Source organism: Lynx canadensis, chromosome B1, assembly GCF_007474595.2.
Source record: "Lynx canadensis isolate LIC74 chromosome B1, mLynCan4.pri.v2, whole genome shotgun sequence".
In the NCBI taxonomy this organism is placed as follows: domain Eukaryota; kingdom Metazoa; phylum Chordata; class Mammalia; order Carnivora; family Felidae; genus Lynx; species Lynx canadensis.
Window position 1 is genome coordinate 193,873,785 of NC_044306.2, and position 144,179 is coordinate 194,017,963.

A 144,179-nucleotide genomic window follows, 5' to 3' on the forward strand; every position below is an offset into this window, starting at 1 on the left:
AAGCAGGGACAGGTCTTGAAGACCCCTTTAGGCCATGTGAAGGGGGCTGGTTAGATGAAAAGAGGACAAATTCTGTTTTGGAGATGCCAAGCTTGAAATGCTAATGGTGTGTGTCTAGAGGGTAACAGAAAACAGAAGATGGGAACTCCAGGGAAGGTCAGGGCCAGATTCATATTCTTATGTCTATTTATGTAAAACAGAGATATGGATATAGATAGATATAGACACAGATATGGATATAGATACCTATAAAATCTCAGAGTCTCCTTCATGGGGGTTATCATTGAAGCCATAAATGCAGATTCAATAGTCATGAAATAGAAAATGCAGAGAAAGAGGGGTGTCTGGGTGGCTCAGTTGGTTGAGCATCCAACTCAGCTCAGGTCATGATTTCACAGTTCCTGAGCTCGAAGCCCACATGGGACTCTCTGCTCTCAGGGCAGAGCCCACTTTGGATCCTCCGTTCCCCTCTCTCGCTCTCTGCATCTCACTGCTCATGCTCCCTCTCTCTCAAAAATAAATGTTTTTTTTTTTTTTTTTTTTTTTTAATGAAGAAAAAGGAAAAGCAGGAGAAGAAAAGTTGTAGGTAAAACCCACAGTTTGAGGACTGGAACAGGAGGAGGTGTGAGGATGGAAGTTAGGACAAGAAAGGTCAGGGACGTTTCAGAACTGGAAGAACACATTGTTATGGTAGCCAAGGAAAAGGGGAAGATTCCTGAAGGTTCCCTGCGGTTCGCAGTGTCACACGCTGAGCAAGGTTAAGGAGGGTGAAATTGGAGGGAAGGTCATCAAACGAGGTGACCAAATGGTCCCTTGGTGACCTTTGGGAGAATACATAGAAGGCTGGGGGTAAAACTTGGCAGCAGGGGTTTAAGGTGACTAGGATCCCAGCAAGAATGAAGGCAGAAAAGGCGGACTTGCAAACCTCTGTTCCCAAGCTTGTCCTATTTTTATGCCTGGCATCTGCCTTTTGTACTCAACCTTCACTTGACCCTTTTCTCCTGGCTCTCTGTCCTGTCTCTGTTATTCTCACTGTCAACTGTCCCAATGTGACGGCACCTCTTGCCAGAGGCAGTTCTAGCGTTCGGCCATCCGGCAAGCCATGACCTGAATCATCAAATACACTTTATCAGATAAGGAAATAGGTCAAAGGTTACCTTGATGAAAGACATGCTGTCATAGATTCTGTAAAACCAACAGAATTTCTCTTCCCTTTTTGTTTGCTTGTTTGTTCTGAGCGGGTGATGGATGTTGTCCACTGATTTTTCTGAATCTATTGGAATGACTGTGTGATTTTTTCCCTTTATTTGCTCAATTTAAATTTTTGATTTTTATTTACTTAAAAAATTTTAAATTGAGGTATAATTAACCTATAACCTTATATTAATGTCAGGTGTACAACACAATGGTTCCATATTTGTGTATATTGTGAAATGAGTACAAAAAGTCTAGTTAAAGGGAGCATGGGTAGTTGAGTCGGTTAAGCGTCAGACTTGGGCTCAGGTCATGATCTCGCAGTCCATGAGTTCGAGCCCCATGTCAGGCTCTGTGCTGACAACTGCGAGCCTGGTGCCTGCTTCAGATTCTCTCTCTCTCTCTCTCTCTCTCTCTGTCCCACTCCTGCTCCCGCTCTGTCTCTCTCTCTCTCTCTCTCTCTCTCAAAAACAATACACATTAAAAACTGTTTTAAGTCTAGCTGGCATTCATCACTATATATAGTTACCAATATATTTTTTTCTTGTAATGAAGACTTTTAAGATCTATTCTTTTAGCAATTTTCAAATATGAACAGTATTATTAACTATAGTCACCATGCTGAACTAGAAATCTGTACCTTTTGACCCCTTTTTCCCACCCCCCTACTCCGGCCTCTAGCAACCACACCCTGCTCTCTGTATCTATGAGCTTGGGTTTTTGTTGGTGTTGTTTATTTCTGCCTATAAATGAGATCATACTGTATTTGTCTTTGTCTTCCTCATTTCACTCAGTGTAATGCCCTTAAGGTCTGTTCATGTTTTTGCAAATGGCAAGATTTCATTCTTTTTTATGATTGGATATATTCCAGTGTGTGTGTGTGTGTGTGTGTGTGTGTGTGTGCGCATGTGTGCGTGCATATCCCCCCATTTTTTATCCATTTATCCACTGATAGACATGTAGGTTGTTCCCACATCTTGGCTATTGTAAATAATGCTAACATGAACATGAAGTGAGTTTATCTTTTCAAATTAGTGTTTTCATTTTCTTTGGATAAATACTCACAAGTGGAATTGCTGGAACATATCACAGTTCTATTTTTAATTCTTTGAGAAAGCTCCATACCATTTTCCACAAGTACATGGCTGCACAAATTTACATAGACACAGCCATGCACAAGGCTGCCCTGTCTCCACATCCTCAACAGCTCTTGTGATCTCTTCTCTTCTTGATAGCCATTTCGCATGCGTGAGGTGACATCTCATGGTTTTGATTTGCATTTCCCTGATGATGAGTGATGTTGAGCATCTTGTCATGTACCTGTTGGTCATCTGTATGCCTTCTTTGAAAAAAATGTCCATTCAGATCCTCTTCCCATTTTTCAATTGAATTGTTTGGTTTTTGCTATTGAATTGTATGATTTTTTTTTAAAAATATATTTTGGATATTGACCCCTTATCATATATATGATATTTGCAAATATTTTCTTCCATTCAGTAGGTTACCTTTTCATTTTGTTGATGACCTCCTTTGTTGTGCAGAAGCTTTTTAGTTGGATGTTTATTTTTGCTTTCGTTGCCTTTGTTTTTGGAGTCAGAGCCAAAAAATCGTCACCAAGACTGATGGCAAGGAGCTTACCACCTGTGTGTTCTTCTAAGTTTTATGGTTTCAGGACTTAATTCATGTCTTTAAGCCACTTTGACTTTTTGTGTGTAGTATAGGACCACATCTAGTTTCATTCCTTTGCATGTGTTTGTTCACTTTTCCCAACGCCATTTATTAAAGAGATTGTTCTTTCTCCATTGTATATTCTTGGCTCCAGAATCTCTTTAAGGACACTTTCTACTAGGAAGAATGCCACCTATCTATTAACAATAGTTACCCACCCAAGTCCTGGCCAGTAGGAAGCTGTGGGAGAGGATGCTTTTGAATTTTTGCGATATACACCATTATATTATTTTAGGTTATTATCATTGTTGTCGTTTTCCAACAAAGTTTGTTGGTTTTCTAATTTAAACATTTTTTTTTTTTTTTTTTAAATTTTTTTTTTTTTTCAACGTTTATTTATTTTTGGGACAGAGAGAGACAGAGCATGAACGGGGGAGGGGCAGAGAGAGAGGGAGACACAGAATCGGAAACAGGCTCCAGGCTCTGAGCCATCAGCCCAGAGCCTGACGCGGGGCTCGAACTCACGGACTGCGAGATCGTGACCTGGCTGAAGTCGGACGCTTAACCGACTGCGCCACCCAGGCGCCCCCAAACATTTTTTTTTAAAGACATACCCTTCATTCTTCTAATCTGCAGAGGTACTACTTGGCTAAGATCATCTATACTTTCTTTATGTTTTCCTCCCAACAATCTTTGGCAGCCAGCATTAACTGAATGGAAATGTTGGCAAACTCTCGAGTCAGACATTTGTTCCCTTTAATGTCATGACCATATCTAGATAATTGTTCTCTTACATCAATTGATACCTAGCTTTTAACGTAATTGGATTTTTGCATATCCAAACACCACTTATGCAAATTAAAACAATGATTCCATTCAATAAACTGGAAATGATAACCACAGTCATTATGAAAGTAAGTGGAGCTAATCAAAGCCCCATCTTCATCATTTTCTTTTTAGAGACCGACAACTGAAACAAATGATCAGGAAGGGAATAATTGGCCATTTATTCCAATCCACGCTTTTTCTAATAATAATAAAGAGCATAAATAGCAAACAAATTAGGCACTGGTCCCCCTGAGCCAATCAATTACCAAGTCATGATAGCTTTACCTCTTCCGGCTGGAATCTTTTCCTTTTATCACTGGTTCACCCAGGCCCTGTTCTTTTGCTCTGAAACATGTCAACAGCCTCCCAAACTCTATTCTTGCTTTTCTTAAATATGTCCTCCACATCGGTCACTGAAATGAGCTCTCTCATACAAAAACCAAGCCATTGTCTTGCTTAAAACTCTTCGGTGGCCCTTAGAGCAACATGGAATGTTTCAGCTCATTGTCACAGCACACAAGATCAGTGGTTTCTACCTGTGGATGTTCTGAATTCAGTTTCGCAGTATGCCAGATTGAGCTTTTACTTTTGACTTGGGGTTATTGTGTGGAACTCAGATCACTGCCAGACCCCACTTTCTCTGTGACGCATTCCCCTTTGGGAAAACTTAGTGTCCTCTTTTGTCACTGTACCCAGGTGAGGATGACCACAGTCCACTGTGGCAGGTTTACCTAATTTTAACCCCGGTTGAAGAGGTTGTTGACTTCCTTTCTTCCCATCCAGTGGGCTTTTAGGATCCTACGCAGATACATCCGTTCTCCTCCCAAACCTCTATGAACTAAGAAGGGTTTTGCAGCATTTTTTTAAAAAGTGTATTGTATACCATTTTCCAAAGTCAAGACATGCCTCAACTCTTATATTTGTATGAAGGGATGCAGCTCCAGTATGGCTTTCAACGTTCACTCTTAAATAAAAAGTTCTACCACACCAGGCACCCTATCACACGCATATAATCGGATTTGTGTAAAACTCAACTCGCTATAGATAGAAGCACACGCATATGTATGTTAAATATATCTCTGCTCGAAATAATATTTTTCTGGAAATACTTTCAAATAATATTATTACTGTGTTCTGGGTGGCCTAACAGATCATTTCCTAACTAACATTAGAGCCTTCTATGACTTTAGCCGGAACCCAAATGACTGAACCCCTACAAGTGACTGTCCGTTATTTCTTCTGCACCAGACTTCTAAAAGAAAAAAGGAGACAAGCTACTAATTACAGACTTGTCGGAGACTAGTTTAAGGAGCTGTTGAAACAGCTTCTGAATCTATAGGCCTCAACCACACATGCACACATAAAAATACAATATCTAGTTCTTAAGATCTAAAGACTCCACTTGGCTCATGTAGGCCCTTTCACCAGGTGTAACCCTCCTCTCGCAAGATCTTACTCAGGCATCTAGAAAATGGTGACTGCGGAGATAGGAATTTCCACTGAAGACCAGATGAAGAACACCTTAGAAACATAATGCTGGCCCTTCTGATGGCTGTAAAAATATCTATAGGACCCACAGATATCCAGTCAACTAACAAGCTAGGGTCTTTGAAAAACCCTTAAATATATAAAATTACAAAGTTGGGGGGGCGCCTGGGTGGCTCAGTCGGTTGAGCGTCCGACTTCGGCTCAGGTCACGATCTCGCGGTCCGTGAGTTTGAGCCCCGCACCGGGCTCTGGGCTGACGGCTCAGAGCCTGGAGCCTGCTTCCGATTCTGTGTCTCCCTCTCTCTCTGCCCCTCCCCCATTCATGCTCTGTCTTTCTCTGTCTCAAAAATAAACATTAAAAAATTAAAAAATTAAAAAATAATAATAAAATAAAAGTACAAAGTTGGTACATGTATGTCTTCAAGTCCCCAGCTTTCTAGGGCCATTCATTCTTAAAAGGAACTTACTTAAGGACGTTAGGCAGCTCTAGAACCTCTAGGAGGACCAAAGAGTCACGATTGGAGCCATCTAAGGACAATGCTCCCCGTTACACAAGGAGTCCCGCCCATTTGGCTTGAGATTACTGGGAGGGATTATTAAAGTCTTGTGTCTTTCTTCACATTATAGTTCTTTTTTTTTCTTTTTCAAATAATAAGAACTTTATAGCCCAACACTCACCCCATTTTTGTCTAGCTCTCAGGGAAGGCCGAGCTCAAGTCAGAGCTTCCTGTAGAAACTCCCCACTGCCCTTTTGGAATAGCCTTATTTATGTGGAGTAAACTTGACAAAACCAGGTGGAAATCCCAAGTTAGGTGGACAAATGAGGCAGAAAGCGTAACACGCAGCCTCAGTCAATTGCTGCCAGGTCAAGGTACAAACATAGAATAGCTCTGGCCTTTTAAATAGTCCCTGGATTATCAAAAGTGAATGTCTGCTGCTTTACTTGTGTCTTCTGAGCTCATCGTTTCCTTAAATATCCTAATAACATTGTCTGGGCCCCAGTACTATATACTTTAGGAAACTCTGCGGCCATCTTCCCCTGACACAGGCACACACATACAGGCACCACGTGCACATGCTTTTCCCATCCCTGCGTCACTCTCCCCAAGGTACCCCAGGGAGCTTGCTTCTAGTGCTCAGCGCAACCTCTGACTTACCCCTTTCCCCGCTCCTCTGCTCTAAGATTGTTGGTGTCATGGATGCTATGGGTGCTCAATAAAAAGGGAGATACTTCATCCAGGAGATTAAGTTTCTCCCATCCCCCCTTCAGAGAAGGGGACAATGACTCACAGACACAAGTTTTAGAAAACCACAACTCTTGCCTCAAGTGCGGACCGGCTCTATGGTGCAATTCACGCTCCGGAGCGTCCCTGGGGAATCGGCCCCAAGTTAGTCCCTGATGAAGCCATACCCCTGCCAGGCTTTCTTCCCTCATCCCTCTCTCCTGAGGACTCAATACCTCCATTCATTCCCTACATCACATTCATGGCAATTCCTGTCTCAGGCTCTGCTTCTGGGCAACCCGACCTGACACAGTTGTGTTCAGTAGATTTTTTCCTGAAGGAGGATGATGATCCAACATAGAACAGCAATGTTTAGATTTGAATTCAGTGCCACGTTGGTAAAACAAGGACTACCAGAGTGGACAACCACAGGGCATGCCCCCCTCTTCTCTGTGTAGGACAATAGGATGATATCATATCTCTTTTGTAGTTTGAGGGGCTTTTATTCTGTCCTCTCTTAACTGCTTCCTGGGGAAGGAAATGAGCACTCAAAGAAAGGGACAGAAAATCGTTGGTGCAGGGCCCTCCCAGAGTTTGAGAGTTACATTATTTTAAATGTTGCTAAAAGATTTTTTTTTTAATTTTTTTTAACATGTATTCATTTGTGAGAGAGAGAGAGAGACAGAGCATGAGCAAGACAGGGGTAGGGAGAGAGGGAGACAAGGAATCTGAAGTAGGCTCCAGGCTCTGAGCTGTCAGCACAGAGCCCAATGTGGGGTTCGAACTCTCATAAACAGTGAGATCATGACCTGCGCCAAAGTCGGATGCTTAACTGACTGAGCCACCCAGGCGCTGCTCTAAAAGCTCTTGAAGTAAAGACAAAACACAGGAATGAGATAATTAGACCCTTGAAAATCTGCCCTTCCCCAAATTAATTTCTCCCATTTTCTTTCCCAGCCACTTTTATCCACGAAGTAAAGAACCTTTCCCTCAATTCGTTTACGGACCATGGCAAGTGTTGCAAAGTGGAATGTGTGAAGCTGTGAGGGAAGGCATGTTAAAAAAAATAACAACAACAACGACAGCAAAATGCTGAGTGAATTTGAAGATCAAATTGGCTTTATTCAACAATTCACAAATCACACAGCATCCCCTCTAGCAAGTAAAAAGGAACTCTGAGGAAGTGTACAAAATGGAAAGCTTTTATAGGTAGATGGGGGTAGAAAAGGAAGTTTTAGTAGAGTGGACTATTTCGGCCAGGCTTCTTTTGGGGGAAGGGCGGGGGTCTATCATACAGATCACCTCACTAGGGCTGCCCGGGTAATTCCAGGTTGACTGGGTAAACATCACATTCCCAGGAGAAGCTGAAACTGCAAATTGGGAAGGTATTAAGTCTTGGTTTGTTGACGTTGGGCTTAGCCTAAGTAACTCCTTTTGGGGCCTCCTGTCTCTTTTTCTTTCTTTCTTTCTTTTTTAAGTTTATTTATTTATTTTTGAGAGACAGGGAGAGAGAGAGAGAGAGAGAGAGAGGATCCCAAGTAGGCTCCACACTGTCAGCACAGAGCCCAACGTGGGGCTGGATCCCTTGAACCATGAGATCATGACCTGAGTGGAAATCAAGAGTCAGAGGCTGAACCGACTGAGTCATCACATGCCCCTGTCTCTTTCTTTAACGGGTATACAGGGATCTGGTCATGAGGAAATCCTGTGAGAACTGAGATACACAGGATGGGGTGATTTCCTCCTTCATGGGGCACCGGTGGTGTGGGGTGAACACGCACATTTCGAGGGCAGCTGGGTTAAGTTGGTGGGATGTATAAATTGCGCCAGGGCCCATAGACAAGGAAGCAACCAGCATTACTTGAAGAGGAGGAGGGAGAGGTCAGAAGCATTTTTACAGAGTATATGACATCTGCTCTGTGCCTGGAAGGAAGAGGTGGATTACCAAGGAGGAAAGGAGCAAGAGGGAAATCCCAGCAAGAGAGCCCACAAGGTACAGAGATGTGAACGCAGACGGCGGTGCTGGGACCGGGTGAGCACAGAGTCCTGCAGAGACATGGCAGGAGACGACCCTGGGCAGAACCAGCTTGCGAGGGTCCAAAGCATCCTGGAAATTGTTCCCTGGAAATTGTGGGTGGTGCCTTGCTCATATATGTTATAGAGGCCAATCTGCCTAGCATGTTGGAGATAGAAATTGAGAAAGAGAAATGAGAAGGTAGTGAAACCAGTTAGGAGGCTTTTGAAATGTCTCTAGAGCTTATTGGGTATTTATGACACGCTAGGCACTGTTCCAAGCATTTTCCACATTTGATTTCACTTAATCCTCGCCATGACTGAATGTGACAAATGCTGTTGTGCACAAATAACAGGGGGAAAGTGAAGCACAGGGGGGGTTAAGTGAGTTGCCAGGGGGTTAACGCTAGTGAATACAGAGCGATGAATTAAACCCAGGGAGTCTGACTCCAGAGTCCGAAGGCCTTTCTGCTTCACTCAGCTGAAATTATCCAAGCAAGACCCATGGAAAAACTGTCCTAGGGCAACAGAGGATGGAAGAGCTGGGGACAGAACAAGAACGTCTGCAGGGTGAATACAGGTGAGGCAAAGAAGTAAATACAAATAACTGACGTTTCTAGTTTTCAGTGAACCAAGGAAAGGGGATCGGAATTCACACGAGAAGGTGCAACAGCTTCGGGGGTGAAAATACTATCATTGCATGAGGCGTGCTACATTTGAAAAGCTTGGGAGACATTCCGGTGAACCCCTGGGAAATGTGTGATATACTCCCAGTCTCTCCTTCCTCTGTCCGAAGATACCCTCTCCGTCCTCCGCGACTAGACATCATCACACTTGCTCTGTCCTCTGCTCTGTCAAAATGTCTTCGAAAGGAAGTGCCCACTAGAGGTGTGCAATATTGTGATTGTATAAGAAAAAATGTATTTGTTCTTCATCCTGGTTCCTGGCAGAGTTCCCAAAACCCTTGGAATTTCCTAAGGGTTGGGAATATTAAAGGTGCCTTTTATATGTAAACGAGGTGTCTTTGGAAAGTAGCTAAGGATGGGAGCTGGCTGGGAGGGGAACAGACCATATAATTAGAGGGTTGGAACTTTCAGTCCCATCCTCTGACTTCCAGGGAGGGGAGAGGGGCTAAAGGTTGAGTCAGTCGCGAATGGCCAATGGTTTAATCAACAATGTCTATGTAACTAAGCCTCCATAAAAACCCGAAAGGACAGGGTTCAGAGAGCTTTGAGGTTGGGGAACTAGAAGGCTTCCATGTGTCACTGTACCAGGCCCCAAACTCTACAGGAACAGACGCTCCTTTGTTAATGACTTTGTCCTATGTATCCCTTCATCTGGCTATTGATTTGAAACCTTTAATAGCCTTTTCATAAATTGGTAGATTAGTGAATAAACTGCTTTCCTAGGCTCTGTGAACCGCCCTAGCAATTTAGTCAAACCCAAAGAGGAAGTCTTGGGAACCTCTGATTTATAGCCAGTCAGCCAGAAGCACAGGTGACAGCCCAGACTTACAACTGGCATCTGAAGTGGGGACAGCCCTGTGGGACTGAGTCCTTAACCTATGGAATCTGATTCCATCTCTGGGTAGACAGCGTCAGAATTGAGGTGATTTGTAGAACACCCAGCTGGTGTCAGAAGTTTGCTTGATATGCGGTGGGGGGGGAACCCACACATTGGAATTGACACCCCCAAATCCTAAGATGCCATTTACACACTGAGGTCAGCACGTGCTCTCCTACAGGTGGCTCTGAATGAAAGGCTTACCTCCGTCAAAGGAATCAGGAACAAGCAAGAGAATATGCTGGAGAGAAGGCTTCCTGGTATCTTGAGACTCTACCCTGCTCACGTGGACAAGTCAACCCTACCTACCAAGACAAACCTAAATGGCCACACAGATCAGGGTCTCCCATTAAGTAAGCCAATGGCTGTAGACCAACAGGGGTATTTCTTGGAGTCCTCTCATGGGGCACAAAAGCATGAGGAATAGGGAACACTTTGGAATGTCAGTTAACTCCCTAAAGGACATCCAGGACTTCTTTCAAAAATATTCTTGGAGCTCCTGGGTGGCTCAGTTGCTTAAGCGTCCGACTTCGGCTCAGGTCATGATCTCATGGTTTGTGAGTTGGAGCCCCACATCAGGCTCTCTGCTGTCATGCAGAGTCTCCTTCAATCTTCCGCCTCTCTCTCTCTCTGCCCCTCTTCTTCTCTCTCTCTCTCTTTCACTCTCTCTCAAAAACAAACATTTAAAAACATATTCTTATTCAGGGGACTATCTTTTTTTTAAAAACTCAAGCATCTCTTTCCCTCTCTTTTCATGTCTCCCTCTCACCTCCTCCTGCCTTCCCACCTCTACTCCTATTTTTCTTTTTTATTAAAAGAAAGTTAGTGACAGATACAGGAGACTATGCATTGTGCCATTATTTATCATAGCAGGTTAGAAATAATCCAAACGTTCATCAATAGAGGACTTAAAAACTATGATATGTTCCCACGATTCTGTATATTGAGCCTTAAAGAAAAATGAAGTTCCCTATCTACCTATCTGTGGATAGAAAGATAAATTGTTATGCACAAAAAGCAAGGTCCAAACTGCTAAGTCATATGCCACCTTTCATATATATATTCTTACATTCACAAAAAGAGACGCTGGAAGAATAAAGCAGAAGCAAAATTAATTCCCTGTAGACAGCTGAAGCAAACAGGGTGGAGGGTATAAGGCGGAAACTAGAGTGCCCCGTGTCTAACTACACGATTTTGACTTTGGAGTCACATAAATGTGACAAATACTCAAAAGGCAAAATTAAATGTAAAGAAAAAAAAAAGCAATGAAAATACTTCATGCAGAAATTAGGACTATTTTACAGAAGCGATTCCCATGGAGAAGTCAAACCGTGGCGTTTGGCCCCCTGAATAGATTCCCAAAGTAGGGGAACCCATGAGTGCCTGGTCAAGCCTCTGCATGGCTTTCCTAGGATCGGTGTCGGACGAGAGTGAAGGACTGTGGCAGAAAGACGATGGGGAGTGGACAGAGAAAGACGGTATGGCTCAGGAAGAGAACGGCCAAGACGAAGGGACAAGAGGACAGGAAGGGAGGAACAGCAGAGACAAGACAGCACTTCCCCAAACCATCTCTCCACCAGTTTGCAAACTCTCCCTCAGTCTTGCCTGAAATCTTTCTCACTCACCGCTACTTTTTCTTAAGTTAAAAATACTTTTTTCTAAATATTTAGAGAAGACTCTCTGTTAGCAGTTACCCTGTGGGGCAGGGTGCTGTGTTATGACACTAATAGGTGACTTTCCTCTCCCGGTGAGTTCCTCCTTCTCTCCCAGCTCCCTGCTGGACTGAAGCAGAGGGCAGCTGTGGGTTCACTGCCTCGGGGGGCAGATGTGGAGGGTAGAAGATAAGGGCCTGCCTGGCTAACGTTCACCGCCCCACCCCCCACCCTAGGAACCCGTGAGGAAGAAGGGGGAAATGACATCTGGGGTTCTGAGAACACGATCTATCATTCCAGGCAGGGAGGGAAACACTCGTGCCAGAAATGGTTACAAGGGGCACCTCCGCGGTTCGGTCGGTTAAGCGTCTGGCTTTGGCTCAGGTCGCAATCTCACAGTTTGTGAGTTGGAGCCCTACATCAGACTGTCAGCGCAGAGAGCCCACTGAGGATCCTCTGTCCCCCTCTCTCTCTGCCCCTCTCCCACTCATGCTCTCTCTCTTTCAAAAGTAAACATTAGAAAAAAAAAAGAAATGGTTATAGGCCCAGAAGCCTCTGGGCAGAGGGCTCCAGGGGCAGCCTAGCCAGAGTCCTGTGCTCCAGGCAAGACAGGGAAACACGGCGAGACCCATTAGATATAAAGTATTGTGCACAGGGAACTTTGGGGACTGGAAACAAAGATTAAATGGGTCCCCACCCATTGTTTGGTAGGCCGCAAGATCCAGGAACTGTGACATGTGTCAGAGAGAAAGTGCAGAAAAACCCCGGACGGAGTGAGGGTTTCCTCCCCTTTTCTTTCTCCAACGCTCTGTTCTAATGTGAGTGTAAAGTTCGTATTAAATTGGTTTAGAGATGATTTTACTGTAGTGTTCATTACACATCTCCATCTGGGGGATGAAATGTGTGCCCAAGACCTCTGATTTTTTTCTGCACCTCATCAGACATGCTTAGACTGGGGAATAGCAGCTTGGTGCACAGAAACCAAAGCAGGGTGTCTCTGGCTTTCTCAGGGCTCCCCCAACCCCTTGCTGTCCTGCCTCAGTGTCCCACCCACATGCAGAGTGCCAAGTACTCGGACCCGGAGGCAGTGGCATGTCAGTTGGGGTCAGGAAACGGCAAAGCACGCAAAGGCAGAAGCTTGGAGAACTTGTCAGGGAGAGATGCAGATTGACCCCTCAGTCCACCTTTATTTTATTCATGTGCCCACAACTAAATTCCACAGAGGTCAAACAAACACACTTCACTCCGGAACAGCCAACAGGATTGTCCTGCACTTCATCCCGAAGGTTAACATCGACAATAACGGGAGAACAGGGACAGGGTGAAAGGGGATACTAGCTAAAAATATTCAAAGAGAATGCCCTTTCTTTGGAGTCCTGCAAGTTCAGGAGCTGATCTTGGTCATGACCTATGGAGACAGGTTTTCTTTATGGGAATCACCATCTTGGAACCTATCCACCTTCATAAATAAAGTTAACCTTTGGAACTGTGTGAACTGGCACATGAAATAATTACATTGGGATAAGAAGCCCACACTTCATATGTTCAATTGACCTCATAAAATTGTTATAGATTTAAAAAAAATAAAGTTAAGGCAACCTCCCAGTCGCTGCTTACCTAGATGAACTGGTTCTTTCCCTTGCCCGTCTGTCACACAATATTGCAACAAAGATTTGCTCACCTGCCAGGACATGAGCTCTGAGAGCACAGAGACATTGTCCCTTCATGGTTTAACCGCCACGGCTTACCACCGTGCCTGGTGCTGTTAAGTGCCCAACAATTATGAAGTGGAGAGACAGATGAATGGCTAGGTGGGCGCTCCTAGATGGACAGATGGCATGTGCCTTGGCAACTGCCCCATTATGTGGGAGGCAACCCAGGTTTTGCCGTAACTTGTGCAGTCCCACGACAAACGGAAGGAGCAGGGAACGGGCGGGGTCATGGCAAAGTGGTGTTGTTTTCTGTTTTATCTGCCCTGTGAGTGGTGGATCTGAGTAGATGTGGTAAAATGCCCAGCTCACAACTGTCGAGCGAGGATATTGCAGCATTATCTGATGCCGTGGGCAGAATGTGGCGACAGGGCATTTTCAAAGCAGTAACTTTCAAGGGTCAGGGCAGGTGGTAGTATCGTGGGTTTAAGGACAATACTTAAGATCCCCTCGACTGAGGTGTGTGAGTGCCGAGCAAATGGTAATAGTTCAGGGTAGAGTTCCGAGTCCAGTCAGGATTCAGGATTATTTGGGAGACACCAAACTAGGAGCCCAGTTGGATGGGCTGATTTATGATGGTTATGTCTTCTGGGGCACATGGCTGCTGATGCCTCACTGGATATGGAGCTTTAAGGCAGCAAGACTGATGTCAGATCCCACCCCCAGACAGCAGGACAGTTCCAACGCACTCTTTTGGGGATCCCATTCCAATTCTCATGTACGTTCATCCTCTCCCTCCAACAATCAGTGCATAACCATGCTCAAGGCTCTCTCCTACTAAAAGGAAATAAATAAGCTAGTTAATGAATAAACATACTTACCTTCTTACAGCCAACAATGGCTGTACAATGGTCTCCGTTCTTCAGTTCCTTTTCACTCCTCTGATGAATATGTCCAGCTGGGTATTTCTTTCTCCACTCCTGAGATGGCTCTCACTGAGCACAGTGATGATGTTGCTAAATCCAAAGGATGCGTTTCAGTATGGGTCCTACATGACCTCTGCAGCATCCATCGTCACCCACCATTCCGTTCCTTGACCTGGCTTCCGTGATAATGCCTCCTGCGGGCTTCTTCCTACCTCCTGCCTCTCCCTCATTTTCTCCTCTTCTAGCCATTTCTTCCCCAAATGTTGGTGCTCCTCTTAATGTTCCCGGGTGCTCTTCTCTCATGGTCTACACACACTCTTGTGAGGTATCACCTCTTCCCTTGGCCTCAACACCCAGACGAAAATGGCTCTCAAATTTATTTTTGATCCCAGGTTTCTCTCCACACTCCCCCTAGCTGTCCAGAAATATCCTGTGCCCTGGATACCTCCCCTTGGCTATCCATGGGCTGAAGCGTGCCATTTCTATTCTGTCATTTTGAGTCAATTTGATCTTAAGCACTAAAATGAAACTGACAAGGGCCAAAATGATACACAGTAAAATTGGTTATAGATAAAAAGCTTACTTGAGAATCACATATTGTTGGTAAATCTGAAAACCGCAAAATTTACTTCGGGAAAATACTGGACTTGCTAAAAAAAAAAAAAAAAGTAAACTATAGCCGAGAAGAGCAAACCCAGCAAATGGTAAAAATTATTATTGCTCACAAATTAATGAACAATTATAAATATTTTATAAAAGCTTACGTGTGTAAAAAAGAAAAGGAAAAACATTCCATGCACCTGGATAGGAAGAACAAATATTGTTAAAATGTCGATACTACCCAAAGCCATCTACATATTCAATGCAATCCCTATCAAAATAACACCAGCATTCTTCACAGAGCTAGAACAAATAATCCTAAAATTTGTATGGAACCAGAAAAGACCCCGAATAGCCAAAGCAGTCTTGAAAAAGAAAACCAAAGCAAGAGGCATCACAATCCCAGACTTCAAGCTGTACTACAAAGCTGTAATCATCAAGACAGTATGGTACTGGCACAAGAACAGACACTCACATCAATGGAACAGAATAGAGCACCCAAAAATGGACCCACAAACGTATGGCCAACTAATCTCTGACAAAGCAGGAAAGAATATCCAATGGAAAAAAGACAGTCTCTTCAGCAAGTGGTGCTGGGAAAACTGGACAGTGACATGCAGAAGAATGAACCTGGACCACTTTCTTACGCCATACACAAAAAATCAAAATGGATGAAAGACCTAAATGTAAGACAGGAAACCATCAAGATCCTCGAGGAGAAAGCAGGCAAAAACCTCTTTGACCTTGGCTGCAGCAGCTTCTTACTCAACACGTCTCCAGAGGCAAGGGGAACAAGAGCAAAAATGAACTATTGGGACCTCCTCAAAATAAAAACCTTCTGCACAGCGAAGGAAACAATTAGCAAAACTAAAAGGCAATCGATGGAATGGGAGAAGATACTTGCATATGATATATCAGATAAAGGGTTAGTATCCAAAAATCTGTAAAGAACTTATCAAACTCAACACCCAAAAAACAAAGAATCCAGTGAAGAAATGGGAAACAGACATGGATAGACACTTCTCCAAAGAAGACTCCAGATGGCCAACCAACACATGAAAAGATGCTCAACATCGCTCATCGTCAGGGAAATACAAATCAAAACCACAATGAGATACCACCTGACACCTGTCAGAATGGCTGACATTAACAACTCAGGCAACAACAGATGTTGGCAAGAATGTAGAGAAAGAGGATCTCTTTTGCACTGCTGGTGGGAATGCAAACTGGTACAGCCACACTAGAAAACAGTATGGAGGTTCCTCAAAAAACTAAAACTAGAACTATCCTACGACCCAGCAATTGCACTACTAGGTAATTCATCCAAGGGATACAGGTATGCTGTTTCAAAGGGGCACATGCACCCCAATGTTTATAGCAGCACTATCAACAATAGCCAAAGTATGAAAAGAGCCCAAATGTCCATCAATGGATGGATGAATGGATAAAGAAGATACACACACACACACACACACACACACACACACACACACACACACATACAAAATGGCATATTACTCGGCAATCAAAATGAATGAAATCTTGCCATTTGCAACTATGTGGATTGAACTAGAGGGTATTATGCTAAGCGAAATTAGTCAGAGAAAGACAAATATCATATGACCTCACTTGTATGAGGACTTAAGATACAAAACAGATGAACATGAGGGAAGGAAGCAAAAATAATATAAAAACAGGGAGGGGGACAAAACATAAGAGACTCTTAAAATGGAGAACAGACAGAGGGTTACTGGAGGGGTTGTGGGAGGGGGGATGAGCTAAATGAGCAAGGGGCATTAAGGAATCTACTCCTAAAATCATTGTGGCACTATATGCTAACTAATTTGGATGTAAATTTAAAAAATAAATTTAAAAAAGCTTGCATGTGTAAAATTTGACATGGTAAAAATACTAGAAATAAAAGAAAACCTATCACGGAAAAGCTATAATCTGTACAAATTTCACAAAGAGCAAGAAAAAGAAGGTGAAAAATCAATAAACTTCCTTGTAAAATGTACACAAGTAAGATTTTACCCTCATGGTGAAATAAAAATCAAAGTGGAAAAAAATGGGAACAGTTTAAATATGATATAATGGACCAAGGAATTAAATTGCCTTAATGGAATTCACTCTGGAATAAATCTTTGCCACAAAATTCATCAGTGTTGATATCATCCTAACATAGATGTTTATGCTCAAGAATAAAAAACCAGCAGCGTCAGAAATAGATAGGAGCTCATAATGATGAAGTCAAAATGGGTACTCAAAGTCCAGTTTCCAGACTGGAGTCGCTTTCCCTTCCCCATACGCCCCCCATCAGTTCTCTTGTTTTCTCTCCCTTTCTTACCACCCGTCTCCCACCACATCTGACCACATCCTGCCTCTTCTGGCCCCTAAATGTCTCCCAACATACTCTCACCTCCCTATCCCCCCTCTAATTCCTGCAGTGGAGGCCATCTTCACGGCTAGGCAACAGCCTCTTAAGGGGTCATGTCAATTGCCTTGACCATCTCAAACCACACCACACACTGCCAAGGAAGGAGGTCTTTCTGGAAGGCAAATCTGATTAGACGTTCTTTGCAGTTTCTCTGCCAGGCGCCTGGCTTGCAAGGCTCCTCATGGTATTCACGTCTCCAGCCTCAACCCCTCAGCCACTACTATATTGCACCACTCTCTGGCGCAAACCCAACACGCCTGTTTCCCCTTTCGCCCCCAATCTTGCTACCTTCACCACAACCCCTAGAACCCCTGTGCTAGTGAATTTCTATTCATCCTTTAAGAATTAAATTTCAATCGTCTGTTTTCGTGTCTGTCTCTCCCACTAAATTATAAAGTTCTCAGGGCAGGATCATGCCTTATTCATCATTATATTCTTAGTACCAAGTACAGTGGCTCACGTCTGATAGGATCTCTCTATGCATCTGCTAGAGTGATGGATGGATCTTATTTAATCTTCACGACAATCCTGCATGGCAGGCGTTACTCCCCTTATTTAAAGAAGCTCAAAGAAGTTAAATAGCTTGTCCAAGTTCCTATAGCAAGAAAGAAGCAGTCAAGATTTAACCTAGGGCTTTAGCTATCAAGTGCATGTTCTTTTTATTCCACAATGCAGTGCTTTTTAATTGTATGCAACCAAAATAGAGATATGGGGACACAGTTCCTACACACACAGCATTGAGTCAATAGGAGAGAATAATGCATTGAAAAGATCACTGGAACACAGCGTGTCCATGCCATTTTAGACACATGGGCTTTTTATGTATATAAAGAAAAAGAGAATGGCCGTGGGGAAGGGGAGACTAGGAAAGACTGTGAGAGGGCATCAGAACCAGGGTTTAAAGGATGAGTCAGTGCTTAACTGGCAAAGCTGGGAAGTGATTTCTCGGCAGACGTAGAAAATGAGTTCGGTTTTCTTCTACATCAGTTGCTGCATCGAATAAGCTTAAGAAATTAATATTCTCTCTGCGTGTAGTGTAGATGACAAAGCTGTTAATGCCAATATTTCAACGTTTCAAAACACACTGAAGTGATTGAATGTACAAGAGTCTAAGTGCCAGTGAGGTGATTTCTCAGAAGTACCGAGCAGGATGCTGTGTCTCTTCTGGGCTCTGCCAGAGTCCTCGGGCAGGCCATTATGAACGTATTTCTCCATGTCTTATACCTCATCAACCTATTCTGCTGTGTTCCAAGTGCTAATTAAAATTGTATGCTTCCTGCCAAAGTAAAAACGCTTACATTAAAATAATAAGTGTCTAAATTAAATGGCTCAAAACAGAGTCTGATTCCAAGTTGACATACAGTTCTTACTCCATAATAGTTGGGGAAGGGAGGAGAAGAATTAGAGTCAAGACATAAGATTTAATGAATAGTGCATTCTTTGTGACCTTTATAATTATTCAAACAACCTACAATTTAAAGTCTATGAAAAGTAGCTTCCAAGCCTTCATCCCATTTTGTCCCTTCAATACACTGAAATGACTTAATCTGGAGTTTTGAGGTGAAATGTGATAGTCTCTATGTGAAGAATACATTCCTTATCATTATAATGTATCTGTAATTCTTTGTAAAAAGAAAATAGGTTCCTTTGCCTGATAGCCAAATATTTATTTATTTATTTACTTACTTACTTACTTATTTATAGCAAGTGGGGGGAGGAGCAGAGAGAGGGAGAGAGAGAGAGAATCTTAAGCAGGTTCCAAGCCCAGCATGGAGCTTGACACGGGGCTCAATCTCACGACCGTGAGATCGTGACCTGAGCCGAAATCAAGAGCTTAATCGAATGAGCTACCCAGGTGCCCCAGCCAAACAAATTTTTAAAAAAATGTTTGCTCTACAAGTATCGCACAAAGATAAATTTTCAGGACAAAAAAAAGTTGTTTGTGGTATTTCTTAACTAGATGTTGGAGTTGGGACTTGGAGAATAAGACTTAATGCATGGTAAATGCTCCCCAGGCTCGGACTAACATTCCGACAACAATTATGAGTAGCACAAGCAAATCTCAGTACATCTGAGGCTCCAAAAAGATTTGAGTTAATCTTCAACTTGGGAAGAAGGCCCAGAGGTGCTGTTATCAACCTGCTAATCCCCTATTGCCTCATTCCCCTTCAACCATCCTTGCCTGTTCTTCTGTCTATTCAGTGTCCTGCCTCCCCCACCATTTGTTCTCCAGGATTTAGCCCTGGAAATTGAATCAACCTAGAAGTTCCACTCAAACACTAGGCCTCCCTCTTCCCTCTGTATATGCTCTTCCATTGGTCTGTAAGGCCCTTTTGTTACCTCCCTCGGCCCCATCTCCCACTTGGCAAACACATCTTCCGAGACCCATTTGTTGCCACTGCTTTCTAAGCTCTCCCGGCTCTCCACAAAGCAGGATTACTCGGTCGCTTCTTTGGACTACCATGGCATTTCAATCGTCTGTGGTCCTTATTACCCTACAACATCATTACTTGTGCGCAAGAAACACATCTCATTTATCTTTGCTACTCTAGGGCTTTGCACATCCCTGGCCCATAAAAAATATTCAACAAATGTTGGTTGGATAAGCAATAATAAAGTGTGTTGATTAAAGGTTAAGCGATTTAGGGTGAACATTACAATTTAGCACGGGTGCTTGAGTTCATCAGAAGAAAAATATTACAAATTAATGCCAAGTCAACATTTAACTTCAGCTTAAAATAACGAGGTACCTAAAATCTTATCATCTTAGACCTGAGAGGGAACTTCGACACCATCTAGCCCACCCTCTGCTATATGGATCAAAAGACTGAGACCTGGATCTCATCCCAGGTTTCATGCTAGTGAGCAGCAGCACAGAATCCTAACTCAGGGCTCTGGACTCCCAAGTTAGTAGTTTTCTCCTGTTTACTCTGCTGTTTCCATTGAAAGACCTTTGCGAGTCTTTAGTTGAGAATTTAGTGGAGACTAAATTCTAGGGTCTAGTCTCAAACAAAAGTTCTACCTACTTTGGTGCAGACACACACACACACACACACACACACACACACACACACACACCAGATTATTTTGAGAAAACCATCCGTTAGCTAGAAACAAATGTTTGCATGGGTGAATCCACCTGTGTGTTTCTATAGGCCCCTGAAGGATTAACGGACACTGCCTATCTGAAAATTCGGTTTAAAAAATTTTAGGCTCCAAAGAAAAATCCTTGTTGATATGTCACTTTAAAAACTATACCTTAAATACAAAGAAATTTATTTGCTTTGCTGGGTGAAGCCACTTACACTCTCTATATAAAACAGAACACTGTCTATAAAACATCAGTGAAAAGATCATATCATACCAATCAGGCTTTCTCTGTAAAACATTATTACAATGTTAGAGGTAAACAAAAGTAGAATATTTAGAGTGAGCATTAAGTTGCCCAAAGTCAATGGCATCGGTTTATTTTTGTACCTTTAATTACTTAATACGAGATTGATTTTATTGTCTGCATTAGGATAAACTAGAAACTGTAAAGAGCATACAAACCTTGTAAAAACAAATTCAAATTGCATGAAACTCAATATTGTTTAGAAAAAGGGTATCTAACCACATCGCATCATAAATTCCAGCATCATGAACATTAAAATTGATTATTTCAAAATGATTCACAGCACCAGAAGTTAATTTTTATTTATACGATTGGTATTATGACATACTTAAGTATATGGATGAAAGATCAGAGTGAAAATAAAGAGATGACAAATAATGATCAGTTTTCTTAGCAATCAAATATTTATGTATGAATTATACATGCCAGGTTTTTAACTGCAGCATATATATCTGTCATCAGTGGGCGTATGCTTACGAGAATGTGAATTAATGTTAGTGTCAGCTTAGGCAAAAGATAATTAGGAAGACAGAACTGTCCCAAGAAAATAGTCGTTGCTAAAGCCACAATACATGTTTTCTTTTTATTGCTATTTTGAAAAATTAGCCACATAACTGTTCACTAAGTTATAAGAGGTAAAAGTTGTTCATTATTTGAAATTGATGCCTAATTAGAAAATGTCAGAAACAACAGAAGGATTTTACCCATAAACATAAACTTAGAACATTGAAAATCCAAGGCCTTGAACTCAGATAAACACATTTCTAAAATTTGGAAAACAGAAACCCTAAAAGGAGACTTTTCTGAGAGTCTGAAAATCTACTATGCATTTGTAATACATTTTGGTAACAAAGACAAAAAAGAAGGATAAATACTTAGGTTTGTGTACGAAGAGACAAAATAGATGTTTATAAAACCCAGAAAGTCCATTTACTTTTAACTATCTTAGAAACAAAAATAAGGGAATAGAAAAAAAAAATTAAGATGGAAACAGTGATGAATGAGCAGAATGAGAGCAAATCGCAAGGGTGGGATCAAAGCCCAAAAGAACTGAATGGGCATGGAAGTAAAGAGAAAAGTTACTCTGTTATCTTGATCCATGAGAATTAAAAATGTATCCTAAACATCTTGTAAAATCCTCTGATTACCAATGACTATTTGATAAGTGGCCAAAAGAAGCAATAAATAACTCACCACCAGGGAACAATGAAAACAAGACCTTAAAAATTCTGAAAGGCAAAATCCAAAAGGGCTAGCCAACATGAACTCAATGCTAAAATCCCCTGTGTTGGGTGAATTCTGAAGTTAAAGCCTTTGCTAGATGGAATTATAAAGAAGGATTTTGACAGTTATCAAAAAATTTACTGGAAAGTCTGAGTTCACTCTGCGGATTCTCGTTAATTAGCTAACTGAATGATTAAAACCATTCTAACATGGCATGTCTGTTTTTTTATGGGTATAATGAAAAATGAACAATGTTCTTTCTCTTCAAAGAGAGAAATCTGGAATGGAAAGCTTGCTAAGTCATCACCGTGGTCCCTTTCACTAGTACTTTGCAATTTTCCAGAAATTTAAAATCTAAACCTTTTATCTAATCATGAACAAAATGCCCTGTTGACTAATAAATACGGATTTGTGTTCATATGCTTTGATTACATAAACATAACCTACTTTAGGTTGTCAGAACAGAACATTTTTAATGGCATATCCCTTTTAACAAGATACACTTTTCAGTAGGGTCTGAAACAAATGGTTTCAGTCCTATATTCTCGTGCCACAGAAATGCTTTGAGAAATAAGATTTGGCTCATGACTATTCTGGTTAACTTGTAACAGGTACATTGGAATCAGAGGTACATTATTCAATTTGTGCTATATCTACCAGAAACAAACTGCACTGGTATCCTTTAGAAATGCATGGAATAAAGCCCAGACAGGATAAAACTTAACGAGTATCAGTCCAAAAGTGACTGCCAAAGATAGAAAATATTAGTACTCAAACTCGGAGATACAATAAACTCACATTAGTTTGCTGCAAGGTTTGCTCTGGGCCCAACACTATATTTTATTTCTTTAGAACATCAGTTGCAAAGCTGTCCCAATTTTTAAAAAAATACCAACTCTTACTTTTCCCTTTGTTTTTATTTTTAAAAAATTTTTTTTTCAACGTTTATTTATTTTTGGGACAGAGAGAGACAGAGCATGAACGGGGGAGGGGCAGAAAGAGACGGAGACACAGAACCGGAAACAGGCTCCAGGCTCCGAGCCATCAGCCCAGAGCCCGACGCGGGGCTCGAACTCACGGACCGCGAGATCGTGACCTGGCCGAAGCCGGACGCTTAACCGACTGCGCCACCCAGGCGCCCCTTACTTTTCCCTTTGAAGACAAAATGATGAATTAAATTCAGCAACACATTTTACAAATTCGACAGGTGGCATTTATGGTTTAGAAAAAGCCACGCATTAGTGAAGTAAATTTTTGACTAAGAAATACAGAATTAAAACTGCAGATCTGTCCAGTGCTTGAAGCTATACTCCCAAAAGTAACTGTACAACAGTAATCATCTCAAATACCATTTCAGTTGCTCTTAAATGCCACCTCAGAGCAGTGTTCTCAGACTTAGGTGTGCCTGGGTACAATATGGGAAAGTTGTTTAAAATGCATAAACCCTGGGGCGCCTGGGTGGCTCAGTCGGTTGAGCGACTGGCTTCAGCTTAGGTCATGATCTCGCGGTCTGTGGGTTCGAGCCCCACGTCGGGCTCTGTGCTCCCAGCACAGAGCCTGGAGCCTGCTTCAGATTCTGTGTCTCCCTCTCTCCCTGCTCCTCCCTCACTCATGTTCTGTCTCTCTCTGTCTCAGAAATAAAATAGAATAGAATAGAATAGAATAGAATAGAATAGAATAGAATAGAATAAAATAGAATAAAATAAAATAAAATAGAATAAAATAAAATAAAATAAAATAAAATAAAATAAAATAAAATAAAATAAAATGCATAAACCCTGAGGCCTATGGTGAGGCCTGGAAAGGTCACCAAGGGCCCATCAGTTCTCATAAAGGGATGAAGAACTAACGCATAGATCAGAAAGGAGGTACTTTAAAGACTTACATGTCTTTGATGCTTTGGCAATAAAGTTACCACATTTTAATACCCTGCATGCAGACTTTAGACCAAATTACAAAGTCATTCTGTAAATAAGGATTTCATACTTTTCTACGCATCTTCATCATATAGGCATAGCGAGCTATTTTTAACCCGAGTCCGAGAGTCTGAAAAAGGGTTTGCAAGGATTTTATCCCCAAATTTTGGAAGAGGCCATGAGGGTAATCTAGTCCAATATGTTATAGGGGGAAAAGGAAAATGAAGCATAGAGTGGTCACATGTGTTACCTTAGGTCAAAAGACTCTTTAACTGGAGTCAGAGAGCGTCCAGGCCTTCTCTTGATTTAGTATCCTCACAGGTCATTAAAGTATTTGAAGTTTGGGCGCCTGGGTGGCTCAGTCAGTTGAGTGTCCAACTTCAGCTCAGGTCATGATCTCACAGTCTGTGAGTTCAAGCCCCACGTTGGGCTCTGTGCTGACAGCTCGGAGCCTGGAGCCTGCTTCGGATTCTGTGTCTACCTTTCTCTCTGCCCCTCCCCTGCTCATGCTCTGTCTCTCTCAAAAATAAATAAACATTAAAAAAATTAAAAAAAATAAAGTATTTGATGTTTTTGTTACTCAGGAAAAGTATATAGAACGAATTTCAAACATATTTTAGTGGCACATATATAAAGTGCCATTGAGATAAAATGCTTTGTAGTTGAAAAGTAAAACCTACTATAAGTTTAAATGAAAGGAAACATTCAAAATTATCTGTAAAGGAGAAAGAAAAGTAGAAATAGTATTTTTTTTTCAGCTTCTATTGTAGAATAGGTATTGCCCATTTACCAATGAAAAGGCACAGAGAACCAGTTTATAGACTTCATGACAGTTTTCAGGAGCTTGAATCCATGATTCATGCACAATGCATTCAATTTATTTTGTTTAGCCATAAAATCACAACTGTTAAATCTTTAATTACTAAAATATGAAGTTATGCAATTTATTTTTTTAAACTGTGTATACTTCTTTCCAAATTTCCATTATTTTAAAAAATGATATTTTGTGCTTTGCTATTTTCAAAATACAATAGCCACATGATAGACATTACAATTAGAAGGTACAAGAATACACACTTAATTAAAAATACATGCAACAATTTTACAAACTCTTAATTAAATTTATATCATCAAAGTTGTTACACATGTATATTAAAATGTAACTTTGAATATAGAACTCCCTTTCTTAAGAAAGGTTTTTCAGCTTGAGTTTTTCTCTTTTCTGCTGCTTACATATAAGATTCTTCCCAACTTCTTGTTCTTACTCTTCACTTTCCTCTATTAAAACTATTTCCCATCAATAATGTTATTTCTTACATCAGCAGCTAGGACAGTGACATATTAATAGCACACCAGCTCACTCTTCGTTGAACTAAGTTAAATTGCTGTAGCTGACTGTCATCCAAATCGTTTTTCTTTTAAAATTGTTTTTAATGTTTAATTTTGTAAGAGAGAGAGAGAAAGAGAGAGAGAGAGACTGTAAGCAGGAGAGGGGCAGAGAGAGAGGGAGACACAGAATCCGAAGCAGGTTCCAGGCTCCGTGCTTTCAGCACAGAGCTGGACACGGGGCTCGAACTCACAAACCGTGAGATCATGACCTGAGCCAAAGTCGGACCCTGAACCGACTGAGCCACCCAGGCACCCCAAAATCATTTTTCTCTTACAGTTTAACTCAGAATGCCATCTGACGTCTCTTTAATGGTGAGAGTTGTCATGTTTTTGAAACATTCCTATTGTTTCCTAATGGTGCTATTATAAATCTAGGCCTGTATCTTTTTACACCTGATATAAAAAATGTTGTTTCTGAACTCCTAATTATTTTCCTCAGAGACCTGGTGCTTCAATGCTGTGTAACTATTTCTTACCAAGACTTAGAATATGTATTTGAAAACACCCTTTCCTGGATTCTGAATCAGTTGCAGTAAGTTGAATTAACCCAAAGAAAACGAGTTTTTGTATGCAATAAGGTATTTGATTGTCTAATGACCAAAACCTATACAAGGGAAGAATAGTGTGAGATGAAAGTTCTATACCGTTTAAAAATGTTTTTCTAGTATGACTTCATAATGGGTTTGAAATTGGGCAGTTTCACAAAGCATTAAATAAAATAACCAGCTCCAGGGAAGACCCAGCTGATGAGAAGCTGCAAGTCTCTGTTTTCCCGTCTTCACTTTGCTCCTCAGCATGTGTCACCTTCATACCTAGTCTGGAGACAGCGCTCCTTTCCTCCTTGCTGACTATTTTAAATGATAGGCACAGACTTTGGAACAGTGTTTTTCCTCCGGCCTGATACAGAAAATGAGAGAAATCCATCCCTACAACTGGCTGCCTTAGAAAACAGGAGTTCAGATTCCTTCCCTTCCAGCTCCTGTTGAGTTAAAGGCAGGGGCAATACGCCACTAATTGTGGTGAGGCGATAAATGAGAGCTGACACAAACCAGCAATACACGTCGACCTCCTTCTTGACGATCAGTAAACAATGGAATAGGGATGGTCTTACACTATAAAAGATCAGAGAATGATAGAATTTAACTATAAGGAATCTTAGAGGGCGTAACATTTTGTTACCTTTTGATTTTCAAAACGACTCTGAAGTTTTGACCAGACCGTGTGTTTTTGATTAAGGCTCAGCCTTGACGAAGTGTAACACAACAGAATTTCATGAAAACGGTCACAGCAATATTTAGAATTGTGTACCTGTGAACTGTTCTATGAAAAAGGGTAAGGCTGTTCCAAAGGCATTGGTTCCTCCCTTTCCAAGGCCAAGCAGGGTCAGGTGCCAGCTCTGGAGCCTTTTTAGTCCATCTTGTTCCCTCGTCTGGGCTCTTACCCTGCTGTCAGACTGGCAGGTGGCTGCTCTCGGCATGCTGCCCCAGACCGTACACTGTTAAATTTGCTCAGAGTCCGGAACCAGGTCCTCGCTAGTGACAACAGGACCCTCAAGGTTCTCTGATGAATCAACATGAACCCGATTTTGCTCTATTCATACCTGTTTATAGCTGGCTGTCAAGTTCAGATCTAGGGAAAATTCCAGACAGCTTAATGTTAGGGGAAGAATCACAGTTTTCCTTGTGCTAATCAAAAGGGCAACAGACACAGGTCAGTTCTGAAGTTGGCAAATCGACTCGCCACAGTCACCCTAAATGGAGCACGCAGCAACCACGTGGGAGGCAGGTGGCAAAGGCCCTCCCTAGGTCCCTTCACGGAGCATCTTCACTTGCACCATTCCTGAGCCTGGTGGTCTTGACGCCGCGCTCGGTGCGTAGTCACACCCCAGAGCGGCAAAGGACGGTGCGTTTAAGCAAAGTGGACGCCCAGGTGACGGAGCAAGGGCACCGCGGCGGCCAAAAGCCGTACCCCAACCCTCATCCCGAAAAACAGTGCAGTACGCCCGCGGGCGCTTGAAACGCACAAGGCACCGGGCTCCTCGGGCTTCCCCTCCGCGCCCCCACCTGTAGGTCAGCAACCCGAGCTCCTTCTTGCTCGAGTGTTTTGGAAACTGTCAACGGAAACCCAGAGGCCAGACAATGTGACGGGAGATCATAAATATGCAGAGGAGCTGGAGCCCAAATAGCGGACGTATGGAGCCAGGGCTCGCGGGGGTCGGGGATCTGGAGCCGGGCCCTCGCTGCCGCGGCCGCGCAGGCGGTGCCAAGACCGGGCAGGCGGCGCCGGCGCACTCCGGTCACCGAGCCTGCAAAAGGGGCCCCGGGCGGGCGGCCGCACACCTCGCAGACGGCGGGCAGCGGTCGCAGAGACCGCCGCCCCGGGGCTCCTCCGCCGACCCTCCGTCCGCCGCCGCCCTCGGCCCGCTGGCCGCCGGGCGCCCGACCCGAGCCTCGGAGGCGGCCGCTGTCCCCGGCCGCGCGGCCCGGCTGCATGGAGCCTGGCGCGGGGTCCCGGACGGCCGAGCCCACCGCGGCGCGAGAAGCCACCGCGCGCCACGCCGAGGGCAGGAAGAAGATGGCGGCGGCGGTGGCGGCGGCGGACGGCGGCGGCGGCCTCCCACGCGCCGCTGACGCCAATGGCGCGCGCCGGCCGGCGAGCCGCGGATGGCGGCGGCGGTGCGGCGGCGGGCGGCGGCGGCGGCCCGGGCTCCGGCGAGGGCGGGGCGAGGCCGGGAGGGGGCCGGCCGGAGGCGGAGGCCGGGCCGCAGGCTGGAGGAAGCGGCGGGGACAGTTTGTTGTGCTCGGAACATGGCGGGCGTCGGCGATGCAGCCCGCCCCGGGAGAAGGCGGCGGTGGCGGCGCGGAACGGCCCGCAGCGGGACGGCCGCGGCGAGGCGGAGCAGCCCGGAGGCGGCGGCGGCGGCCACGGGCCCCCGCCGGCGCCTCAGCACACGGAGACGCTGGGCTTCTACGAGAGCGACCGGCGGCGGGAGCGGCGCCGCAGCCGCGCAGGTGAGGCGGCCGGGCGGGCGGCGCTAGGCCGCGGCTAGGGCTCCGAGGCGGCGCGGGGGTGGGGGTGGGGGGGTGTCGTGCGACCCCGGGTCCCTGTCCCGCGGCCGCCGCTGCCTCCGGGGCCGCCCGGGCTGTGGGCGCGCGAGCCGCCGCGGCTGCCGGGGCTCCGGGGCTCCGCGGCCGCTGACAGCTCGTCGGGCGGGGTCCGCGCGCGCGGCACCGGGGTCTCCGCGGCACACGCCGGGCCAGGTGTGGCCGAGAGACCGCGCTGCGGCCGGGAAGTTCTGTCCCGGGGGCCTTGGCCGCTTTTGCAAGGTCTTTCAGAAAGACCCCCGGGGTATCCTCACGCCCAGTTCTCGTTGGAGAGCGTCTCCCACGTCTCAGGGAGCTCAAAACTGAGCAGCTCAAGGCTGATTTCTTCATCATTTTCCTGCCAAGGTGACTTTTTCGTTGTGTATTTTAAGCGAACTTGAGCCATAGAAACCTGTTAACTTGCCCTCCAAATATGTGTTCCTCAGCCACAGCTAGCAGTGTGGTAGTGTAGTGACCAATGACCGTGAAGTTCAGTACTTTTCCCCAGAACAGAAATATTTAGCTGTCTTCAAAATGTTACCTGTGAACTTTCCCAAATCGAAACTTAAGCCTCTTAAAAAAAAAAAAAAAAATGACTCTATGGGAAAAGATGCCTTTGTAAATCCTACTTGGAACGACCAATTTCAAGCATATTGTTGTAATATTTGTAAGCTGTAGGATTCTTTTTTTTTAATTTTAAATTGCATTTGTATTCATATCGTAGTTGTATATTAGGCTTAAAAGAAAAAGATTTTGAGGTATATGTTTCACTGAATACAGTGATCACAACATTTAAATTTTTTTGTAATTTTAAGTTTTGAACAGCAACTGAATCATAACTCCATTGAATTTCTTCCCCCCAAATTGCTTCTCATGGGCAGTAGGGGCTGCATTAGCCATCATTCCTGCAATTCCTGCAAATAATGTTCAGTCTTCAGGCTTACTGCATCACTGACTGTATTTGGATATTGAAAATGTAGGAATACTCAAATATCAGAAGGCTGATCAGGTGAGATCCTGTTTGATTTGTTAATTCTCTGAACTAGACGTAGGTTAGGTTTTGAAGAGATCCGTGTCTTTGAAAAATGAAGTACGGACTGTGCCTTGTTCAGTCTTTTTTAATTAACCACTTAAAAATTCTCCACTGTGTTTGGTTTAGTTGTCAGTTAATACTTGCTTTCAGAGTATTTGCTTTCTGAATTGGCAGGCTCTAAGTAAGGACAAAGTATTAAGTCTCAGCTGTCTGTTTACTGACTTAGACTTGAACCTTAAGAAGACACTCTGGTGCCAATGGCAGCGAGTGTGGCCAGGTTTCACTACAATGTCTTTGAAATATTTCGGAGTTTCAGGCAAGCCAATATTATGAAAGCCTTTTTTGGTATTGTTTGCATACACGGAAAATGGAGTTGTCGGGAGCCTTTTGACGAGCACAGATGTATTAGGCTCTTGGAATAACCCCTAACATCCCTTCCTTAGCCCTTCCCAAGACCGGTCTGAATACCTGGTACCATGAACTTCCAGAGACTTCACACCCGACACATGTATTCTTCATCGGCATGAGTTTCTGAGCATGGCTTACTTAACACTTTGGAAGCTGGACTTTTAACCCATGGTAGCAGAAAGTCTATCTGAGAGACACTTCCAGCTTTAGCTGTGGGGGTAGTCCTCCTTGTCCCCCTAATTCCATCAGTCTTGTTGTGAGGGGAGATAGACGGTGGAAACCCGTGGGGATCAAGACTTAGGTAAGAATCCCAGGAATATTTCAACAGGGGTCACCAGCCAGCATTGTACCCTGTGGACCCCTTATTTTTTCCCCCAGGTGTCTGTCCCTTCTCTGCCAGTCATACAGCTCTTGCCCTGCTGGTGTCCACCCTCTGAGTCTGATGCCCCTTTGTTTGGAGCCACTCTCTGGAGATTAGCACACTTACAGCCATTCTTAAACAGCCAGGCTGCGAAGTGGCTTCTGCTTCACCTGGCTTTTCTAGCATCGCCCTTTTCTGCTGCTCTGTAACCTTTCCCTGTGTCTCCTCTAGAACTTAGAGAACTGTTCCCCAGGGGCTGGTCTGGGCCCCCAGAGGGCCTTTGAGCGGCACCACCTGGTGTCATGTGGGAAGCGTTTCTCCCTGAATCAAATGTCTTCGATGTCTTGCTGCTTGCCCTTAAGGTGTTCCTCATCCATGGAAAAAAATGGTTCTTGAGTGTGGTTGACACACAAGGTTGCATTCATTTCAGGTGGACGGCATAGTGATTCAACATCTCTATAGGTTATGCTGTGCTGGCCGCAAGTATAGCTGCTGTCTGTCACCATATCCTTTTTTGTTTTGTTTTGTGTTTTTGTTTTGTTTTTTAATTCTGATTCTGCCTCTGATCCTCTAGTCCTCCTCCCCAGTGGAGGGCAATCTTTGTTTTGGCCTTTGGAAAGGCACAATCTTAATGTCCTGGTGGCCCAACCATCAGTTAGTCCCAAAATTCCTTTTTATTATTTCCCAAGGAATTTAGAGCTCTTAATAATGTTTGTGGCCTGTCCTAACAGCCTAGGATTTCCTGAATGAATACACAGACGAGGTGCTTATCCACACTCTCCCCGTCCAAGTAAAATAATTCCAAACCTAGTGTTTGAGGTTATATTTTTGCTTTATACCTGTCGTGGTTCACTTCTATCTTTAGAAATATATACGAATATTAGTTTGTGTATGAGCAGTTATTTGTACCACGTACAGGTATCTACATCAAGTGTAAGCTTTCTTTTTTTTTTTTTTTTCCCTCTTTCAAACTCTTCGAATCACTTGATTTTCTGATGCCTTCATTGACTTGTACATGGCGTGGCAGTGGGTTGAAACTTTCTTTGGTCCTAGACTTCTACCTTAATGTAGTGTGCAAGGGATATGCCACTCACCATACCTGTTCTCTGTCTCTCTCTCAAACGTGCATCGTATGTTCCCCCTATTGCCTTATTGGTCACTGTTCTTAGACTCCGGTATAGTGTGGAGCTGCAGATTCATCTCTTTTGTCTTTTTTCCTACTCTTTTTTTTTTTTCTCAACTTTTTTATTTTTTTTTATTTTTTTTGGGACAGAGAGAAACAGAGCATGAACGGGGAGGGGCAGAGAGAGAGGGAGACACAGCATCGGAAACAGGCTCCAGGCTCCGAGCCATCAGCCCAGAGCCTGACGCGGGGGCTCGAACTCACAGACCGCAAGATCGTGACCTGGCTGAAGTCGGAACGCTTAACCAACTGCGCCACCCAGGCACCCCTGTTCCTACTCTAAAAATACTACCAACTTCTATTGTCCTTTCTGATATAAGCTCAGATAATAAGTACATGTTACCATAGTTTTGTACTCATTCCCCACTTGACTCATCCGTAAAAGTTTTTGTTTTTTTTTTTAAGTTTATTTACTTTGAGAGAGAGAGGAGAGAGAGAATCCCAAGCAGGCTCCCCATTATCAGCACAGAGCCCAATGTGGGGTTCAATCTCACGAACTGCGAGATCATGACCTGAGCCAAAACCAAGAGTCGGATGCTTAGCCGACAGAGCCACCCTGGTGCTCTCATCTGTAAAAGTTCTAAGCGGGAGAGTTTGTGTATAAGCCATGTTCCCATTTAGGAATCTAGGTCCAGCAAGTCAACTTTGGACTAAGAATTAGGCAATCTGTTCTTAGCTGGTTTCGGCTGTTGAATTGCTCTGTAGACTCTGTGCTTGCTTAGACCGTTTGCCTAATTCTTTGGCTCTGTGTCATGACTCCACTACTAAATAGTTTAGTATCTGCAGTACCTAAGTTGGCTCTAGTGCCCGTGGAGACTTAACAGTAGAAGACTTGATGTAAAATAAGCCTCACCTACTGGTGAGGAGGAAACAGTACCTATATAGTGCAGGTGCTGGAATAGCACAGGGATGGGTGTTGTCTGGAAAACAGAAGAGCTTCAAGCAAGGTTATGGTTGAATAGTATCGTGTCTGATTTCAACAGTGCCATGGGGCCCATGTTTGTCCTTTTGTTCAATGGTGACTCTCCACTTCTAGAGCCCACACTTGTTATCCATCTGTTTTGCTGTTTTTCTCTTCGTTTGCCCATTTTAGACCTCTTGCTTTCCCCTCCATGAGGGAATGACAGAGGCAGGAAGAAAGCCTAAACCCAGAAAGGCCAGCTGAACTCCTTTTCACAGTTCCCACAGAGGCCTTCGAGTGGGACAAAGGTTTTAAACTGTTCATATTTTTTTTTACGCCCTATTATTTGTGTAAATTATTACAAATAATTTATTTTTATTAAAATATTTTTCATGGGATGCCCGAGTGGCTTAGTGGGTTAAGTGTCAGACTCTTGATTGCGGCTCAGTCATGATCTCACAGTTGTGATACTGAGGTCCCACACTGGCTCCCAGCTGAGCGTGGGGCCTGCTTGGAATTCTCTCCCTCCCTCTGGGCCCCTCCCCTCCCCCATTCTCATGTGTGCACACTCACACGCGCTCTCAAAATAAAGAAACATTAAAAAAAAAAGATACCTTTTCATTTAACTGGGACCTCATCTTCCACGGATGATTAAAGGCGTTTATTCTGATATTATACTCTAGGCATTAATTTCTCATTTACAAAAGGAAGTATTAATAACTGGAAAACTGGGAAGTAACTTGGAGTAACCACAACCCTGAGATAGTAAGATAAAATTAGCTTCTTCACTCTGGCAAGCTACTCTCCTCTGCTTTAAAACTCTCACTTGCTTTACTTAACTAGTACGTGTCAACTAAACAAGCATGAAAAATTACTCATTTGGTCTTTGACCAGTTCAGTATCCTCGCTTTTTAAACTGTTTCATTTCATCCTAGTTTACTCTCCAAAATGCAGCCCTGGCTGCTTATTTGTGGCCGGTTTGAGGAATGTTTGCATGAAACAGGTCTTTGCAAAGACAGTAGTATTGACTATCAGATTAATGACATTCCGATCCCATTTTTAGTCTTTAACCCTGTAACCTTGTGACCTTTTTCTCTGTATCCCTATTTTCCATCTATAAGTGTATAAATTTATGAGAATTCTACTATTCTTAAACGTTCCTAATGAGACTATTTATAAGTAGTATGAAGGGTCTTAAAACTTGAATGATACTTTTACTACTACTTGACTTAGGAAGACAGAATTGCTGTTGTATTGATTTCTAGTTGGCCTTGTACGAAGATGTACCTCTGTATTTGTGTAATAAATTACCTATAATATTTTCACATAACCTTAGTAAAGTTTATTACGGTTTTACATTATTTAAGACTGTGGAGATTTGTATGTTTTTGTAGTATTTTCCTAACAGTTAACCAATATTACTTCCCAATTTTTAGGGGTCAGTGCTATTTTAAGAAAGATATATTTGGACATATTACTTAACATATAAATATATTTATGATTACTCATTACTTTTAATTAATACTTTTGTATCCTGGGTTCTTATTTCTAAAACAAGCTATCACAGAAAATAATTAACATAGTCATCTTTGAGGGATGAGGAGAGCAATTTATACTATACTTTTCCTCAATTAAGATACTGGATCGGTGTGCCTGGGTGGCTCAGTCAATTAAGCGTCTGACTTCTGCTCAGGTCATGATCTCACGGTCTGTGAGTTCGAGCCCCGCGTTGGGCTCTGTGCTGACAGTTCAGAGCCTGGAGTCTGCTTGGGATTCTGTGGCTCCCTCTCTCTCTGCCCCTCCCCAGCTTGTGCTCTGTCTTTCTCTCTTGCTCAAAAATAAAGAAACATTAAATTTTTTTTTTTTTTTTTTTTTTAAATACTGGATCACAGGGGCGCCTGGGTGTCCTCAGTCAGTTAAGCTCAGGTCATGATCTTGAGGTTCACAGTTCCTGAGTTCAGCCCCACCTCAAACTCTGTGCTGACAGCTCAAAGGCCCTGGAGCTTGCTTCACATTCTGTGTCTCCCTCTCTCTCTGCCCCTCCCTGACTCACACTCTGTCTGTCTCTGCCTTTCAAAAGTAAATAAACATAATAAAAAAATAAATACTGATCACAGAACATTTCTGTGGTGAAAGATGAATATTGATTAAAAATACTCTGGAGGAACTGATTTGCATTTATGATGGGTATTATTCTCCTTATATGAAATATTCATATATTTCAAGTGGCAAAACTTAGTTTTCCAATGTAGAAGCAGTTGTTTATATTATATGCTGACATTTCTTCTTGGTGAGAACTGGGTAAATGAACTAAAATTGGTTGCCATCTAAAAAGTTAAGTCACTGTTCAGAAAATAAACATTTGGATTATTTTATTTTGGAAAAGAATTTGCTCTTAAACTATAAAGATAGATGTTTGGCATAACGAACGAGAGCGACGTTGGCTAAGAAGGAATGAAATGCCACCACAGTATGGAAAAAGTTAAGGTATACTTAGAATTCTTGAGGGGTGGCACTCACAGGTGAAACAAGAGGCTTCTTAAGGAATTAGCCAGGCAGCTCTGCCCACTCGAACGGGACAAGTAAGCTCAGGCAAATCTGTAGAATGCTAGAGAACAATATTTAAAAGAGCAAGAAGGAAAACAGTGAAACGCAGCTATACTTGGGAACAGAAGACTAGGGAACATCCTGCTGAGTAGGTCTATGGCTACCGAAAGGCGGGAGCAGACTCACAAAACCAGGAGCCTAACTTAATTGCCCAGCTGCAGGCCAGCGTAAGCCTCTTCTCCTTCAGTAGGAATCAAAGGGCTCTTTCTGGCCAGCTGAAGCCAGGTTAGGGTGAGGTTATCTTGTGTGATTGTCAGATAGGTGGATGCTAATTGTGCTGTAAGGGAGAGAGCACGTTGGACTTGGAGGTCAGAGACCTAGATTCTGTTCCCTATTTGCCTCTTACCCTTTCAGTGACTTTGGACAAGTCTCTTAATTTCTGCGACCCTCCGTTTCTTCATTTGTAAAACATGAACATTATCTGCTCTCTGTAGCTCTCAGGCTTGTTGTGAGAATTTTACAAAGTACCGTGTGCAAGACCTTTGCAAACTGCCTCTTGGCAGAGCGGGAGGATCCTAATCCCTTAAGCCGAGCCAGTTTATGAGCAGTGAGGGAGAAGGTAAGACAAAGCTTCCAGAATATTTCACCCCATGAAGCTTGGTTCCTTTGTTAATATTGCTTTAACGCATCTTTAAAAACCATTCCCTAGGCCATCAGTAATTGTAAGCGGACACTTCCTTTAGATTCAGGACTCACTAGGGGCCAGACATCGGGAAGATCAGGGTACACGGTGCCTGCTTCCAAACAGCTCGTGAGCTGGTTAGGGAGCCGACCGGTTAACAGTGTAACATCGTAGAGGTGAACCCAGGGTGCTGTATGTGCAGACAGAAAAAGGAGACAATGGACGGCTCCCAGTTTTCCAGAAAGTACATACGCATTGAGACAATGATAGGCAGAATAGTCTAGTGCCCCAAAGCCCACGCTGTGGCGATAGACTGCTTGATTTTGAATTCTGGCTTCCTGTGTGATCTTGGAGACCTCCTTACCCTCTCTGTCCCTTGGTTTCTTCATCTGCAAAATGGATGTAACAGTAGACTATGCTCCATAGTTTTGAGAGCTGTGCACTAAAAACACGTTTTTATCATTTGATTTTTTTTAAGTGCATTGTGGAATTTAAATTAGTGTTTAAAATTCCTGCATTTCTAGAAGTAGAATCCTGACACACCACTGTTTTATATTTAGAATATAGTTAAGACACTTTTGGGTTTATATTATATGACTTGTTTACAGAAAATTAGTTATTAGGTTGTATAGTTCATTGAATATGTTTATTTGCCGCATTGCCCTTTATCCATGAAACAAGCTTGCAGAAGTAGCATCAGTAAACGCTAGGGATCCCCAAACCAGAACTGAGTAATACCTCTCAGGTCCTTCAGTAACAAGGAGCTCGAGACCTCGTGTCCTGCTTCGCACTGTCACGTGCTTTCATGCAAACCCTGACTGGGCCCCTTGGCCGTCCTGTGTGGACGATGCAGGTAGCAGATGTTCTAAAACTGCTTCAGGCCTCGGTTTTCTCTTCTGTGAAACTAGATTTATGACTTGAGCAGGGTCACAGGACTAACATGTGATAGAGAGGATGCCGGAACCCCCTTCTTCTGATCGCCAATCCCTGCTTTTCTCACGGATCCGAACAAAACTCTTATTATGGTAAAACTCGGTCATCTGCAGTCATCAGGGAAGACGCCACTGCGGAGGATAATTTTCTCAGTAAACAGGGTGCAGCTGTCTCAATCTTTTAATTTGCTGTTTTAAATGTAAGATTCTGTAATGACCTGTTTCTGTATTTCCTTACCACGGCCGACACGCCGGCAGGCTGCCCAGCTGCCCTCCCTGCCCCTGCTGTGGATGATGCGAGATCCTTGCCAGACCCCAGACCCCAGGGCACATGCTGGCTGTGCCCGCCGCCGTGGCACCCCGTCCCTTGGGGTAGAGGTTCCGATACCTGTTGGGTGACCTTTGACAGTCACTTAGACACGCACATGGCATAGAGGCTCCTTATCTTCGGTTCTGCTGCGTTCAGCGGGGTGCTGGGGCCTGTCACTCTTCCTCTGCTCACCCTCCCAGTCTCAGAAAATTCTTTCCGGTCACGGGCTGTTTTCTTGAGAATCTGGTGTTCTCTGCCTTTGCCACTTCTGTTTCTGATTCTGTTTTTGTCCTCTCTCTGCCACGCTCCTCTCCGTGATTTTGCCCCCTCCTCCTCCGATCCACGCCTGCTGAGCACCTCTGGTGTGTGTCCCATCCGGCACGGGGGATGCAAGGTGAGGGCGGGACCTGGGCAAGAAAGTGCACGGTGTGGCACCGGAAGCGCAGGAAAGGGTGTGAACCGAGGGGGGAGAGGCTGCCTAGTGTTCAGGGACCTGGAGCGTCTGTGCCTCTGTGCACTTGCCCGTGGGACACTGGAAGGGAATCTTCGCCAGCCCACCTCCTGTTTTTGAGAAGGGAGAAGCAGCCTAGTAACTAGGGACCCAGAGATTCAGGGGAGGTGGGTGTGAGGCACAACTGAAAACAGCCGGGGGCCACATCGTAAGGGAGCTGTGTCACCACTCCTGAGGTGTAGGACGCGACCCGCAGGGCCTGGCTGCCATTGGTTAGGATGCAAGGGAGCCAAGACTGGAGGGAGGGCGCCAGTCAGGAAGCTTGTGCGGGAACTGGAGGGGGAGAGGAGGACCAGAGGAAGGTGACACAGAGAGGGGAAAGTTCATAAATGTTCCAGGGGAGGAATCAGTGGGACCTGGATGGGGGAGGGCTGGCCCCCAGCTTGTAACGTATGAGTGTGTCACTGGTGGTGCGGGAACTAGAGTCAGGGCTGCAGGGGAGGGCGGGCTGAGCTGGGCGGGGAGATCCTGAGCTCTGTTTGCAGATTAAAGTGGTGAGGGTGGGCGGAGAGTGGTTCCAGGTGCAGTTGACCGGGAGGCAGCTGGGAATCAGATGTGGTGACTTTAGGACTCAGGTGGTGGTTTTAACCTTAGACTGTGCAAGGGGAGTATATATAGGGAATAAAGGAGCGAAGAGAGGGTGATCGAGGGCATGTCAGGGAATACAGCCTTGTATTACTGTTACTGTAGCTGGTGCTTTGTTAGGACACAGGGACTCGAACGCGGAACGGCAGACCTGTACGGGTCAGGAGGAGGACGAGCTGCCAAGATGCCCAGGTCAGAGAGTCGGGCGATCATAGAGAGGAGAACCTGTGTGGAGGGTGGCAGGCGGAATGGGGACAGGGATCCTGGGGCAGTGACCTCTGGGGCTCGCTCGTGTCGGAGGAAAGTCGTGTTCAGTTCAGTCTCTCCTGCCTTCCGAGAGGCCTGCTGCTTCTCAGTGTTTACACAAAAAGATTGATAGTTATGGTATGTTTATTGATAAGTATCAGCTAATCAAAACATCCTCTGCTCTCTCATTGGAAAACTGAACTGAGTAAGAGTACAAATTTTGTCTTTCACTGGTTTGACTGTTCTTGTGTGCGCTTCAGAAGGCTTTCTTTTTCTCCCCTTCAAACAGCCGATCTTGTTCTGGATGTACCCAGCCTACAACATATTGGAAAGTCCCTAATCAAAAGTTGTGCTCTACATGGATTTGGTGATACTAAGGCCTTCTGATCTGAACACCTGTTAATGCGTGAACAGTACTGTTCACCTCCGGTGTCCGTGGCTCATTGTACATGTACTGAAAGCATGAGGCTCGCAGCGCATTTGATGACTTGGCCTGCCCTGCATGGGGCTGGAGTGGGTGGAAGTCTGCTTTTCTCTCCGTCTGTTTCAGTCCCCAGATACCTCGCATGGTATCACCACCTCTCCAGAGAGATGACGAATCTGGAATTTACAGAAGTATGTGCACCCATGTGTATATCTTTGTGTGTAATATAACTTCTGTACGTGAACAGGCCATTGACCTGATGCTGAGAACTAGCCATCCGTTCAGTCCTGGAGGAAGTAAGTTGTTTTAGGCTCACTGGGAAGACCCACTGCTTCTGGGTTTTCTCAGGGCTTTGCAGCGGTGTTTTTTGACTATATACTCTTCCCCATACCTCCAGACTTTGAATCCTAGCCCTCACAAAAGATGCAGTTCCATAAGTCAGTACTCATAAATGAAATGCACATTCCCTCCCCGTTGTTTTTTGGAGGGAACACCAATACTGTGGTAAAAGGACACAAGGGCCAGTTCAGAGCAAAGAGGACAATTTGAAATCTTTGTTATCCTGACTTCTGGCAGAGGGCTTTGGCCTCCTGGTGAGTAAGAATAGGAAGGTGATGTGAGTTGGGGTACTGAAAAGTGATTGAGGTGATGGGTTGTCAGGGAAGCGTAACATGTTGGAAGTGGTTGGAACCTTAGCTTCTCATCTCAAAGTCTCCAGGCACAGCCAAGGGGAAGACTCCACCTCCTTTGGCCTTACTTTCACTTGAGACGGGATGACTCTGGTGAATCTGTTTTGGAGGAACAGAGGGAACAGGTGGACCAATCAAAGAAAGGGAAGTCGTTCCGATCTGCTTGAGGTTCTACTTTGTATGACTTGCTGTGATTATTATCCCGCTAGTAAGCCTTCACCTAGGGAAACGGCATTATTTAGATACTTTTGCAGGATCTCCAGGGCTGGAGAAGAAGGAAGAAGGTGCACTGATATCAGTGTAGTTCCCCCGGGGATGGTTTTTGCACTGGATCAATGCCTGTTTAGGTGACTTGACTCTCTTATAGCATATGTAGAGTCATATATGTGTGTATGTGTGTGTATACATACATACATACGTATATATGTATATGTATTCATTTTATATATACTTGCTCTCGACTCATTTTACCTCCCTTCTGTCCATCAGTCCAGGTCCTATATCACCTATAAGACCCAGGACTGGGCTCTTACAGACACTTTTCTAACTATTCTGATTAACAGTAATCATTCCTTATATATGTCTGTGGCGTTTTCCCCTTTGTACCACACAGAGTAGCAATTGTCAACAATTTTTACTGATCGTTTGTATGTAGCTGTTCAGGTTCTGGGCACAGAATTATAGATTTTTTTTATTCTCTTTTGTTTTATATATGTATTATCTGTGACCCTAGCTAGCATATAAGTTTCTTGATAAATACTGTTCTTTTTATTTTGTGTCATTTTCTTTTCCTGTGAGCTTTCATTGTTGAGGTTCCTCAGTGCTGAACTAACAAGAGGGTACTTCCTTGAACAAATGAGGCCAAGTATACAGAAAGAAGAGAAAGAGTATACACTTGTATGCGAATACCAAGAGAATTGGAAAAGGTACTATTTTTTTTTCTTTTACTAGACATCATTTTGAAAGTTATGTCAACATGTTAATTACATGAAAATAAACCGTGAATACCTTGAGTTGAGTTTTTTAAATATCGGGAATAATGCGATCATAGGTTAATTAAATATATTGGGGAGTAGGAATTCCCATGTAGGAAGAGGCTTTAAAACTTACATTTTTAGTGTAAGTAAGATCCAGTGTTTCTTTACTTTGCTACATATTAAACTTAACCATATTTCCACTGGTGTCCCATTCCAGATCACTTCTGGGGAATTCATTTCCACCCGCTCCTTAGCTCCCATCAGTTTTATTGTAGTAGGGAGCAGCATTTTTCCCATTGAGCATGGGAAATTACTTAATTTCAGCCCTTTAAAGGTTTCAGTTCTCAGAAAGCCCTCATATTTAAAAACACATATGCCAGTCTCTTCAAAGAAAAAGACGATTCATTTCATCATTGCCACACAAACCTCACATCCTGTGGTGGGCACAGCCACAACAGCACTGAATGCGTGCACACCGCCTTCCCTTGATGTGTCTCGAGTCCGTGAAGACCAGTCAGATGTGACAGGAAGGCCGCTCTTTTTCCTCTGTGTTGCTTCAGTTGGTAAGTCTGGGCACTTCCAAGATTTCTTGCTAGAAAGAAAGGATTAAGAAATAATTCAGCTTCAGCTTTATTGGAATACAGTTTCATACTTTCATGGTAACGTAGAACTTACCAAGGTCTGATCACTTCCTTAGAATCATATTTTCTGGCGGAGTGGCTTTCAGAAGAGTTTTGTTGGTTAGCTTGACCAGAGTGTTCTATAATGGGGTGCGGTCGACGGTGAGAAGTGAGGACCCCGCTGGCTTGGCCGATGGTCTTTTATTTCTGACAGTCCGTCAGTGTGGTAGAGGGAAGGGAGTCAGATGCCACGTGACAGTTTGAGAAGCGTTGCTTCACCTGGGTTCTTGGTGGCGCGTGGCAGGCTGACGTTTTAGGGAGTTCTGTGTTCGGGCGGGGAGCGGTGGGAGCGAGCGCGGACCGGAGAGAGAGCAGTTGAGACAGTGAGACGGTTTGTTGCCTGTGGTCGGGATCCTGATGCCCAGTTATGATAGTGTGGCTGCTTTTCCAGGGAGTCATAGGGCCCGGTGGGTGAGACGGAGGAGGGTGGGGCGTGCTGTGCACCACTGCGTCCCCAGGGCAACGGCACCTTGATTTTGCACGTGTTGGAATTTGTTTAAGATTTTGGCCAGGGATGGGGGGTAAACGTTTCTTCTTCTGCTTGCCAATGATAATACTAGTAATTATTATTATTAAATGTAAACATATAAATATCTATTTATTTATAATAATTATAATTGTAGGCATTATCATTATGTCTTTGTTTTCTGAGCTCACTTTTTCCTTCCAACGATAAGCCAAGGCAGGGGAGTGTGAGGACAACCGCAGAGGCAGTTGGAGAGATGGTCAGCCTGTGCCTGTTTCCTCGTCCAGGACAGTGCCGGCCGTGGTCAAGGTTTATCTACTGGTCTCTTCGAGGGAAAGTTCTTCTTCCACCTGGTCTGAATGGTTGTGAATTCCCATTTTCTCTGGGGAGAGATTTGCCTGCAATCCACAGCCAAACTGTAGACACGCCCAGGGGGTCGCTTCAAAGCAAGAAGTGTGTGTCTGACCCCTTTTATTACCCCTCCTATAAGCAGAGAACGGTGAGCAGCAGCAACAGCCCTCATGATGATTAGCTCATCAGAGGCAGGTTCAATGCACACGTCCTTCTCTCTCCTTTACCAGCCCTGTGAGATGCCAAGCAGTTTCTCAGTAGATTTCTCGCAGAAACTTGCAAGCATTTCACATTTCTTATTGTGACTGTTGTCTTCCGGGGCAAATGCCCGCAGGTCTTGGTAGGACTTCAGTATAAACCAGTGTTTTTACACACCATGGTGCATGAAGGGACCACTGACGGGTTGGCTAACCACGTGGTAGGTTGCAATCAATTAGGACTTGTTTCTAAAGAAAAGAATAGAAAAGCATCAGTGTCTGTTGCCTATAGGAGGGTATTTCTCATGAAACTTTGGTTTTATTTGTGTGCACGTAAGATGTGTAACGTCTGGAAAGGTTGAATTAACACTGCTCATGCACGACTGTAGAAATTTTCTAGCCCCGTTTCCCATCACAGAGACTTTTGCTTGAGGCCTATTTAGGAAAATTGATTTAGTCTCTTAGAACAACACTTCAGAAGCTTTATTGCCTCAGATGTACAAAAGATGTGCGTTTTCGGTTTAGAGAAGTTTCTTAACATCGCAGAGTAAGTGAATGTAGAGGGAAGCAGAATTCGATTCAGTTTAACCATCGGCATAAATATCTCTCGTACAGTGCGAGTTCCCTCTGGTGTCTCAGAGGCCTTTATTTATGGGTAGGGGTTTCACTTCAGGCTTTTATTACAAGAGTTGGGGGGGCTTTCTAGACGTTTCATGTCAATAAATCATTGTCTGATATGTACTACCTAATATGTAATACCTTTCCCTGATACAGAACACTTCTGATAGTTAACACTTTATACATTTTTTTTTCTTGTGTTTCTGGTAAATGCTGTGATATTTTCACCAACCTTTTCAGGATGAGAAACTGATAATTAAAGAGCATTTGCTTCTACAAGGGTTGCACATGCTATAAAACAATTAATGTTTATACTTTCAAGTCAAGAGAAAGGTCAACTCAATATCTCTTACTGAACCTTTTTACTTAATATAAAAAAAAAAAAAAAATCCCAGAATTTTTGTGTAATCTTATCAGTGGATAACCGATTACACTGATATTCAGAAAAGGTGAATCGCTTATATATGTAAAATCGTATTTCTAGTGGTTGGCACTTTTTTCACATTTGAACGTCTCATTCTGATGTAAGGGGATAAAATTTTAGAGTGTTTCGTTCGCTTTGGGGAGCATTTCTTTTTTTTCTGCCACAAACTCCTTCCCCCTGTGCCCACACACCCCTTGGGTTCTTGTCCTGGTTCTGTTCCCATAGGCACGTCTGTGTGGGGGCTGCGTTTTTTCTCTTTATACAGTGGGGGACACTGAACTACACTTCGTCTGCGTTCCGAACTGAGAGGCAGGATAGTGCAGTGGTCAAGGGCACGAACTCTAAAGCCAGCCTCCCTGGATTTGCATCTTGACTCCACCATTTATTAGCTGTGAGGCCAATTTACTTCTGTCCATTTGCCTCATTTTTCTCATCTGTATATTCATTGTGTGGTATCCCCTATGTAAGTGTTTTAAACTGGTTTACAGCCCTCACTTCAGCAAGTTGCGGAATGCCCTGCCTTAGGAGAACAAGAGACATTTTGAAAGTTTTCTTATCTTCAGGTTGCATTCAACGGATGTCGCCTCACAGTAGGGGTTGCTGTCTACTTGGGCCCCCTGTACGGTAGGGTATATATAGATACCGGGAGATGTCTGGTGTCCATGGTTTCCCCATGTCCCACTCTGATCTTATATGATACTTTTAATCTTCCTACTTCATTTGCTGCTAAATTTGACTTTTCTGACCCAGCAAAGGGCATGATTTTCTGACTCTCTGCCTTCTTGGATTGCTGACCACAGGCAGAAGGAGCCTGTGGGAGAGAACTGTTTCCTTCCCTCTGTCTTTGTAACCAGGCTGTCTTAGAGTAAAGCATGTCTTTTTCATGAGTGGATTTAGCTGATGGCCAAAGAGGTAACACATCCCATCACCCTGACATTTTCTGTCAGGCCCTCTAGAGTCTGGCCTCAGCAGCACATGACTGGAGTTTATGGTTAGGTCGGACCACACGGCTTTAACCAGAAGCCTTGTGAAATCAGGGCAGGGTCACCAGTTTCTTGGAAAATTCCTAGTGGGTAAGTGCTCACTGCTCCATATCCCCCCCTTGACTTGGCCACTTACATCCCACCTCTGGCAGCTGTTTCTGTGTTAATAAAAAGCAGATAGGGGTGCCTGGGTGGCTCGGTCAGTTAAGCGTCCGACTTCGCCTCAGGTCATGATCTCGCTGTCCGTGAGTTCGAGCCCCGCGTCGGGCTCTGTGCCGACAGCTCAGAGCCTGGAGCCTGTTTCAGATTCTGTGTCTCCCTCTCTCTGCCCCTCCCCTGTTCATGCTCTGTCTCTCTCTGTCTCAAAAATAAATAAACGTTAAAAAAATTTTTTTTTTTAAATAATAAAGCAGATAGTGGTTATCAAACAAGAATTGGGTGCCAGGCACTGTCCTAGGCACTTTAAGGGAATTAGCATTACATCTCCCCCACAGCCACATGTGATACATGTTCTCATAAAGTCCCATTTTCTTCGTGTGCCCTGACATGGCGATCTTGCTGGTGTCTGTGCTGCACTTGGACCCCCTGGGAGCAATTAATCCTGTACCACATACAGAATTAGCCCTGGGACAAGGATTCATCTGTGTGAATCCCAAACTGCAGGAACTAATAAGGAAATGCTCACGAAAGTATTCTTTAAGATTCCTTAATAATATTTAAATGCTAATTTAAAGAGATACAGGTCACTTGTTCACTGATTTATCGGTTTTCTCAGTGTGTTTTGAGTGCTGTGTTCAGGCACACTGACGGCAGAAGCACAGCCCTCCACCCCAGACCTGTGAAGGTAATGGCAAGGTGATGAGAAAAGGAGGGGATTTTGCACCTGCATTTTAGGGCTGGGGGTATGGGTGGGTATGTAGGAAGATCCAGAGGTGGGAAGTCATTAGGGACAGGAGGGACACTGGGAGGGTAGGCCGGACCCAGGAAACTGTGAGTGGTCAGACTCAGCAGTGGAAGCTAGCTTTGGGAGGGTTTCTCAGGAATACTTTTACCTATATGTGTGGTAGACCACCTAACAGAGGCTTGGACACATTTCAAAAAAACTTTTGAGGAGTCTGGAGGAAAGATCTCAATGGCTCCAGCCGACTAATGAAGCCAGCCCGGGTCCTTTCTGTGTCTCCATTCTGCCATCGTTGGCAAATTGGCTTCTGGTCCTCGTGCTTGTTGCCTTTTAATAGAAAGATGGCAGCCGCAGCCTCAGGCGTTGCCTCTGTATTACCCTCCGAAAGGAGAGGGGGGCGACAGGTCTTCCAAGGAAGGGGGAGGCGGATGGAGAATGGCGGTTGGGTTGGCCACCGGCCAGAGCTCTGCGGCTGAAAACCAGAGAGCGGTGTTCAACGTGGATTGGCAGTGAGAGAAGCAAAAGGAGCGCAAGATCCACGTACATCATCTTCCTTCAGAGCCAAGTAGATTGATTATTTGTGTTCCCTCTTAAGGAATGTAGTCCTTGTGTTGAATGCACGTCAGGTGTAGGTTGTGACGATTACAAAGTCTTTTACCAAAATTACTTCCTCCTTTGGCTACATATGTTTATGTGACTTTGCCTGTCATGAAAAGTAGAACTAAAATAAAAGTGTATTTTTGACCATTCTTTGGTAATTCTATGCTTTTTGGCAGTCCTTTATTTCATTGTTACCATCCTTTGTACATTATAGTTATTAATAACATTTTTTAAAAAAAAATAGAACTCAACTGCTTGGTCTTGAATGGAACTACTTAGTTGTCTTAAGAATCTAGTAAATTCTTCTAGGCTTTAAATTTGTCAGCTGTGGGTACAGAATATTGTTGTTTTTCCACATAGGCTATTGCTGTGATTGAAAGTGAGAAAGAGTAGTGTCACGCGGGATAATTTGGGGTGAGAATTCAGTAATGTTAACTTTTCTTCTCAGATCTGCAGGTGACAGCCGAGTGGCCTGATCAAAGTGTTGAACCTCCTTTGACTTTGACTTTCTTTGTCAAAGATCAGGGGGTTGGACTAGGGCGTCCCGAGAGTCCGAGAGTCCGTGACTCTGAATGGGTTTGCATATGAGGAACAGAGGAAACAGGAGCGAATGGAAAGATTCACAGAAAAGGAAGTTTTACTAATCTAATGGAGGAACTTAGTTCTGCTTTTTGGAGGGTCCAGGGGTGTAACATTTAGAAAAAATAATTTAACACGTTGTTTTCACAACTACGAACTTACTCAAAATATCACATAAAGCCTTTTCGTTGTTTCTCAGTGTGAGCGTTCAGAAACATTAAGAAAATGTCACAGTCATTTGTGTGATCTTTATGTCAACAGAATAGTCCTGGGGTTTCATGATGAAACGAATAGAGAGTACTTACCCGGACCCATGTTTATGGCAGCGATTTCTTGGACATCCTGCTCAGTTTCTAATTTCATGGAAGTGTGTTTGGGGAATCGCCCCACTAAGTTCTCCTCGTGATGCAGCTCTCGTTTGTGACACGACCTGACTCAGACACGACCACCACGAGACTGCTAAGAAGCAGGAAAGCCGCGGGATCCACAGTTGTCAGAATCCAGCACCTCGGCAGCCTAGGCTGGTGCCCCTCTGGTTCGGTCTGAGGCTTGTTGCCCCTGATTGGGGTGGTGGTGACGGCAGTCCCTCACTCCTTCTGCGACGGTCTTACCTTTTTTGACTCTCTTTGAGGACAGCCAGCAGCCCCTGCAGAAGTGGGGCTCGGAGGCAGTGGGGGAGCACCAGGCATCCAGGGCCTCTCAGGCCCTGCTACCTCTTGGGCACAGGGGACGCGTCCGAGAGTTCTAGATAACCAGCCAAAGACTTCACGCTTCTGCCCGGTTCGCTGATGTAGTTAAAAGACAACTTGTGAAGTTGGCAGTGCGGGGCTCTGTTGATCTTTTCGAAACAGTAACTTATTTCTTCACATTGGCTTTGGAAACAATTTTAAATCTCTCCCTTCCTGTCTCTTTCCATTGGGTCGGATCAGGCCTTGTGGTCTCTCATTGAGACTGTCATTCTCCTTACCTGTCCCCTCGGCTTCTCTCAGCCTGCTGCAACGCTGCTGATCCCTCCCTAAGAAGGTAGATCGGAGCCAGGAAGTGGTACGGTGCACGACCAGCCGGCAGCAGCTGCTAAGACCTGTTCCTTAGCATGACTCTCCCTTGTGCGTTGCAGCCTTGTTTGTTTTTGCAGATGCCAAGTCATGCTCCCTGCCTCAAGGGCTGTTGTGAGGAGTAAACAAGTAGTGTGTGGGTCGAGGGCTTAGAATGTAACAATATTCAACGTGACTTAAAGAGAGGCAAGAAAACCCAAGACCTTTCCACGTATAGAGTCTTTTTACAAATGAAAACCTTCAGTTCGTTTACCTCTTAAGAAATGTATTCCTCGTGTTAAAATATATGTCAGGTGTAGATTCTGATTATTATGAAGGCTTTCATCAAAATTACTTTGTTTTCCATGGTTACATATGTATATGCAATGCTGCTTGACGTGAAGGTCCCAGGTTCACGGTGGTAATCCCATTGTCGGCCTTCCCCTGGAGTGTAGACTTCCCGGGGGGTGTGAAGTTTTTAATTCAGGTGAATAAAAGTTATTATAGGGATGACCTTGAAGCAGTAATTGCTTTCAAAGTCAGTCATTTGTAAACTTTTTCAATTGACAACTCATTCTCCTAAAATGATAATCCATTCTTCTCATAACGGATCCCTGCATATGTGGGTTCGTTGAGAACTTCTGGAATGTAGGATGTGTTAGGTATGTGTCCTTAGTGATTACTGGAGATGGGTTCTGTCCCCTCTTGTAGAGTGATTACATCCTGCCATGCAGGCTCCTACTCACACTGGCACCCGGGCGTGCCCTTCTCTTTCTCCAAAATTCTGTTTCCTTACCTGCCGTGCCTGCCAAAATCTAGTGCCCATCATGTCTCCCCTGTGGGAGATCCTTGCTGACTCTGTTCCTCCCTCACCCTGGGTGTACCTTCCCCAGCGCCACTCCAACACGTGCCCACCATGCACAGACCTAATCTCTTTGCAGTGTTCCCAGAGCACATCATTCACCAGCACTTACTACCTGGCCTGTGTCCAGCTCACTCGATTGTGAACTCCCTGAGGAACGTGTCCTTCCTAATGACCTTCTATCCCCGGTGTAGAATTAAGCCAGATACGGTCTCTGCTCTTGCAGGAGGATACCCAGAGCTCTATAAATTGTGAGACCAGGGAAGAAAAGGGAACACCGCTTCCCATTTTCCTCTCCTTCCAGCTAACAGTCCAGGGCCAGCCACCCTCCACCTGCGGTGCCAGTGCTGTGGTTGTGGTGGAGGAGATGGTGTTCCGAATTGCCACAAGGTGTTTTTGTCCTCATAGAGGCGTATTCCAGAATGTGCTATTTTAGTGTTAGCCAAGAAGTTTATTTACTTTGCAATTTAAAAAGGAAGGCAGGAGATTTTTGTCAAAAGGGGACAGATTCTAAAAAGGTTAAGAAACCGTGCTCCATTCTCCATGGAGATTGGCACTTCTATTTACTTCTTTTGAGGTTACGTATTTTCAACGATGAAGGTGCAATAGTAAAGTAGGTGAAAACGAACGTGGGAAGAGCTGGTTGTATAAGTTTTCACTAGCATGTGGCGGTTTGTTGACCAATACATAGTGTTACAGAATCTCTGCCAGTTGTAGTTTTCTTAACACTCAAGTTGAGATCTTAAAACTCCTGTTAATCTTTTTTTTTTTTTTTAGGAAAATTTTATAAGCCAAATCCAGTAGCAAGGTTGAGTCTGGAAGGATGAGTAACAGGGGTCATTAATAGAAACAGTGCTTCCGTTTTCAAAGTTGGGCGTTCTGCAGATGGACTGAAGTCTGGCCCTGCCTCTCCTGCTCACAGACCAGGCCAGCTCCCGAGTCTCAGCACAGACCAGGGGGTGAGGGTGGTGGATCTCGCCTCTCAGAGCAGAGCGGGGCGTGGACTGAGGCCCCGTGCATAGAACCCAGATGCACCGCACAGTACCGGGAGAAGGCTTCCGAAGTCCTTCCAGACAGGAGCTCCTGCGAGACAGAAAGGCCCAGCTAACATTTCTGTCCATTGATTATGTCTACTTACAGGTTTTTTATTCTACAGATTTGTAAGAGCTACCTCATTAATCAAGCAGATTATTTCAAAATCTATTTCCATGTAAATTTTAATAAGTCTCTACTTTGCGAATGAATTTTAAGAGATATTTTCAAATTGGGGCACCTGGGTGGCTCAGTCGGTTCAGTGTCTGACTCTTGGTTTCAGCTCAGGTCATGATCTCACGGTTCATGAGTTCTAGCCCCACGTTGGCTCCGCGCTGACAGCACGGAGCCTGCTTGGGAGTTCTCTCCTTCTCTCTCTCTGTCCTTCCCCCTGCTTGCTCTGTCTGTCTGCCTCTCTCAAATTTAAGTAAGCTTTTTAAAAAAAAAAGATCTTTCAAAGTGAATATCTGCAATTTGTCTCAGTGCTTTTCATTCATTTTGTACAAAGAGCTTCCCAGCTTACCCCGAAACTCTCTGCCAAACTACCTGAGCCACTTTGAAACTGTCTTCACTGCCCCGTGTCTGTCCATGAAGGGAACTGAGTTCCAATCAGCCTATCCCTGTAGGTACCTGTGTTTTCAGAGAGTGCATTACCATCCTTCAGCGGGTTGGGAATTCAGGGAGACCAGTACTGCGTTATAAAAGGGAAGTAGAAGATATCAACCTGTATCTTATGGAATAAAAGTGAATCTTACTTTGACAAAACTTTTCTTTTGGGTTTTTGCGTTATATGAATATGTGTGTAGTGAATCATAACAGTGTTTCTGTTGGTGGATCCTGGTCAGAGTTTGATTGGTCTTCTTTGGGGCAATTTGCTCCTTTACAAGACTTGACTTTTTTTTTTAAGACTGACCTTAAAATAGTGGTCGTATATGTGATTCAGCTATCACAGTCTCTGCCACATGAGAGCTGTTCAATATTTGTTGATTAAGAGGAGAGGAGGAATAACCTCAAAGAATGTTAGCCCTGAGAATGTTTCACACAAGACCATGTATAGCGTTTTGTCTTCTTTCCCTGGGCAAATGCACAGAATGGAAAAGCAAAAAGCCAAAAAAAAAAAAAAAAAAAAAAAAAAAAAAAAAAAAAAATTCCAGTGTCTGATTTCTTCTCGGAATATTGTCATCATGCTTTGGTTCTTTGCCATATTTTCATTTTCTGCTCTTTGTTATTTATGTAGTGGTCAGTGTGAAGAGGTGATGTATTCATTCTAAGGGCTGGCCCTGTAAAGGTGAGATGGGTATGAAATGAGATCCAATCCACAAGACGGTAAAGCGTGCTGAGCCTGGGGTGGCGGTGCTGCAGAGGGCGAGGACGACGGAGAAATGGGTGAGCCCAGCGAGGGTCCAGTGCACAAGGCATGACTCCTAGCTGGTGGGACAGATTTGCACCCGGGCTGTAAAAAGAGGCACAGTCAGAAAGCCTTGTGCTGTTTAATTTCAGTTAGAACCTAGTGGGGTTTTTTTTTGTTGTTTGTTTTGTTTTGTTTTGTTTTGTTTTGAGTCTACAAGTGGCATTTAAAGGAGGGCAGGATGCTTTTGTGTTTCTCAAAAGGGAAACAGAGCGTGGTACATGACACCGATTCCACTACAGTCATACCTTGGATATTTCGGAGGGATTTTCGTTAGGCATTGCTTCAGACTGCTTGATCACTCTGGGTCCAAGAGAAAGGAAATCGGAAGGGCCTATTTTACCAAGATGCCATGCAAAGTAACTGAAGGTGTGAAAGTACACATCATTCCCTTCCTAATATATACCACACCCACAGCTTTTAATTCTTAGTAACGTGTTTTCAAAGTTAGCTATAAATCTCAATACGTGAAATTTATTTGCCTTTTATAAGTTCGATTCATTAAATGTCTTATTTGCATTTTTTAATGACCTAGGGTAAGTTAGCAGAAGAAAAGTTAGCACAAAGAAAAACGGTGTTAATTCCGTAGGTCTAGTGAAAACAGGGCGTAAGTTCTTTTGGCTCTGCTCAAACTGCTTCGACCAGAGCGTGTAGGGCCTTGGGTCAGGACGACTCGGGCTTGAACGCCAGTTCTTTTTACTCTGACCCGCAGCCTTGGCGAGCATTCAGCTTCCAGAACTGGGGTTTCCTCAAGTGTCCAGTAGGGATGGTAATAACTACCTCAAAGAGCTGTCAGGAGGATGAATAGCAGGCTCTTACCACTGTGGCTGGCCGGTTTGAGCACGGGTGACGTTGCTGGCCAGCCCCCCCAAACTCCGGAGTGGCCGCGTGAATTAGCTGAGAAATACCCATGCGGTGAGTGTCCCGCGGGGCTCCAGGCTCACAGCTGCACCTCGCATGCTGGCTTTTACCTCCTTCGAGGATGAATGGTTTTAGGATCACATCCTGTTTATTAGGAAGTTTTCTCGTAAGGAATTTAAAAGAATCTTTGCTCTCTGAGAAAGTGCAGCCTCCAAACAGCAGGGACAGTAGTTGAGTCCACTCTCCCACATTTCCAAACCCTGAAAGGCATTTGTGTTGCTTTCTTGTGCATTGTGTGTTCTCACTACATGAGTACTTTCTCCCCACCCAGCTGAAATTTCCTTAGACCGCAGCCACTTGCCCTCCTTCCATTTTTTCTGTTGCAGTCTGTTTATGTTGACAGCTCCAGACAGTCCACGGTTAGCATGCGTGTGACATTATTGCTTGCCCGCTTGGTTTGCTGGGCTGGTTTAAAATGCAACGAGAGGGGCACCTGGGTGGCTCAGCCGGCTAAAGGTCCGACTTCAGCTCAGGTCACGATCTCGCAGTTCCTGGGTTCAAGCCCCACTCAGGCTCTGTGCTGACAGCTCAGAGCCTGAACCCTGCTTCAAATTCTGTGTTCCCTCTCTGTCTGCCCCTCTTCTGCTCGTGCTCTCTCTTTCAAAAATAAATAAACATTAAAATATATAAACAAACAAAACAAAATAAAATCCAAAGAGAAAGGCCAGTAGACGTCTGATACTCTTGCTCACCGTGAACGATTGTGAATACTAATTCCTCTAAGCCAGAGAGAGGTGGCTGCACTTTTTTTATTTTTTAATTTTTTTTATTAGTTTTCTTTATTTTTGAGAGGCTGAGAGAGAGAGACAGAGTGCATGTGGGGAGGGGCAGAGAGAGAGGGAGACATCGAATCTGAAGCAGGCTCCAGGCCCTGAGCTGTCAGCACAGAGCCCGAGGCGGGGCCCGAGCTCACAAACCGTGAGATCAAGACCTGAGCCACCCAGGCGCCCCTAGGTGACTGCACTTTTATTCTTTAAGAGAAAGTTACAGTCTTCATAATGTCTTTCCTCCTCTGTGCCCTTGCTCTGCTTCCTCCCTCTGGAAACTTCTTCCCCCTCCCCTCCCCGCCCTGACTTCTGCCCAGTGTATCCTCTCCATGTGGCAGTAGCCCTCATCTTCTCACACGTCTTTAAGGGTCTCCCCTGGAGTGTTTCCTACATCTCCCCAAGTTGGTTCTGCCATTCTCTCTCCAGGGCTCCCCTGTTCCTAGTAAACTTGGTTCTGTTGTAGCAGCAGTCTCTGTGGGTGTCTGTGTGCTAAAATTGAATAAGTGTAGTGAGGGCAGAAATCGTATCCTGGTGTCACGCGTGGCGGGCTGAGCTCGTTACGTGGCCCATATTCACAGCTTAGTGGGTGTTGGATGAATGAGTAACGTGCTCCTCCCCAGTGTAAGGTCACAGAGAAAGACGACCACTTAGGTCCTCCTGCCCAGCGTGCCGTCTCCTGAGTTGCATGCACACCGAAATTACCTTCTGGGATGTGCAGGCTTCTAGTAGTTTCTGCCTTTGGAGGGCAACCAAACGGTCCACCAGGAAACAGAGAAAGCCTTCTTGGCGACGAGAGAGCAGTAAATAAGGGCACGAGCTTTACGTGGACCGTGCTCAGTCTCCTACACACTCCTTTGCACGTGAAACAAGGAGAGCAGATGCAGGTCAGTGCTGGCAGACAGGACACCTGACGGACCAGCTGCCACGGAGGGAACCCTGGAACGTGGTTCGCAGCACATGACTCGGTCCTCCCCTTGGTGTTCGTAGTGAGCCTACATTGTTTTAAAAAAACAGAACAGCTGTTTAGGGTGTCTGTATTCTGATTAAGAAACCTCGTCCGTATATGTATATATTCTTTTGAGACATTTTGCAAAACATTAATGTGTCCTTTCTTCTTTTAAAGGTTTGCTAGGGCTTCTTTACGAGAGCACCACAGACCTGGGGGGGGGGGGGCTTAAACAACAGGAATTTTATTTCCCCACAGTTCTAGAGGCTAGAAGTCGAGATCAGGGTGTGTGTCCACAGGGTGCATTTCTTCTGAGGCCTCTGTCCTTGGCTTACAAAATGATGTCTTCTCCCTGTGTATTTGTATCATCTTTCCTCTGTGTCTGTGTCCAGATTTCCGCATCTAATAAGGACACCAGTCATACCGGATCAGGACTCACTGTAATGACTTTATGTTAACTGAATTACCTCTTTAAATATAAAGAACCTGCCTCCAAACATGGTCACCCTCTGAGGTCCTAGGCGTTAGGGCTTCAACATAGGCATTTGGGGAGGACACAGTTCTGCCCATAACATTGTGAATTTTAAACTACTTAATGTATTTACATAGGATAGTCCATTACCTCAGGTTTCATGGAGTGTTAACGTGTGAGGACATTGGGATCTCACCGTGCTTGTGTGTCAGACCCAGAAAGTCACCGCCCCTACAAGAGCAGAGTTTGGTCTCCTAGGTGTGGCTGCTTCTCCAAGCCATCAAAAAACTCCACCTTCCTACAAAATATGTCATGCGTTTAACAGGACAAATGCATAACATTACTAAAAAATAGGAAGGATGTGGCAAGGGAACAAGAAAGAGGAAGAGGTGCAAACGTTAGCAGCTACTCCTCCAATTAAGAATAATGCCTTCTAGGGCGCCTGGGTGGTTCAGTCAGTTGTGTCCGACTTCGGCTCAGGTCGTGATCTTGTGGTTCGTGAATTCGAGCCCCGTGTCGGGCTCCGTGCTGACAGCTCGGAGCCTGGAGCCTGCTTGGGATTCTGTGTCTCCCTCTCTCTCTCTGCCCCTCCCCCCACTCGTGCTCTATCTCTGTCTCTCAAAATAAATAAATGTTAAAAAAAAAAAAAAAAAAGAATAGTGCCTTCTGGGACACCTGGGTGGCTCAGTCAGTTAAGCATCTGACTCTTGATCTAGGCTCAGGGCATGATCTTACAGTTCATGGGATCGGGCCCCACGTGGGGCTCTATGCTGGCATCGAGGTGCCTGCTTGGGATTTTGTCTCCCCACCTCTGTGCCCCTCCCCCTCTTGTGCTGTTAGTCCCTCTCTCTCAAAATAAATTAAAAAAACTTAAAAATATAATGCCTTCTAAGTACAACAAATTTGAGTGCATGTGAAATTGTGTTAGAGTTAGTAATCCCTTTACACATTTGTGACATAAAGACAGTATTTTAGGGGCACCTGGGTGGCTCAGTTGGTGAAGTGTCCTACTTCGGCTCAGGTCATAATCTCACAGTCCGTGAGTTTGAGCTGTCAGCATGGAGCCCACCTCGGATCCTGTGTCCCCACCCTCCCTCTGCCCCGCTCCCACTTGCACTCAATCTCCCTCAAAAATAAACATAAAAAAAAAAAAAAAACACACAGTGTTTGAGCCCAGTATATGTCCTAGTCTTTCCCCATCCACGAAGCACTCTGATAAACAGGAGACAGCAAAATCAGAAAGAGTAAAGTTAAAGACTTTATCTGAAAGATTTTCAACAGTATCTTTAAAGTCTGAAGAGGTGCACATCAGGTGTTTCATAGTCATGGTCGGAGCAGATTGTCTTTTGAGTAATTGACTTCTCCAGGTGGTACACCAAAGGTTCTGTGGGGAGAACACAAACTTGCACTTTGAAAAGGGATTCATCATTAATGTGGCACATGTACAATGATTAACTTGTTATTCGCATAGCTGAGTTATGAGTACCGAATCTCTCCGACCGAGTTTAGAAATTCCTCATTTGAAATTTTCATCTACAGTTGTTTAGAGAATATTTATGTTTTGTTTTTTGTTTTTTGTTTTGTTTTGTTTTTTTTTTTTTTGTGTTCTTCTCTCCTTTTAAAATCCAGCTCATGGTTTTTGGAATCTTCTGGGCCTGGATGCATTCTGTATGTGTTCACCCTGCTTCCTTTAAGAGTTTTCCTGGCACTATTCAGGCTCTTCACTCTGCCTTGCTATGGCTTAAGGTAAGTTTAAGATCGTGAGCTATTTTAAATGTTTAAATTATTTTTGCTACTTATAAAAGTGGTATTTTACTACTTGTAGTTGTTAAAGTAAATAATCACTTGAATAGATTTTGCAGAATAGGGATAATTGATACAGTTTTCATTTATACTTTGGCCCTTAATGCATTAACTAATTCTGTTTGTCTTATTATGAATATTATATAATGTGTTTATATAAGATTGTACTTTTTTCGTGCACGCTTTTTTTCCAAATGGTTTTGAACTAGAAATTTGCTTCGGCTCGTGCAGTAATAATAACGCAGATGGCTACATAGGAGAGTGGGAAGGCCTGGGGGCTGAGAGCCAAGGACCTTGTGGCCACTGTTGCTACCTTGTCCAGTACCTTTGGGTTCTTGAAGTCCCTTGACCTCCTGGGCATCATTTGTAGGGTGAGAACTGGGTTCCGGGCTGGCAGTTACCAGGATCTCCTCAGGAGCTCTTACTTCAGGGCTTCCTCATCCTCTCATTTAAGAATCACTGTCTTAGTGGCTGTGGAGCCTTAGTTGCTGACTCCTGTTGATTCCCCCTCCAATTTGTGAGAGGGGGGGAGCTCTCGGAGAGCATTGTCCTAGTGGGAAAGCGCAGCCCAGCCCAACGTTGATTAATTGGTGAGATGTGGGGAACTAACTTCTCTGTTCTCTAAGCCTGTTTCCACATCACGGTAGAAAGGGGATGTTGAGAGCCCAGCATCTTTTACCACAAAGATGGGGAGGCATACAGAGAATACCCAGCATGATGCCTGGTTCATAGTAGATCAGAACAAATACTAGTTTCTTTCCTTTCTTCTTTACCAAAACTAGGAACAGTCAGATGAAAATGTTAAGCTTACATGGATCTTAATGCTTTATTGAGGTTAGAAGTTTGGGTTTTACAGATTTCTCTTTTTGTACAGATACACCAACATGTCTCCACTCTATGGAGTCGTTCTATATAACATCATTTTACGGTTCTTAGCAGAGTTGCCCAAGTGACATTTCTCACATGGATCCCTTTCTAAACACATTTCATTCTGAAAAAGTTTTAAGACACTGAAATGGACAATAATAATAAACTTCATTTAACTATAAATTAGGTAGTGATTCCATGATATTATAAAATATGATTAATAAAATTATCAGTAACTTAACCATGGAAGCTGAGGTACAAAATTAATGGTCGATATACAGAATTGTGTGTTGATTTTTTTTTTAATGTCTAAAGTCATAGAAGATTCTCTTTTAAAGTAGTAAATGGGCATATACTTCATACTTAGTAAGCACTGAATAACACATGTAGTCCGTTTAGAATGAACCTTAATCAGTTTTCAATCAGGAAGAAATCATTCCAGTATAAGTGGGAAGAATTTATTGGTCATGATGACCATGTTGTGGAAAGAGTAAAAATTCTTGCCACATTACATGGAGTAAAACAATGATAAAAATTAAGATCGCATCACTGTTCTATGTGATGCTTGACATTCTGTAACGCTACCTACCAGAACGAGAGAATTGTGTTACAAATGGAAGATTCTTTTTAGAAATTTGATCATCAGCTTTCAGAATTCAGGTTCATTCTTTACACCTTTGGGAGAATTTTTAATGCTTCATTCTTATTAGCAAACCTTTTTGAAGACATTTATAGCATGGTATTTAACATCAGCAAAGCCTAATCTCATATAGCTTTTTTCCTTTATCACTATCGGGGGCTCAGTAAAATTATGGTTGTTTTAGTTTCAGAAGACCAGAAAAAAGTATCTAATGAAACATTACTGAATATAAGTCTTCATATGGACCGCATAGCCAGGATGGACACATAGAAATTCAGATAGAGCCAGGTGAAGCTACCTGACATAAAATAACTAATGCCATGTAGAGATGTTCACGTCTACACTGTGAGCTGAATTAGCTTTTTAGTTTTTCTCTGATCAGCAATGTGAGGGAAGTTCGTGTTCCAGCCATCTTTAAGTGAATGGCTTTCAAAGACATAGTGTGTTCCGTATGGCCGTTGGCATGTGATGAGATAAACAGTAGAAGGAAATACAACTTAAAGACTCTCTTCCTTCTAGAGTGGGTCCTTCCTCGGGTATGTTTAGCACACAGTGGAGGCTCACGGAATGAGTGGCAGTGGAGATTTGTCAGTGTTTTCCCGAAGGCCTTTTTTAGGTTCTGTTTGAAGACCCATCTTGTTATTGTGCAGGCATCTAGAACTGTGTCATTTCTAGTGTTTCTTGTCACTTGGGGGAAGCAGGACACCAAAATAGCACGAGAGTAGTCTTTCAGTGTGTGTTCTGGAAACTAAAAGAGGTGTTGCAGAGAGCTGGCACATTTCGTTCCTCTCCTCCCGTTGGCTTTGTTGTGAGTGGCTGATGGTCCCTGGAGCCGACCTTTACTAGATATTTGAAGATTTTCTTAGCACATAAAGTAGAGATGATTGCTTTTGTGTATTACTTTAAAATACTTTCAGTGTAAATTAATTTGAGTAACATTTCAAAATCAAATAAAAAGTGTTCTATTTTCAAGGTTTTAGAGCTAAAATGACACTAGAGGGCAGCGCGTTACCCTACATGCATGACTCCGTTAAGTTTCCCAGTGCAAACCCTTGCTATTTCTGCAATGTGGACCAACTAAAAAATTACATTTTATGCTCTCTCTAATAAATATTATATACACGTATACATATATATGTAACTAACGTGAAATGCAGTTAAAATGGTGTAATAGAACTTCAGCAACTTTCAGTGTTCTGTGTGAATGTAGGCCAGATTACACAGAATATGAAAATACTGCCTTACTGTCTTAGTACCTTAAGTATGCCTTATCCAAATTGAGTAGTTTGTACTTCCATTAGCGTGCATTCCAATTTATATTCTCTTGGAACAATTTAGAAAACAGTGTCTTTTGAGGCATTATTTTTAAAAGCACCAAAGTCGAAGTGTTTAAAACTTGAACTAGGATAAGAAAAGTACATTAACAAAGCTATTGTTAATATTATGCCTAAGACCTCTTTAATTTTTGAAGAATAGAAAAATACATTTGTTTTTACAGAATTACTATTTAGAAATAGCCAAATTCTGCCTTCTCATACGTTTTCTTCCAACATTCTCTACTTCCATTAAAGGTTGATTTGTCTTCACCAGTAGCTGTGTTATGTTCCAACTTTTTCAGCAAGCAAAAAGTGCTCTTTCCTTCAGTCTGACTTTATTTTTCAAAGGGATAAAAGGGAATTCAAAAGACCAATAAAGAATTCGATTGTGGGTTTTTTTCTGTTCCCTTATTCTTATATTCCTATATGTCAGTCTCTTCTCTCTCAGAAAGTTGCTGTCTTCCTAGTCTCTTAGTTCTGTTGAATTCTTCCCCCACAAAGCGGGGAGAAGGATATTTGTCAGGGTAATCAGGATGCTGACATGAACACAGTGACTTTGTGGTCTCCAGTACTGTTTCCAGATCACGTCAGTAGTTGTGTAACGTTGTTGCCTTCTTTCCATATTGGAGATCAGTGTGTTTGCCTCCTCCGCTTGCAGAGCTTATCTCCGGCAGCGCTTGTGAGATGCTTTTGAAAGCTGACAGCCTCCCGGATTTTCTGCTTTAGAAATTTACTCTTTGAACCGATTCCTAAATATTCTGTAAACCTCCCATGGTTTTTGGTTTGGGTTTGCTTTTTGCCTCTACTGACATCTCAGTACACGAGGACTCTGCCCTTTACTCCGGCTGAGGGCCAGGGCCATTCTCCACGCCCTCAAGAAAACCCAGCCTTCATTGCCATGTCCCCACTGGCTGGCATTTTGCCAGCTTTTGACCCTGTTAAAACATTGTTCATTTTGAGAAGTTGGCAGGGTAATTATCTTGACTTGGTGGGTGTGTTTGTGTTGCCTACAAAGGAGGCACTGCTTCCATAAAAAGTATAGTGATCTCAGGAATACTTATTTGACAACTTTTTGCTAATGAATTAACAATCTTGAAAATTTTTTGCCCCCAAATGTTTTGTTGGAGACTAAAATAAAAGAAAGACATCTAGATTATTTAAAAAAATTTTTTTTAATGTTTATTTATTTTTGAGCGAGAGAGAAAGAGCACGAGCTGAGGAGGGGCAGAGAGAGAGGGAAACACAGAATCCCAAGCAGGCTCCAGGCTCTGAGCTGTCAGCACAGAGCCCGACGTGGGGCTCGAACTCCTGAATCGTGCATGAGATCGTGACCTGAGCCAAAGGCAGAAGGTTAACTGACTGAGCCACCCAGGTGCCCCAGACATCCAGATTATTTAAAAGCAGATTCCTAGGTTTCTTCCCTTTTGATTGATTATGCGAACTATCTGTTTCTTGGAAGAATGGAAGTATTTCATTTTTTAGAAAAGTGGACTGCTCTATATTATGCAAAAGGGGTATCAGACCTCATTTTTCCAAATTTACTTCTAGAGTAAATATAGAATAACCAATTGTGGAAGTGTTTTTAATTTACCTGACATTGTTAAGAATCCTCTTTCCTTCTCAAACTTGTGACTTCATTTTGTGTTTTAGAATTCTCCATAACATTTGAGCTAAAGTTGAGGGAGATGATAGAGAAAAACCATGCTCTCTGGTGCCAAGAACTGATTGGTATTTTTGAAAACTTTGCTAAACCATTTTAGACGGCAGTAAGTATAGAGTAGGCTTAGGTGATAAATGCCAGGGTGTTTTTCTTGTATTATCAGAACTAATAAAATATGTGCAAGCAAATTTCCCGGCCGCACTTCGGTTTTAGACAGAACTCTTACTTGAGGTTTCATGGACTTTTTTGTTTTTAAGAGGCAATAGTGTCTTTTTCCTCGGAGAGTTTATCCCCTAGGAAGGCATTCGTCTCTCAGAAGAATTACGAATATCAAATGCTTGAGGGTTTCTTAAGCTGTTGGGTTTCCTCTATAAGCCTTACCTCCTTCAAGATAATTCACCCCAAATTCACTTCACAGACACACACGCACGCGCGCGCGCGCGCACACGCACACACACACACACACACACACACACACACACACACAGGACTTTTCTCTTCTTAGGCCTGAGCCTCAATTTTGCCCTGAATGGTTAATCTACCCCCTACAGCACATGGAGGGAGAGCTCTTGGTAGCTCTGTCTGGGGAAACAAGTATGTTTGTGATTTCCTCTTATCAGGGTTGATCTGCGTGGCTGATGTGTCGAGAGCAGTGTACTTGTTTAATTAGAGAGTCCTCTTAAATCGGGTTTGTTGTCCCGTCTCCTCACCATGGCGCTCTGAGTAGTGTAGCGACATGACAACCTTCTCTCTCTCTTTCTCTCTCGTAAATCAGACCCAAGGGAGGAGCACTTTCACTTCCTTTATAGAATGGAATGTGGTGTCACAGGGACTCCTTGTGGTGAGTAAACCCTGATTTTTCCTTCTCTACTCTTGGCCAAATTGACATCAGTGCAAACGAATATTAATTATAACGGAAACGACAAAAACGGCATAGGCAGACGTAAACATTTGAAGATGGCCACCTGAAGAAAACATGGTTCCCTGTCCTTTATCGGTCCTAAAGCTCTGTCCACATTTTTGCAGGCTTTGACCATGATCTCACCCAACATAGAAAAATCACCAGTAAAATGATCTTTAATTACACTCGTTCAGACTTGACAGCAATACTTTCTCCTCGATGCCACAGCAGTCAGCTGAGCTGCTTAGCCACTTCCATCTAAACAGTTTTTATTTTGCATTATTCCAAATAGTGAACATAGCTTTATTAAACGAGTTGGGTTTTCTCCTAGGGGAGTTTGAAAGTATTTTGAAACCCAAGGAAAGACTTATAATGATTCACTTTCAGCATTTAGTCATTATTTTCCTACTGTATGTCAAGAGAACTTAAGATTTAAAATACTGTTTCCTAATTAAGGAAAATATCTTTTTTAAATAAAAGAAAAATTTTTAATGTTTATTTATTTTTGAGAGAGAGACACAGAACGCGAGCAGGGGAGGGGCAGAGAGAGAGAGAGGGAAACACAGAATCCGAAGCAGGCTCCAGGCTCTGAGCTGTCAGCACAGAGCCCGAAGTGAGGCTTGAACCCACGAACTGCGAGATCATGACCTGAACCAAAGTCGGAGGCTTAACCGACTGAGCCACCCAGGCGCCCCAAGGAAAATATCTTAATCGCAATACTGTGTTTGAATTTACTTCTAAATTATAAAGGGACTTCTTTTTTAAAAATGGGAACCATATAATATTTTACATTTTTTAAAAATTTTGCATTCTTTTAGTTATACTACAAACAGTTAAAGCGTTCAGAGAGAAAGAAAGAAAGATTCAGTCTATGTATTTTATAATGAAATATCTCGTGCTGATAGCTCGACACCTTTCTACACCAATTTGAAAATCAACCAGGCAGGGATTATCCCATTTTTCTTGCTCATTTGTGTTACCTTTTCTTTTTTCTTGATCTTTCTGTATGCTACCAGTTTTTACTTTAGTCTCAGCACGTTCCCTTCTGCCATGGAGCAGAAGGAAGAAGCCTACCTAGAGCATCTCTGTCCACCACCTTGTTCGGTTCCCATGAATCTCTGAGCCCTTTGAAGCAACGGCAGTGCTTCCATAGGCAATTGCGCATGTCCAGTGGAAGCGTCTGAATGAGTAAAAGGTGAAATTTAGAAATGAGAAAATATGGTTTCTGTATGAGTGGCTTGACATGAAAATTTTAAAAATATTTTAAGTTCTGTTGAGTATCTTGTTTAATGTTACTCGTCTTGCAGTAACTCACAACCAAGCCTATACTTTAGTGGGTTTTTCACTTTGTCGAACAGCTTCCTCCGCTTATTTATGTGTTCGTGTAGGATTTTTAGCATTTGCCAAATGGATTGCCAGTAACTACCACTTCACAGACATTTATAATGGAGAACATGAACCTGAAAGTATTGTTTGAAAGCCCATTCCAAGTTGATTGGCAAGGCTATGGATAAGCTGCTTTTGGAGTTGGAAATGCTTATCAGATAGTCGTCTAAAAATATCTTGATGGAGAAGGAAACCTATATTGGGACTGGTTCAAGTTCTTTTAATACTGTGAACTTATTTTGAGGTTAGGTCTTTGCTTACTCAGAGATGCTGTGATAGATAAAGATACCTTTTAAGATGCCACCTTAAAAATAATTTTAATTTTTGCAATTTTCCTTTTTTACTAACAGGGATATTTATCTGAAAATAAGAGTCTGTTTCTTAGGAGGTCTGTTACTTTTATTCTTTATTTAAATGATACTCCTTCATTTTGAAAATCAAAGTTCTCTCTGGAGCAACCACTTATGATACTAGCAGTGGATATTTTCACCAGAGCAGAGAGCACACAGAAAGCAGTGGGTCCGGTGAAATATGGTCCTGTTTTTTTTCTCTTTTTAGAAATAACAAAAATGATGGATATATTTGCTGTTTAGCACAAAATTTTTCCAAATGAGATGTCAGGACAGTGATAAGTAATATAGAATTAAATTATTATGCTGAAAGAGAAAGGGTACCATTTTGTTGATTTATAAGTTCTTTTAAAGAAAAGTCTAGAATGCTAATAGAGACTACCATGGTAGTAGAGAACACGCCTTCTGGAGCCAGACTGCCAAGGTTCAAATCCCTGCTCCTCCATTGCTTGACTAGTAACTGTCCAGCTGTGGGCACATTCTTGACTGTACTTTGCCTCATTTGTAAGACTGAGGTGGTGATAGTACCTTGCCCACAGGATTATTGTGAACACGGAAATGAGTATATTCCAAGTGCCTAGAACAGTGCCTGCCGCATAGTAACTGAACTGTCATATAAGGTGTTTCTACAACTTTTCTGTCGTTTTTACAACCTGGTTTAATCCTAGGCAAGATAAAGCTAAATTAAAGTTGTTTATGCTTAGTTCTGAGTTATAATCATCTTTGTTCAAAATGTGTCATATTGTGTTATTTTGGGATACATTTTTCCCATGTTTGGTAGCTCTGATTCCCGACAATGACTTGTAATTAGTGATAGTATTCCTTCATAGATATACCAACACATTGGTCCTTTGTTGTAAATGTTTATGAAGACACATAATTGGGTGTGTGTGTGTGTGTGTGTGTGTGTGTGTGTGTGTGTGTGTAAAAGCCCTTTGTCTCTTAAATAAAATTACTTTGGCTGAGATCACTTAACTAAGTAGATGTCAATCTATTACCGAAAGCTCTAAGTATAGTTTTCTTAGTTTAATTAGTAATCAAAATCACCTTGGTAATTACTGCAACTTAATTAATACTGCCCTACTTTTGGTATCTATCATTTTCTTTAATTCATAAAACATGACCTATAGTTTCTAAATACAGAGACCCACGGCTCTTGGCGATTTGTGATATTCAGCATATGCAGAGCCGCACCTGCGCTTCTGGGGAAACGTTGGGAAGTGAACTCTGTACCATTGCCGGTTTGTCCCCTGGCTGTCGCAGGGGAGGCAGTCACACATAGGCCACCTATTCAAACTCTCCTCTTCTCATTGCTTGAATTAAAAACATGTTTAGTTCCACCTCTCAACAAATGTAATGCCTCTTCTGTTTTTAATCTTGTGGAAGTAGGGGCAGGGAATTGCCTTGATAATCGAATAGGCCTTGACAGAGATCTGTGTTCTGGGCTGGGTGCTTGGGAGATGGGCCGCGATGAGAAACAGCCAGACTCCACGTGGGAGAGAGGAACGGCACTGGAGAAAAGAGTCAGGGGGGAGAGGGAAATAATGATAGATCTTCATCAGCTTTGTCCTTGAAGCAATTTTGCCCAAAACTTCAGCTGCTAAGAATAATTTCCCTTGGCGTGTCAGTTTGTAGCGCTGGTCTCAAGACCTACAGTCTGACACAGGCAAATTCTGACCTGTCTCCCCAGTTAGACTCCCTGCTTCAGTTCGGTGTCTTCCCATCTACTTGGAAACCTTTGTAGTCCTCGTTCTCATAGAATTTGCCTCTTTTCAGGACTTTTGCAGTATCCCGTGTTCTATGAACAGATCGAATTCATATCTGGCTGAAAATCACGTGTGGTGTGCATTATAGGAAATAAGAATGAGGTCCTGTATCAACTGCTCGTGGAGCTGATACCGCAAACCTCATTTGTAAAATGATGTTTCGCTGTTTGTGTAAAACAGCGTTTCAGGTAACAGTTGGGAAGGCTTGCAGATTCCTTGCTGATCTCTGCGAGACTCTGTGAAAGAAAAGAGCCCCTGATCCGAGTGGGGACAGTGGTTGGGAAAGAGCCTCAGAATAGGTCAGCAGGCAACACCGAATATACGGAGACCTTAGAAGGTCGAGGGCCAGCTGGAAAAGGAGCCGACCCCTTAGGCTGGTGCTAGAATGTTGTCACTGGGGCGGAAATGAAGAGATTCTGTAACTCCTGAAGAAAGTACTCAGGGCTTTTGTTGATGACACTGGGCAGAACAGCTGTGCGAACAGGAGGGGGGGAGCATTTCCTGTCATGAGGAATTCGCCTGCGGACACAGAGCCGCTTCCGTTCCTGTCACGGGAATTTCATAGCCACTGAAAGAAATCTTAAATTTCCTCTTTTCTGTGTGTGTGTGTTCGTGTGTGTGTGTTTTCCCTTGTGATTTAGTGAGATGATTCCATGCACAATTTAGGTTTAGCTCTTTATGCTGTGATCTCAGAAGTGTAGGGGAGGAAGCTTTTTCTTTTTTCCTTTCTAGACTCTTTGGCTGATCCAATAATTAACCTGCCATAAAACAGACTAACAGGAGAAAAATTTGATTTCATATGTACAGGAGCTTATAAAAATATTTGAGACTCGAAGTGACCAAGCAGAAAGCTTTTATGCCTTTAAGACAAAGAAAGAGTAAATTTGTGAAGAATTAACAAGATCCAGGTGTTTGGGCTTGGGGTAGCAAGTTAATGAAGAAGTGACTAAGGGTTGCTTATACAGCCTTCTCAGCACTGGATTTCTTATCTCTGGTGATCAGGATGCCTTCTACGTCACTCCGGGTGCAGGGAGGGTGCCATTCATGGGGGAATTTATCTCCTGCTTTCAAGGGGACAGAAGAGGTCAGAGTGTCCTTGTATCAGCTGTTTCTTCAGTCACTTTAATTCAAAATAATATGCCACATTGGCATACTTGGGGGTGGATTGCCTTGAACCCCATCTGAAGTAAACAATGATTCTGCCCATATTAATTAGTAAAACAATTTGCAACTTAGGTCAAGCGAGTAAGAAAAAGATACGAGGGGAGAATTCACAGAAATGTAAATAACTTAAATATATAAAGAAATGCACTTTTCCTTTGGGAAAAATCAATGGCCACTACGCTAGATGCCATTTTTCAGCAGTGGGATTGGCAGAGATCCGGAAGTTGATCTATCCCTGGATTGATGCACTTGGGCTACAGGCTTCCTCATAAGCCACTAGTGGATATGAAAATTGGTACAGCCATCAGAGAGGGCAGTTCTGCTGCTTCTGTCCAGGGAACATGCCCTTCAAGTCCAATTTTAGGAGTTTATCCTGCAGATATACGTTAATATATGAGACATGACATGTACATGGCGTCACGGTTTGTGGTTGCAGAAGACTGGACATTTGCCAGTGGTGTCCGGTAAATTACGGCACATCACACAATGGACCATGACGCCATCATGGAAGTATGAACTCCTTGCGAAGAGACATGGAGAAGCCTTCTATGCTATAAATAAAAAGTGCCGAGGGCTACCATTGTACCGCAGGGGCTGAGCCAGCGGGCCGCAGGGCTTTGAGGTGAAAGTCTTGTGTCGAAATCATGGAAATCCATTGCTTCAAAGTACTTTATCAGCAGATGCCCGCCCTCTGTGTTTGCTTGTTAAGAGGGCCCACTTCTAATAGTAATTCTGGTTTCACATCTTTATATTTTGTACTCGACAGAAAACTTCACACTGCTGAATAGTCAGTAGAATTTGTTAGTTCTTAAAATATCAACGTAATTCTCATTTTTATTTTTGTGTGCCAGTGCATGTTCAGTAAAGATTATTTCGAGAACACATAAAATAAAACTCATGTTTTTATTACTTCTTATGCATTTCAGGGACAGACGTTTGCTTCAGCCTGCTCAGGTGTGTGACATCCTGAAGGGTGTCATTTTGGTAATCTGCTATTTCATGATGCACTACGTTGACTACTCCATGATGTATCACCTGATAAGGGGGCAGTCAGTCATCAAGCTGTACATCATCTACAATATGCTCGAGGTGAGTTAGGGCACTCACACGGTCAGTCTAGCTTCCCAGACCGTGACAGGCTTGGCTGATGCACAGACTTGGGGCCTTCTGATATGGAATACTTGTCCGCCGACTCTAGTATTAGGACTGTTGTTGGCCTTGATGTTTATAGAGTCACTTAGAGACCTTGTTAAAAATACAGGTTCTGATTAAGTGGTTCTGGTCTGAGGCTGGAGAATCTCATCCTGGCGAGATGGTGCCCACTGCTGGTCCTGGGTCCCCAGGGCGTGTATTGTCCTCAGGTGGGAGAGAAGGGTGCCTGCTGCCTGGAGTTTAGTCAGAACCCCCATGAGAATATGAGTTGTCAGTTGTTAGGGAAATTTGTTTGCAAATTCATTGGAAACCCACGTACACTTTTCACTGGACCTTTAAAAATTATGGAAAAATGATAGGATTATATGTGTTTGCTATAATAGATTTATATTTTAACGTGCTTTGGAAGTTTTTCATAGAGCAAGCAAACAGAAGTTTCCCAATTTCTCCAAGTACTTAATATTTTTAATACAATATATTTCACTTTAAAGCAGTCAACCTATGAAAATCTGCTTTCATACAAAAATAAGCAGCTACACAAAGCAAAAAAAAAAAAAAAAGGCTTCGCTTTAATAAATTCTTAAAATAGTAAGTAAGCTACCCTAGGTGATACAGTAAAACTTCTGAGATTCAAATGCATTTTCCTATACTACTTTTCAGGGACACAAGTAAAGTCTCCTTACCTTTTAAGTGAGCCAAGAAAGGACTTTCCCTACTGAGTTGGGCAGATGGAGTGGTGTGGGGACTGCCGGCCTGTCTGCTCTGAGACTGCATTGCTGTGGTGGAGGAGGGTTCTCCGTATCGTCACGGAAGCCATGGAACTCTGGCCGGTCCTGGTTACTCCTCAATTCGTTGACCAACATGACTTAAAACCACACCCAGCTTCCTGATTCTAGGCTCGTTGCCTGTGCTCTCGTTTCGGTCCCACCAAGCAGGATGCAGATGGTGGGAGTGGGTTTTTGAGGCAGAGTAGCCGCCCCACTCTCCCCTCCCTCTCACCTACAGAAAAGCCCGGGCTCATCTCCTTCCTTCTGCCGCGTGAGTGGCTCTTCCTGCCAGTAGCCTACTAGTTCCCTTCCCTGCCTTCCCTCATAGGGGATTGTAGGTGCCGAGGGCTTCTACCTACCCCCAAACGTAATGCGCCCCCTAGTATACGAAGCCCTCTACGGGGAGGCCTCAGTACTATTATTCGCGAATAGGCCTTAAGGAAAAGGGTCCGTAAATTGCTGATCAGAACGGCTGAAACACATACTCACTTTGCAGACTACGGTTGACGACGTGGCTTCAGCACAGTGGACAGGAGTCCAGACTCTCATCTAGAGATAAACCGTCTCTGACCGAACCCTGCTTCTTCACTTACTGCCTTGCTGTCCTGAACTTGGCTGCAGGTTGCCGAGTGTCTGTAACTCTTACTGTCTCACCAGTGAACCGCTGGTGCTAGCGGAATTAGGAACGTTCAGTGAGGCAGTACGTAGGGCTTAGCATGGTGCCACACATGTGTTGAGACTCCCCGGACGGTGGGTAGCTCTTATGTCTTCCTTTAGCAAATATTTAATCAACAATTTCTGCATGCCAGGCACTGCCTTTAGACTCTAAAAATCCAGAGGTGAGCAAAGCCTGTTCTCATGGAGCTTATATTCTGCAGGTGGAAAAAAGACCATAAACAAGAAGATACTAGGAAATGATAAATACCATGGTGAAAAAGAACAGAGTGATGGGGTAGAGACTGTGGGAGCCCAAGGCTGATGATCTGGGTGTGGATGCACATGATAGCTGAAGCCTGAATGACCTATGCCCTCCTTTTTTTGTTTGTTTCTTTTGTTTTTAATTTCAGTGTGCTTCCGGTTATTTATCATACTATATTCATAGAGATCAGTCCCTGAAAATGTTTTTAGGAAGTAAATCTGCATATTATATACTATGTAACTAATCCAAAACAAATTACAGCTACCATTGTTTACAAATATTATATTTGTCAAATTATATATTTGTCCTAAAGGATTTAAGTTCAGACCCTGAATCCGAATTTAGAGAATTAAAACTGGAGGACCCATGATTTTCATGTGCCTCTCCCTTTTATCTTTGCCCCCATGTAAGACACTCCTTGTTATAAATATAGATAATGAGTCTAAGTGTACAAGAATTTGAGCACTCACTGTATGTGAGAGAATAAAGAAACACCCCTGCATAAGTAAACAAAGATCTCTGTTCTTTTATAGCTTGCCTTCCAGCGGTATTTAAAAATCCCAACTCAGTTGGGATTGAGTTGCATCTGAGTTATAGTAACATACTTCGGTGGAATATTAAGAAACACGTTGCAGGGAAAAAAAAAAAAAAGAAAAGGAAACACCTTGCCAATAATTTTTCTCCTCAGGTAGCAGATCGTCTGTTTTCATCATTTGGACAAGATATATTAGATGCTCTCTACTGGACAGCAACAGAACCTAAAGAAAGAAAAAGAGCCCATATCGGAGTGATTCCTCACTTTTTCATGGCCGTTCTCTATGTCTGTATCCTTTAAACTTACTGGAAATTTCAAGTCAGTGCATATTGTACATCATTGTATTTGGTTAGCTGCTTCTCAGATTTAAAGGGGGAGGAGTGTGTATCCTGAAGATTAGTGTGAAATGTCTGCTTTCTTTTGATAAATTGGCTGTAGTAGTGATTATAAATTAAAGAGACTTGTGTATGCTTGCTCCCTTTAACTGGGAAAAAACAGCTCTCGTCTCAGTGTAACTGATTATATGGAAGAACTTGAGAATGAAGGGTTTATATTTATACATACTTTATGTGATCTGTATAACTTTCATACCCACACTGGAATTGTGTGGAAGTTATCTTTAAGCCTGTGAATTCTTTGTTAAATCCTAGGGCTTAAAATGTATACGGCTCATCTAGAGGTAGAATTTGAAATTGGTTGAGAGGAATTTTGGAGGTTTTATCTCCTCTGTTCCCCACACCCCACCTTAAAGCTTTTCTTTTGAGGAGCAAAGGCTTTACTAGATAAACTTTGTGTGCGCGTGCATGTTTACCCATACGTACATTTGTACACACTTGTGAGCAGCTGCACTTCAGTTCCACGTGGGGTCAGGGCTCCTTCACGGGAGTTGTACTGTCTCTGAAAAAGTGAGACTTGAAAGGATTGGATTAACACTTGGAAAATGAAGGGACTAAGTGGGAAGATTTCTGTAGCATAAAAGTTTGTTCCAAGTATAGGAAGTAAAACAGCTACTCTTTTCATGTAAACGAACTAGTCCAAGTGTAATACAGATATCATGCCTGCAACTTGTGGATGTTTTCAAAAATGACATGTAAAGAATCTTCATTATTAGACATTTCTTATTATCTTACAGTCCCCATCCCCTGCAGAACTACAGAGGTGAATTGCTTCCAGACTTTTACTTTGTGTGCTTTTCTGTTTACAAGGCAAATAAGCTAAGTCTCTTTTCTCAGTATTTATCATAATTTATTCCATATATTTAACAAACTGTTTTCAAGGCCTGTTTGCCAGGCCTTGTGCCAAATACCAGAAATCCAGAAAGAACCAGGCAACCATCTTCCAGGACTCAATGGTCCAAGTGAATGGATGTGCAGAGGCTCATTTCTGCTTTCGTTTCACATGGGGTCCCGTACGTCTTACCTGTCAAATTCGTATCACCTATAGCTGATAAGAAAACAGCATGAACACAAGACTGGATTTAGAAAGCATAACCATGCCCCCCTCCCACATTGTTCACTTTCAAAACTGTATAGTTGTATCTATTGATATGACGTGAAAACGGGCTTTTTCCTTGATGTCACTCCCCACTAGTTTTGCATGCAATTCTCATCATGGTTCAAGCAACCACTCTCAACGTGGCTTTTAACTCACACAACAAGTCACTGCTCACCATCATGATGTCTAATAATGTAAGTATGAGGTTTCATTTTACATTTTTGAGGTCATACGGCACTTTAGTGGTAATATTCTGGGTGGGACAAAGTTATTTTTTTTCATGTTATCTACTCTCCAGGAAGTTTTATATGTAGCATGTCCATTTTTTCATCTATTATCATGATAAAAGTCATGTTTTTGTTTACTATTGCAGTTTGTTGAAATTAAAGGAAGTGTTTTCAAGAAGTTTGAAAAGAACAATCTTTTTCAAATGTCTAATAGCGGTACGTACTCTTGGCTTCTACAGGCAGCTGTATGCAGTATTGTTTTGCAATTCATTCTGAAACTGGGGTGTCACATTGCCTCCAGGTTACGGTTTCCTATACTTAAGCTCTGCTTTCTCTTACTCCCTCAACATCTGCACCGAGTTTTCTATTCTCTAGGTTATTGTAATCTCAAGATATTTAACATGGTAAAGGGTAAAGAATGGCATAGCACCTTACAATACTTTCAGAGTTTCCTCTTCATCCAGAAATTTCTTTGTAACAGATGATATTCCCTTTTAGAGATGTGGAAACTAACACAGAAAGTAATTTGACTTCCCCAAGGTCACCCACACGGACGCTAAGAGCAGAGTTATGACGTAACCCTCAGATTGTCTCTCTGTTCTCAGCTTTTTCAGTTATGCCTTACTGCCTCCTTACTACCTAGAGAAGCCTGAAGGCACAACATCTATCCCTGGAATTATCTTTCATAGTTATGAAAATCAAAGGAGCATAGTGGCTTGGATATCAAAGTATAGCCCAGGGAACCCTGGAGGGGTATTCCTGAGACCCTGGAAGAGAGTTCACAAGTCAAGACTGTCTCATCAAAATATGAATATGTGATTTATCTCTCACCACATTGACATTTTCACTTTGGTAAAAAATGGAGTTGAAAAGGCCCTAAGGAGATGCCACTGCACGCACCCCAGAGTGGCTGCTCCTGTGGTGTGACAGTGCCGAATGTTGGCAGGACATGGAGTGACGGGCATTCTCAGGATTTGGTAGTGTGAGTGGAAGACGTTACGATTCCTCTGCAAAAACTTCTGGCAGTTTCTGATACATTGAAGTATTTGCCTGTCGTGCAACTCAGCAGTGAGAACACATTTTCACAAAAGACTTGTACCAGAAATATGGCGGCTTTATTCATAGCAGCCAGAGGCTGGAAACAACCCAAATGTCCATCAGCAAGAAAGCAGATAAACAAATGGTAGTTGAGCCATTCTGTGAAACCTTCCTCAGGTATTGAAAAGAAAAAAAACACTGATCTGTTCAACCATATACAAAACTGGAATTTCCATACTAGAATTAAGTCAGTGAAAGATGTAAATGCCTTACCAATGTAGCATCATCCTATATATAAAATAGTGTATTTATTTTGCAGACATTTGTACATAATAATACTTTGATCACATTCCAACTAAAAGAAAATTATACATGCACTATATTACTATTATTTATATGCAGTGCAGTATTTATGTTAATTTTTTTCAGATATTAAGGAACGATTCACGAATTATGTGCTTTTGCTAATTGTGTGTCTAAGAAACATGGAGCAGTTTTCTTGGAATCCAGGTATGTAACTCAACGAATATAGTGCCTTCGAATTTTACTCTTGAACCAAAAATCATTCTTTTGCGTGAAATAAGATGAATATTGCAGAGAGCTTCAAAAACATCAGCCATTCAACTCCTCGGGTATTGAAAATACCTGTTTCAGTAGGAGGGATTGAGTATGTTCTCTGAGGTGTGCCAGGATGCCGCATCACGGGAAGCAGTCTTCGGCCGGCATTCCCTCTTAATCTCACGGCATCTCTAGAGCGGTGGACTCGGTGGTGAGCAGACCCTGCTGGGCGGACCCTGCTGGGCACTGCAGCCTCTTTGTTTATTTATTTAACGTGCTGGAGTTATCTAAACATAGCTCTTTTCCATTTACAGGGTTCACCAGAAAAACTTTTGTTCTTTATTAACATTTGTCTCTTACTCATTCACTGCCTATTAATCGGCATTTTGAATACGGATAAATTGAAGAAATATAATGTAAGGCAGTAAATTTGGTTACTTATACACCTTAAATCAGGGTTAACAGGAAGTTGTGAAAATTCTATGAATTTTGGGGGTACCTGCGTATCTCGGTCAGTTGAGCATCCGACTCTTGATTTCGGCTCAGGTCATAATCCCAGGGTTGTGGATGGAGACTCATGTCAGGCTCTGCACTGGGTGTGGAGCCTGCCTAAAATTCTCACTCTCAGCGGGGAGTGAATAGAAGCCAGAGACAAAGGAGTGGTGCGCGGTTGCTGATCGGGGAGAACAGACTTTCGATACTAGAGACTGGGTAGCTGGGTGACGCCATTTTCACCCCATCTGCACATGCGCATACACACCTACAAGTGCCACGACATCCACCTCAGTAGGCTAAGCAGCACCATCTACAGCGCCGTTACACTAAGCCCCACCCAACTGAGCCACCCTTGCTCTTCAGGAACACCATTAGTCTCTCCACCTGCTTAGTTTATGGACTATAAAGTGCTTCAGAGTTTGACTTCTAGGGGAAAATGTTGTAATTTCAGTCGTATTGCAGTCTGTTCACTAGTATTCAATTTACTTTTTTTCTTTTTTGTTGCTTCTTGAATACAGAGAGAGAAAAAATTTATTTTCAAGTTTTTAAAATATTTTTCTTTAATTTTTTCTATATTTTTTTATTTATAAATTTTTCAAATTCTATTTTACTTCCATCGTTTCATTTTATTCTGTTTCACTGTATGCATTTTTCAAATTTTCAAACGTTTTCCTTTTTTCTTTTTTTTTTTTTTGTTACCTTTTTTCTTTAATCTGTCAAGCTCTTTTCAACAACCAGACCAAAACACACCTAGGATCTAGCATCATTCATTTGATTTTTTGTGTGTGTTGTTTTTAATTTTTTTATTTTAATTTTTTTTACCTTCTTAATTCCTTTTCTTTCTCCAAAATGACAAAATGAAGGAATTCACCCTGAAAGAAATAGCAGGAAGAAACGACCACCCAGGGACTTAATCAACACAGATATAAGCAAGATGTCTGAACCAGAATTTAGAATCACGATAATAAGAATACTAGCTGGGGTTGAAAATAGATAAGAATCCCTTTCTGAGGAGATAAAAGAAGTAAAACCTAGTCAGGATGAAATAAAAAATGTTGTAATGAGCTGCAGTCTTGAATGGATGCCATGGCAGCAAGGATGGATGAAGCAGAGCAGAGACTCAGCAATATAGAGGACAAATTTATGGAGAAAAATGAAGAAAAAAAGAGAGACTAAGGCAAAAGAGCACAATTTAAGAATTAGAGAAATCAGTGACTCATTAAAAAGGAACAACATCAGAATCATAGGGGTCCCAGAAGAGGAAGAGAGAGCAATAGGGGCAGAACGGTTTTGTGAGCAAATCATAGCGGAAAACTTTCCTAACCTGGGGAAAGACACAGACATCAAAACTCAGGAAGCACAGAGGACTCCCATTAGATTCAACAAAAACTGACCATCAATAAGGCATACCATAGTCAAATTCACAAAATACTCAGGCAGGGAGAGAATCATGAAAGCAGCAAGGGAAAAAAAGTCCTTATCATACGAGGGAAGACAGATCAGGTTTGCAGCAGACCTATCCACAGAAACTTGGCAGGCCAGAAAGGAGTGTCAGGATATATTCAATGTGCTGAATCAGAAAAATCGGCCAAGAATTCTTTATCCAGCAAGGCTGTCTTTCAAAATAGAAGGAGAGAGAAAAAGTTTCCCAGACCAACAAAAATTAAAGGAGTTTGTGACCACCGAACCGCCCTACCAGAAATTTTAAGGGGGACTCTCTGAGAGGAGAAGAGACGAAAAAAAGAGAGAAAGAAAGAAAAAAGACCAAAAGCAACAAAGACTAGAAAGGACCAATGAACTCTACCAGAAACTCCGTTCTACAGGCAACATTTTGGCAGTAAATTCATATCTTTCAGTACTCACTCTAAACGTCAGTAGACTAAATGCTCCAATCAAAAGACATAGGGTAACAGAATGGATAGGAAAACAAGATCCATCAATATGCTGTTTACAAGAGACCCACTTTAGACCTAAATACACCTTCAGATTGAAAATAAGGGGATGGAGAGCCATCATGCTAATGGTGAACAAAAGAAAGCCAGAGTAGCCATAGTTATATGAGACAATCCAGACTTTAAAATAAAGACTGTATCAAGAGATGAAGGGCATTATATCATAACTAAGAGGTCTATCCACCAAGAAGACCTAACAGTTGTAAGCATTTATGCTTCAAATGTGAGAGCACCCAAATATATAAATCAAGTAATCACAAACATAAAGAAACTCATCGATAGTAATACCATAATAGTAGGGGACTTCAACACCCCACTCACAGTAATGGACAGATCATCTGAAAAGAAAATCAACAAGGAATCAATGGCTTTGAATGACACACTGGACCAGATGGACTTAACAAGATATATTGAGAACATTTCATCCTAAAGCAGCAGAATTCACATTCTTCTCCAGTGCACTTGGAACATTCTCCAGAATAGGTCACATTCTGGGGCACAAATCAGCCTTCAACAAGTACAAAAAGATCAAGATCATACCGTGCATAGTTTTAGACCACAATGCTATGAAACTCGAAATCAACCACAAGAAAAAATTTGGAAAGATAACAAATATTTGTAGACTAAAAAACATCCTACTGAAGAATGAATGGGCTAACCAAGAAGTTAAAGAGGAAATTGAAAAGTACATGGACGCCAATGAAAATGATAACACCACAGCCCAAAACCTCGGAGACACAGCATAAGAGGTCATAAGAGGGAAGTATATGCAATCCAGGCCTTCCTAAAGAAGGAAGAAAGATCTCAGATACACAACCTTACCTTACATCTTAAAGAACTGGAAAAGGAACAGCAATTAAAACCTGAAACCAGCAGAAGACAGGAAATAATAAAGATTGGAGCAGAAATCAGTGCCATCGAAAGCAAACAAACAGTAGAACAGATCAAGGAAACCAGAATCTGGTTCTTGGAAAGAGTTAACAAAATTGATAAACCCCTAGCCAGTTTGATCAAAAAGAAAAAGGAAAGGACCCAAATAAATAAAATCAAGAATGAAAGAGGAGGGATCACAACCAACACAGCAGAAATACAAACAATAATAGAATATTATGAACAATTATATGCCAATAAAATGGGCAATCTGGAAGAAATGGACAAATTCGTAGAAACATATACACTACCAAAACTGAAACAGGAAGAAATAGAAAATTTGAACAGACCCACAAACAGTAAAGAAATCAAATCAGTAATCAAAAATCTCCCAAAAGACAAGAGTCCAGGGCCACATGGTTTTCCAGGGGAATTCTACCAAACATGTTAGCAAGAGTTAGCACTATTCTCTTGAAACTGTTCCAAAAAATAGAAATGGAAGGAAAACATCCAAACTCTTACTATGAAGCCAGCATTACCTTGATTTCAAAACCAGACAGAGACCACACTAAAAAGGAGAACTACAGACCAATTTCCGGGATGAACATGGATGCAAAAATCCTCAACAAGATATTAGCCAGCCGGATCCAACAACACATTAAAAAATTATTCACCACAAGCAAGTGGGATTTATACCTGGAATGCAGGGCTGGTTCAATATCCACAAAACAATTAACATGATTCATCACATCAATAAAAGAAAGGACAAGAACTACATGATACTCTCAATAGATGCAGAGAAAGCATTTGACAAAATACAGCATCCTTTCTTGATAAATACCCTCAAGAAAGTAGGGATAGAAGAATCATACCTCGAGATCATAAAAGCCATATATGAACGACCTAATGCTAAAATCATCCTCAATGGGGAAAAACGGTGAGCTTTCCCACTAAGGTCAGGAACAAGACAGGGATGTCCACTCTTGCCACTGTTATTCAGCATAGTATTGGAAGTCTTAGCCTCTGCGGTCAGATAACACAAAGAAATAAAAGGCATTCAAATCGGCCAGGAGGAGGTCAAACTTTAACTCTTCGCAGATGACATGATACTCTATATAGAAAACCCAAAAGATTCCACCAAAAACCTGCTAGAACTGATCCATGAATTCAGCAAAGTTGCAGGATATAAAATCAATGCACAGAAGTCAGTTGCATTCCTATATACCAATAATGAAGCAACAGAAAGAGAAATAAAGGAATTGATCCCATTTACAATTGCACCAAAAACTATAAAATACCTAGGAATAAATCTAACCAAAGAGGTGAAAAATCTATTCTGAAATTATAGAAAGCTTATGAAAGAAATAAGTCACACACACACACACACACACACACACACACACACAGGAAAAATATTCCATGCTCCTGGATAGAAAGAACAAATATTGTTAAAATGTCAATACCACCCAAAGCAATCTACATATTCAATGCAATCCCTATCAAAATAACACCAGCATTTTTCACAGAACTAGAACAAATAATCCTAAAATTTGTATGGAACCAGAAAAGACCCCAAATAGCCAAAGCAAGCTTGGAAAAGAAAACCAGAGCAGGAGGCATCACAACCCGGACTTCAAGCTGTACTACAAAGTTTTAATCATCAAGACAGTATGGTACTGGCACAAAAACAGACACTCAGATCAATGGAACAGAATAGAGAACCAGAAATGGACCCACAAACATATGGCCAACTAATCTTTGACAAAGCAGGAAAGAATATCCGACGGAATAAAGACAGCGTCTTCAGCAAGTGGTTCTGGGAAAACTGGACAGCGACATGCAGAAGAATGAACCTGGACCACTTTCTTACACCATACCCAAAATTAACTCAAAATGGATGAAAGACCTCAATATAAGACAGGAAGCCATCAAGATCCTCGAGGAGAAAGCAGGCAAAAACCTCTTTGATCTTGGCCGCAGCAATTTCTTCCTCAACACATCTCCAGAGGCAAGGGAAACAAAAGCAAAAATGAACTATTGGGACCTCCTCAAAATAAAAAGCTTCTGCACAGCGAAGGAAATAATCAGGAAAAATAAAAGGTAACCGACGAAGTGGAGAAGATATTTGCAAACGACATCTCAGATAAGGGGCTAGTATCCAAACTCTTTAAAGAACTTATCAAACTCAACATCCAAAAAACAAATAATCCAGTGAAGAAATGGGTAAAAGACATAAATAGACACTTCTCCAAAGAAGACATCCAGATGGCCAACCGACACATGAAAAAATGCTCCACATCACTCATCATCAGGGAAAAACAAATCAAAACCACAGTGAGATACCACCTCACACCTGTCAGAACGGCTAACATTTACAACTCAGGCAACAACAGATGTTGGCGAGGATGTGGAGAAAGAGGATCTCTTTTGCATTGTTGGTGGGAATGCAAACTGTTGCAGCCACTCTGGAAAACTGTGTAGAGGTCCCTCAAAAAATGAAAAATAGAACTACCCTACGACCCAGCAATTGCACTACTAGGTAATTCATCCAAGGGATACAGGTGTGCTGTTTCGAAGGGACACATGCACCCCCGTGTTTATAACAGCACTATCAACAATAGCCAAAGTATGGAAAGAGCTCAAATGTCCATCGATGGATGAATGGATAAAGAAGATGTGGTATACATATACAGTGAAGTATTAGCAATCAAAAAGAATGAAATCTTGCCATTTGCAACTACGTGGATGGAACTGGAGGGTATTATGCTAAGTGAAGTTAGAGGAAGACAAATATATGACTTCACTCATACGAGGACTTTAGGATACAAAACAGATGAACATAAGGGAAGGGAAGCAAAAATAATATAAAAAACAGGGAGGGGGACAAAACATAAGAGACTCTTAAATATGGAGAACAAATAGAGCATTACTAGAGGCGTTGTGGGAGGGGGCGATGGGCTAAATGGGTAACGGACATTAAGGAATCTATTCCTGAAATCGTTGTTGCACTATATGCTAACTATCCTGGATGTAAATTAAAAAAAAATAAATTTAAAAAATTCTCCCTCACTCTCTCCCTCTGCTCCTTTCCCCCCACTAACATGCACCCTCTGTCTCTCTAAAATAAAATAAGATTCTATGAATTTTCATCATCCATTCATAAAGCAGACATTTACATAAGGCTGGGCACTGTGGCCCGCATAGACAGTACTGAGATATGTGTAGGACTCTCAGGCTAATAGTGAAAATAGGTAGTTAAACACAGTCTGGCAATGCTGAAGTGAGCTTGGTGGGGAAAGGATCATGTGCTCAGGCGTCTCAAGTAATTAAGCGTTTTTTTGTTTGTTTTTTTTATTTATGACATTTTTATACAACCTTGTTCTTAAGGAACAAGCTTATTTTTTGCATTTTATTCATTACCTTCAACGCGATACACTTTCCAGGCTTTTAATAACTTCTTGTTAATTTATTTTGATTCATTGCTAGTCTAGTCTTCGAGTACCTGTAAGAAACCAGAAACAGATGTTAAGTGAGATATATGATCTTGGAAATACATTTCCAGAAGTAATTTTCTTGTGGAAAGCATAAGATGAAATATATCTTACAGTGGCTTGCGTTCCTGTCTGAATAGATCCAAAGTCTGCCTGAGTTGTGGCAGCAAAGCCGTGCTCCACACACTGGGATTTTCTCTGTGTAGCTGCGTTCTTGGTTTACAACTACGGCAGCTAATATGGTGTCTGCGTGAGGCTGGGTAGAGGGCATGCGTGGCTGGTCTCAGCAGAGCCCACGTGGGATCAGCAGTCTCGAGGCAAGCTGTTGTGCCAAAGGACAGTAGTCCTAAGCCTGCTGACAGCTGGAGGTTTGAAGTCATATTCTCATTTGTCCTGGGACTTTCAGCAAATTGCTTGGGTCTTCTTTATTACTGCTATGGCGGTGTGATGAAAGGAGCACTTAATGTTGGTGAGTCATCATTCCTTCACTCTCTCTTTAGTTTCTTTTTTTAAATTTCTTTTCTTAAAAAATGCCATTTACGGAAGCTTCCTGTAAGCCTGCAAGATCATGAATAACATAAGAGTAATGCTAGCTGTTTTGTGTGCCAGGCACTTTGCGCTGTCCGTCTTCATTCTCATAGTGGTGAAATACAGATGCTTTTTATTTTGTAGATTAGGAAACTGAAACTTAGGTCATGAAGAAACTTGCCAAAAGTCATGTAGCTGGTTAGTGGCAGAATTTGACGTGGAAAAAAGTTTCCTGATTCCCAAAACCTCAAGGCAATGCCAGACCCACTAAAACCGTCAGCTCGGATGGCCTGAGCTGGATTCTCTCCACCCTGCCCTCCAGTGCCCAGATCCCAAACTGCCTAGGACCTTGTTGACATTTCTAACCTTTTTCTTGCTCTGTCACACTCTCACATCCTTCTTCAGGGTCTTAGGAGGTTATTTGTTTGCATTTTTTTTTCAGGTACTTGGTACTGAATTGACATTTGAACAAATAATGGTAAAGGTGCGCAAACTTGACAGATTGCATCTGTGGGATACTGAAATAAATGATCAAAATCTTTGCATCTTAGGGAGCAAAGAGAGGAAGATCGTTCCATTGACTCCAGCACATGTCCCAACTAGCTATTTACTAGCATACCAGGCAGCTATAGAATTAAAGGGTTTTATAACAAGCCTGCTCGATTAGTCGTCCTAGCAACGTGTTAGCTGTGTGAAGGAATTCAGGGGCTCCACTCACCTCTGTGACCTGCCCCTCAAGGGCTTGGCGCAGAGAAAATACAAAATAGGTTATCTGTTGAGTGTATTATCCTTTAACTTGATAAAATAGAGGTTTTTTGATAATTAGTTGAATGCTAGTTTTGCCTCGGTTATCATTTATTGGCAGCATTATAGTTGAGCCATGTGGACATTGCAGATTTCTGTCGCTGCCTGTGTGATACTATTATGGTACATGATACCCCGTTCCTATGAAGAGATTCAACTGTCTCTTTTTCCCTGCACTTTCTAGATCACCTCTGGGTGTTGTTTCCAGATGTCTGTATGGTGATTGCATCAGAAACTGCTGTGGATATTGTAAAACATGCCTTTATCACCAAGTTCAATGACATTACTGCAGATGTATGTATTTTAATAAGCAATTCAGTGTTTAATGTTGACTGCTGCTGCTTAATATTATGAAGTTGTAAAATGACGAGTCCAGGTTTACTGTGTTTATAAAGATAAGAGTACTACTACTTTAAATTTAGAATTATAATTTTCAATTTCTGAAAATTATAGTACAGAAAGTATACTATTTCAATGTTGACCAGTCCTGTTCCATACTTTTGGGTGGGACTATAGTTTGGCCAATAGTTCAGGTCAGAGTAGAGTGTCACTGACTCAGAATCATTATAAACTGTTAAGAGCATCATAATTTGTTTACTTAAACTTATACAAATCCCATTGTTTCTATTTAAGCATTAGACTATCAAAACTGTTCCCTCTGGCTAGGTTTTTTTTAAGTATTTTATATTTAAAAATGGATTTTTTTTCTGTGATTATAGATTTCTGAAAAGTTCTAGAAAACAAGAGCCTTATACTTTTTGGTGAAAGCATTCGAGAGATTTGTTTTGTGTTTCAGCCAGCTGTTCTGTGGAGTTTCCAGAAATAGACATGTGCTGTAGGCTCAGGGTACAAAACCATGGGAGTTCCTAGCATCTTCCCCATTCCTGCCTCAGGCCCAAAATAAACATTAATTTCATCAGTTTCCTACATTTTATTTGGTCTATACTTTGTCTTGTTATAGTACTGTCTCAGAAGGTACTATTTCAGAAGTCTAATGTGGTTGCAACTGCTACTGTGTGATGATTTGATATATATTTAAATAAGATTTTGTATTCTTTTGTAAAGCAGTGATGGTGTCATTTCACTGTTTACTCTCTTGGCTTCCTCAGTACAGAATGGAATCATCTTCTCAGCATCTGAAGTCAAAATTAATAAACTTGATTCAGTGCAGTTTTAGTGAAATGACAGTTGACAGTCCCTTCATAACTTCTATGTTCTCTCAGTTTTATATCTTGCAGAGCATCCATTTTTTGAAGAAGGCATCATTATCGTTATATATAGACAGTCTATGTATGTGTGTGTGTGTGTGTATATATATGGTCAATAATTTTTTAAACTTTTCATTTAAAATGTCAAATTTTTATATATATATTATACTACTTAAAATAGCCCCTCTTCCCCAAATTCTAAACTCTCAGTGTCATAATCATTGACTATTGCTCTTTGAAGGGAAATATTTGAAAGGCTCGTAAACATAACAGATGGGGGGATTAGGACTATTTTACCCTTACTCTAGGAAGATAGAGGAACACTACCCAGATGTCTGCTTGGTGATCAGCACCTTTTTCCTGGTTAATTATTAAACGTTTTCATCTACAAAGTCTGAATCTGTGCACATTGTATATTTGCACTATATTACTTAATATATCACTTTTATTTGTCTTTAGGTCTACAGTGAATATAGAGCCAGCCTTGCTTTTGACCTTGTTAGCAGCCGACAGAAAAATGTGAGCATTATAACAGAGACATAGTCTGAAATTAACAGTGGTTTAATTTAGCATGGAATATTGGTTAAGGGAAAGGTCCATAAATTTCAACTTCCTCTTAATCTCTGTTCTCTACACTGTGTTTAGTAAAATAATAATAGTCCTTAAATATTAAGCAGGGTATGATTTCTGTAGTATTGTAATAGTTATACAACTTTGGATTTAAAACCTCTTATGAACATTTAGATAATGTTCACAGTATTTTACTCAATTACTCAATAATAGGTGCCGGCTTCTGTTTTTGTGCATAGTCTTGCCTGTTGAGAACATTTGCTGTTGATGAGTGGAAGCGAACTTTTTAAATGCCATAATCCTTCTCTGTTTTCTCTGTCCAGGCGTATACTGATTACAGTGACTCTGTGGCACGGAGGATGGGGTTCATTCCTCTCCCACTAGCTGTTTTAGTAAGTTCATACTTTTTTCCCTTTTTTTGTGTTGAGAGAGCCATCATTACAGAACACTAATAAGTGGATTATCATTAAGTTTATTTCAGAAGGACATGATATAAAATGGGAAGGAAATTTTAAGTTGTGGCATTATGTTTTTGGATTTTGAACTGTCCAGTAGATAATTTTAACAAACCATTTTATGTAATGGCTTTGCTAGCAATGGGAGTACTCATTTTTATTTACTCATTTGGCAAAGATTTTTCTTTTTGAATGGAGATGCCTAGTGGTAGGCATTGGCATGGCCACTGTAGCATGTATTAGCTGAAGTATAAGAAGTCGATCCAACGTTTCTAAAGGCAGTTTAACAGTATAATGCTTTGATGCAGCAATTCCAGTTCTAGGAATCTATCCTAAGAAAGTAGTTATAAAAGGCACATGATGGTTTATAGGCAAGATTATGCATTGCAGTGGCATTTATAGTAGTAAAATTTTGGAAAGAAATGAAATAGGTTAAATAAATTATGGTATGCTCAAATGAAGAAGTAGTCTTTATCCATTATAGTCATTACTTTTTAAAATTTTTCCAAAGTTTTTACAATGAAAATTTTTACTGTTGTACCCAGAAAATATCATATATATATATTTTTTCTTTTTTTTTAAGTAATAGCACTGAAATGTATTAGATCAATCCAAGATAATGTCACCAACCTTGAATAATTTAATGAATTGCTCAGAACAGCCTTGTAGAAAGTTACTAGCCACATCGGGCTGTAATAATATTAATTAAGAAGATTTGCTGGCTGCGCCTGTATTTGATTATATTCCTTGTTGGCTACCTAGTCTCACATCAAAACAAATGCAACCATCTTTTTGCCAAAGGACATCTAGAATTCTCCTGTAGATGCAAAGTGTCATGGAAGTCAACTAAGAGATGTAAAAAGCAATTGTAAGTGATACCAACTGTATTTTAGACCAGTTTGCCTGACCTTTTTTTAGAGGAAGGGAGATTGATAAATTTAATGTTATGTATATTTCGTTGTAACTCTCCAGACAGCCACATCCTAAATGTTTTCAATTCTGTTAGTAACTTGTTTATTATATAATAATATAGCTTTATTTTGTTTGGGAAGAGAAACTCCTAGAATTTTGGAAAAACAGGATATTTTAAAGAGTAAAATTCTTTAAAGTATAAGAGATTGATAAAATACTAAATTTTTCTACATTTGTTTCCTACAACTGGAATCATGATACATGTAGTATAAGGATAAACCTAGGTTGCCTGACTGATTTTTTTTTTTTTTCTTTTAAGGATTGGTTAAGTGATTGGATTTAAATGTGGCCCTTCTTTGCAAATAATAATTGACTATCTAGTAACTTATTTGCCAGAAAACTCTATTCATAATTAATATAGATTTTTTTAATTTAGTATTTTTAAATTTTTCTCCAGCCTTTATTTTATTCCTTAAATGAGTTTGTATGGTTATACCAAAAGATTTAAGTTTAACTAATAACTGATCAACGAAATGCTTGGGGGGTTATTTTCAGACGGGGTTATGCTGTTATGCAGGAATCCAGAGGGTTTTCTCCTCCAGCACTTTCCTCACAGAGCTCCAGAGTGAGCCAGTAGCTTTGGCAGATAGCTAGGAGCCTGGAGGAATATTCCAGGGCCTCAGCAATCCCACACATTCTTTAACTGAGGCCCACGAGTGACAAAATTTCTCTCTAAATGCTACCTTATGTCCTAAAATGCATTTGTGTCCAGGAGAAGTAAAAGAAATTATTTATTAAGGTCTTTTTTTTTTTTTTTTTTTTGCAAGTAAATTTCTTTATTTATAGTAACTGCTTTTGAAGTCTCATTTAGGCACTGTGTGGCTTCATGCATATTATTTTTTTTAATATGAAATTTATTGTCAGATTGGTTTCCACACAACACCCAGTGCTCATCCCAACAGGTGCCCTCCTCCGTGCCCATCACCCAGCATCCCCTCCCTCCCACCCCCCATCAACCCTCAGCTTGTTCTCAGTTTTTAAGAGTCTCTTATGGTTTGCCTCCCTCCGTTTTTTTTTTCCCTTCCCCTCCCCCATGGGTTTCTGTTAAGTTTCTCAGGATCCACATAAGAGTGAAAACATATGGTATCTGTCTTTCTCTGTATGACTTACTTCACTTAGCATAACACCCTCCAGTTCCATCCACGTTGCTACAAAAGGCCATAGTTCATTCTTTCTCATTGCCACGTAGTATTCCATTGGGTATATAAACCACAATTTCTTTATCCATTCATCAGCTGATGGACATTGAGGCTCTTTCCCTAATTTGGCTATTGTTGAAAGTGCTGCTATAAACATTGGGGTACGAGTGCCCCTATGCATTAGCACTCCGGTATCCCTTGGGTAAATTCCTAGCAGTGCTGCTGCTGGGTCATCGGGTAGATCTTTCTTTAATTTTTTGAGGAACCTCCACAGTGTCTTCCAGAGCGGCTGCACCAGTCTGCATTCCCACCAACAGTGCAAGAGGGTTCCCGTTTCTCTGCATCCCCGCCAGCATCTATAGTCTCCTGATTTGTTCATTTTGGCCACTCTGACTAGCGTGAGGTGGTATCTGAGTGTGGTTTTGATTTGTATTTCCCTGATGAGGAGCGACGTTGAGCATCTTTTCGTGTGCCTGTTGGCCATCTGGATGTCTTCTTTAGAGAAGTGTCTATTCATGTTTTCTGCCCATTTCTTCACTGGATTATTTGTTTTTCGGGTGTGGAGTTTGGTGAGTTCTTTATAGATTTTGGATACTAGCCCTTTGTCCGATATGTCATTTGCAAATATCTTTTCCCATTCTGTCGGTTGCCTTTTAGTGTTGTTGATTGTTCCCTTTGCTGTGCAGAAGCTTTTTATGTTCATGAGGTCCCAATAGTTCACTTTTGCTTTTAATTCCCTTGCCTTTGGGATGTGTCAAGTAAGAAATTGCTGAGGCTGAGGTCAGAGAGGTTTTTTCCTGCTTTCTCCTCTAGGGTTTTGATGGTTTCCTGTTTCACATTCAGGTCCTTTTTCCATTTTGAGGGTTTTTTTTGTGAATGGTGTAAGAAAGTGGTCTAGTTTCATCCTTCTGCATGTTGCTGTCCAGTTCTCCCAAGAGACTGTCTTTTTTCCGTTGGATATTCTTTCCTGCTTTGTCAAAGATTAGTTGGCCATACTTTTGTGGGTCCAGTTCTGGAGTCTCTATTCTATTCCATTGGTCTATGTGTCTGTTTTTGTGCCAATACCATGCTGTCTTGATGATTACAGCTTTGTAGTAGAGGCTAAAGTCTGGGATTGTGATAATATCACAATGGGGTAAAACTGAGAGCTTTCCCCCTGAGATCAGGAACATCACAGGGATGTCCACTCTCACCACTGTTGTTTAACATAGTGTTGGAAGTTCTAGCATCAGAAATCAGACAACAGAAGGAAATCAAAGGCATCAAAATTGGCAAAGATGAAGTCAAGCTTTCACTTTTTGCAGATGACATACATGGAAAACCCGATACTCCACACCAAAAGTCTGCTAGAACTGTTATGTGAATTCAGCAAAGTCGCAGGATACAAAATCAATGTACAGAAATCAGCTGCATTCTTATACACTAATAATGAAGCAACAGACAGGCAAAGAAACTGATCCCATTCACAATTGCACCAAGAATCATAAAATACCTAGGAATAAACCTAACCAAACATGTAAAAGATCTGTATGCTGAAAACTATAGAAAGCTTATGAAGAAAATTGAAAAAGATGTGAAGAAATAGAAAAACATTCCATGCTCATGGACTGGAAGAATAAATATTGTTCAAATGTCAATACTGCCCAAAGCTATCTACACACTCAATGCAATCCCAATCACAATTGCACCAGCATTCTTCTCAAAGCTAGAACAAGCAATCCTAAAATTTGTGTGGAACCACAAAAGACCCCAAATAGACAAAGTAATATTATATTAAGGTCTTATGGAAATTAAACTTTAGACCTATGTATCTTAAAATTACCTAAGAATATATTAAATAAAAATGAAATTACTTAAGCCTTGAAGGGGGCAGATGGCTTGCCTTCCATATTCATGAGTCAAATCCTAGAGCCGTCTTAACTTCCATCCCAAGTGTGTGTCCAGGGGTCGTCTCCCCGTCACAGCCTGTGTGAGAGATGGAGACTTCCATATCCGTTTTCTCCTAAGGGGCCTTCACTGGGCATACTACAGTCCCTTCTGTCTGCACCCAGCTGTTCTTTTACTGAAAGCATTTGTAAATAGTGTTTAAACTGTGTCTTAGGATACTTGTTTAAGACGCTCTAGTAGACTTGATTTGATGATAACTTCACATTGTGGATATCAGTTATTTTCCCTGACTTTTCCATTTCCACGCAGCAGTCCCCTTAGACCCTGATATGTGGGTACATTATGAAGCCTAACCTGGAATGTGTAAATATTTTTTGGTGACAGATCCCACCAGATTTATTCTACACATTTCCAAGGACAGTGCTGTTCAGCCCACATTTCTCTGAGATAAGGAAGAAAACGTGTGTTTAACCATAACTATCCAAAAGAGACAGAAAATGTCCATCCTTTATAATTAATTTTGTAATACTATTCAGTTTTTTTTGGTAACAGTACAAAACTCCTAAGGCTCCCTTTTCTCTCTCCTCCCTGTAGGTCCCTTTGGGTTCCTAAAAAAGAGTCCATGAAAGACAAAGCAAGAACAAGGGAAATGCCCACCAAGTGGTTCTAGCTCTGGTCGGGGGGATACATGAAGTAGGATGAACCCATTTGTATTTCCCAGAGTGACTTTTCATTTAAAGATCAGCTGATTTGCATCTCTGTGAGGTACAACTAAATGTGTCACTCATGAACCTGGACGTAGTGCCCGACTTGACACCAGCATCTGAACGTGGCATCTTAGATTTGCCTGAACAGACCCAAATCAGCCGCAAGAGTTGTCACAGGCAGCCAGATTGTATAGGAATTGTCAAAGCTGGAACGACATACTTGGGTTCAGACAGGGGCCACAGGGGTGCACCTAAAGTGTTAAAATCAGCATGAACAGGTCTTTAAATATTAACTAATAACTCTGTGATTGTGTGTTTTGTGTGTGTGTGTGTGTGTTGTTTCGGTTTGTTTCTCACTAGCTCATCAGAGTCGTCACAAGCTCCATTAAAGTGCAAGGAATCCTGTCGTATGCCTGCGTCATACTCTTCTATTTTGGGTAAGATTAACTGTTCTGGAACATGTTTTTTGGTTATACAGTAAAGTACTAATACAGGATGTAATGGACAGTAATATCAACCACCTCACACTGTAGCCATTCTCACTGTCCCGGGGTCCCCTTAGCAGCACCTGCCTCCAGGTGTGTCCGTGACTTGCTGAGTGAGACTCAGTTAAATGCACTGCTATTTGGTACTAGTATGAACAGCACTTTAGATTTTATTTTAATCTTTAGCGAAAGGAGTCCGTTAAAGCTCTTTCTGCTTAGGATTTCAGTTGTACCCGTATTTCCTTTTACGATAAAATCTGCCATCACAGTCAGACATTCTCCTGTGTTTAAAAACATCTTTAACTCCGTTAATCACTGGGGCTCCCCGCACCGTGGCTTTGCTCAGGTTCTAGGAGGCGGACGCCTCTGCGTGGTTGTCAGGCCTCTGTCCCCGCATTGTCCCAAGCCGTATCGTCAGCACCTTGATTCGTGGCTTTGCTCTGACACGAGGCACGTAAGAAACTGCGTTGAGGCAAGGGGTCCGGGGTCTGGATTTCCCCTCAGGTCCTGCCCCTTCTTCATACTGCAGGGACTGACTCCCAGAGTCTGAAGCTCAGGGGACCACACACCTCTCTCAGTTTTTTGACATTAAAACCCTGAGCTCCTCCTCTGGTCCAGATGCTCACACAGCCCTCCAGAGTTCTTGGCATTGTGCCTCGTCCTCGAGTGGTGTTGCTGTCATTGCTCCCATGTTTGTTTAACAGAACATTCTTGTATTTTTCTTGTGACACAACCCAGGAAGTGAAGCATGTGTACACTACACCTAAAAACCTTCGTTTAGTGACTGTTGTGTGTGCGTAATTCACCAAAGTGGACGCGCTTCAATCCAAATGACTGAAAAGTCACGACCTTCCCCCATGTTTCTCCCCCGTCTTGTCACTGTTCCCCCCGATAGCCCAGAGAGGCATACCTGCTCACTGATCTTTCCCCTCGACTGATGTGTCCTGATTCGCCTTGGATCAGGGTAGTGCCCAGATGACCCTCTCCTCCTCCAAAGTCTTTCCCAAACCACCTTGTCCGTGAAGCCTTCTTTATTCCTTAATCCACCAAGCCCAGGACTCTCCCTTGAGTACAGACCAGTCAGAATTCAGTTGACCCTCCTAGCACACAGTGCCGTGTCCCCACCCCCACCCCCCAGTTTCAGCCTCTTTCCCTCCAGGCTTGCTATGGCCAAGCTGCAGAGGGAAGGCTCGCAGCCTCTGCCCTCCTCATCTGGGCAGCACGCCTCAGTCAGAGCCCTCTAGGCGCCAGGTACTGGTCCTGGGGTGGGACCAGTGCCCTGCCTCCATGGCACTGAAACTCTAGTGGAAAAATAGCAACCAGGAAAGCAAACCACCGTAAGACGACAGTTGGTGGTCGGCATCAGGAAGTACGAAAGAGCAGCGTGAGGAGATGCGGAATGAGGGACACGGCTGCCTACGAGCAGGCGGGGGCCTCCCTGGTGAGCTGGTGTTTTTCAGCGGAGACCAGACAGAGGGAGAGAGAGCCGGAGTGAGGGAGAGAGCCGTGCAGATGCCCAGGAGGATGGCAGACTCACAGAGGGGACGCGGGACAAGTCTAACAGGAGCAGCGGCCGGGAGTGTGGCGGTCCTGACAGGGCACTGAGCGGGGGGACCCGCAGCCCCGCTGGGCTTCCAGCTGAGGGAGGGAGGGAGGGAGGGACCCCGAAGGCTGCCAAGCCAAGAAGAGCGTGCCAGATCCGGCTGCCACGTGGTGAATGGGCTGGAGCGTGCGTGGCAGGAGAAGCAGACTTTAGGCCCAAGGTGACCGTGGCTGCTGCCACTGAGGTGGTCACGGCGGAGTGGTAATGATTTGTCCGCTGGCGTGTGTTTGTTTTGACGGTGGAGCCAGACAGGACTTGCCGAGCGGTGATGGGACGTGAGGTGTAAGGGAATAAAAGGAATCCGATGTGATTCCAGAGTTTGGGGCCCAGCAGTCAGGGTAGTAGAATTACTGTGACGAGGGAGCCTGTAAGAGATACACGGGGGTGTGATTTTGTTTTGTTTTCTTTTGTTTTCTTGGAGGGTTGGATCGGAATCAAGAATTCTGGCTTGGCTTTAGTAAGTTTGGAATCCGGTTAGACTTCCCCAAGGCAGTGTCAGGGAAGCGATGGAAGGTAGGAGTAAGGAGTTCCCGGCAAAGTTGGGCCTGGGGCTGAGCTGGGGAGTGTTCTGCACGTGTAAGTCCTCGGGGCCAAGGATCTGTGTGAGGCCCTCCCTCGTGGTGGCATTCTGAGCTCCTGGACTGGAGAGGCTGGGGACGGTGAAGGAAACCTGTCTGCCCCTTGCTCTGACCTGCCAGGCCCCTTCTTGGCGTCACCCCCACTGACTTGCCACTTCCTGTTATTGCCACGACCTCCTCTCAGCCGTAAGAGACAGCAGCCGCCTCTTCACTCGCTGGCGGTGACGTCTGTGCTTCTTTGTCATTTGAAGAACGTCACGTGAGCACACATCAGCGCGAAGAGCAGTTTTTCAGATTTTTTTTTGTCAGATTTGTATCAAGTACCTGAAAATGCCATGCACATTTTTTGGCCCAGAAATTCCACTTCAATAATTATAGCTATCTAGGAATTTATCTTAAGGAAATACAGATTTCACCTATGTTTTCCTAATTAGAAACTTTTAAATAGAAACAAAATATTGGAAATAATCCAAATATCCAAAAGTTAAGGGCTTTTGGGGGCTTTGTTATACGATAACCTAAACAGTGATATTTTAAGGCCATTAAAATAATGTCACTGAGGAACATTAACTGGTAGGGAAAATATTCATAATAATAATAATGATAATATTGTTATGTGAAACAACACCAGCATCTAATGAAATAACATTGGTTGACGTTTCGGTGTGCCAAGTACTGTTCTGAGCACTTAACTAGAATCATCTCTTACTAGTGGCTAAGAAACTCACTCAGGTCCACACGGGTTCTAAGCAGCACATCAGGTTTGAACTCAAGCGCTTGATGCCCAGAATCAGCTCAGCCTCCAACTCCATCCGCTTGTGCCTTGTAAAATAGGCCCAATTTCTGAACAGTGGGAAGGTACAAATTAGTATAAAGTCATAGCAAACACTACCAGGACGTAATATACCAAATGTCCCAGTGAGTAGCCCTGGGGTATGGGACTCTAAGCTCTTTTTGGCTCATCTGTATCTACTACACGTACTGGTTTTGCATAAGAGAATAAATGCTAAATAACTCGGGACCAGGTAAAACTTGTAAGTGGTACACTTTTTCTCTTGTACTGAGGACTAAGGAATTTACCAAGTGTTTTCCCTTATGGGAAAACAGCCTCAGGAATTCGGGCTTTCACGGGAACCTCGTCCACCTCAGATGCGAGCCTCTGACCCCCAGGCCACGCTCCTACCCAGGCCCCACACCTCCTCGGCAGCTGTGGCGGGATACGGCATTTGTGGTCACGGAGATGAATTCCAGCTGTGGTTCTTTCTTTCTTTCTGGTTCCAGGTTGATCTCCCTGAAAGTCCTTAATAGCATCGTGCTGTTGGGGAAGTCATGTCAGTATGTGAAGGAGGCCAAAATGGAAGAAAAGTTGTTCAATCCTCCTCCGGCCAGCACATCAGGCAAACCACCCCATAAGTCACAGAACAAATGTAAACCCTCTCAAGGTACGTTCTGTTCCTTTCATCACTGTGTGAATCGTTTTCTACAGAGTTAATGGTCTGAATTCTCCCTAGTGAAGAAATCCCTATTCAGTTGATGTTTGACATTGCTTTCAAGATTTGATTTCACTTTGCTGAGTTGTCTTCAATGTTTCTATTTTAGATCTCATCGTGGATACACCCCCATGCCGTGCTCTGAGTTTTTCCATGTGTTCATCATTCAGTAGATGATTTTTGAGCACCTGGTACATGACAGGCTCAGGGGATACATTGGTGGGGAAAACAGAACTGGTTCTGACCGGGAGACAGAGAGAGCCAAGGGGCGGTAGTGCTACAGAGAAAACTCCAGCGGGTCCACCAAGGGGAGTGTGAGCGGGAGTCAGGAGCTCCCCCAGCCAAGGAGACAGAGCCTTCCCGGGCTCAGTGCCAGCAGCTAGTGCGTGTGAGGGCCCGGGGCAGGAACCTGCCGCGTGTGTGGAGGGACAGCAAAGGCCAGGTGGCTGGAGTGGACCCCTGCCATGGGTGAGGGACTGGAGAAGGCATCAGAGAGGCCACCCTGCTGCCCGTTGTGAAGAGCGTGACTTCTACTGTGGGGAAGGGGCTGTTCCAGGGTTTGGAGCAGAGGAGGGACGTGATCCAGCTGTGAGCTTTGTGGAAAGTAGACTCGGGAAGAGTGAGCCCAGAGGCGGAGGTCAGCAGGGAGACTGCTTGGCTCAGAGCCGGGGTGAGTGGTGTGAGCCAGGAAAGCTGGCCAGATTCTGGAAAGGTCTGGAAGAGCACAGGATTTGCTGATGAGTTTTACAGTGTGGGAGAGAAGTGGAGGATTCCAGGACTGCTGGCCTGGAATGTTTGGGGAAGAAGCAGGGCCCTGCCGTCAGATTTGTCATTAGATGGCAGTTCCCGGTTCTCGTGGTACCTGTTCATAGGACTTTGCGTTCATTGACTTACCTTTAAGTATACGGAGCCACTGTGTGCGGGTGATATGGGATCCTGGGGATACACAGGTAAATAAATCGTGCCGCAGGGCCTCACAGACAGAGGAGATGGTAAAAAGTGGATGATCCAGACACGTGAGCGGGTTGGAGACAGGCGTGGAAGGGACAGGACGGGGTCCCTTCCTGGAGGTGGTGAAGCCTGGGCTGAGTTTCGAAGGATGAGAAGTGGGTCCAGGCGAAGATGGGTGGAGAGGGCAGGTCAGAAACCTACCGGCCTGAGCCGAGTCTAGAGGCCTGAAAAGCAGCCAGGAACCAGCAGCTCAGTATTCCGGGTGCGGCGTTTGCTGTGGGAAGGGGCCAAGTCCAGGCTGAACAGAGTGCCGTGCTCATGCGTGCTTTCTAGGGAGCCAGGAGGGAAGTGAAATCTTGTACAACAACCGGAAAATAATGTTCGTCATAACAGAGAGCATGTAAATACTCTTAGTAACACGGGATTGCGTGTGTTTCGACCGGGTCAGTCATAGTGGCCAACACGCATTCTGTCCTGCTAGGCACCTTCCGCACATTGACAGATGAGTGTCGGTCATGCAGTCGGGAGTCCAGTCTGATGGGGGACGCAGGAGGTGAAACCTTTAAGTGCACACCTCAGTTTGAGGCCATTGGCTCCAGAGCCACGTACTAAGAAGTGCATTTGGGACGAGGGTGTGAGTGTCCATGTAGGGTGTTTTTGGAGATCAGGAGACCACAGGCCAGACAGACACTGTTGAGGAAGGTGTTGTAAGTCAGGTGGCTCAGGTTCAATTCAAGGATGAAAAGAGGGGCAGCTCTCAAAACAAGCGTCGTGTTCGTCATGTTCTTAAAGAAGCAAAGGACAGCAGTGGGGGTGGGAGCAGCAGGGAGGGCAAGAAAATAGACTCCGTGTTCACGGTCGATCGTGGCGGTGGTTTCTACAGATGTATGCGTGTGTCCACACCCATCAGATTATTCATCTGAAGTATGTTCAGCTCACGTGCTGTCATTCTTACCTTGATGAAGCTGCTCTCCTAAGGACTGAATGTGTGATGCAGAGATCGGTGGCTGCAGGCCCTGACCGAGCCGTCCCGCAAGCCGGGTTCCAGGGCTCCCGTGACCCAGAGTACACATTTGGGTCTTGTCGGTCGGTCTGTTTCTCCCTGTTTTGGACTTCCCGCAGGTGAACTGCTGAGTCGAGCTAAATTTTACAGCGCCTCATTTCACAAATTGCCCACTCTGTAATAAGAATTTACTTCTAATTGACAAGTGACAGGACTGTCTAATTTGAATTCTTCTTTGGGTCTTAATGGTGGCAGAATGTTTGATTTTTGTCCTGGGCAGGAGGGACAAAGAAAGGGCTGGTGCCGGTACCCAGGAGAGGCAGGATGTGTTAGAGTCTGCTTCTCCTTGACGTCTTGAGCGTAGGAGCCAGTGTTAACTGTTGAAGCAACAATCATATTAGGACCTGGTTATGCAGGGAGGGAGTTTGTTAGAGAGGAGTTCTGATACCGAAGTCAGGTGGTGGTATTATTTGTGTGATGCTATCCGCATAATATCCCTCTGTGGAATTTTTTTTTAATGTGGAACTTATTGTCAAATTGATTTCCATACAACACCCAGTGCTCCTCCCAACAGGTGCCCTCCTCAGTGCCCATCACCCACTTTCCCTCCCCCCACCTGTCCATCAACCCTCAGTTTATTCTCAGTATTTAAGAGTCTCCTATGGTTTGCCTCCTTCCCTCTCTGTAACTTTTTTTTTCTCCTTTTCTCCTCCCCGCTGGTCTTCTGTTGAGTTTCTCAGGATCCATATAATAGCCCTTCTGTAGAATTTTATTGAGCAAACAGAAATGGCATAGCCGCTGAGTTTCATGATAAACCATGGCCGCTGACATGCCACATGCTATTCGGTTATCACTCGCTCTACCTAGAAGATGAATGGGGACACCTTTTCTCATTGCCACTCTGTTGGTATGCTTGTATTTATTATAAATTGAGGGGAAATCCTTTTCTAACCAACGGCATCTCTTTTTCCACAGAAGAAAACTTGTCTGCTTCGGTCACCAGCCAGCCTGTTCATCTGAAAGAAAACGTCGTACCCTTACTTGTCACAAGCAGTTCTGATCAGTTTCTGACGACTCCAGATGGTGATGAGAAGGACATAACACAGGAAAGCTCTGAATTAAAGCACAGATCCTCAAAGAAAGATCTGCTGGAGGTAGACAGGTTCACAATCTGTGGAAACCGAATCGACTGAGCTCTGTGGCCAAGTCCTGGGGCGGGAGACGCTCTGCTACTGGGCTGGACAGATGCGAAAACTGGCACTTAAATATTTATTTAAAAACTTAAATTATTAATGGAAAGCGAATCTTAATATCTTTCTTCCGGTGACGTGGTCTGGCTGAAGGTCAGGTCACAGAACAGCAGCGACCTCCAGCCTGGACTCTGGAACCTGACGGGTGAGGAGGAGCCCCCGGCTTGGCAGAGGGCAGTCACTTCCGGGCCTCACGGGGGCCACCTCCCAATCACTTTGCCGTATCCGTCCGCGCTTCCAGAACCTCGAATTCTCCCTCGAGGCCTCTTCCATACAAGGATACACCTGGAAAACTGTGAAGCTTCTGCCATGACATTACCTTTCCAGCTCATACTGTTTTCACAAACAGGTTTCAGACTTGACTTCATCTGCCAAAGCATTAAAAAAAAAAAAAAAAGATTAAAACTTAAGTCAAGATAAATGTTCTTACCACCAGAATAATCCTTGAAGATGTATCTGAATTAATCAGAATAAAAGGCTACCTAAAATAATTCATGGTGAATAGTAGCATTTTATAGGAAGAAACCCTAAGCCAGTTTGTTTATTTACAAAATATTCATTAATGAAAGTTATGCATCACAGAGAAAACGTTTCATGATTTTTCAGTTTACTCTTTAAAGCAAAATGTGAGCTGTGCGTTGTTCAATTGCAATGGAGAGAATAGAAATACCCTTACGAAAAGGCACTTTTTATACTGAAAAAGCAGAGCAGTGTTAACTTTCACGTGTAGTTAACCGGTTTCGCTTTAAAACTAATTGCTTCACAAACTGTTACAGTTAAAAGGATCGGATGTGGAGTGGGCTGCAGGATTGTCATTGTATAAAACCCGAAGGTTTTTAAGGTGTCCACTTGAACTGAGTTTTTAAAGTGACAGTTTTAAAGTAAATATTCTAAGCGGTTTGGGCAGCATCTTGCTTGGGCTTAAAAAACGCGTCAGTCTTTCTGACTGGAGTGTCCGTGGGTGTGCCCGAGCTGGGGGTGCCCATGGGCTCGGGGCCTGTGGGCCACTGTCTGTGTGGGGAGACCTTTGTGTCCGGACGCTGGGAACAGCAGCCAAAGGTGCTTCTTGGTTTTGTTTGAGATCAAGATTCCATTTCTGTTTAACTACTAGTTTGTGGCCTACAGCATAGGACAAGTTATTCCCCACCAGTTTTATCTCGAGGAACCTTTCTGCATTTTTATAAAAATTTTACAGCGTCTCATTTCAAAATGTCCAGATGTTCTACTGTTCACTATCATTTCCTTTGATGTTTTCATTTTGAAGTTCAGCTGTTGTGCTGATATTTCAGGCATGTGACCTGCAGAAAGTAATTTTAGGGGATTTCTCTATTTCCTGGGTGAAATATAAAGCAAGCTTTAACGTTTGGCTTCTTCATGAGAAATATGGAAGTGGATTTTAATGTTTTGCATCAGCTAAGGAAATCTGAAGGTTAATGTTCACATAGGGTAGAAAAGAAAGTCCTACTGAAATACTTCGGTGAAACCAGGAAGTATTTTAAGTTAAAAATGAAAAGACTTTTGTATATGTTTCAGTGAAGCCCCATTTTAGAATTAAACTTTTTTTCTATCCCCTCTTCACCACCAAAAGGAACAGTGTCCATGTGAATGGAATAGTTTGGGGGGGAACTTTGCCAAATGTAGCCCTGATCCGTGCAAGAATATGATTTGGGTATATCCTTCCACTCAGCTTGAATTAGCCTGTTATTATTGTGCTGTCATTTTCGGAAGATTTCATTTCCTTTGCAGGATATATTGGGAGTTGGGAATGATGTTCATTTCTTCTGCTAAAATGGCATTCAATACTAATTTTATAAGTGCATCTTGTGTGAAACTCAATAAATTCAATTTTGTAATCTTTTTTAAAAAGGTCACTGAATTTATTTTAATAAGGTTTGTTGCTATATTTGCTGGCATAAATTTCCCACTCTGTAATAAGAATTTACTTCTAATTGACAAGTGACAGGACTGTCTAATTTGAATTCTTCTTTTGGTCTTAATGGTGGCAAAATGTTTGATTTTTATCCTGAAAAAAAAAAAAAGGCTGGTACTTGATCATAGATTGTTTAATATCTCTCAGCCGATGAAGATACGTGCATTTTGCAGGTGTTTTGAATGTCACACAATGTGTTTTTCACATCTGGGAGTCAAGTTCAAGACAGTACTTTTTTTTTTTTTTTTTTAAATTAAGACACAACATAGGTCACTCTAATGAGCTTTTCCTTTAAATTTTTTTTTTCAATGTTTATTTATTTTTGGGACAGAGACAGAGCATGAACGGGGGAGGGGCAGAGAGAGAGGGAGACACAGAATCGGAAACAGGCTCCAGGCTCCGAGCCATCAGCCCAGAGCCCGACACGGGGCTCGAACTCCCGGACCGCGAGATCGTGACCTGGCTGAAGTCGGACGCTTAACCGACTGCGCCACCCAGGCGCCCCGAGCTTTTCCTTTAGAACAGAAGTGGAACAACCAAGGGTCATTCAGGAGCTTGTCCAAATTTTCTTTGTGCCTTGCACCTCTGTCCTTTGGCTAGCATTTAGACCTCATACCCATTATCCATGTAGTTGGAAGAAATGTCTTCTCATTAGATCCTCCAAAATGTTTCTGCCAGCCCTGGTAACTCAGCAGAGGAGGCTATAGATTCACAAAATAATTTAAAATGACAACATTTTGATATGTTTCAGGTTCATTTATCTATTCTTTCAACAGAGATTTATCCACACCTTCTATGTGTCAGGGACTGTTCTAGATGCTGGGATCAGCCCTGAGCAAGGCTCTTGCTCTTCTGGGAAAGGGTGAGAGCAAACGAGTCAGCGGGATAACGTCTGCTGGAGACACACGGCCTAGTGACCGGGGAGAGGATCTTTCAGGTTTATCTCAGGTCTAAAACAAATCTAGTTCTTCAACACTTCATAGCAGTCTGACTTGTTTTCCTATTGTATTCATGTAAAGTAAGAGAATTATGTAGCGGTTTCACAGTACTTCTATAAAACAAGTAAGAAAATACTTTTTTTTTTTTTTAATACTGAAGACTGCCAATTGTCCATCAGAATCTGTCCTGTTCCATGGACACAGAGTTACAGCTGGGCACGTAGCTGGCGGCAGTTGGGGACTACAATCCCAAGTCCTTCTTGCTCTCACCAAGGGATGTAAGTCAAGGGATATGTGCCATTATGGACTCCCCTCCACCTTCTCTTCCCTTGCCACCGACTGGAACCCAGAGAAGGTGTGACTTTGCCCCAACCAAGCAGGTCAACACGGTGCCCACAGGACGGCAGAGCCACGGGAGGGACGGATTCCGGGCCCCTGAATGCCCCTGTGGAGCAGAGCCGCCTGTCCACTAGGAACACTCGGCTTAGACCATACATGAGAGAGAAATAAATGCCTTTGTTCCTACGCCACTGAATCCAGAAGGTCAATGTCACAGCCCAAATGAATACACTAAGCAATCTGGAAGGGTCTATTTAGAGATCTTAACACAAATGGAGTGAGGTCTAAGACCTCGAAAACACACACTTCTGAAAACACTCTGGATTCTCATATGGACTCTGTTGTTTGTAGGGAAAAGATAAAGATGACTACGTCCCCCTCACTCAGAGGTGGCTCTCCCAGCACCCTTGGCCATCTCGAACTCAACTTTAAATTTGCTCATCGGTTGCGAAGTCCTGTTTGCTCATATACTCTACCGAACAGATATGCGTTGTCCCTTATCTCTCAGGAAATCGTGTACTGGAAGAGTAGATGATGAGGATAGTCTAACAGCACGGAGAAGTGGAGGCAAAGGAGTGGATATATCAAGAGAGTGGCAAAAATATGATCATCTGGGGCCAGTTTGAGGCAAATGGTTCCGTGCAAGTGATTGCTCAAAATTTCCCTGTGTTCTGCTTCAGCATGATGTGTGTGGCATGCATGAGTGCCGGAGACATCTGGGACGGTTTCGCTTATGTCGAATCTGATCCGGTAGAAACGTCTGCAGTTGAGGCGGAAGGGGTTAAAGAAATTGGCATTCGAAGGGAGTTTTCGTGATCTGAAAAGTCTGCGTATAGGGAACACCTGATATTCAGCAGTGGGCTTTGCTGTCCTCAATTTCAGTAAGAAAAGATCATTAACACATATGCACAAGTCAGTAAAACTCATGTTTTGACGTCGTGTAGTAAGGTTGTATTTGAAGTTGTTCGATATTTAATGAAAAAAAAAAAGGGGGGGGGTAGGCATCCACACAACATATTTCACTGTCAGCTTGCAACTCTCTTTTTGTCAGTGGGAAGGTAAGGGTGGTGGGGGGAGGGGGGTCCTGGAGTGCATGAGGCACCTCTTAAAAAAGATTGGATCAGGAATTATAGAATGTCTAAGCTCTTGAAGGGTGGCTTGCCTGCAATCGTTTTTGAAACTGCCGTTATTTTTAATCAGCATATTCTCATTTCGTCTTAGATGTGTCTATGTAAGAATGTAAACACTGGGAAATTGCTGCAATGTCAAGGTTATTAACCAGATAAAGTGAGATAGGAGAAAAATGCATAAATATCTCGTAGGGCTTAACACATTAATTGCACAGTCACTGTGGAAAGCACAGAAGTGGATAAGCGCTGATCACAGAGCTCATCGAAGGTCTAGTGGGCAGACAGATGGTTGAACTGACTTGGCAGTTACAGTCCCATGAGTCAAGTGCTACCATAAACATGGGGACTGGCTGCCGCAGAGCTTCTCATTCAGATGGGGTCCCGCTGGGGCCCTAGCGTCTATCTTGTATGGTTCCCGGCACGTGCAGGTGGCCAGTAAACATTGGATGAATAAACATGGGACTCTTCGTGGAGAATGTGCACAGAGACTATCTTAAAAAGAGAGAAGGAATTAGATGGATAGGAAAGGAAGGGCAAGCCAGACACGGACGAAGGAGGAAAGCACACATGACAGCACAGGCTGCGTCCACTCACTGGGTGCATGTCTGAGTGCCTGTCGAGCGCCAACTGTCGCGCTCAGAATACGAGAAGGAACAGCTTCGCTCCAGGGGGCAGTTGGAGAAGGAGGCAGGGGCTCGATCTGGAGAACTTTGCCTTACAAAGAGTCTTGGACTTGATCCTGCAGGCAACGGGGCTTGGGATCTCACACTGGATCGTGGGAATTCTCAAATGAGAGGATAAATGGGGAACAAAAAGCTACTTGTAAACCGTAAAGAGTTAGGCAACCTGCCCAAGGCCACATGCGTAGCGCATATCAGAGCAGAAAGCCGAACCCCTTCCCGGAGAAGCCTGTGCCCTCTACCTCAGGGCTCTCTGCTGCTTGTGAGAGGAGAGAGAAGCAGAAACCACGAGACCCTTAAGGGGGCCACCACGGTCCTTCCTGCCAGAGGAACAGGACCTACAGGATGTGGCGACCTTTGGGATGTTGGGTGTTTGCGCCTCCGGGAAGTTCAGGGAGAGCCAACCGACTGCGTGGGGTTGGAGTCAGAGGGTTGTTCCGTGACACTGCACGCCTGCTTAGCTGTCGATCGGGCTTGATAACACGCACTCCTCAGGGTCGTTGGGAGGAATGAGAGGGCGTCTGACACTCGGTTTGTAAATGATGCAGCACTGTGCGAATCGAAGCTGTTCACTGTCGTCGCCCAAGTCCTCGTAGCCTAGATTATTGGCCCTCAAGGTGTGGTCCCCAACCTGCAGCATCCGTCACCCGGGGACATGTTAGAAATGCAGATTCTTGGGGCGTCTGGGTGGCTCAGTCGGTTAAGCTTCGGCTCAGGTCACGATCTCACGGTTCGTGAGTTCGAGCCTGGTGTCGGGTCCTGTGCTGACAGCTCAGAGCCCGGTGCCTGCTTCCGATTCTGTGTCTCCCTCTCTCTCTGCCCCTCCCCCGCTTGTGCTCTGTCTCCCTTTCTCTCTCAAAACTAAATAAACATTAAAAAAAATGTTTTTAATAAAAGAAAGGGTGGGTTTGCTTTCTTGAAATTGGACAGTCCGGGAAGACCTCTGTGTCAGCTGCAGCCTGAACGAGAAGGAATGTCATGGAGACAGACAGCCACAAGTTCAAAGCTGCTGGCATGAGAGCAAGCAGCGTGTATTCTACCAGCAGAAGGAAGCTGGGCAGAGTCGGAGGCCACGGGGGGGTGGGGTCCAGGCCGTAAAAGCCCAGGGACAGAGTTAGGGTATTGCTGGTCCGAGGGCCAGGGAAGGAGTTAGGATATTGCTTTTCTCTGACCTTGTGGAGACTGGGTCGCAGAGCAGCTAACGAGCGGAATCAGGGAGACCGGTGACGGGACTGTTTTGAAGGGAGTTCACTGGGCTCAGGCCGGCCTGGAATCACACCAGGGCCGGGCCCGGAGTCCCCCAGACTGACCTGGCCCTGTCTGCACCCGGGAAAGGCAAACCATTGGCGCCTCTGCAGGAACCTCTAAACCTCCACTGGCAATGCAGTCACAGAACAGAGGGCTCCACCTAGACCTGATCCCCTCGTTTCTTCCACGAGGACACAAAATCCACTTTTGTCTGACTTTCTCGTCGGATGGGCGTGGTGACGAGCAGCCTCCGGAGGTGCTGCTCTGTAGAAATAATTCCCCGGGGCAGGCTGGGCTGCTCCCTGGCCCGCGACAGAAACCACGTTTCCTGAAGATAGTGGAAGGAAGCAGCGAGGGCCCATGCTGAGTAGCAGGGAACTGGGCTCAGCCCTCCCGCCTTGGACCCAGGCAGGGAAGAAGCCGTTGGCAAGTGAAATAAAGCCATGCACTTTCAGATTCTGTCCATCTTTAATTACAAAACACAGCAGGAAAGAACATGACTTTCCCTTGTGAGTATAATGGGTTTCTCCTGCACCCCTGATAGGTTGTCATCTAGCTGGGATGGGAAATACCTATAGTAAGTCTCCCATTCTGCAGATGTGGAAACCGAGGCTACGAGGCTCCTTTCTCAAGTCACCCAGCTGGAGAGGAACGGGACCGAGATTTAAAGCCCGGCCCCTGTGACGGCAGAATGTCAGCTTGTCACCGAGGCACGGAGCCCAACACACACACGATCTTTTTTCCTTGCATCCAGGAGTTCTCTAACAAAAGCATGCGTAGTTAACGAACCTTCCACCCCCTCTGACCTCCTTTGGTTCACCTTTCCCAGACTCTCATATGATTCTAATGCTCCGCAGATTGGCGCGGCTGAGTGTTATTTTTAGCATTTGGATTCTGAATGGACTGTTCTGGTTCTCTTTATTGGCGAATCACCTTTTTTCTCCCTACTGAATCATGACGAGACAAAACAACGCAGATTTATGTGACGCCTGGCACTTTTCAAATAGTCTCTCCTTGGCTTCTTATTCACCCCTGCAAGGTGGGTACAATAGAGATCGAGATGTCCATGTGCCGACCAGGAAACCAGGGCCCTGAGTTTCCAGCTGCTTGGATGTAGTGCCTGGTCCAGACAGGAGGACTCCCCACCCAACACAGGGCACAAGGTCACTCAACACATGGTCATAACACGCCTAGCACTGCAGGCCCCCGACTAAGGAGGGAGCATTGGGAGAGCATATCCTTCCTGGCTGGGACAGTGGCGAATGCCACACATTTGAAGCTTGTATTAGTTTTGATCATCAAGTAATACGTGTTCATTGTTGGAAAATCAGAAAGCCGTTAAGAAAAAGGTGGGGGTGAAAGGAGGAATTTCAGCATTTAATTTGATGCATATTCTTTCCAACTGTTCCTGCGACTATACACACAGGTACCGGTTTGTACACGTAAATATGTGTCGGTGACATTCTACGTGCTGATTTTTGGCATGTTTCATTTCCTTTACACGTGGTGGGAATTTTTCCGTGTCAACAGTGTACAATACTTTCAATGCGTGCATAGAATTCCATGTACGGCCATATGACAATTTATCTGATCAATTCCTTCTTGTTGTACATTTGTCTGGTTATTTCTTTGGGATACATTCCTAGAGCTGGAATTGGGCAAAGGCTCCAAACCACCTTTGATGTGTTGCTCCAAAATCACCTTCCAGAGACACAGAGTATATGAACGCTCTCACCAGCCCTGGGCCGGGTGACTGTCCTCACCCTGGTCAATTTGACAAGTGGTTTAAAAAGGGGACCTAGTTTTATGAGTCTGATTAGATATTTTTAATATATTTATGAAATATTTTTCATTTTAGTGACATGCATATTTGTATATTTAATATTTCTTCTCAGTGGTAGCTGGAAATAGGACAAAGAAATGGGGACCTGAGGACCTATTGATCGCCCTAGACCTGCGTTTTTCAACATTTTGGATAGAGACCCATAGTAGGAAGACCCAAATAGGAAGGAGACCCATAATATATTTTATGTCAAAACCCAGTGGACACACACACACATATATACCTGAAAAGTAAACTTTTACCAAACAATGCCTATCTTTACTCTGATTTTTTCAAATATTGTCTCTCTATATCTATTTTTTAACTTATTTAAATTCAAGTTAAATTCAAAACATACAATGTAGTAATAGTTTCAAGAGTAGAATTTAGTGATTCCCCACTTAGATATGACACCCAGTGCTCATCCCAACAAGCACCCTCCTTAGCGCCCATCCCCCATTGAGCCCACCCCCCCCACCCGCCTCCGCTCTAGCAACCCTCAGTTTGTTCTCCGTATTTAAAAGTCTCTTATGGTTTGCCTCCCTCTCTGTTTTTATCTTATTTTTCCTTCCCTTCCTCTGTGTTCATCTGTTGTGTTTCTTGAATTCCACATATGAGTGAAATCATATGATATCTTTCTCTGACTGACTTATTTCATTTAGCAGAATACACCCTACTTCCATTGCTGCAAAGGGCAACATTTCATTCTTTTTGATCACTGAATCGTATTCCATTGTATATATACATACCACATTTTCTTTATCCATTCACTAGTTGATGGGCATTAGGGCTCTTCCCATACTTTGGCTATTGTTGAAAGTGCTGCTATAAACGTGGGGGTGCATGTGCCCCTTCAAAATAGCACACCTGTATCCCTTGGATAAATGCCTAGTAGTGCAATTGCTGGGTCGTAGGGTAGTTCTATTTATATTTTTTAAACGCTAGTCATTACATATTAAATTGAGTCCATAATCTTGCCATGGATCGTGTCCCATAGTTTGAAAAACACTGGCTTAGACCCAACAGCGTCAGCTGCCTGAACATGTTGGCCCTGAACAAAGTCAGGGTCTTATGAGCAAAGGATAAGAGGGAGGTAGACATCAAGCAGACATGTAACAGTCACCCTCAGACCTTAAAGGGTGGGCCGGGTGTAGGCAGGTGAAGACTGGGAGAGCCCCGGTGAGAGAGAGAGGAGGTCGGAGCAGGGAAAGTGTGCGAGTGCCCGGCACCACGCCAGCTGAGCTCTGGGATGTGTGGAAGGAGGCTCGCTGGGAAAGTTGGTTGAGCCCTGCCTGCCACAGAGGACCTTGGCCGCCAGGGTCCAGGAGAGCCTCTTGAGGGAGTGACTTAGTGCGGGCGCCATAATCAACACCACAGACTGGAGTTCAGGAGGCTGCAAGTGTCGCCAGGCCCGATAACCGGTGAGCACCCTCTTCCTGGTTTGCGGATGGCCGGCTTCCCGTGTCCTGGCATGGTGGAGCGCAGAGGTAGAGAAAGCAAGTTCTCTGCTGCCTGCTGATAAGGGAACTGTGATGGTCCATTTCACTCGTCAGCCTGGTTGGGCTCTGGGACCCAGGTAGCTGGGAAAGCATTATTTCTGGCGTGTCTGTGAGGGCCTTTCTGGAAGCCATCAGTGTTTGATTCAGTGGGCTGAGGACAGATGTGGATGGGCATCACCTAATCCACGCAGAACCCAACTGGAACAAAACAGTGAAGGAAGGGTGAATTCTCTGTGAATTCTCTGTCCCTGAGCTTCGGTGTCCGTTTTCTCTCACCCTCAGAGCCCGGAGCTCGTGGTTCTTTTGGGCCCTCAGCCTCAGGGACTTAAAACCAGCAACTTCTTCAGTCCTCCGGCCTCAGCCTCAGACCGAATGATACCCTCGGCTCCCCAGGTTGTCCAGCTCGCAGACCAGACTGTGGGGCTTCCTGCCCTCCATTCCCAGGTGAGCCAAAGCCCAGAGTAGGCCTCCTCTTCTGGTAACTATGTATCTCCTACCTGTTCTCTTTTTCTGGAGAACCCCGACGAAGCCAGGCACTAATCCCATTCATGGGGCTCTACCCTCATGACCTAATCACCTCCCCAAGGCCCCACCTTCGGGGGTAGGATTTTGACATATGAATTTGGGATGGGAACACATTCAGGCCATAACAGAGAGGGTTATCCCTGGGCAGGGATGCTCAGGTGCCCGGCGGCCCTTCTTCCCAGGACTCGTTTCTTTTAACAACAGGCTGACCCCGCTCGGGGCTGCTCTCCAGGTGCACTCAGGTTGGAACTCATTTTGTGAGTTATTTTTTTTTTCATGTGAAATACATTTTCTTAATGTCTTTTCAACTGTACAGTCATTACAAAGGCTCCCCCGAAGTCCTCTTTAAACTCATCATCTGGCTGTTTCCCTAAGTGGCTTTGGACAACCCCGTGTCGTCCAGAACATGTGTCACCTGCGATGGGACCCGCGGCACCGGGAGCCACGGCGCCCAGAGCGTCTGATGAACCACACCGGCCTCTGGGACGTGGCGCTCAGCGCTCTCTCACTGCCCCTCACTGTTGTTGCCCCGGCGGGCTGAGGACCCAGCAACTGGGTACGAAGTGATCCCCATGCTGTCTAGACTGGATACCAAATTCCCTTCCCCCCAAAAGGGATCTGCTCAGTTTTCTTCGTGTTCAGAAATAAAGCATCTTTGTTTTTACCAGTGATTTTTCCCATTCTGTTGGACTAAGTCTTCACCAGATCTTTGATCTGATACTCACCCTAATGAAAGTCCTGGCTCCTGTCCGTTTGGAGTGTCAGTTTCGTCATCATATAGGTGATGGCCAATGATGGCAGACAGAAAAGGGATGCCATTCCCATGATGCCTCTGTGACTGGCTTACGCTTAGAAGGCAGAGGTTATCCAACTGGTTATCATGGACTGCAACAGTATGAGCAGACGTACCGCGCTCGACTGCACTTTGCTTCACGGATACCGTGTCTTTTTGCAAATTGAAGGTTCGTGGCAATTCTGCCCGGAGCAAGCCTATCAGCGCCATTCCTCCAACAGTGTTTGCTCGCTTTGTGTCTCTGTGTCACATTTTGGTAGTCCTTGCACTATTTCAAACGTTTTCATCATGACTATTTGATACGGTGATGCGATTATGACTTAACTGAAAGCTCAGATGATATTAGCATTTTTTAGCCATAAAATATTTTTGAATTAAGGTATGTACACTTTTTAGACATAATGCAATTGCACGCCTAATAAACTACAGCATAGTGCAAATAGAACTTTCGTATGCATTGGGAAACCAAAAAAATAATAATAGTTTGACTTGCTTTATTGTGATACTCACTTTACTGCAGTGGTCTGGAACGAAACCCAGTCTTTATGAAATATGTCTATATCCCTGTACAAAGGAATCTTACTAAAAGCTAATCTCAACTCATTGTTTTCCATTCACTCATTCATTCATTCCTTCAACACAGCAAGTGGGAAGAAGATTCCCAAATAATCACTTTTTCTGCACTGTCTCACCTGTAAGAAACAGCCTTCTGAAACCCACTCGGGCATTTGTTGGAATGATGCTGTGTGTACTCCCTGTTTCTATGTGCCGCTTCAAGTCCTTGTTGGAAAATGGTGGTCAACAAAGAATGAAGGAACACAGAGACAAACGTCACCCCTCTCTGGTAACGCTGGGCTCCCCTGGACTGGTGACGAGAGAAATGGCGGCAACGGGATGGACTTAATACTTTCTGCAGTGGGTTCCCATCAGTTACCGGGTTTAATGGTTTAATGGTTAAATAGGTTTAATTGTACTCATTTTTCAGCGTAGGAAAAAGAAGACCAGCAAACGTTGGAGAGCCTGACCTGGGTGCTCAGATGTGGCTGGTGATGGAGACAAGATCCACCCAAATTAGGTCTCTGACCTGCAGCTCTGACCTGTGTCCCTCTACACCCCTTCAGAGAGCACCCTACTGCCACTACAAATTAAATTCCTGTCAGTCCCTAATTAAAATGGCATTAATTAGCTGTTACTTTAACATAGATGACCCGATAGTGAAGTAGTCTTTCCTCCACTTTGCACATGTCCTTTTACTTCCAACTATTTAATTAGGCGGCAGGATCATCCCCCCTAGCAAGCTGCTGACCCGATTCAAAAAGCCGAGGCTGCATCTCAGTGTGGAAACAGTATCCCAACTGGGAATTAGAATCTTCTCTCTGTGCACTCATGAACTCGGTCCAGACTCGCAAGGCAGACTCCCAAGCCCTGGGTTTCATCCTGGAGTTGGCCCTTTTCCCTCTTCTGCTGTTTTGACCAAAAGGCAACAAGCTTTTATTTTTAAATAGCCATTTACAATTCCCCAGGAGCCCACATGCCATTACCTCGTGGGACGTTCGGGGCAGCCCCGAGAGGTTATGCCCTATAGTGCCAGTTTGGGTTCGTGGGTGCTTTGTACCACATCTGGACATCTACTAAAGTAGAGCCCTGGGACGTTCACACTGCACATATTTTTTTTGACTGGGTACCGTTGCAGCCTAGTCCCAGCAGGTGAGACTCAGACTTACAGAGGAGACACAAGTTCAAAGGAGTACAGTAAGGGGCAGGCAGAAGCAGGATTCGAACCCGGGCAGTCTGCCTCCAGACCCCACTGGGACCCACAACGCCACTCGGCTCTAACTGTAGCGTTTCCGCACACCGGGCCCATATTTGCCGGTTGGATCACGGTCCTGTCCACGGCGCAGACAGGGCCAGCAGAGCAGCGGACGGTCAGAGCATCGTACCCTCCTAGGGGCCCCTCCAGATGGCAGGGACATCAGTTGGTGAGCACAGGGAGCCAAGGGGGCAGAGAATGAAACCCGCTTCTGTTGATGACCTACTCAACGCCTGCAAGAGGGCGGAGCACTTGCCCCACACCGTCTGGACCCTCACAGCAAAGAGGAAAGACTTATCTCAGGTTTATAACTGAGGAGTCTGTGGTCCACAGAGACCCCGCGAGCCCCTAGGATCACTCAGCAGCTGTGGAAATGTCAAACCACCTTGGCTGACCCCGAAGACCATGCCTTTGAGGCTGAATGAAAAACGGCAGCAGAGAAAACAATCCTGCCAGGCCTGGTGCTGATCATGAACGACAGTTAAGGAGCCTGTCGCCAGCTGAGGAGACTCCCAGTATAAACGGGGCTCAGCCAGGAGTCAGAGGTTCCTGAGTAAAACTTCAATAATGCCAAGGCTTTTGCTTCTCCAGGCTCGGGGTCCAACACACACAGTGGACGGATACGCCTTCTTTAAGGGAGGCGAGATGTGGCTGTTTTCAAGAAAGATCGATGCTCACGTTGACCATGTTTCCTTCCGGGGCAGAAGCGTGGAACTCGGCCAGCTCTGTCCCTCAGGGAGACTGAACCTGGTTCAGAGGGACCCACCCAGGAGACCTGGGCGTCCAGCAAAACCAGGCTATAGACCACACAATGGCGGGTGGCAGGGGGAAGAGGGCGGAGTTGCCGGTGGGGCTGGAGTGCTGGAAGAGGTGGTGACGTCAGAGACACCCCTCCCCAGAAGCACCCCCTCATGGGGTACGGAAGCGGTGGGGATGTGGGAACAAAGGTGGCAGGTAGAAGTTCCCACCTCTGTCCCAGCAGCCTGCCTGGGGCACCCCGTGACCTTCCCAGAGGAGTAGTGGGGACAGCAGGTCTGCAGGTTCCTGAGAAGGGGTAGCCCCCCTTGCGGAGGGGAATGGGAAGGTCCCCAGAGATCCCCCACCCCTGTGCCAGAGCCGAGCCCCCATGCCCCAGGAGACCCTAGTAATTCCCTTCCCACCCTCCATTGGGTGAGAGGGACACCCCCAAAAGATCAAAGCAAGGGAGGCCCAGGAGCTGGTGGCAATTCTTTATCCTCTAGCAGGATGTTTTAAACTCTTCCCCAGAGCTCTGGGTCCCCCTTCCCCTGTAGGAAGTGAGGGTGGTGCAGGACGTCCAGGCACAAGAGTCTCATCTGAGAATCTGTGGCAGGCAGATCTCCCCTGGGGGCTGCTCCTGGAGGGACCCCTCCTGGACCCCCTGTCACGTCCCCGCAGTCCAGCCACTCAAGGGCAGCAGCACCTGGCACAGCTAAGGCCTGAGTCTGTTCTGATGAGTGGGTGCCCATGCCTTTGGTGTGTGAAATAGTTCACATATCACCCTTGGTACTGATTGAAATTCTTTAAAATAAATTTTTTTTTTACCTCTCTGATCTCAGCCGAAGCAATTTCTTACTCGACACATCTCCAAAAGCAAGGGAATTAAAAGCAAAAATGAACTATCACGACCTCATGAAGATAAAAAGCGTCTGCACTGCAAAGGAAACAACAACACTAAAAGGCAACCGACAGAATGGGAAAAGATATTTGCAAATGACCTATTGGACAAAGGGCTAGTGTCCAAAAATCTATAAAGAACTCACCAAACTCCGCACCTGAAAAACAAATAATCCAGTGAAGAAATGGGCAGAAAACATGAATAGACACTTCTCCAAAGAAGGCATCCAGACGGCCAACAGGCACACGAAAAGATGCTCAACGTCGCTCTTCATCAGGGAAATACAAATCAAAACCACACTCAGATACCACCTCACGCCATTCAGAGTGGCTAAAATGAGCAAATCAGGAGACTATAGATGCTGGCGAAGATGTGGAGAAAGAGGATCTCTTTTGCATTGTTGGTGGGAATGCAAACTGTTGCAGCCACTCTGGAAGACACTGTGGAGGTTCCTCAAAAAATTAAAGATAGATCTACCCGATGACCCAGCAGTAGCACTGCTAGGAATTTACCCAAGGGATACCGGAGTGCTAATGCATAGGGGCACTCGTGCCCCAATGTTTATAGCAGCACTTTCAACAACAGCCAAATTATGGAAAGAGCCTAATGTCCATCAACTGATGAATGGATAAAGACATTGTGGTTTATATACATGATGGAATACTACGTGGCAATGAGAAAGAATGAAATATGGCCCTTTGTAGCAACGTGGATGGAACTGGAGGGTGTTATGCTAAGTGAAATATGTCATACAGAGAAAGACAGATACCATATGTTTTCACTCTTATGTGGATCCTGAGAAACTTAACAGAAGACCATGGGGGAAGGGAAGGAAAAAAAAAAGAGAGAGGGAGCAAGCCACACCATAAGAGACTCTTAAAAACTGAGAATAAACTGAGGGTTGATGGGGGGGGGGGGTGGGAGGGAGGGGAGGGTGGGTCATGGGTGTTGAGGAGGGCACCTGTTGGAATGAGCACTGGGTGCTGTATGGAAAACAAGTTGACAATAAATTCCATATTAAAAAATTTTTTTAATGTTGATTTATTTTTGACAGAAGAGAGACAGAGCACAAGAGGGGGAGGGACAGAGAGAAAGGGAGACACAGAATCCAAAGCAGGCTCCAGGCTCTGAGCTGTCAGCACAGAGCCCCATGCAGGGCTCGAACTCACAAAACACGAGATCCATGACCTGAGCCTAAATCGGACACTTAATGGACTGAGCCACCCAGGCGCCCCAGTACTGAAGGCAACTCTATCTAACAAAACGTGTCTATGCTTTGAGACAATTGAAAACGTTTCTATTCCACCAACCCATCTCCGTCTACGCCCAAGGTTCTAACTGGGGCCCACAGTTGGTTTTCATCTACAAGTGTTTTCAGTTGCAGCCGTCAAAAGGTGTTTGAAAAATCCAAAAATTTTGCCTAAACATGTGGTTTCTGGTTTTTAACTTCCTCCAGTCCCATCCTCCACTCTCCAGCTCAACAGTAGCCTTGAAAAGTAAGTCCACGTTCCCCGTATTGGATGGAGCAGAAGGGAGCTGGAATTCTCCCAAAATGTCATTCCCAAAAGCGTGTCACTGTTTGACCTGACTGCTGGTTCCCTTGAAAACCCACTCAAAAGGATTGTCTTTATTTAAACTGACTCCGAGTTCATCCAGTAGACAAGTCTCTCCCACGAGGATGGCTGTTACAAAAATAAATAAACCTTAGGAGTAAGTGTTGGCAGAGATGTGGGGAAGTCGGACCCCTCGCACGTTGCTGGTGCGAACGAAAAATAGTGCAGGTGTTGGGGAAAACAGTCTAACAGGTGCCCAGAACATGAAACACGGAGTTATCCAATGGTGCAGCAACTCTACTGGCCGTCTACACAAGAGAAATGAAAACATGGGTCTGCATAAAAACTTGTACATGGGAAAACCTGGGTGGGTTAGTCAGTGAAGCCTCCAACTTCGACTTAGGTCATGATCTCGTGGTCTGTGAGTTCGAGCCCCTTGTCGGGCTCTGTGCTGACAACTCAAGAGCCTGGAGCCTGCTTCGGATTCTGTGTCTCCCTCTCTCTCTGCCCCTCCCCCGCTCGTGCTCTGTCTCTCTCTCTCTCAAAAAAAAAAAAAATGAACATTAAAAAATAATAGTAATAGGGGCACCTGCATGGCTCAGTTGGTTCGAGTGTCAAACTCTTGATTTCAGCTCAGGTCATGAGACTGAGCCCCATGTCAGGCTCCACGTGTGGAGACTGCTTACAATTCCCTCTCTCTCTGTCTCTCTGTCTCTCTGTCTCTCTGTCTCTCTCTCCCTCTGCTCATCTGCCCCTCTCACAAGCTCTCTCTCTCTCTCTCTCTCAAAAATAAATAAACAGATAAGACACTGAGAAATAAAGATCTGTTTTGGGGTGCCTGGGTGGCTCAGTTGTTTCAAGCGTCTGACTTCGGTTCAGGTCATGATCTCATAGTCTGTGAGTTCAAGCCCCACGTCAGGCTCTGTGCTGACAGCTCAGAGCCTGGAGCCTGCTCCAGATTCTGTGGCTTCCTCTCTCTCTGGCCCTCCCCCACTCACACTTTGTCTCTCTCTCTCAAAAAAAAAATTAAAAAAATAAAACTTGTACGTGGATTTTCATAGCAGCATTCTCCATAACAGTCAAAATTTGGAAACAACCAAATGTCCATCCATATTAAATGGATAGACAGCATTGCATAAGATGGAATATTATTCAGCCACAAAAAAGAAATGATGTACTGACATGTGCCAGGCACAGGTGGATGAACCTGAAAAACATTAGAATAAATGAAAGAAGCAAGATCCAAAGACCACATAATGTAGGATTCCATTTCTGGGAAATGTCCAGCGTGGGTTAATCCATAAAGACAGTCGATTAGTGGTTGCCAGGGCTGGCCTGGGGGGTTTGGGGAATGGCCACTAATGGGTATGGAGTTTCTGGAGCCACGAGAAGTTTCTGAAATTAGAAAGTGGGGAGGGTGGTACAGCCTTGGGAATATTATGAAAACCACTGAAATTGACACTTCTAAATGGGGAATTTTATAGTACGTGAAATATCTTAATGAAAAAAAAAACCAGTTAGCAAATAAATGAGGAGAACTCTGCTGTGATGTGTGCTGTATTCTGTTCCAAATTTCATTTCTGAGAGAGAGAGAGAGAGAGAGAGAGAGAGAGAGAATTCGTGGAGTAGAGGCAGAGAGAGTATTTATTTTCTCTACACCAAATTTCAGCTCCAAATTTTTGTTACTGGCCTTCTATATCTGACATGTTTTCCGACCTTCTGTGACGGAGGGCAGAGAATATGGATATTTACTCTGGATTTGATCTCAGAGAAAGTAAAAGCAGGGATGGACTTTAAAGCATTTCAGGAGGCGCCTCTGAGGCTGGGTCGGCTTTCTGGTCTGTGGGGCTATTGCCCCCGTCTCGTGCCTAGAGGGGTTAGTAAGGGGTTGCTTTCAAAGTCCAACCCTAGAATTTCAATGAACAAATAATGGAAATTGTCAATGGAATTGTCAATAAAAAAGCATGAAGTGTGAAAAACATTTGGAAGAATGCAAGAATGCAAAGAAGATAAATGGCCCATTGAAAGAGAACAAAGGCACATGAAAAATCGATTCTTGAGAAAATAAATGCATACAGCCAATAAGTATCAAACTAGACAATCTCTCAAGTAACTTAAAAATGACAAATCGAAGGGCGCCTGGGTGGCTCAGTCAGTTAAGCATCTGACTCTTGATTTCAGCTCAGGTCATGATCTTGCAATCGGGAGACGGAACCCGGCGTCAGGCTCCGTGCTGAGTGTGGAGCCTGCTTGGGATTCTCTCTCTCTCCCTCTCTCTCTGTCCCCCACCCCCCCAAAAAATAAATAAGTAAATAAATAAACTTTAAAAAATTACAAATTGAAACAAGAGCCCATTTGTTGGCCTATCAGATTAACGCACATACTACAAACAACTGTAACACAAGCGTGGATGGGGGTTGTGAGCACTTTCCTGCATTTTTCGTGGGGAGTATAGATTAGCATGAATTTTCTTGAGGGCTCTTTAACAAAAGGTATGGAAAGGATTAAAGATACAGGAACTGATTTGGTATGCTTAGGCATCAGAAATTATTAACGAGAATCAGATAAACCCAGGCAGCCTCGATCGTTTACTAGCTGTTTACCAGGCAAGTCGTTTCCTGTATCCAACACCAGTTGCTCTACCTGTAAAATGAGACTGATTATAGGACTTGCCTTCTGGGGTTCTCTGAGAGTTCCTGGATCCAGACATTTGTGAAGGACTCAGTCACTGGCTCTTACTAACCACTCAACAAATATTCGTTATTTCATTGTCATTAAAAATTTACTCTGGGGTGCCTGGGTGGCTCAGTGGGTTGGACATCCGACTTCCGCTCAGGTCATGATCTCACCGTCCGTGGGTTAGAGCCCCGCATTGGGCTCTCTGCTGACAGCCCAGAGCCTGGAGCCTGCTTCGGATTCTGTGTCTCCCTCCTCTCTCTGCCCCTCCCCCAACTCGTACTCTGTCTCTCTCGCTCTCAAAAATAAAACGAAAACGTTAAAAAAAAACTTAAAAATTTACTCTAAGAACATGTGATGTTTATCACAGTGTATTTATACTAACACAAATTAAGATGATGTCTGAGAATGTGGAGTGTTTAAATAAATTGTAGTTCATCTACATAACGGATTTACATGCAGATATCATAAAATGTAATAAAGTCTTTTTTGACCTAGAAAAATGTTTACAGCATGTTGCTGAGTGAAGAAAAACAAGCTAAAACCCTATAACATGAAACTATTTATATAAGAAGTTTCTGTTTACAAAAACTGCATGCATATGGGTCAGACTGCTGAGTGATCACGCATGTGTGATCAGACTCTGATTTCTTTCCCTTATGTGATTTAAAAATTTTTTTTTACGTTTATTTATTTTTGATAGAGAGAGACAGAGCACAAGTGGGGGAGGGGCAGAGAAAGAAGGAGACACAGAATCTGAAGCAGGCTCCAGGATCCGAGCTGTCAGCACAGACCCCGACGTGGGGCTCGAACTCACAAAGCAGGAGATCATGACCTGAGCCGAAGTCGGACGCTTAACCGACTGAGCCACCCAGGTGCCCCTCCCTTATGTGATTTTTAAAATATAGGCCTTAATTTTTTTCTATTCGTGTATCTTCCCTTTACTTTTATTTTTTTATTCAGGTATAATTAGCATACACTGTTATACTTTCAGAGGTAAATATGATTCTATACATTACTCAGTGCTCATAATGATAAATGTACTCTTGATCTGTTCACCTATTTCACCCACCCCCTCACCCACCTCGCCTCTGTCAACCACCAACTTGTTCTCAGTATTTAAGAGTCTGTCTTTTGGGGGGCACCTGGGTGGCTCAGTCGGTTGAGCATCCAACTCTTGGTTTCTTCACTCTCTTGGGCTCAGGAGTTTCCTTGCGGCCTTCTGTTTCCTTGCCTTCCAGAAGGTTACAGAAGCCATTCCTCATCCAATCGGTCAGTTCTACAGAAATAAAGCAAGCCCTCCTGTATTAATTAAATCATTTTATTCTGTGTTCCTGATACTTTGACATCGTGGCCCTGGAGGACCATTCCTCCCCAGGATAGCTAATTCCTGGAGATATGAAATGGCTGACTTGTAAAAAAAAAAAGTCTTTCCTGTGCAAACCAACCAATCCAGAGCTCCTACCACAACCACCTTCTCAATAAGGTCTCACCTCAGCCACAATCTACCTGACTTAATCACCAGAGGGCCAGGTACAAACAAGGGTCAGCACCCATGCCCCAGAGTCCGCTGAAATTATGCACCCTAGCCAATCCCAAGCCTGCTTGTCCTGTAGCACATTTCTTCCCTGCAAACTGTGAGAAGGGTTCTTGTCCACACTTCCACTTGCTCACTCTACCTCCCTACGGACCCAGACACTTCCCTCTGTGGCCCCGCATAGCGAGCTGCAGGGCTCTGTGACGATAACACGCTTCTTCCTCCATGACAGTCCCTTCTATGCCCATATGTCTCACCATACTTGATCGAAACAAATCCCAGCTACTCTTTTTTTTAAATTTTTTTTTCCAACCTTTTTTATTTATTTTTGGGACAGAGAGAGACAGAGCATGAATGGGGGAGGGGCAGAGAGAGAGGGAGACACAGAATCGGAAGCAGGCTCCAGGCTCTGAGCCATCAGCCCAGAGCCTGACGCGGGGCTCGAACTCACGGACCGCGAGATTGTGACCTGAGCTGAAGTCGGACGCTCAACCGACTGCGCCACCCAGGCGCCCCTCAGCTACTCTTTAAACGCTCCTGGAGACCCAGTCTAGAACCCCTCACTCCTCGACAGCCTTCAGACGATTTTGTAAGCACTCAATCCCCTGTACAAAGTCTCTTTTTGCTTAGAAACCACTAGACGGTTTTTGTTTCCTACAGCTAATCCTGACAGTAAAGCCACTTACCCAGACTGCACAACTGGCCAGGAGCAAAGCCCCACGCCATCCGCCTCGAACACCCAAGCCCTCACGCCAGAAGACTTGCTTGTTTACACTGGCATTTCTGTCACTATCTGCCATCTCACAGGTTTTCCCCCCTGAAAGCACTTCCCTGCCCCAGAGTGTCGCCCTGGCCAGTACATGACGTTCGTTGGCCAGCCTCCAGGTGAAGCTGTTGCCTGAGCAAGTGTTTGGCCATCCCTTGAGGTCTGGATCGTTTCCCTGCAGTGACCTGGGCTCTAGGTTAGGTTTCAGCTCTCGGAGTGGAGGAATCCGAGACTTCTGTGAAGCTGAACTGAGGAGGGTTCCTTCCATTTATGGAAAAGCCCAAGGAATGGCAGAGAATCCCAGAAAACCTTTGGCTGCCTCTCGCAGTCTGCTGGAGACAACTTCGGCACCCGTGGAGGCTGGGGGCCCATCAGCTATTTCTACCTGTGTGTTTCCTGTGGGTTCTTTCCTAGTCCTGGCTCCTTGAGGCAGCTTCCCACATTAAGGTGGATCCTATGGCTTGTTCTGGTCACGTTCAGGTAGCAAAAAGGATTCCAGTCCAACTTAAGCCAGAAATTTCTTTTCCTTCTTTTTTTTTTCATCTCACATCTCATTCAAAGCAGGGCCTCTCCCCCCAGCTCAGGCAGAAGAGCAGCGGAAATGGAGCAGGGGGGTGTCCTTCAGCTCATCTGTTTCCTTTCTTCTCCCCACTATGCCTTGTTATTCGGCTTCTCTGGAATTAGGGGGAGAAGGGTAGTCAGGGGGACAGAAGATGTGAAGACAAGCCAGTCCTGCTGGACTCCTGTCGGATATTCCTCTGGCCACTGACACCTGCTGGGGTGGATCCCCAAAGGTTGGTCCTTATGTTAATTTCCTGGGGCTGCCATAACTAATTACCACAATCTGGCTTAATCAACAGAACAATCCGGCTTAAATCAACAGAGCTTTATTCTTTCACAGTTCTGCAGGCTAGAGATCCAAAATCAAGGTTTGGGCAAAGCCACGCTCCCCCTAAAATCTCTAGGGGAGGATCCTTCCTTGCCTCTTCCAGCTCCTGGTGGCTCCAGCCTCCCTTGGCTTGTGGCCATATCACTCCAGTCCCTGCCTCTGTCTTCAAATGCCCTGTTCCTCTCTGAGTGTCCAAATTTCCCTCTTCCTATAAGGATACAGTGGATTAAGGGTCTGCCCTACTCCAGTATGACCACATCTTAACTAATTACATTAGCCATAACCTCATTCCCAAATTAGGTCATGTTCACAGGTACTGGAGGGTTGTGGACTTCATCATATCTATTGGAGGGACACAGGTCAACCCGTACATAACAGCCCTCTTTGTCCTCTGTCTTTTAGGGAGTGCTTTTGTGGGTTCAAAGATACCCACCTGCTCACTCCCATCCCTGCACCCCCAGGACCCCCTGGCATGGGAGATACATTCCCTGAAGTTCACCATGGGGGTCCCCTGTCTCAGCAAGCAGCCCCCAGGGCAAAGTCTTCTCCAGGGTGACTCTGGTCTGGGTCCTTCCTTGGCAATTGCTTGGCCACAAGAAGACTCCCATGATTCTGGCCCCACTAGCCTCTCGGAATGCAGGACGCTCTCTTTGCTGCCCTCACTGCTCCTTGTGCATCCAGGGAAGGGGTGCCACTTGTCACCACACTGCGCTCTGGTCTTGTGGTGGCCCCTGGCCTGCTCTCCAGCAGCTCAGGAGACATTCAGTGCTGAGTCCAGCGATGCCAGACTGGCCCACTTGCACCCTTCACCTCTCCCAGGGTTTCTCCTCCGGTCCCCTGCCCCCTTTTGGGATGAGGAGCTCGCCTGTTTCTTTTTCCTTTGGGAGAGAAGGAGAAACACATATTCTCCACATCTGTGAATTTGCTTTAAGGGACAGACTGTGAGGGGCGCCTGAGTGTCTCAGTCAATTAAGCATCTGACTCTTGGTTTCAGCTCACATCATGATCTCACACTTTGTGAGTTCAAGCCCTGTGTGGGGCTCTGTGCTGACAGTGCAGAGCCTGCTTGGTATTCTATCCCTCTGTCCTCTCTCTCTCTCTCTTTCAATAAATAAATAAACATTTTAAACATTAGGGAAAAAAAGGATAGCCTTTGATCAATCTCTGAATTGCTCACCCAGGAGGAGCATGGTGAGCCAGGGTCACAGGTTTTTGCAGATATGGGCATTCCTAGGGGGAATGTGCCTACCACCCCCTTACAGGACATGTGAGAACCCATTACCTTCAATTGGAGAAGTTCAGGAAACCTCTCCAGACAGTAGAAGTCTTATCTAGCATGCTGGAAGATGGATATAGTGCCTCGTTCACACTACTCAATAACAGGCAGTCTTACATGTCCAAATTCCAGCATCTTCCATGCCACTACTGCCGTTTCATTTCTCATTGCTGTGCAGACATTTGCAGCCACAAAGGCTCCCCAAAAGCTGTATTCCTATGCGTGCTCTATAAAAGACAAGCTACCAAATTTTTACTTTCTCCGAGGTTCCATAATATTGCCTACCAGGCTCCTAGGCTTGGATAGGTGGGGGTCTGTGTGTGTGGGATTGACATGAGCCAACCACCATCCCTCTCATTGCATTGCATCCTCCAAGAAGACTCCTCCAACTACTTTATTTTGAAGAGATCACCCCCCCCACCCGGATCATCTCTGCCCCTTTACCCTTCCCAAGTACGCTTCAGAGTGGTTCTATCAGAAATTACATTAAATTGTAGTTTGTTTGTTTACCTCTCCCCCACCAGAATACAAACTTTGTGAAGCCTCACTTCCTGCTGTATCCAAGGTTTAGACAGGGTTAGAGTGTGTCACGTGGTAGGTATACTGGGTTGAATGGTGCACCCCCTCCCCCCACCCCCCAAAAAGATATGCCCACCAGAAACTATGTGTGTGGTCTTATTTGGAGAAAAGGTTTTTGCAGATATAATTAAGTTAAGGATCTTGGAATGAGATGATCCCAGATTAAGGTGGGCCCTAGGGGGCCCCTGGGTGGCTCCACTGGTTGAACATTTGACTTCGGCTCAGGTCATGATCTCACAGTTGGTGAGTTCGAGCCCTGCATCAGGCTCTGCACTGACGGTGCAGAGGCTGCTTGGGATTTTCTCTCTTTCCCTCTGCCTCTCCCCTCTCTCACTCTCTCAAAATAAATAAACATTTAAAAAAATAGTGGGCCCTAAAACCATGGCACATGTCTTACAAGAGAAAGGAAGGAGACACGGACGAGATGGCCACATCAAGACAGACGCGGTTCAGACACATGCAACTATAAGCCAAGAACATTGGGAAGCAGCAGAACCTGGAAGAGACAGGGAAGGAGTCTCCCAGGGATCCCCCTCAGAGGGAACACGGCTCTGTGAGCACCTTGATTTTGGACTTCTTGCCTCCAGAACTGCACAAGAATAAATTTCCATTACTCTAAGACACCAAGTTTGTGATCATTTGTAATGGTAGCTCTGGGAAAAGAACACAGTAGACATTCAGTGTCTACTGAACGAATGCATGTATGCACCACCCACTGCAGGGGTACCCAGCCCCTTTCTATGAGATCCTGGAGAGCCCACTGCCTCCAACAGTCATGCCTAAAGGAGGACTAGGCGTCAGGAACATCAAGTTTAAGTCCCAGCTCTGCTGCTAAATGTTAAGTTCCCAGTTGTGGCCTCGGTCTCCCCAGTGGGAAGAAATGGGTCTCAGAGATGCCAGGGTTTTCTCGGATCCAACAGAGCATTGCAGAGACCAGGAAGCCTCTATGCAAGCAGCTCTCTCCAGGCAACCCTGCATGCCCCGGGTCTGAGGCCTCAGCTGGCGGAAGGCCCGCGGGAGTCCCTCCAGAGCAGGGCACAGGCTGTGTGCCCAGCCGTGGCAGCTGCTGTGTGTCTGCGTCTGCCCACCCTTGGGGCTTTGTGGTTACCTTAGTGATCGTCTCTCTCCCAGGGCTCCACGCTGCAGATGGGACCAGCTGGCGGTAGGGCTGGGGGTGAATTGCCCTCCTGGCTAGGAGACAAATCTTGTGCTTCACAAAGGACTTTCACCTCTGGGTCAGGGTGGGGGACGAGTGGCTCAGGGAAGTCACCTAGTTGCTAAAGGCTTGTTTTCCATTCAGTGGATGTAGGATGCCCCCTGGTATTGCCATGTCTCCCAGGAAGACTGGCCAGCTTCCCCAACATAGAAAAGGGAGAGTATTTTTGGAAACTTGTAAACATCTACAGAAATTTATCCACAAACTGCCTCTATACTCTCCTGAGAACACCAGTGGATGGCCAAGCCTTGGTTAATTTCAGCAGGCTTAGATGGGTTTTGAAAAATTCACATCCTCTGGGAATGCAAGCTGGTGCAACCACTCTGGAGAACAGTATGGAGGTTCCTCAAAAAGTTAAAAATAGAACTACCCTACGACCCAGCAATTGCACTACTAGGTATTTATCCAAGGGATACAGGTGTGCTGTTTTGAAGGGACACATGCACCCCCATGTTTATAGCAGCACTTTCAACAATAGCCAAAGTATGGAAGGAGCCCAAATGTCCATCGATGGATGAATGGGTAAAGAAGATGTGGTGTATATGTACAATGGAGTATTACTCAGCAATCAAAAAGGATGAAATCTTGCCATTTGCAACTACATGGATGGAACTGGAGGGTATTATGCTAAGTGAAATTATTCAGTCAGAGAAAGACAAATATCATATGACTTTGCTCATATGAGGACTTTAAGATACAAACAGATGAACATAAGGGAAGGGAAACAAAAATAATATAAAGACAGGGAGAGGGACAAAGCATAAGAGACTCATAAATATGGAAAACAAATAGAGGGTTATTGGAGGGGGTGTGGGCAGGATGGGCTAAAGGGGTAAGGGGCATTAAGGAATCTATTCCTGAAATCATTTTTGCACTATATGCTAACTAATTTGGATGTAAATTAAAAAAAAATAAAATTAATAAAAAAATAAAAATAAGTTAAGAAAAAAGAAAAATTCACATCCTCAGATATTTGAGGTGAATTTCAGATGACCTCCATCTCCTGACCTTTCCAATGACTGATTTTTCTTGGGCAGCTGCTGCCCAGTGGAGTAATTCCTGCCCCTGGGCCTCTAGGTGCAGCCAAAAGGACACGGGGCTAGGTCACCGGACATGACGCCTCAGAACGATCTGTGCGACTTTGGGTCCGTCTGGGCCTCAGCTGAGTCATCTGGGAAACAGAGATCACAGCACCGGCTATGCTTACCTCAGGAGGCATCTAGAAGATCCAGGCAGCTAGATGCTTTGGAAGGGCTTCCCAAAAGGGCTTGGGGCACCTGGAGAAATGGATGGAAAAGCTGGGGACCGCGTGGTGTGCAGTAACTAACCTTGCCCAGAGAAGGGTGTAGCCTTTGCCTCTAGCTCTGGGAGGTAACCACTAAGCCCTTGGGATGTTCTGCTCGATAAGAAGGTCTTTATTTACTGGGGGGCTCTTGAGCCGTGCCAGATGGTCTACATTAATACTGTGAACTCTGCCGGGGCCTCGGGCCACACAGTATCAGCTCAGCCTCTGGAGGGACTGGATACTAAAGTCAGTCTTGTGGGCAGGGCAGTCAGCTGTGTCGACATGGTGAACACTCATAGAAACGCTGGCTACCAAGACTTGGGTGAGTGCCCTTGGCGTCAATACTCAGAGCATAGACTTGTCACACACGGTTGGTGGGAGAAGTAAAGGCTGCCCATAACTCCCGTGGGAGATGACAAGGGGAAGCTTGCTCCTGGAGCCCTCCTGGCGCCTCCACTGGGCTCCTTTTCTTAGTGATGATTTTAATCTATGAGCTTTCACGGTAGAAAAGCGTCAATGTGAGTATGTCCGCGTTGCTGAACCTGAGGGTGGCCTTGGGGACTCTCCTGAACTTACATGTTGGAAAAGGGGCGACAGGAAGGAGTGGTCAGTAGCAGGGAATCCAAGAGCAGCTCCCAGGGAAACGTGGGATGGGACACTACCCCTGGTTCCCGCTGGACACTCACCTCTGCTCCGTCTGGATCCTCGCCTTTGCCCCGGCCTCTTGACTCTGCCACTGCCACAGAGAAGCATCTCTGGGAGTCCTGCATCTTAAGAGTAATGCAAAAAAATTGAAATCCCGTGAGGAAGCATCTGATGAGCTAAGCTTGGATCATGTGTGTCCTTGGATCCCTGGTGTCCTGGGGGCTGGGAGAAGGTGCTTCCCACCTGTACCAATTCAGTGGGGGAATCCCTCCATCCCCCAGACAGGAGGGGTGGTCTAATGCTGAACAGCAAAAAAAGAGCTATCCACTCCAAATGACTTGGATGGGGTAGAGCATCTCGAAGATTCTCTCTGAAATTAGAGGAGGAAACTGCTCGGAAGCAGGCGGGCTTCACCGGGCGTGCAACCTGTGCAGTCACACAGCACTTCACACATGTTCCAATGCTCCGCTGTCACCATCTTGAAATTCTTGGTCATTTTTAAGCAGGGACCCACATTTTGATTTCACATCAGGCCCTACAAATTATGTCGCCTGTCCTGCCCCGAAGGCACCAAGCATCATGCAAATGTAAGGGCTGGTTATAACCTTTGTTTTACTAGCAAATGGTCCAATCCATCAAAGTTATTTTCACAGCTGCCTTTTATTATTTATTTATTTATTTATTTATTTATTTATTTTTACTGTTTATTTTGACTTAAACTTAGTGAAACCACCATCTGTCCCACTTGTAATAGCCCCTGAGCAACACCCTCGCCTGAATACCAGACCTACCCCCCTGCTCTACTGCTGCCAGCCCCACTTGACTGATTTCTTGGTGCTTCCACTCCATTTCTCCTTCCCCCCAGACCTGTTCCTGCCCTTGAACATCTTACAATGCCCCGTTTGCCCTTCCTCAGGCTGCTTTCTTCTTCGTCTCTTCCATTGACTGAATCTCTCTACTTCCTCTCTGCCCTTCAACCCCAGATGTGTTCCAGGGTGAGTTCCCTCTTGGGGCTGCCCTCCTTTGTAGATTCACCAGCTTCCTCATGCCTTCAAGCAAAACTCCCTGAGGAGGCTTCTGAGATGGCTGCTCTACCGGCTGCTGGGCATCACCACGTGGATGCCATCAGCTCGGACCATCCACCTCCCCTTCTTGTCCTCCTGACTCTGCCCATGTCACCATCAGCCTTCCAGCATAATTCATCTCAAGTTCTTTCCTGCCTCCACATTGTTATCACATCTAACGCATGTCCATCGGTGACATCGTTCCTATAATTATTTCAGATAGGATGGGGGGGGTTGTATTAGAATCTCTGAGTAGGAGGCTGGGCTGGAAAATTATGCAAAGTTACTGAAAGCTCTCTGGAGATTGCGCTCAGTGCCTCCAAATAGGGCGTGGCTCTCCAGTTCCAACCCCCAATCTTCCAGTTTAGATGCATTATCCATCTGTGTACGTTGTGATATTTGTTCAGCTGCTACAAGGGTCAAAAGAACAAAATCGGAGTTGATGTCTCTCTCAAAAGAAAACAGTCTGCTTGGATGCAAACCAAATCTTGTAGAGCTGTTCCAGGATTGTCAAGGACCTAAACTCCTTCTGTCTTGTTGCTTCACACCCTTAATATATAGCTTCCACCCCATGGTCCAACATGCCTTCTGAGCTCTAGCAAACATTTCTGCATTCTAGCCAGCAGGAGAAGGAGGGAGGAAGAAAGGCATGCTCCTGTCCTTAAGGATACTTTCTAAATGTTAGACATGACAGTCTGTCTCCTTTCCATTGGCTAGATGTCTGAGATAGCTTTTATTTCACACAATTATGAACCCCGCTAAAAACGGGGATGTTCTGTTTCTAAGGAGGTTAGTGTTCGTGGACAAGAAGCATCTCTACAGCCATAACACAAACAAAAGTCTTATGTGGAACTTCCAAGAAGGCTCAGTACAAGGAAGAGAGTGTACCCTTTTGCTTCTTCTATTGTGCCTTGTTCTGGCCTCTGAACAGTCCGTCTCTAGGGTCCATTTACATAAGGAAGAGGTAAACATCTGTCTTGTTTAGACCACTGTCAATTAATGGTCTGGTCACATGTAGGAAGGCTAATCCTAAGGCCTAAATGATACAAATGTGAGATGAGTCACAGACATTGCAGGCGAGTTCCCGTTGTGATTTCCCTGTCTTTCTATGAACCAAAGGAGGGGTGGGTTTACACAGACACCGAAAGTGCTGGAGGATGCTTGCAAGAGAATTAAAAAGAGGGGTGGGATTTTGGCAAAACAAGTCAGATTCAAGACTTAAGCTACCGAGTAGAGTCCCGGGGACCTGAAAATAATTGGGAAGCTAATATTTGAGGTTCATTACAACCCAGTTACTATGCACTTTAAGGTAAGAAAGGCCCAGAATGTAAATGTAGACAAAAGCACTCCTTGCAAACCATAGAGATTATCGTCAGTGGGATCGTAAGTACAGCCTGGTGAGCCTTGAAGACCTTGAGATAATGAGGGGGGTGTGTGTGTTCAAGTGTGTGCATTTTTGAGGCACAGTGATTAGGTATTTGACCAAATTATTTTATTATTATTATTATTATTATTATTTATTTTTGGGAGAGCACAAGTTGGGGAGGGGCAGAGAGAAGGGGACAGAGGATCTGAAGCAGGCTCTGTGCTGACAGGCTGACGACAGCAAGCCAACATGGGGCTCGAACTCACAAGATCAGGACCTGAGCTGAAGTCAGACACTCAACTGACTGAGCCACTCAGGTACCCCTGTATTTGGCCGAATTCTTAACTGGCAAGTGGTAAAAATCAGTCTTTGGTAAAGCAAAAGCTGAATATTACACTCATAGTAGAATAAAATCAGGCGATAAAAAATAAATCTGATATTTTATCCAAAATACATTAATTTTAGGAGCGCCAGGGTGGCTCAGTCAGTTAAGCGTCCGACTTCGGCCCAGGTCATGATCTCCCAGTTCATGGGTTTGAGCCCCACATCGGGCTCTGTGCTGACAGCTCGGAGTCTGGAGCCTGCTTCGGATTCTGTGTCTCCCTCTCTCTCTGCCCCTCCCTCGCTCATGTTCTGTCTCTCTCTCAAAAATAAATAAACATTAAAATTTTTTTTTGAAAACTAAAAGAAACACTGTTACATTTTTGTTGGTAAAACAACTTAGCAGTCAACGAAGACGTGGGGCTCGAACTCGGGGACAGTGAGAGCATGCTTAGGCCTAAGACAGACACTTAACCAACTGAGCCACCAAGGTGCCCCACAACTTAGTAGTCAATTTTAAAGCTTGAAATGGTAGTGTAGGAAGTCTGTATCATCACCCCCAGCTGCTGTGCAGCTGCTAAGTCACTATCCCGCACATTTGTTATACAAAATAAATGCTCACTTTCCACTATTGAGAAAGGAAGATATGTTAGGCCAACTCCGTCGGGAGAAGTATGGCTGATGTTGCCAGCAAATTAATTACCAGGCTTTTCCCAAACTCTGAGAGTAGCGATTAAAATAAAGATTTATCATCTTTTCACCTACTTGAGTTGAGAGCTTGGTTTCTGATGCTCAGGCAACTTCACAGAAGCAATTTCACAAACCAAAGCTTTAGGCACTCAAAGAAGATACTTCCTCACAAATTTGATAACTTAGATGAAACAGACCAATTCCTTGAAAGAAACAGATATCAAAACTCACATAGGAAAATGGTAACCTTCATATCTTTATATTAAAGAAATCGAACGGATAATTAAAGCTCTTACAGAAAAAGAAAACACTAGAATTTCACTGGTGAGTTCTATCAAACATTTAAGAAAAAAACATTACCAATTCTCTACAAATTTTTGTTCAGAAAACTTCCATTCTCATTTTTAGAGAGCAGAATTACCCGGATACCAAAAGCAGATAAAAACATTACAGTAAATGAAAACTGTGGACCAATTATCTCTCATGAATATGAATGGAAAAGTTCTTAACAAAATATTGACAAATAGAACCCAGCAATATATAAAAAGGATAACACATTACAACCAAGTGTGATTCAGGAATCAGGAATACAAGCCTGATTCAACAGTCATAAATCAATGTAGTTTTTAAAAAAAATTTTAATGTTTTTTATTTATTCTTGACAGAGAGAGAGAGAGAGAGAGCGCGCGCGCGCGCGCGCGCATGAGTGGGGGAGGGGCAGAGTGAGAGAGGGACACAGAATTGGAAGCAGGCTCCAGACTCTGAGCTGTCAGCACAGAGCCCAACGCAGGGCTTGAACTCACAAGCCATGAGATCGTGACCTGAGCTGAAGTCGGACGCTTTATGGACTGAGCCACCCAGGTGCCCCTCAATCAATGTAATTTTAACAGACTTCAGAAAAAAACCCATACAATCGTGTAATAATGAAAACTCTTAAAAATCTAGGAATAGAAGGGAACTTCTTTAATACAATAAGGGAATATGAAAAAACCCTAGAGCTAACATCATATTTGATGATGAGAAACTGAACCATTTCCCCCTAAGACTGGAAACAAGACAAAGAAGTCCTCACTCACCTTTGCTGTTTAACATTGTACCAGAAGTTCCACCTAAGTGCAACATGACAAGAATAAGAAATTAAAGGCCTACAGATTAGGACCAAAGAAAGAAGATGCTTCATTAATATTTGCAGAGGTGCCCTGAAGGTTATTGCCCTTCTTGCAATTTCATTTGGGGGTGTACTTACTGCTTTACATCATCCTTTGAAAGAAATGTGTTCTCAAATTTTGGATCTAGGAATGTGGTAATGGAGCAATATTATTTGCTTTCGAGGGAATAAAATCACACCTGATTGTCCAGCACACCTCCGTTTTCATTGCATGCACACAAATTTAGCCTTTTCTTCATGTAGAAGGATAAAATGCATCTTTAAATAAGCTCAGAGATGCCAGATATGACGAAGACGTAGACACTTGGCTATTTAGCCTCCCAAAGGGCAAGGCCAAATGTAATCATATATGTGAACAAACACTGAGAACAAAGTCAAACTTCGTGACCCTTTAGTATTTCCCCAGCTCTTCCCAAATTGCTCAATCTACGAGAAAATCTCCCCTTAAATAGCCAGGGTAAGGTCATGCCCCAAATAATCCATTTAGCAGGATACAGGGTTTCAATAGGTTCCCACCCAGAGGTCCCAGAGGGAGACAAGCGTGTTTCAAAACCTGCCCTACATGTCCCTTGTCACTTCCTCTTCCAACAACCTCTCCGAATCTAGTTCATTCCTAGAGATATCCCTACTATTTTATAACCGCTGCCTTCCCGAGCATGACTACTTCCTCCCTAATCCCCAGACCACCGCTGAGACCAGGCTCAGATAGTTAATAAATTATTCCTGTAGGCAACATTCTCAGAAAGCAATCAAAACAAAAAAGAAATCACTTAAACAAGATACAAAATATTATGGCTCCAGAGATCCAGAGGCCAAGTCCTACCTGGAGGGATCCCTCGAGGGATCCTACCTCTTACCAGCTTGGTCTCCGAAATAGGATGACAGCCTTTGCCGTCTCTCCCTGCTAGATCCAGGGATGTTTCATCTTCAACGCCAAAGGAAGGATCAAACGTGGATTTCCAAAAAAATACAACACTGCCTTCCATGGACACATCTACCCATGTCACTTTGCAACCAGTGGGCTGTAACAACTTGCTCAGAATTCCTTCAGTTCAGAAGAGATTCTGACCTTTCCTGTTGGATGACGGGAGACTTATTACAGGGTCCTTGCAAAATCAATGTGCAGTCTTTGCCAAAAGATGAAGTCTGCCCTAGGGCGATAGGAAGACTTCAGCTTTTAGGCGAAAATAGTGGTTTGTTCCCACTTCTGTGCATCGAAGTTTCAAAAGTACTAGGTCCAATCTCAGAGCATCTTATTACACATATAGATTATGATAGGTATGGCTGGTGGCCTTCTCAGCATCTTTTCTCCCCTCCTTCCTTCCTTCTAACTATCTATTTAAGCCCTATATTGGTATATGTAGTCAAACCCATTCGTGTGTGTGTGTGTGTGTGTGTGTGTGTGTGTGTGTTTAGCAAAATTAACTTGATTAAACAAGTTTCCATTTCTGGAGAGTGTGATAAGGTGGATCTTTCTGCCACGAGGCTACCTCTCCCAGAACACCCGACCCACCTGGAGTCTAACTGTCTAGATGCCACCTCCTAACTAGAACAGACTCAACATTATCAGTGACATTCCCCGAGCCACACAGCAGGGCCAACACATTTTTGCTGAGGAAATAAACGAATTAAATGTTTCTTGCTGTCAGGGTCCATATTACCTAGTGGGGGAGGTAATAATCAGTATTTATAAGCTACAGAGTCAAATAAGAGCTGTAATCACAGGGACCACATTTTCAGGATCAAACCCTGCAGAAAGAATTCTGATAAATCAGCAGTCTCTTCTGACTTTTAAACATGTTTATATGGAAATCTTACAATGGTATCTTAATCTAAACACATCCAACTGCTTTCCACAACCCTCACGCCTCCCGCCTGATGGGAGCCATATCGTCTTCAGCCTAGATATGACTGTCTCTCCCCCGTGATTCTCCCTGTGTCCATTCTTAGGGGGTGCAGGAGGTTATGTGCAGGCACTGGGCAAAAGTAACCCTCTCCTCTGGAGTCCCAATCCAGTGTCATGGGATGGGAGCCTTGGGTAGCCGGTGGTCAGGTTCTCTGCTACCTGAAGGAAGCTGGCCGAGTTAAGAATAAGGAAGCAGTTAAGAATAAAATGAAAGAGACCAACAACACAATATGAGCCACTGGATTCAGCTGTTCCTAGGTTCACCCCTATTCTGTCTAGATCCCAGAGTCAACAACTTTCCCTTTGTGCTTAAACTCCTTTGGAACCAGGTTTCCGTCACTCGCAAATAAAAGGGCTCTGGAAAACGTAAGTTTCTAAGCTTCGGTTTCCCCCTTCTGCAAAATCAGCTGCCTCCTAGTCCTGTGGTGAGGATCAAATGAACTAGGATCGCATCAGAGCTTTGCAAGTAGGAAGCAAAAGTATCCATTGTCCCGTAGCCTCCAAAAGCACTTAGCAGCCAGGATGGTTTGGGTTGCAAGAAGTCAAGCGTGCAATTTAAATTAGTTTAAGCCGTGGCTACTTCAAGTGTGGTTCCTGGACCAGCATCAGTATCACTAGACGTTAGAAATGCAAATTCATGGGCCTCACTCCAGCCCCATTGAGTCAGAATGTCTGTGTTATAACAAACTCCTTGAGTGATCCTTACACACACTGAAGTTTGGAAATCAATGGCTTCGGCAACAAAGGATTTGTTATCTAGTATAACAAGTAGTACAAAGATGGCTGGGGGCAGGTTGTTTAGTTTTGAGAGGTCAAGGGTGTGGGTACTTCCTATACCACTGCCACTAGTGCCACTAGTGCCACTTCCTATACCACTAGTGCGATAGTTGTGGCAACTATCTCACCACCACAAGATGTGGCCTCGGCCTCCAATAGCTTATCTTTATAGAATCACGTCCAAGAACAGGAAGGGCGATTTCTCCTCACATCCTTTTCATCAGGGAGGAAACTCTTTCCCCCCAATCTCCAAAGGACCCCTCCTTTCACGCCAGAAGCTAGGATCACCTCCCATGCCGGTGCCTAAATGATCATGGTCATGGGAAATGAAATGACCACAACTGGCTCAGACCTGGTCACCTTCATCACCTGTGGCCACAGAGGGGCCGGCTCCCCTGGGCACATGGAACAGTGAATACCAGACCCAGTCAGAGCTTTGTCACCAAGGGAAGTGTGTGGACAGCCGTGGAATACAACCAGGAAGGTGTGCCACACGTATAATAGGAGTAGAGTCTGGAGTAGGGAGCAACTGTGGTCACTTTGATGCCTCAGTCAAAGTAAAGTCAAAGTTCTGGAAGTTTCTCCATGTCTTGGGGGGCTTCACCCATGGGTCATGAATGATGGAGATTTGTCAATGTATCAGGTGAGTTTTTCATTAGCTCAGAAAGGCCCAGGAAAGAGGTCAGGTGGACAGAGACCACCTGAGGCACCGCACGCCCCTCGTGTCTATCTGGTGTGGACCTTCCAAGCCTTTCCCTGTGTCAAGACCACACCCATTACACCAACAGTGTTCCATACACATTTAGCCACCTCATCATCTCGTGGGTGCTTGACATTCCCAACGGATACATTCCAAGGCTTCTGTAACTTCTAAATTCAGGAACACGATAGCATGTAAATGCCCCCACAAAATGCACCAAGTACATTTCATATCAGGTATGACCACAGGTGTAGAGAGGGGTGAACTGAGATGTGGGTGCCGGGCAGGCAGGCTGGCTCACTCACTTGTGGGTGATTCTTTCTGCACACAGAGTGGAAAAAAGATCATGGACACAGAAGGTTTTAAAATAAAACTTTAGTTATCTCATAAAAAGTCTGTGTGCCGGAAGAAGTGAGGGCTTTATCCAGTAGCGAGAGCCAAGCAACTATCCCTCAGTTTTATAGGTTCTGTTTTTCCCATGAGCAGGGCTCAAATTCTACGTACCCTATGCCCTCCCCACACATACACCTTTCCAGAAAGCTTTTCGTTGTGTTGAAGTCGGGGACACACAGGGAAGGGCCTGGTACTTACAAGGGAATAGACGAATGGCTCACGTTTGACAAGCGCTGTGAGCCTCTATTTTGAAAACAGGAGGAATAATGGTACACAAGGTAAGATATACATCTGAAAAGAGATTTGAATACACACTTTGAAAACCAGGGGAAAAATGCATAGTGAACAGAAGAAAGCAAGGAAGATCAGGTCCCTGTCTGAGAAGGACAGAGTCGTGGTATTTGTTCACTGTGACGTCAAACTATTTTGATGGGTCTCTCTCATCACCACAGTTCAGTTCTTAGCTCAGAAAAAACAGGGAACTGGAGCGCCTGGGGGGCTCAGTTGGTTGAACGTCCAATTCTTGATTTTGGCCCAGGCAGGTCATGATCCTAGGGTCGTGGGATGGAGCCCTGCGTCGGGCTCTGTGCTGAATGCGGTGCCGGCTTCAGATTCTCTCTCTCTCCGCCCCTCCCCTTCTCTCTCAAAAAAAAGAAAAAAATACAGCAAGCTAACACATGAACTGCTGAATGCTCTGACACAAGGATGGAGTCTGTCTAGTCCAGAGTGAGGAAGAGGCAGGAGAGGGCGTGTTGAGCTCGCGAATCAAGTCCCCCGCGGCCACCCACAGTTAAGAGACTCATGCCAGAAACTCAGCCCTGGCGTCAGTTTATCCACAGATTCCGCCGTCAGCTGTGGTGTCCCCTGTGCTCCCTTCTCTTCATCTGACGTGGCTTTGGAACTAAACATCCTTGCTTCCTCCTCCTCACGAGCCTCTCGTTTCTTCTCCCAACCGCCGAGCGTGGCTCCATAAGCCATCCCGTGACCAGCAGATCTACGCAGACTTGGACCTTCGTGAAGACTGTGGGCTCTGGCCTCACCACCACCCCTGTGTGCTCTTGGGCAGCCCGTACAACCTCCGTGAACCCCGGCTGGTCTCTCTGGAAGGTGAGGGTCACGAGAGTGTTCCCCTCACGAGTGCAGGGGACGGGGACGTGCTGGTCACTTAGGGAATGCCTGGCCCCAAACGGTGACAGTGGAAAGTGCAGAAGAGGACCAAGGTGGTCCTCTGGCACCTGTCGCCCTGACCTCCTAGGATCCCAGGGTGATGTGACAGCTGCCAGCTGGGTTCCACTGAGGTGGAGAGCGGGGGCCCGCGGCCCCCCGGCAGTGCCAAGCCAGGCTCCTGGGACTCTACTAGGAAGAGGTAGTGACGTCAGGAGGCTGGTGTCAGAAGGGTTCACCTGTGGGCGCTCTGGGAATCAGAAACCAGAAGGCCTACATGAGTCCAGGCCAAGCCCCAAACTGGAGGGCGCTTGAAACGCCATCAGGGGGAGGGACATCCTTCCTCCAGATTCAGCTCCCGTTTGGCAGCTATAGGCGGGCCGGGCAGCACCCCCAGATGGGGCTCAGTGGCCACGCCCAGGTGCCATGGGCTGCCAGGACCAAGGCGGCCGTGCAGGCCTCTCATCCAGGGTTCCCCGCGAGGCAGGGCAGCTCCCACCGGTGCACGCTGTCCTCTCTGGGGCCTGTGAACCAGGACTGCGAGCTCTGGAGGGATTTGAGCAGCCGTGTGAACCCTGGTCCCCGTGCTCCTCCAAGTTGAATTATTTATGCTGCTGCATTGGTCGACTTGCAGTTTTAATTAGCATCCTGGGAAAAGCCTGCAGCCTTGCCATCCTTCTGTGGAATCTCAGGGAAAGCTCCACGGCCCATCGGCTTGCTTTGGCAACAGGATCCAATACCTACCACGGCGAGCCGGTGCTGTCGCTGGACAAGAAGCCAAGCCCGAGACATCTTCCTTGCTTTTCCGGGCCTGAGGCTCCTTTCCGTCTTGCTTCCGAAGGCTTCCCCTTCTCCAGGGAGTCGGGAGACTTTGATGAGATGGTGCGAGTAAAGGCAGGCCAGGTGCCTGGCCCCAAGCAGGCAGCAGCCGGGGTTTCCGGGCAAGGCATCACCCGAGGGCCTTGTTCGGTCTCTGAGCGGTGCCCGGCCGGCTCCAGCGGCAGAAACCCAGTGACTGGAAAGCCTGCTTCCGCAGCTCTGCTTTTTGGAAGCACTGCAAGAGTGTCTCCGGTCACAGCCAGATGACGAGGGCGACAAGCCAGGCGGGAAGCCCACAGCAGCCCTGTGAAGCCAGGAAGGCGGAATTAGATGCTTGGAACCGCACAGAGGTGAGGGGACCTGACCGTGTGATTCTAAACCCCAGATTAGGGGCCTCTGATACACGGGAGGCGACCCTGGGGCCAGATAGAGGAACGCCCAAGGCCTTCAGCCTAACTAGCTGTGTGACCTCCGGAACACTTAACTGCTCAGGGCCTCAGTTTCCTCCTCCGTGAAATGGAGCAGTGAGGATGACTTAGCAAACATAAGCACTCAAAAAAAAAATACATATTTGCTTTCTTTTGGCAAGTTCTTTTGGCTCTCTCTTCCGCAGATATGATACTCCCCATGTCCCTACATTGGGAAAAACATAACAGCTGAAGTGTAGGCATTGACCGAGCATTTATTCTGTGGCTCACCCCACTTTCACTCCACCTGTAGTGTTCACTCATTCCTCCTCTCAATAAACCCGTGAAGGAGGTACTGTCTCATCTGCATTTTACAAGTGAGGACATGAGACCGAGAGGTTAAGCCCAAGGGTCACAACCGGGCAAGCGGCCCAGATATTCCTCAACATTTGCACGGGGGTAACATAGAAGGCTTTTCTCTGAGATACTAGCATCCCGATTGTGAAAGATGGGAGGAGGAGAGGCTCTTGTCAACGTCCAGGGTTTGCACCATGAAAAGCATCACTTCTGCACACACACAAAAGTCTCAACAAAGGTTGGGATCTATCAAAAGGAAAACCACGGTTCAACCGCCCTCAACCTGATGCCCTGTAGGCCGTGGTACAATGCCATGCATATGAAATATCAGAACAGGTAGATCCGCAGAGACAGGTGCAGACTGCTGGTCGCCAGGGGCTGGGAGGGGGTAATGGGGGAAATGAGCTTTGTTCTGAAGAGGTTCTGGAACCAGGGACAGGTGTACCTGCACAGCGCTGCGAATGTGCTAAGTGCCGTGAATTGTACACTTTATTTTTTTTTTTTTAATTTTTTTTTCAACGTTTATTTATTTTTGGGACAGAGAGAGACAGAGCATGAACGGGGGAGGGGCAGAGAGAGAGGGAGACACAGAATCGGAAACAGGCTCCAGGCTCTGAGCCATCAGCTCAGAGCCCGACGCGGGGCTCGAACTCACGGACTGCGAGATCGTGACCTGGCTGAAGTCGGACGCTTAACCGACTGCACCATCCAGGCGCCCCGAATTGTACACTTTAAAATGGTTAATATTATGTTATGTGAATTTAACCTCAAGTTAAAAAAAAAAGGGAGAGAGTGGGATCATACCTGTAGCCCGTTCCTGTCCAATAGCTGAATTTGCTGGAATGACCCTCCCTCTTCTCATCAAGGCAGGAGCTTCAGCTGAAAATTCCTCCTCCCGAAGCTTTTTGGGACCTCTTGGGGAGAGGCCAGCGCCCCTGTAATGGGCCCTGCTGTCCCTGGCGGGGCAGGAGGCATTTGACAGGCCTCTTGGAGTCTGGAGAGTCTTTCCTAGATGACAACCTTGTCCTCCCCACTTTGTTAAAACTGCCCCACGATGTGGCCCCCATTGGTCCTGGTGCAGCACCCCCCCCGGGCTGGCGGTGACGGGGGGGCCGGGGGGTGGTGGTGGTGTGGGACTGATTGAGTGCTGGGGCCTGCTCTGGACTTAATCATTGTTCTTTACCTCTGATGTAGTTATTCAAGGTAAATCCTTTTTGCCCATAAGCACCCTCTTCCTTTGAATCCGACTCCCTGGGTCCCCCTGAAGCACAAAACTGGAAAGTTGATTTCACAGGATTAACAAAACAGAAATGCAGTGGCAGAATTTAGTAGCCCCCAAGCAATCTTATAACCTGGAGTTTTCTCCCTGCCCAGCTGCCTCTCAGAAGACAGTTCTGCAAAAGGATGGTGGTCGCACTGGACTTGCTTGGTGGTCTTGGGGGCCTCAGTGGCCAGACCGATGTGATCCCTGCTTTTGGTAACGGCTGGGAAACCCAGTTAGTGAGGCGGCCCTTAAGGAGAAAGGGCTCAGAGGAGCCAATTCCAGACAGTCTAGAAGGGCTGGCTGTGTTTACATTCTTCCTTCTTCCCTCGTACAAATAACAAGCGCTCGGTAATGATCTCCTGATGAATTCTATAGAGAGACAACACAAGCTTGAATCTCTGCTCTGGACACTAACTAGCTGGGTGCCTTTGGGCCGTTTCTCCGCTTCCTGGAACCTTAGTTTCCTTAAAAGCGGCCTGTGCCTCCCTCCTCAGGGTGTTCCCCCCATCCCAGCTTGTCCATACCTGGAGGAGTTCAGTTAAATCAGAGCCTCGAGATGAAGACACCAGCATGGGACAGGGGACAGCCGCCCACAGCCACCCATTTCACTTTCAAAAATTTCCTGCAGCCACCATATTTACTTTCCCAAGATAAGGCTCCTGGGTTTAGAATAAGGAGATACGCTGCTGGGCCTTTCTTCCCCCTGGCTGCCAGGAATCAGATTGCTTCAGAGAAACAGGAAATGAACAGTCCTACCCGGGGCACCCCAGGAGATCTCTGGTATCATTGTTACCCAACCACAGAAGGCCAGCGAGTAATCATAATTACAGACAGAACCATCTCTGCTTACAGCACGAGGGTGCAGCTTGTTCCGGGTGTGGGAAAACCCCAGCGCACCTGAACCCCCCCACTGCCCTGACCAAAGCAGCTCTCACTGGGTGGTTTCCTACCATATTCCAGACAATTCCAAGTACACTCTTTGATGGACACGGGTCATGAGTTCAGCATAAAATGTCACAGTGGCCCAGAAACCTGGTTCCGTGAATCCTTCCAGACCTTATTTTCTCTTCCTCGACCTTCAGGCCTCTTTGCTTGCCAAGCCATCGAGTGTGGTGTTCAAAACCCCAAGCCTGGAGGTAAGGGCGGTCTGCATTCCAACAACCCCCCTCAACCCCCCCCCCCCTGTTCCCCAGCAATGGCATTTGCTCACGTCTCTTCACCCAGGGAATCAAGAAAATGAATCTCTATGTCTGGGGTATAATACGATCTTGAATCCAGTCTCTCAAGGTCACATATATGCAATATCACTACACGCACCTGTGTTACAAGACTTGCCATTTTTTTAGTCTTTTTTTCCCTGGCGGCCTCTCCGGGCCCCATTCCTTTTGTGTCCCGTTTGAATTTGGACAACAGCTCTGGACCATTTGCTTTAGTACGTATCCTATAAACAAGGTAAGACCTCCTCAGCCCGAGGCATGATGGGTGCAAGGAGCCATGTTCCCCACCCTCCCCAGACTCCCTAAGGACGTCCCCAGCGAGCTCACCACGACCACCACCAAAGACCCAGCTTCTGCTCAGGGAGGGCTGAGCCCCTGCCAGGCTCCCCGGCCTCCTCTGTGCTGGGCTGGTGGGTCGAGATGACCAGGCGGGGATTCCTGCCCCAAGCAGCTCAGGGGACCGAGTGCAGGTACAGCGGGTGGGGCTGTGAGGAGTCCCTCCCACAGGAATATCAGAGACCTTTGAATGACACCGAAGGGACAGTGCTCTGATGGGGATAAGTGGGGCTTCAAGCCTCTGGGGGCGGGGGCAGGTCTCCCAGATGAGAGTGGACAATTCTAATGTCAGTGGGGCGGGGGTTGGGGTGTGGGGGAGAGAAGGATGCTGGGACAGGAAGTGGCTTGGAAGGCGGGTCTTAAACTGGTGAGGAACTGCCACCTTCTTGTCTGTGGGCCCCTCTGTGGGGATGTGGGCTCCGGGGGTGGGAAGGAGGGGTGCCAAGGGCTGAAGCATGGCAGCGGCTGCCCGGGAAGAGGCTGGGCCAGGCAGGGGTCAATGTGGATGGCCTCGAGGGTTCTGAAAGCAGTCATGTTGGTGGTAGTTGTCAGTTACTCTGTTTACGCCCCTTCAGTGCTCCAAAGACTCCCTATAAAATCTTGCTAAACAGCCCAGCCCCATCGCAGCTGGGCTGGGGCAAACTGAGGGAAAGTTCTGTGTTCAGGGTTGGGTCAGAGGGCGTAAAGAAGCAGGGCCTTGGACATCAGGGGTGTGATGACACCAGGCGGACCCCGGAGGGAAAGGGGAGTCTCAGAGGCAAGACTGACACGGCCCTCCCATGGTGAGAACCTCTCCCCTGCTACCTACCTTGCAGAATCAAGGTGAGAATTTGCTGAGGACACTGGTGGGGGAGGCGCCCTTCTCTGTGGGCTTCCTTTCCCGAGACTGGCATCCAGGCCTGTGCGTGGTGGCCACATGTGGGTCAGGGGTTCCTGTCAGGTCAGAGGGAGCCAGCAGGGGCCAGGAGAGCCTGTCCTGGAAAGCCCAAGCAGGGCCTTAAATTCAGGGAGAACCAAGCTCAGAGGGTCAGAACAGGATGAGGGTGAGTTAGAAAGCTTCATCTGTGCCTTCATACCTCTCTGGTCCCGTTTTCTAGCACTGCATTGAAATCACCCAGGCTCCTTACTGTTCCGTTAGCACATGAAGCAACTCCATATCCGGGCCTTTGCACATGCCCCACTTCTCCCAAAAACCTTTTGCCTGCACGGACTCACTCGGGTCTCAGCTCGCGTATCACCTCAGAGAGACGCCCCTGCCCACCCCTTGGAAAACAGCAACTCTTGTCTCTCCCCACACCTTCTTACTTCACAGCACTCCTTCCCTGAAATTATGCTCTACAAGATGTGTATTTGTTCATCTGATTACCGTCTGTTTGCCCTGGTAGAATGTACTCTTGCCATGGAGGCAAGAACTGTATTTTTGCTCACCGGTGACTCCCAAGGGCCTCAGGGCCTGGCACACAGTCAACACTCGATGAATACTTGCTGAGTGAATGATCAAAGGTGATAAATGTCTACTGAGGGGCGCCTGAGGGGGTACAGTCGGTTGGGCATCGGCCCTTTGATTTTGGCTCAGATCATGATCTCACGGTTCATGAGATAGTCTCCCCCAGTCACGGCGTGGAGCCTGCTTGGGATTCTCTCTCTCTCTCTGCCCCGCCCCCACTTGCGTGTGTGTTCTCTCTCTCTCTCTCTCTCTCTCTCTCAAAATAAATAAATAAACATTTTTTTAAAGAAATGTTTTCTAAAAACCAGTTTTCACAGGCCTGGAGTAATTAGGACACAAACAGGTCTCTGTCCTCCTCATGAGACAGTGAGATCCTTAAAGCTGCGGAACAGGGTGTTGGCATCTCTCATACTTTCCCTGTAAGTGCTCAGTTAATGTTTGCCTAATGGAAAAAGGTTGGGATTGTCCTCTGACAATTGGCTGGAGAAAAGAAAGTAGATTTAAATATGCACTGTGTGCTATGCACTGTGCTAATAAATGCCATCACGTAGTTTATTTTCCAAAGTCCTTATTTCCAAAGTACAACCGTTTTACTGAATCTATTTTACTATCTCTGTTTTATAAGTGAGGGTCAGAGAAGTTGTGTGAGCTGCCCTGAGTCACACAGTTAGTAAGATATAGAACCAGGGTTTAAAGTCAGACTTATTTATTAAAAGACAAAATGGCTTTGGGGCACCTGGGTGGCTCAGTCAGTTAAACGTCCAACTTCAGCTCAGTTCATGACCTTGTGGTTGGTGGGTTTGAGCCCCATGTTGGGCTCTGTGCTGACAGCTCAGAGCCAGGAGCCTGCTTCGGATTGTGTGTGTGTGTGTGTGTGTGTGTGTGTGTCTCTCAAACACAAATAAAGATGTAAAATTTTGGGGGAAAAAAAAGACAAGATGGCTTATATTCAGTTAAATTATTTTAATCCTTATAAATTCATAGAATTCTAGAAGATGATGTAACTAGACACAAAGAGGCATGGGTTTGTACACCTGATTCTAACATGCCAAAAAGTAAATAAAAACAGTGTGTCCTTTTTCCACAAGGATGAAAATAACTTGAAATTGTCTTCTTTTTGTGTGAGGAGACTCTGAACTACACAGACACCTGCCCTAGATGAATCAAAGCAGTTGGCTTACAGTGAGGTGCCATAAATTGGTGATGCCTAATTCACAGTTTTCCAGAGACCAGAACAGCTACTGTAGGCTCACTCAGGGCTTGAAAAGGCAAGAGGGGTATTTATAGCAACAGTAACAGCTGATTGTGAGAATTTGGCAATTAAATTTATTCTAGGAAATCTTATAATTACTGAGTTCAGTAGCTATCACATGGGTTCATCAGTTGAAGCCACTGTTTAAAACTGATATTTTTAAAATCCCCACTGAAGCTAAGAATAGAAAAATAAGAGAGTGGCCCTAAGTGGTATCATGGGGGCAAAGTTAGCTCACTGAATTTAGTTCAGTCCCTGAAGAAATAAATCTTTACAAGAGATTAAATGAAAAAAAAAGCTATCCATAAAAAAGGTATGTTTCCAACCAATGTGCTCTGACGTTTATTGAAATTTATAAGAACATGACAATTGTCCTTTAAACCATTTCCATGAACTTCTTAAACTAAATACTTCCAGTGTGAAAGCTAACGCATTTTTTAACTTTCATGCTTTTTCCAGAAGAGCGGATTTCCAAAATGTATCACCCACAAACTTGAACGGTAAAAACATTTTAAGAACCCAAAAAAATAATAAAAGAAGGATGGAATGGAGATACTTTGATACAATTGTAGTGATTTTTTTTCCTTCAGAGAACTCTTTCTTCTTTTAATGATTAAAAAAAAAAGAAAAAACAGAAAAAAGATTTTCTTTAATAGAAAATCTGGAAAAATTTTAAGAAGACTAGAAAAGAAAAAAGACTTTTGTCACACTGTTCCCTGAGACAATCATGGCTCACATGTTGGTATATTTCCTTTTGCTCTGCTCTGTTTTTTTTTTTTTTTTTTTTTTTTGCTAGGTTTTCATTGTTTCTGCATTTGCTGTTGCTTATCTGACTCTTGTTTCATCCTCAACAGTACTGGTGACCTGGGAAATGGAGGTCCCGGGGGCGGCAGGAGACTGAGTTTGCCATTCACACTGTGACTGTAGGTGAGTTCTTTCTCATCTCCAGGCCGGATGTTTATACAGGTGGGTTTTGAGAAGCTAAAATTGCAACAAAGCCTCTCTCGACAGAAACTAGACAGAAACTCGTATGAAAGTTCGGTACCCATGTCCAAACCCCTTAGCCAGCTGGGAGCCTCAGAGGCAACACTCCTGAAATAGGTGATTTTAAAGGCCGCCCCTGGCAGCTTACAGCTCATGCCCCCGTATATTTATTTACACCCCCCATGAGTTCTGAGTAGGAAGCAAAGTGGGGAGAGCCTTTCCAGGACACTGCCTGGGCCTCCCCACCACAGATGGCCATCTCTGTGAACCTTGCCGTTGGGGTGCGGCAGGGGACTTTCCCCTCGTGATCCCGTGCCCACACTGCTGGGGTCACAGCCTATTTGTGTCAAGGCCAGAAGAAAAGAAGCCATCAGTCAAGGCTTAAGGAAGTGCTTTGTGTTTTCTGTGCCTGCAAAACACGCCCTGGCATGCATCTGATGCCGCCCAGGTGTGATGGCCTCAGCCAGGCTCTGACCGCACAGGTCCAGGACAATGAGTAGTTCTGAGCGGCCAGCCTCCACCCCCCCCCCCCCCCGTCAGCCTCCATGTGTGGTAACTGTGGCACATCCCATTTCCTCTAGGGACACAGCCAACCCAGCGTTGGGCAGCACAGAATGGGCAGGGCAGTCGGGGGCGGAGCCTAGTGCTGGCAGGCAGAAAGAGGATCCCGGGGCAACTGGGGGCCCAGGGGTAAACGGTGCCCTGGGAAGGACTTCTAACTGGGGGTCTGGAAGGAGAGGGAATGGGGTAGAAAGAAAGAAGGAAGCTACCACTAGCTAAGTCCTTGTTTCTCCCAGTACTACATATACAGCAATTCTGTTATTTGAGCTTCTCAGTGACCCCGCGAGATCAGTCTTGCTCAGCCATTTACTCACAAATATCATGGGCTGGCAGCTCTGTGTCAGACCCTGGGGAGAAGGCAGCAAGAAGACGCCCCCCACCCTGCGGAGCTTGCCCTCTAACGGGGGGAGCACACAAGATAGAATTGCACGCACAAGTACAGGAGATGACAGGTGAAAGTGTCCCAAAGAAAACCTGAGCCACCTCAAGGGACAGCGAGGGGTGTCGTCAGCGAAGGTCTCAGAACCATGTGGGTGTCTGGGGCTGAGACCCTAGGCAGAGAGCACAGTCCATGCACAGCCCAGAGGGGAAGTGCTCCCTGCATGCCTGGGGCAGGAGGGAAGACTGGGGGAGGTGGTCGAGGATTATAGGCGATAGGTCTAGGTCCCACTGGGCACTTCGGACGTGGTTCTGAGCACGGGTTGGGATGGGGACCACCGGGGACGCTTGACCAGAGGAGTGATGGGATCTGGCTTCCACTGTGAAAGCTTCACTCTGGCCCTAGTGTGGGGAATTAGCCCATAAGTGGGCAAGAGAGAGAGCAGAAGGGGCAAGTTATGACCCGCATTTCCAGATGAAGATTCAGAGGCTCAAGAACATCTCAAAAATCTGATGGCACCATGACCGTCTGGAATCTTTGAGTGACTTCCCTTTGCCTTTATAATAGAGCTCATGTATGCAGATGAGATCCCACATGGTCTGCCTCAGCCTCCCTCCCCAGCTCCCTCATGGCCATCATCTTTGGACTTGTCTCTTTGATTCCTCAAGAGGCCCGAGTTTAGGTATTTCCCTGGCCTTTTTTAAAAATCTTTCCTGGTACCTGCAGTGCCCTCCTCCCACTTGCTCACCTGGCTAAGTCCTGCTCATCCTCTGAACCCTTAACCACAGCTGATCCTGTCTCCACAGACCAAGCCATGTGGGCTGGGTACCTCGGCAGGGTCCCCTCCACTTTGGCTGCAGTCCTCACCTTTGAGACCCCCGCTCTTTGTTGGTCTCCCCTCTGGGTTCCAGAGCACCCAAGTGCAGGCTAGCTTCTCTCTTGTTCACCCATCAGCACTTAAGCCAGGCACACGATCTGGCACCTAGTGTGGACACTTGCTAATTAATACTCTGAGAGTTGAATAGAAAACTTGCCCAAGATCACACAGCTAAAAAGCAGGAAGATCAGGGTTCAAATTTCTCTCCAACTTCCTGTGGCTTCAGAACTTGAACTCAAGTCTTGACTTTTTTAGTGCCAGCTCCTGATGGTTCATGGAAGAGCCATTTCATTTTTCTGGCCCTCGATTTTCCAACGTTACAAAGAGAGCATCAGACATTGAGTGTCTTTCCGACTTCATGCCCTTCTGGTGTTCCCCAGATTCATCTGACCACAAGAAGCTCCCGGGCACTGGGCACTTCTTACGAACACGGATTCCTGGTCTCACACCAGCCGACAGAATCATGACTCCAAGATCGCCTTGGAATCCTGGTTCTGTGTGTTCATCAGTTTAATCAAGAGCCCTAAGTGATTCTTATCACCACGTAAGTCTTGGAAACACATTTCACTGAGACTCTTTCTCAGAGAAGTCCCCAAAAAAGAAAGGTCAAAGAGGACATAAAAACACGATCACAGTGACTATTTCAACTCTAATAACAGTTCCTTCTCAAATATCTCCTCTCTTTTATAAAAAGAAGCTGCAACTGAAGCCTGATATTTATTTATGTGAATTATTTTGAGGGCCTAACAGAAGGTTCCTGAATTTCCACTGAGAGTGTAATTTCCTGGACAACCTTAAATAGCACTTCTTTGATGAGCTTTGGCCAAGTCTGAATGACTCAAAAGGAACACAAGCAAAGGGGAAGCTCTCAACGGCCCAGCTCATCTGAAAATACACAGTGGGTAGGTGGTAGAGATGGAACCAGACCCAGCGCTCTGCACCCCTGGCCAGTATTTTCCCTTCTGAACCACAAGACTGTGCCAGGGCAACGTGGGTTCTTTACAGAAAACTGTGATGTTCACACTTCAGGGCAACAGGTGCCCCAAAGACATCAGTGATGACAAACCACAAGTACAGCGCACGGCACATAGGATGCACAAGATAGATAGGGGTTCACTGATTGACCAACCCCACCCTCTTATCAATCCTGACCTGGAAACAGGGTACTTTCCAGACTATTTAATTCTCTGCCTTGTTGGAGTATATCTATGGAATACTTAAGACAGGTTCCCACTAGTCAAACAGATATATGCCTGATGACGAAAAAAATAATCAGTGCATGATCAAGGGAGGCAGCCTGAATTTTACTCTGCCATTTCCTTACCTCTCAGAACCTCGGTCTCCTCATCTGGAAGATGGGCATGATGCCAAAATCATTGCGTTATTAGTGAAGACTAGGTGAGATGCTGCATAGTGCCTGCACAGCATCGGTCAGCGTTGGCTACATGAAAGGGCAAATGAGTGGGGGTGGGGGAAGTGGCTTTTTCCGCTCTCGATTTGGAATTTGTTCCCCTTCCTCCCAGACTCTTGTTCTCTGTAACGAGCGTGTGGCACCTGTAGCTGGGCCTTTCCTGAACGAAATCTGGGGCTGGGGGGAGAGTGTAAATCCAAACACACTAGACAGAAAATGAATGGCAATTAAAGAAGCCCCCACAGGACCCATCATCTTCCACTGAGTGTGGTATATTTGCATTTTCTTAGTTAAGAGGAAGTTTGGCTAGCATCACAGTAACCTAAGCCTTCTTAGGGTCTTTATTTGTCAGTCATGATCACGGTGGCAGAGGGAAGCCAGTGCAGGGCTGGACTGATGCTCCGCTCTTGTTCCTGGGCCGTGCATGGCTTCTATTTTCAAGGTCAACTCATGGTCCAAGATGGCTGCTGGATTCCAGCCATCAGTGCAAATTCTGGCCAGCAGGTAGAAGGAAGAAATGAAAGAGGCATCTTCTCCCTCTGTGATGGTTAACATTATGTGTCAACCTGACTGGCTGCCGGTGCCCAGATTAAACTGTTTCTGGGTGTGTCTGTGAGAATGTTTCCAGATGAGATTAGTCTTTGAATCAGTGGACTCAGTGAAGGAAGCTGCCTTCCCCGTGTGGTGGGGCATTGGCCAATCTGTTGAGGGCTTGAATAGAACAAAAAGGGTTTTTTTCCTGCTTGAGCTGGGATATTTCATTTCATCTTCTCCTGCCCTGGGAGAATCTCCTGGACTGGGATTTGTGTCATTGGTCCTCCTGGTTCTCAGGCCTTCGGACTCAGCCCGAGTTCACCGCTGGTTTTCCTGGGGCTACAGCTTGCACGTGGCAGACTGTGGGACTTCGTGGCCTCCAAACCACGTGAGCCAGCTCCTGCTAATACCTCTTAGACATCCTATTCATTCTGTTTCTCTGGAAAATCCTGAGTAACACAGCCTCTAAGGGCCCTTTCCCAAGATTTCACACACCACTACTGCATAATTCCGTTTGATCAGAATTAGTCATATGGGCATGCCAGCTCCAAGGAGGGCTGCGAAACATATCTTTCCTCAAGGAGGCCATGTATGCTGCTTAGTTCGAGATCTCCGGGTGGAAGAAGGAGGGGAAGTGGAAATTGATGGAGGAAGAGAAGTCTGGGCTACATCCTCATTATTTGCATACTGCTTGAATACTCATCAAGGCCAGGGCTTTTCTTAGGCCCACCTTTTTTAAATGTTGAATTGAGGCTGAGAGAATAGAATGCTTTTTCTTAAGTGGGAATTGTATTCAGTAACCTAATATGTGTAACTGACGTCTGGGCATTTGCTGTCCTTGAAACAGGCCTTGGGAGTCTGGGGGACGTCCAGGCCAAGTCTAGGGCTCCATGTATCACAGGCAGAAAGCCACACTCTCAGACCGGAAGTCCTTAGAGACAAGGCTTTTCGTAACGAAGGCATAAATAGACTTTTATCGAGTGCTAGCTTTGTAAGACGCACATCCCTGTCATGCTCTGTTTTGCGGAGCAGAACCGAGGCTCCAAGAGGGCAAATCCCTTGTGCCAGGTCACAGAGCCAGTGGGCCCCAGATGAATACACCTTTCCATCCCCAAGCTGCCCCCTCATACCGTGATGAAGGGGCCCAGTGTGGTCTCTCCCCATATTCTGCTGTCCCCTATAGGATTCCTCAGCCGAGGAACCCAGACTCTCGGTAGTCATCTTCTAGTAATTCTCTAGCTCTAGCCTCCTGACTCCTGCTGCTTCTGTGCCAGCATCAGGGCCACGTGAGCGGGGAGTCCATGGAAAGCAGAGCTGGGGGGGAGATCCGAGCGAGGCTTTGCAGGACGAGGAGGGCAGGGCACCACAAGGAAGGTCTGCGGGCAGGCCCTTGCTGGGCGATGTTCCAGCATCCCTCAGGAGACGGCCACAATCACCACACAGGGCATTTTGGAGGCAGATATATAAGTGGGTATTGTGCCTAGAATGCCAGGGCGAGTTCAAGCAGGCCTAAAGAGGCAGGAAGTTCCAAGTTTATTTGGGTTACAATGGGTTGAATGGGGAAACCCCAGGCCCAGCTCTCAGTGATGGATGGGCCAGAGTTTGAGGACCAGGGGCCGGGTGTCTTCTGGGAGTCCTGTGGCCTTATTTACTCTATCCTGAGCAACTAGGGTGCCCGGATCCAGGAGGCCCACGGGGGAGAAACATGTCCCGGGTTCTCCTCATTAACAGGAATGGTTCTGCAGCAATGGGGCC

General features: G+C 44.6%; 1 protein-coding gene and 3 long non-coding RNA genes across 4 annotated transcripts; 2 read left to right on the plus strand and 2 right to left on the minus strand.

Moving 5' to 3' along the window:
• Window positions 1-7,547: 7,547 nt before the first annotated feature.
• Window positions 7,548-14,845, minus strand: LOC115512787. Its single transcript, XR_003968484.1, has 3 exons — window positions 14,788-14,845; window positions 14,160-14,294; window positions 7,548-7,771 (listed from the first exon to the last, which is right to left on the minus strand). It is a non-coding gene; the product is annotated as an uncharacterized LOC115512787 (long non-coding RNA).
• A 13,111-nt stretch (window positions 14,846-27,956) lies between these two features.
• On the plus strand, window positions 27,957-96,124 carry TAPT1 (transmembrane anterior posterior transformation 1). Its single transcript, XM_030314161.1, is given in 16 exon segments — window positions 27,957-27,995; window positions 27,997-28,029; window positions 28,031-28,175; window positions 39,856-39,985; window positions 54,907-55,023; window positions 66,057-66,219; window positions 68,657-68,792; window positions 70,094-70,191; window positions 70,371-70,440; window positions 71,692-71,772; window positions 80,145-80,254; window positions 81,628-81,687; window positions 82,062-82,130; window positions 87,259-87,335; window positions 90,846-91,006; window positions 93,984-96,124. Coding segments are annotated over 16 exon segments (1,692 nt in total). The 5' UTR covers window positions 27,957-27,971; the 3' UTR covers window positions 94,202-96,124.
• On the plus strand, window positions 28,345-31,274 carry LOC116738031. The gene is made up of 2 exons (XR_004343555.1): window positions 28,345-28,613; window positions 29,129-31,274. It is a non-coding gene; the product is annotated as an uncharacterized LOC116738031 (long non-coding RNA).
• Window positions 96,125-130,830: 34,706 nt separating the features above from the next.
• LOC115511637 lies at window positions 130,831-134,096 on the minus strand. The gene is made up of 2 exons (XR_003968127.1): window positions 133,951-134,096; window positions 130,831-131,702 (listed from the first exon to the last, which is right to left on the minus strand). It is a non-coding gene; the product is annotated as an uncharacterized LOC115511637 (long non-coding RNA).
• Between the last annotated feature and the right edge of the window lie 10,083 nt (window positions 134,097-144,179).